Here is a 118,970-nt window from a genome sequence, read left to right as displayed (position 1 = left end):
GATATGACTAGAGGCTAAACTTTAACCTCTAGAAACAAACACCCCTTAAAACCAAGATTAGCACACGCGCACAGACGCACTCCCTCCACCTCCCGATTCGCCGATGCGCCGAAGCGCGCGCTGTGCCTCCTGCCGCCCACCTGGTTGGGTTGGTTTTTTGGTTGCTCCTCCCGCACGGCTTGCACTTGCACCGCGCCCGCGTCACGTACGCCACCGCCCGCGACCGCGCCGCACGCCACGGACACCGTGCCGCACCAGGAGAAATCATCCGGCCCCGTGCATGCATCTGTAGTAGTAGTACTTCCCAGCTCAGCCCAAGTCAGCTCGGCGGAATTAAGGCTCTGTTTAGTTACTTAAAAAAAAACTTTCATAAAAACATTATATCAAATTTTGGGTATTTAAATAGAACGTTAGACGTACATAAATATTAAAACTAATTACACCGTTATGGATAAAATCATATAAAATTATGGGACGAATCTATTAGCTACATGATTAGCCATAAGTGCTACAGTAACAACATGTGCCATAACGGATTACTTAGATTCAAAAGATTCATTTCACGGTTTCCAACCTGAAATTTATTTTAATTATCCTACGTTTAATATTTAAATATTTAAATGTATGATCTTACGGTCGATGTGATCTCGCTTCCAAAATTTTCGCCAAACCGAACGCAGCCTAGAAAACTGAACGAACCGGGCGTTCGACGCGCGGGGCAGCGCCGCGCTTATTCCGGCGCAGGACGCGACACGCGGCCGCCGCGTCGCCTCCAAAGTTCCAAGACCACACCCACCCACGCACGCACGCACACCGCCACCGAGAAGCAAGAGAGTAGCTAGCCGCTGAAGCGTGAGGGGGCGGAGGCAGAGCAGACGAGCCAGCCAACCGAGGCTTCTGGGATGAGCCACCTCGGGCGCCGGGCCGCCTCGTGATCGGCGGGCGGGCGGCGGGCGAGGAGGGCAGGGAGGAACGGGATGAGGACGGCGCAGAAGCAGCAGGGCGGCGGGGTGGTGCGCGTGGACCAGGCGTCGCCCGCGTCCAGCTTCCGCGAGCTCGACGACGCCTTCCTTCAGGTCGGTCTCCCGGCGAAATGCGCCGTGTGCTGAAACTGCATACGTCTTGTGTGCCTTGGTCCGGTCATCGGGGGCCGTGTTAATGGAGCAGTAAGGCTGCTCGGCCAGGGTCGCCGCGCCGGTGGCTCTGTTTGCGACGGCCGGAGTTCGTCGGCGCCGCGTTCTGTCCTCTCGCGGCAGATGCTCGAGTGACTCGAGCTGCCTTCAATGCGCTGATGCTATCTGTTTTTGTGTTTTACATCGGCATGGTGCATACTCGAGATGTTTAGGATTGGTTACTCTGATTTTACGGAGCCCAATTGTCCGAATAGACTATCTGGGTTGATTTATGAAGTTATAATAGCTGCTGTATCATTGCTCTCCTCTCCTTCTCCTTGCTCATTCAAAATCCAGTATTCAGGCATTTTATTGTTCTATTGGACCCTTCAATAAAGATAACATACTATCTTTTTGAATGAGATTTATAATGATAACTTTTTTAATAGTCTGACTCTTAACAAGTAACACATAGTATAAATGATCCTACTATTCATTCTCACTTGACATTAAAATATATAAAAATATGTAGAAGACCATCTCTTGAGTCTTGATTAAGAGATATATTTTATCTCTGGTATTAAAATATGTATAATATACTTTATAGATAGCCCTTGGAGGTGGCCTTATGAGAAGCTCAGAACGATGACAAGAGGATTTGTGCAGCGGCACCATTGCCGCTCATGTTTGCATGGATAACAGAGCTTTCAACAAGACAAGAAGAGCATGGTGGTATCTTTCGAAGAAATTACTGAGGAAGCAGCTGTGCCTGTGTCGGTGCAGCAGTTCTGTATTGCATTTCGCTTTCCTTTTGGTTGCGAAACTAGTAGTTAGATTCTGTTTAGATAGATCCCCCCCTCCCGGCCTCCCCCCATTTTACAAGGATACACGAGCCTCTTGCGTATTTAAAAATAAGTATGAGAAACTTGAATTTATCCAAGGGGGAAAACAAGAGTACTTACCTACTGACAAGAGAGAATTTAGTTTGGTGTCATACTGTCATGGTTGTTCAGGATTCTTTCAACTATTACTTGGCCAAAGGGGATACTACAAGCTTTTAATTTGTGCTGCCCTAAATTTGCCTGGTATTTTGGAGGGTATAGGCTATTTTGTGCTTGAGTTTCACGGCCTCCTAAGTTTTTTCAGAGCCACAGAGGTGAAAATAGTACTATAAAAGCTATAGCTGAGTGGGATTGGCAATTAGCTGGTATGTGACGTTGAAGTATCTTTTGATAGATTTATTATGTTACCAACTTACCACTCTTAGCAGCTGTTGATTACCGGTGGCTGGTGGTATAGTGTTCAGTAGTACCTCTGAACCGCAATATGTATCATGAGAATAGCCTTGATGTATCTCCCTTAGTAGCTGCCGGCTGCTTGCAGGACGGCAGTGTAACTTTGAACTTTTTTTCTTTCTCTTAATGCAATGATACACAAGTCTTTTGCATATTCCCCCCAAAAAAATCTTAGTAGCTGTTACTCATTCCATTAAATATTAAAAATGGCCAATGCTGGAATCGTTTTACATAATGTTGTTAACTTAAGCCTTGTGTGTTCAACACAATTTGCACAAAGATTAAATTACTGTTCTTCAATATTTGTCTTGCGAAGAAATTACACAAAGATAATCAAGGACATGAAGGCATGTTACTATGGACTACTGTAGCTACTGCAATACTTTGGGACGTCAGGTGTACATTTATACTACAAACTTTTAGATTTATTCTAGGCATTTCTCATATAAAATTCTGTGAGGGATTATAAATTCCATTAACATTTTAAGATTTGTTAAACTTAAACATCAAAATTGAACCGAATGTACCTGCATTTATTATATGCAAATATATACCAAGTTGTATTGCATTGGATCTAACATTCAAATCTAAACTGTACAAATGTGTTCTGGTACAATATGCGTCTTGAACACAACTTCAACTGTTCATAATTTATACAGAGTAACTTTCAACTCTGTGCTTCTATATTATTTTTTTTAGGAATCGGTTATTGCGATTTATGAAGATAATCTAATATTGTTATTTAAGACTAGCATATTGTCCGTGCATTGCAAAGGGATTTTATTTAAATATAATTATCATTAACATGTTATTACCATAATTTTCTGCTTGTATTATCTTTTAACTATTACATATATTTGTTACTAACATGTAGACTCCAATCCTTTTTCTTTCCACTAAAAGTAGATAATTGGTGGGGTGATTGACATGTGGGCCCTCTAGTCCCATGCTATCTTTGTTTTCTTTCCAAAAAGATAAGGAGTTGGCAGATTCACCACCCACCACCCCTACTACTCGTTTTGAAAGGAGTATAGATACATATATACTACTTTTCTTTTTGTTTATGATCCATCTATTGTAAACAGTCTTACAGATATTGGGTCTACTGATCTGTATAAAGGATATGATTAGCGCAGCATTACTGCATAGTTACCAATGCAGATGCATAATCAGACGTTTAGGAAGGCCAATTACCTGCTACTGATTTTTACAATATTATATCTGAAAGATTATAATTCATCTTTACCCTACCTTTTTTCATCCTTGTTATTTGATTTATCAATTCAATTTTGTTCTTTTAGACGCAAACAAAAATCTGGCTTGGTGAAGTTCTCCATCTTAGGTTTGATGAAGACGCTATAGTTGCAGACCTTCTTGCTGACGGAGAACTACTGTAAGATTTAGGTTCTTCACTATAGATGCAATGCTTTTTTATTTGTATTTTATGGAACTGCCTAGCATGCAATCCTCATATCCGTAAAACTCAGGTTAACACAATATTGTTGTGCAGCAATTAATTCAGTTCTATATTATTTTTGTACAAACTGTTTATTCTAGACATGTTCTATCTTGAAACAACTAAAGTTAATTCTTAGTTAGAGCAGAAATAAGATAAATTACCATCATTTTTTGGTTAAAAAAAGGACAGATCTCTGCCTGTGTTGCCTTTCAAGGCTCTGAATCTCTTTTTTTTTTTTGGCGGGGGGCTCTGAATCTCATTTGAGGCTATCTATTTTATGCATGCTGACAGGTTTCAAGTTTCCAAAGTAGTATGGAAAAGGCTGCTGAGAATGAACAAAGAACAAATGAAGCAATCCAAGGTGTATATTTATGAGAGAACATCGTCTGGTAAGAGCAATGGGAAATACATGCCCTATCCAAAAGTTGACTCGTTTTTGAAGGTATTGACCATTGGATTGTTATCTTCTTAGCAGTTTACTTTAGTTACTATCTTGATTCAACTTCTAGTGCATTAATATGGATAACAGTGGACTGAAATTCACAAGAACAACATTTTTAGGCCATCATGCAGAATACTTTTTTTTATTTTCATTTAAAGTGTTTTTTTAATGCCGCCAAACACTTTTATTCTAGCCGAGAAACTGGTATAGATTCTCCAAATCTCTGTAACAAAGTTTTACTTGCTATAAATTGAATCGAGATCATTTATTATGTGGTAGAATACATGCTGAATCTGCATGGCTGTCTTGCTTCTGAATCATGATAGTATTCTGATATCTTTTACTTTCTTGATATGTGTTTTCCCTACTGAAAGGTGGCTCAATGTATCATAATATTATACCTTTCCAGATATGTCAAATTCTTGGGTTAGCTGGAATTGATTTGTTTACCCCTTCTGATGTGGTCGAGAAAAGAAATGTTCGGAAGGTTTGTATGTGCATACGCTTGCTATCTAAGAAGGCTCGGATGATGCGCTTGAGTGTAAGCACTATATTCTTATGAAACCATTTTTTGAAAATAATTCCAATAGACTAATCATTGAACAGTACACATCTTGAAACATCTTTAATTGGTGTGTTTCTGATCCCTGGTGACAGGTGCCTGATTTTGATGTCGTTACTCATACAATAGCCATGCCCAATTATATTGTTGGAGGCATCCGTAGAAGTCTGGAGCAACCACAATGTAGTTCATCTGGTTCTAGTGGTTACAGTCCGCGTGCCAACTCTAAAGCGTTACATCAACAGGCAAGCTCTTTGAAAGGGTTAATTGTCTTTGGCATGCTCTTGCTAATTGATCCTGTACTTTTTGTGAATCTTGTTTTTGTGAAAAAGTAATCTTATTCATTTTGATTCAATTTCCAGAGGGTTTTTGGTGAACAAAATGATCAACAATGTGACACACATTATGATTCTGATGAAGCAGAAAGTAAACTCTCTGCATTAGAACCTGAGGACTCGGTTAGTGAATACAATATTTCGGCACTTTTGAAATCAGGAAACGTACCTAAAGAAGAAAGGGAAGGCTATAGCGATAGCGGGCATGATATGCATGAAGAGAAGTTATTGTCTGAATCAGTTGGATCAATCGACTTCGACAATGTGGACTCTGATTCTGTGGGTTCAACTCCTTCAATTCGCAAGAATGAATCATATTGCTGTATTGAATCTCCAACTGACCAGTGTTCAAGAACAAGAACAATTAGGTGTTCATTAAGCTCAGAAGAGTCAGATTCCATAAGCAGTCGTTTGGAAGTTGACAGCAGCAAGGATAATTTCACAGTTGCTAAAAGGATTCATGGTGAACATGCCGAGCCTGTTCAAGGGAATGGCAAAAGATCCGCTAATCATCCAGAAAAAGAAATTGATGCCCTCCAAAAGGTCACCTTTGATCAACAATGCGATCTTCTTGCCTGTGATGGGGAGTCTGTATGTTCCAATTGCGATGAACCATACTTACATTCGACCCCAAGAGATAATACAGGTGTCAAGTTGCCAGCAGTATCTGAAGATGACGGTGCATGTCGAGGACTGGAGCCTGAATTCAGCTATGGGAATGAAACGGTACCTACTGAGTCCTGAAATGCCAAACCTGTAGATGTTACTTTTAGCATAGTCAAAATTTTGTCTCATGTAGTCATGTCCTACGATCACATTTTAACATTTCTTTGGTATCCAGGACATTTCCCAAAAGGAAGATAAACAGGTGGAATCAGAATATATAGCTGAAAATGACAACTCTGCACAAAGGAATGAGAATGATGTTCCCAAATCAGGGAAAGGGGTGCTGAAGTCTGTTGCTGGAGGAATTACGCTTGTTGGCGCGGTGTTCTTCATAGTTCATCTCAGGTATTGGTATTACACTATCAAATTATCGTCATGTCCCATTTTCTTGCACTGAATATTGTTATATCTTCTGAAACTAATCCAAACTTTGCTGCAGGAGGAGCAAGGACAGAAGCCTTACAGGTGTTATACCTCCAGTCTCTGAAAAATCAGTTCAGGGCAACTCAAGGGCAAATAACGTAGAGAAAACAAAGGCTGGCACCGTGTATCCTGGGGAATGGCTAAAGGTTTAATCAATAATAGATGGACATGACACCGTGCCACCTAAGCGTGCTTTGGAAGTTTATGATGCAATATGCATATATCCTGTGAAAGTAAAATTCATGCGGACCCCGCCAAAAAAGTAAAATTCATGTGATAGAAAACACCTTTTTTTTAGTTATATAGTTTGTACGAATGGGGGGACTTTAAGAAGCGACCCCAGTATAGCAACTGTTAATATTTACATTCCTATAGCACTATACTAATTTAAAGCTTACAATAATCTGGATATCAGGATATGCAAGATTCCTCAATTTCTCTCCATGTACAGAATGATCAATAGTTGGAAAATTACTATTACCAACAACCATCCATCATTGGGCTTTCTAATGAAAGCGAAAAATAATTTATGAATAAAACATTTACATTAGTATTCTTAGTGATTATCACTAAAAGTCAAGGCTGTAATGTAAAATAAACTTAGGCAAAGAAAACCTAAAATCAACTCCAAAATTAAAGTTGAAATTTAAATTTTGACATATAAGCTTATAAACATAAAAAAAAGACTAGGGTGAGAGGTTTGGAGAACTGATAAAAGGGCGTAACCAGTTTTCGGATTTTTTTATGTGACTTGAAATCAATTTTCACTTCGAATTTTAGGTGATTTTTAGCAAGTTCAAATATCAACCAATAAATTTGATTAGAACTTAGGGATGTTAGTTTTCTGTTTTTTAGTGGAAAAACCAAATATATATTTGCAAATAAAAAATAATTTATAAATAAAACTTTTATATACTTCTTCGTAACAATCTAAAAGCAATGGATGAAAAATAAATTACAATAAAAAACCTCAAATAAAATATCTAAATCTACGGTTGAGAATTCAAATTTTAACTTATAATTATAAGAAAAAACAGAAGTGAAAAAGATAAGAGTGTCACATTTACCGTTGAAAATTTAAATTTTGTCTTATAAATATAAACAAAAACGAAAATATAAAGGCACCGGTTAAAATTGTTGACAACCAAAATTAATCAAAAACCGTGTGACGGTGAACTCTACCTGACTCAAAATCTGGTGGTCTAAATCTAAACACTACATGTTTCACGTGTGAAGCCACGGGTTCCCCCGCACCGTCGGGAGGCCGGCCATCGGTGCCCATGAGACTCCTGGTCCGTACTCGGTACTCCTACCTAGGAATGGCAATTTCCCCTGCAGGGCCGGGGTCCCGTCCCTATAGGGGCGGGGGCGAGGCAATTTTCACCCACGGGGATTTAGGGTCGGGCCCTAGGTCAGGGGCGGGTTCGGAGGAGGGTTTCTCCTTGCAAGGATCCAAGATGTCATTTAGACTTTAAAATATAACACTCAAAGGCACAACAGATAAAAAGCTCATCACTCTCATATCAAACTTAATTGTAGTCTCCCTCTCAACTTTCCCATCTCACCAAGTGGAGACAACGGCGACAGGCGGCGGCGTGGCGGAGCGGCGGGGCTGGGCGGTGCGAGGGCGATGTGGAGCGGGGGCCGGGGGGGGGGCAGCGTGACGGCCCGGCAGCGGTGCACCGGGATGGGGCTGGGTGGCGCGTTGCGGCGGCCTCAGCGACGCGACGATCTAGCGGTGGCACGATGCGGCATGCTCCGGCCTCTGGTAACGAACGTGAGTCTCTCCTCCCTCTCTCTGAGAAGTGTGAACGGTTTCTCAGGTACGTCAGGGCCCGTTTGGGTCCGAGCTCCGTCGGGGCCAGGGACAAGGGAGCATTTCGCCCCAATTTCGTTTTCGGGGCCGTGTCCAGGGATGAACTTCGGGGATCGAAGCCAGGTTCAGGGCCGTTGTTGTTCAACCCACCCGGTTGCCACCCCTACTCCTGCCTTCCATCCGGAGCAAAACTGTAGCATACTGCATACCTCATCGGGGAAGGAGAAGAAGAAGAACCCCCACCACCGCACCACGTCGCCACCAGCGCGCGCGTAGACCAGTGAGACTCACGCGGATGATTGGACGGGGGCCGGCGCACCCGGCGACGACCGACCGTGGCGAAAGCGCCACGCCACCGTCTACCCCCTCCCTCCTCCACCTCCAGGGGCCCCCACGCCCGCACCCGCGCATGCCCCATTGACCCCGACGAACACCAACAAAACCAAAAAGCACAGCCCGCACACGCAGACGCAGCGAAAAAAAAAAATGCTCGTTCCTTTTCGTTGGTGGAATCTGCGAGGCCCGGCCGTCTGGTCCGGTACGGGACAGCAGCAGCGAGCGCAGCGGGGGCGCGTATAAAATAAAGGCGGCATCGCTACCGCCTATCCCGACGATCGGATGCGATCCGGGGCGCCGAATTCCGTCTTATCCAGAGCGGAAGAAGATGAGATGGAGGGGGGGGGGGGGGGGGGGGGGGGTGGTGAAAAAAGGGTGGAGGACGGGGGGATCCACCGAACCAACCAAGTTGCGCCCCCTCCCCCAACGCCCTAAAAAAATGGCCGCACGCCTCCGCCCCGGCAGCCCAGCAGCACACCGGTCAAATTCATGCTGGCTGCCGCTCCTCGGGTCAACTGCCCACGCCGGTCCAGCCCCACTCTCTCTCTCGTCTCGCCCACCCACCCACGCCTTTTACCCCACCCCGCGCGGCCGCGGCGGCGCCGGGGTGACCGGTGAGAGAGAGAGACTGAGGAGGAGTGTTGCCGTGAGGGGTCAGACGCCGGCGAGGGAAGCCACCGGTTCGTGCCTCTCTCTCTCTCTCTCTCGACAGTCTGTCTCTGTCTCTGTCTCTCTGTGTGTGTGAATTGGAAGGGCTGGAGCTAACAAGCAACACAAGGATCAGATTTGGGGCCGAATCTTGGGTCTGTGGCGTCATGAACTCATGATATTGGGCCTATTTGGAGGGGTTTCTCCCGGCTGCAGCTTTTTCTAGTTTGAAGCTGCTTCAAACGGTTCTCCGCTTCTGAGAATCTATAGTAACAGATTCTGGAAAATAAACTAAGAATCCAGAATATAGAGAAGCTGGGTTTAGAAGCTTTTCCAGATTCTCATAAGCTGGCTACCAAACAACGGTTTTTTAGAATCTAAAGCTTCCCAAAAAGCCCATTCGCTCTCTTGTTAAAGGTGTTCGCTCAATTACGTACCGCATCCAAACGAGAGCGGGCCAGTGAGTAAGTAGATCACAGTCGTGCTGCTTCTAGGACCGTTTTCGACTGATTCTGTCAGTCTGTAGTTACTTCATGAATTGGCTTTTAGAATATCACTACGAGTCTTGCCAAGATTCATTTTTTTTATGCCAGAGAATTAGTGGTTCTGACATACTAGAAATGAGAAGATTCAATGGATATATGTCGTTTAGAGATTTTTGATATCGTCAGTGTTTGTTGCTTTGGAGCATAATTCGGGAATTTGAGTTTTGCTTATTTCATGCGGTTGGATTTTCTCTTTGGAGTTTGGAAATAATCATTCTAGTACTGGAGTATAAGTTTTCCTATGATGATTTCTAGTATATTGATGATATATATTTTTTTATTATCCTATAGGTGCCATACTGGACTGTTTGTTTGTTGACTGTTAGACTTGGACTCGGGGATTATACTATTATGACCAGTTCGTGTATTTTTTCTGGCCGAGCAAGTTTCCCCGAGGAACTATTTTGATGCTACGATAATAACTGAAAGACATGGATCTGCTCAGCGTCCTAATTATAGCATCTCTGCTCCCATTTTCAGCATCTGACCGTCAAGGTTTATTTATATTCCAATCATTTATAATGTAGTTATTCATCTTGTTTGGAGCGCTTTCACAATCATGGCTTACTTAGCAAACACTTTCGGTGGGTAATAAAGAAATTTCTTATATTTCCTTAGGTGATGCGCTGTATGATATGAAGCTTAAGCTGAATGCTACTGGCAACCAGCTTTCTGACTGGAACCAAAATCAAGTTAACCCATGCACTTGGAATTCTGTTATTTGCGATAACAACTACAATGTTGTACAAGTGTAAGTATGTTAGTTGATGTGTTGCTTCACTTTTATTTTTTTCTCCATTTTGAGTTGTCTCTTATACTTATCAGGCATAAGAGTTGTTGATTTATGTTCCACATTCATTACCACATGATTGTGATTTTTGTATTCACTACCACGTTTGTCTGCACTTATTTGATGCAATGATTAAGCACTGAACTATGACAATGGCAAAGATCATACTGCATGCCGTTTTTTATCATCTGTTATTTCTGGCAAACCACCATCTTGATGGTTATGTTGGCCCCATTATGCATGTTCCTCCGTATCTATGTTTTTTATTTGTTCCAAGTTGGTTTAACCTGATGACTGATGCCCTCCTGCAGAACATTGGCATCTATGGGATTCACTGGAGTTCTATCACCACGAATTGGAGAACTTGAGTTTTTGAATGTTTTGTAAGTGTACTTGTCTGGATTGTTGGAATTTTTCATATATTTGGTGGTAGTTGTGATGAAATAGTTACTGTATCATGTGATTCTACAGGAAGTTCTGTATCCATAGTTATGTCAGAAGTACTGACTGTTAGCTATTTCAGTGCTTTCTACTCAAAGAGATGGTTATGTTACTATTTAATGTGGTACTCCAGTTTTTGCTGACCAGTATAATGCATCATGCATGCTATTGCAGATCCTTGCCTGGTAACAAGATTACTGGTGGCATACCTGAGCAGATTGGCAACCTATCTAGTTTGACAAGCTTAGATTTGGAAGACAATTTGTTGGTTGGACCAATACCGGCTTCTCTTGGCCAGCTTTCAAAGCTCCAAATTATGTATGTATTTGAACTTTACTCCTTTGTTTTATGAATGTACAGTGATTTAACCTCCCCACTTTTCTTTTCTGCTTACCCAGGATACTAAGTCAAAACAATCTCAACGGAACTATTCCTGATACTGTAGCAAGAATCTCAACCTTGACAGACATGCAAGGACTCATATCACAACTGGTGATTTATTTTGACAATAGTTGATGCATGAATTATTTGACTAACATATTTTTTCTTATGATTGCAGTAGGCTAGCCTACAATAAACTCTCTGGTTCAATACCTGGTCCGCTATTTCAAGTTGCACGTTACAAGTACTGTTGGACCATTGTAACATATACACTCATTTTTGTTAAATTTGATTTCTGAGTTCTAACAAATGTTAATTTTCTTCACAGTTTTTCTGGGAATAACTTGACTTGTGGAACAAACTTTCTACATGCATGTGCATCAAGTGTTTCTTTTCAAGGTAGCAAGCCTTTTTTCCCTGCTCAGTATTGCACATACATCGAGTGAAACAAAATACAGTATCCATTGGACGCCTATCAGAAATTTTGGTACAATATGCTAATTTGTTTTCTTTAATAGGTTCATCCCATGGCTCGAAGATTGGCATTGTCATTGGAGCAGTTGTAGGAGCTATAGTGGTACTCATAATAGGGGCTGTGTTTATTATCTTTAATGGAAGGAGGAAAAGTCATCTAAGAGAAGTTTTTGTCGATGTATCAGGTAGTATTTTTGCTTCATGGTTTTCTTTCTATTGATTCATTAAACCGGACTTTTTCCCGTACTCTTGTTTATTATCTTATTGAAACAAAGATGTTAATCATGTACCAAAATTTTATAATGCAACCCCAGAAACAAAAGCAGTCCAAGCAGACACAACTTACACATGTTGGTTCGTTTCAAACTATGTTTTTCAGATTATGTATGTCAAAACAGCTACTTTGACTAGCAGTTTGCTAAATGCTCCATGTTTAAGAAATAATTCTGTCAAAGTAAGGAAAATAAACTAGCGTGAAATATGCAAGCGTCAAGTGTTTAGCACCATTAATAATTTTCTGATAACAGATATGAAAAGTTGTTTCTAAGGCGCCATTTCAATCTTACAAATTTGGAACATGCATAGTCTACATTTGCATTTAGTTAAGAGTAAATTTAGCTAACTAATCTGTAAATTATGTCCCCAGGTGAGGACGATCGAAGAATCGCATTTGGTCAGTTGAAAAGATTTGCCTGGCGAGAACTACAACTTGCAACCGATAGTTTCAGTGAGAAAAATGTCCTTGGACAGGGGGGTTTTGGGAAAGTATATAAAGGATCACTTCCGGATGGCACTAAGATTGCTGTAAAACGGTTAACAGATTATGAAAGCCCTGGTGGGGAGGCTGCATTCTTGCGGGAAGTAGAGCTGATTAGTGTGGCAGTTCACCGGAATCTTTTAAGATTGATTGGCTTCTGTACAACACAAACAGAACGCCTACTTGTATATCCTTTCATGCAGAATCTTAGTGTGGCCTACCGTTTACGAGGTATATGCTATCTTAACTGATCAATAATTTGTTTCATCCTTCCAATTTTATGCTGCTTCTACTGTATTAAGGTTCTCAGATACTTCACTATTGTGCCTATGGATTATTCAACTGATACTTTTAGAGCTTTTAATTTATGCTTGTTATGTGATATCATGCATGTGCCTTATTGATTCCAGGATCTCATACGCCCACTTTCCTCGATCAGTGTAATATGTTTAAATTCTACAATGGAAAACATGTTTGTAATTAAGTGGTATTAGTGGAGATCAACTAGGTAGCCGAAATAGATCCTATGTAACTTTGTTGATGTACCAGTTTCTTGTGTCTTAATCTTTGCCTACTTGTTAGTTATGGGTGAGGCTTGCCCCACAGGCAATTCTTGGCCCACTTTAATTCAACCAAACAAATAACTCTCTTTTTGGAAATTAAAAATGAATTTTAGTTCGTTTAATTGAACTATAATGGGTCAAGAATGACCCTCGGGTTGGCCCCGTGCTCATCCCTGTATTAGTGCAGATTGCACTATATTCATATAGGAATCAAATGAGTGGAAAGCCTTTGCCATTGTTTTGCTACTTTTCTTCCATTCTGGGATTCTCTCAGTATGTTCTTGTCTCACATGTACCTCATTGTTTTGAACGATGCAGAATTTAAACCGGGCGAACCAATATTGGATTGGTCTGCAAGGAAACGTGTGGCAATAGGTACAGCCCGTGGGCTGGAGTACCTACACGAGCACTGCAACCCCAAGATCATACATAGAGATGTCAAGGCTGCGAATGTCTTGCTTGATGAAGATTTTGAGCCAGTTGTTGGTGATTTTGGCCTGGCAAAATTGGTAGATGTACAGAAGACGTCTGTGACTACTCAAGTCCGTGGAACTATGGGTCACATTGCACCTGAATATTTGTCGACTGGGAAGTCATCTGAGAGAACTGATGTTTTTGGCTATGGCATAATGCTTCTTGAGCTAGTCACTGGACAGCGCGCCATTGACTTTTCACGCCTGGAGGAAGAAGACGATGTGCTATTGCTTGATCATGTGAGTCTCCACTCCGAAGCTCTTTTTTGGATAATGGAAAAAATTACCCAAGCCTCTGCATCATGCGGTGCACATAGCCTGATATGATATCCATGTCTTGGACATAATTGTAGCTCTCCTTGAACATCATACTCTTTCTGAAGCTTGCCCTGCTTGAACCATCAGTGTCATGACCGTGCTTGCTGCAAATGTGCTGCAGGTGAAGAAGCTGCAGAGAGAAGGGCAGCTGGGCGCCATCGTGGACCGCAACCTGAGCAGCAACTACGACGGGCAGGAGGTGGAGATGATGATACAGATCGCGCTGCTCTGCACCCAGGCGTCGCCGGAGGACCGGCCATCCATGTCGGAGGTGGTGCGGATGCTGGAAGGGGAGGGCCTCGCCGAGCGGTGGGAGGAGTGGCAGCAGGTCGAGGTGACGCGGCGGCAGGACTACGAGCGGATGCAGCAGCGGTTCGACTGGGGCGAGGACTCCATCTTCAACCAGGAGGCCGTCGAGCTCTCCGCCGGCAGATGACGCCGGCTTCCGATGCAGGCCGGCCATCGCCGTGCATGCACCTGCCAATGTTGATAGATATACATGTATGCTTTGCTCTTACTATAGGTCAGTTTGTAAGTCATTAAAAACAACCCTCGTCAGTCGTGTGCTTGGGTGACAGTCAGCTGATAGAGACGCATCTGCTTCGCGAAGTGCCGAGCCACAGTTTCTACCACCCATCGTCATGGCATCACGCGAAAAGACTGGCGTTTAATTTTTTTTTACTCTTACGAATATTTATAATAGATTAGAAAATAGCCCGTGCGATGCTACGGGTAAAAAATACTTTGAATATACACAAGTATCAAGGGAAACATAGTCCTGATATGCAGACATATGCAAACATCAATAATAGAAACAAAATAAGATATAGGCCAACTGGTTGGGTTTCTTATGGTAGAAAAATTTGTCAATCAAATTTAAATCCTAAATCTGACATAGATTATTGTATTTATAACTAATTATCTTTTCTATAGTTAACGATGTATCATCAACAGAGAGACACCATGACAATTTTGTTAAACTCACCAAACGAAATATCAAGTTGTCAGCCCTACCATATGACTAATGATCCACGAACAGTCGCATGCATAATCTTGGTTAGATGATTGATAAACTCTTTCAGGTTATCGATGAATCGTATGTCAAGTTTAACCTCGATATTTATCCGAAAGATGATTTCATATCAATGGCAGACGGACAAATATCCAAGAACAAGATAGGCGATTAAGAAAATATCGTGATTAAGAAAATATCGTCAAACAAATCCTAGTTTTCAAATCGCGCTTTTCCTCGAGAAGTATCAATTAGAACACAAAAACCAAACTCAAGATATATATCATGAAAGTGATTACCAGCCAGCCATCAAAGCCCAAGTAAGCAGTCAGCTCTGTGAGCCTTTCGCAGATTTCTGCACCTTTCTCCCACTCCATGATGAACGTTCCCATAACCTACACTCGCAACAGAGACAGATGTACAGCGGAGTCGAAACAAAATCAATGTAATCAATTCGAAGCTGGCACGCAGTCGTAAGTGATATCACACCTGGACTGGACGACACGAGATGTAACTATTCGTGTTCGCTCTCCTCTGACTGGTTGCCGATGTTTTCCGATTAATATACAATACGCTCTCCTCCGTCTGACCGGTCTGCCAATGGGCCTGACCTGATGTGGGCCTCGTTGGGTCTAATACTCCCTTGTCGTTGCCGTTGCTGATCGGACACAGACGACGATGTAACAAATATGATCTGGACAAATACCGGACATATACGTCAACCTAACGTATGCATACGTCAATGACGGACGAAATCTATAGGCAGAATCGTTACCGCTTTTTATAATAATATAAAATAGATATAGATTTATGATTGGATCTATATATGTCATAGATTTAATAGGCACATAACGATAAATCTGCTTTAATCACTCGTAAAAATGATAAAAAGTTAAATTTGTCCGAAAAGGCCAGGAAGCGAAGCTGTGAATCTACCAGGGCGTGCCCCGTGCCACCGTGGTGCGTCACAGCTGGTCACAAGCAAGGACTCGATCGGGCACGGTGAACGGACGACGGACCACCGCATGCACTGCGCGCCCCACGCCGGCATCATTTGGTTGCCTCCGCGACGCCCGCGACGCTGCCGTCCAATCCGATCCACCTAACCCGGGGACACTGACCCACCGACCAAAAAGCTCAGAAAAAAAAGCACCGGAAAAGCTCGAAAAAAAAGGCACTGGGACGGAGGGGATCACATCACGTGGAGAACCCGGGGGCCAAGAGCGGTTTAAGAAACACCGGGAGAAAAGCGTCAAAAGCCGCGCGCTTAGTGACAAAAAGCTGTTCGCTTCCGCCGACCGACGGGACGGGAGTGGCTTCACTGGTCAGCTGCACTAGCTCAGTGAGAGCGAGCGACGGGGAGGCGAGGCGAGGCGAGGCGAAGCGGCTGTTGGCGCTGCAGCGATGGCCGGCGCTCCGGCGGCGCATTCCCTCCCGGGGGCCGTGCGGCGGCGGTTGCTGCTGCTGGTTGTCGTCGCGCTGGCTGTGCTCGGCGGTGGCGGGGACAGGGTCCGCGCCGCGGACGACGCGGGCGGACTGAGCCGGGCCGCGTTCCCCAAGGGGTTCGTGTTCGGGACGGCGACGTCGGCGTTCCAGGTCGAGGGCATGGCGGCGTCCGCCGGCCGCGGGCCGTCCATCTGGGACCCCTTCGTCCACACCCCAGGTTAAAAAAAAATGCATTACGAGTTTACGAGAGCTGTATGCTTAACTAATCCCGCTCGTAAACTAGATCCTGCGTGAACTCCCACTTGGTTACCATTACCGGTAATAAGCTTACAGTCTCTCGCTTGCTCCGTTCGTGTTGATTAGTACCGGTAATTGTAAGACGATTCGTCTTGGATTAAAGTTGTCGAACAAAGCGTGATTTTGGACAGTTCGGCTGAGAACGGGAGTGGAGAATCTTAATATTTCCATATACCAATTGGCACAACGAGTTGGGGATAGAACCTCTTAAAACTCAAAACTCTGCCTCAAGTTGTTTATATTCGTGGATGATGACATCGTTGTTTTTTTTTTTTGGGCAATGAACAGGGAATATTGCAGGAAATGCGAATGCAGATGTTACGACAGATGAATATCATCGCTACAAGGTTGAGATCAATAGACTCTCTTCTGTTCTATTTTCTGAATCTTATTTCACCTACTTATAGTAGTAAAATTTAGCGCTTTGTTTTGTCTACCGATTAATGGATCGGAATGGTTCTTTTCCTGGCCATGAGAATGCTTTTGTTTGTGTACTCGTGGCTGGTACCATATTTGTTTTAAACCTTAAGCAAACACAGTGATTTAGATAACTCAGATCTATGTTTTATAAACTATGTTGGTCCGTGAGCAAGGCTAAGTTTGGCCTTGATTCGTCGAAGCTTAATGCGCAGTGCCGTGCTGCTTTGGCAAATGTGTTTTTGGAATGCTTTAGAAAAATCTTGAGTCAAGTCAATCAATAATGAACTTGAGCAGCCTGATATTTGTTGACATTGTCGTCTTGCTAGTACAGGAAGATGTTGATCTCCTGAAAAGCCTGAATTTCGATGCATATCGGTTTTCAATCTCATGGTCAAGGATTTTCCCTGGTAAAGAAAATATAGTTCTGGCTATAGCATCTACATAACTGTTTAGCTGGATGAGTATGACTTCCACTGGTGCATTATTGTTATTCAGATGGAGAGGGAAGAATTAACACAGAAGGTGTAGCGTATTACAATAATCTAATAGATTATGTCCTTAAGCAAGGTATACCTTCAAAAATAATAGTTCGACGTTTGAGTTTTGCCACCCTAAGTATATTGCTGTCTGAACTACCAGGGCTTATTCCTTACGTCAATCTGAACCACTATGATCTCCCACTTGCGCTTCAGAAAAAGTATGAAGGCTGGTTAAGCTCAAAGATTGTGTAAGTCGTACATGCCATTTTTTTTTATGTTTTCACTTACTTATATATCGGTGTTACCTTGCCATTTTAGGCTAATTGTAAGGTTATAAAGCATACTGTGGAATGCCCGGATATGAGGTATCCCGTGTACTGTACGTACTTGTAAAGGAAGGGGGTCCTGAATTGTAAAAAAAGATGTAAAGATAGAATCGGCTAGTTATATGGTAAGGATTAAATTTCCTACGTCTGGATTTCCATAGCCAGTCGGATAGGTTTAGTCTTATCAGATTAGGTCTCTATCTCTTGTAATATAAGGGGAGTCAGGTGGTCCCTCAAGGGGCACGGTCTAACAGATCATTGCTAAGTGTGTTATAGGGTTTTAGACAATCAAACTATATACAAGCAGGCATGGCATTATCTTATCTTGAGGGCCCAAACCTGTGTGTTCCTTGTGCGCCATCGTACTTTCGGTCTTATGTGTCATCCCATATATTATTGCCGATACAAAACATTGACACATGTCATCTTGTCACAAATTTGAAAATATATTATCAGAACTTAATTATTAATACAAGGTTTTTTGCAGCAGCAAATTTCCACTTATTCTTGTTAGTATTATTTTTCTATATATTATCTATAGTGTGCAGGAGAACTGAGAGATGTTTTTCATAACGTGTTATGAAAGCAGAAATGGCTTAACAATCGATTTCTTTAGTATGATATTATGATCAAATTTGCATTTGTGAAGAAGATGAAATTTGAAATTATGACAAAAATAATAATTTTTCATCAGTTTGCATATGAAACAATAGAATAGAGGTGCATATAAAATATGTACTTGTCAGTTTGTGCAAGGAGTACATATAATTTTTCTTCTATTTTTGCAGGGGAGTATTTGCCGATTATGCTGAATTCTGTTTTAAGACTTATGGTGATCGAGTCAAGAATTGGTTTACATTTAATGAGCCAAGGATAGTAGCAGCACTTGGCCATGATGCAGGGACAGACCCACCTAACCGATGCACCAAGTGTGCTGCTGGTGGGAACTCAGCAACAGAGCCATATATAGTTGCTCATAATATCATCTTATCTCATGCTACTGCAGTTGATAGATACCGTAATAAGTACCAGGTAACTTTTTCTACTAAAGAAAAGAAATAGAGACCGCTAGATTGACTCTTTCATTGTTAGTAACATGGAGATTTATATCTCTTCAAAAAAAAGGCATTAACTGTGGTCAAAATGCATTGCTCTTCTTTTCCTCCCCATTTAGTACCGCAGATGAGTCATGAGTGCATTATTCTACTTTTTAGTATTCTATAAACTAGCTTGTTATAATGACATTTTGTATGGAGTATTTATAACAGAATTAACAAAAATGCAAACACATGTTTTGTGGATCTGAACTAGCCTCCTATACTGTATGCGGCAGTATTTTGCAAAATTTATTTTCCACATGGTGAGACAAATGATTTAATGATGTACTAATGATTTGTACCTACAATATTTCTCACAAATAATTCAAAGGGGATTGTTTCTAGCTGCAAGTTTAGAATATTTGTTTTCCTTGCAGTAGTCTTGTGATTCATGCATGCCAAAGAAATTGGTGAAAGTAGTTTCCTGAACTAAAATAAATATAGCCAGAACTATCTGCATTTTGGAACAATGCAATAGCATATGTATTTTTCAAGTGAAAGTACCATACATATTTCTTAGTGAAAGTAGCTCTAGGAGTATTTCATATATGTCACATATGCACTGCTTGCCATGAAGGTCATGTTTTGATCATAATAGAATATATTTTTGAACATTTAGGCAAGTCAGAAGGGCAAGATTGGAATAGTTCTGGACTTCAATTGGTATGAACCTCTAACTAACTCAACTGAAGACCAAGCAGCAGCTCAGAGAGCCAGAGACTTCCATGTTGGTTGGTAAGACCATAGAAGTAACTTGTAGCAAACTAAGGTTTTGTTTGACACAATTTCCCATGCTGATAAAAATCAACTACAACAATTCAGGTTTCTTGATCCACTAATAAATGGTCAATATCCAAAAAATATGCGAGACATTGTGAAAGAAAGATTACCTACTTTTACACCTGAACAAGCTAAGCTAGTCAAGGGCTCCGCAGATTATTTTGGGATCAATCAATATACTGCTTCCTACATGTCAGACCAACCTGCACCTCAGCAGGCACCAACTAGCTACTCATCTGACTGGCATGTTTCATTCATCTGTAAGTTACCAAGTTATAATTAAGGGTTATATACATCAATCAAGTTACTCAAGATATCATTGAATTTGTCCTTTTCTCCTTAATTTTACAGTTCAACGAAATGGCATACCAATTGGACAGCAGGTATAGCTGTTTCCTCATGCCACATTCAAATCTAGTTTCTTATCAGTGCTGCAAGATTAGCAAGTCTGGCTAAAATGAGAATATCTAACCATGCATTATTTCGTGCAGGCAAACTCTAATTGGCTTTACATTGTTCCAACTGGCATGTATGGATGTGTGAACTACTTAAAGGAGAAGTATAATAACCCAACAATCATCATATCTGAAAATGGTACTTTCAAACGACCTAACTACTTTTAATTCAAAATTTTCCATGCATTCCTAAAAAAAATATGTTTATGGTACCAGGAATGGATCAATCTGGAAATCTCACTCGTGAAGAGTTCTTGCATGACACCGAAAGGATTGAGTTCTACAAGAACTATCTCACCGAACTGAAGAAAGCAATTGACGATGGCGCGAATGTGGTTGCATACTTCGCATGGTCCCTTCTTGATAACTTTGAGTGGCTGTCAGGTTACACATCCAAGTTCGGCATTGTGTATGTTGATTTCACTACTCTCAAACGGTACCCGAAGGACTCGGCCAACTGGTTCAAGGACATGCTGCAGGCATCAGGGCCTACCACAAAATCTGGTTCAGTCACTTCAGGTGCTCAAGTTGGTTCAGCAACTTCAGGAAGCCATCCAGTTGGTTCAGCCACCTCAATTAGCCATCGGCTCTTGCTTCCTCTGTTGGTTTCCTTGCACTTTCTTCTCCCTGCCATCTTCATGTTCCCCTCCTTGTAGAAGTAGCAACCAGTAGTGATTAATAAGCAGTGGATGCCAGCAGTATGTTCGTTTTTAAAAAAGTGCTGCAGCTAAGCGGGTCTGAGACCAGCCTGGAGGTCATCTTGTTTGATTTTTCACCTACTGTTCGCCAGTAGGGAACACTATGATTCAGAACCAGATTTGTATTGTGGTGATAATTCTATTGTGTGTTCGCATATCGGCATATATTGAGCTTTAGTGCTACGTTGACTGTACGGGTAACATTCGCCAGAGTCGTCGGGCCGTCGGCAAGGTGTGTAAATCCATCGAGTGAAAATTTACCCAAATCTAAACTGCCGTGTGATTATAGGCCGAATCACTTTATAGGTGTTCTCTACTCTCTCCGTCATCTAGTACGGCGAAACTAATAAACAAAGATACGACTGGATTCGTAGTTCTTAGAAGTTCTTAGATATGTTACATTCAGGACTAGGTTGATAGAGGGTATTTCTCTAGGTAGAATGTTATAAAACGGCTCGGATTTGGATAAATTTATCTCGTGAATTTAACTACCCGTTTGCTTTCCTGAAAAAGTATCAACCGAGAATTGGTAGAGATGATGAGTTCTATATATTGAATTGAAATGATACAGAGACAGAAAGGAAAGGAAGATCCGCTTTCCAAGCGGAATGTATACCACGGGGTAGACATGATTATTTACGAGTCATGACAACTCCCTAAGGACTCTAACTATCACTAGCCTTACGAACAAAATATATTCAGTGTAAAATAATGTTGCAATTACGAAGAAAAATTCTTACCACCTCTTAGTTCTTAGGGGTGTTTAGATGGCAAAATTATGCCTAGATTCATAATATTAAGTAAGAAGGGACAATTTATTAAGATTTGTTACATTTATGACTAGGTTGACGGGAGGGTATTTCTCTAGGTAGAATGTCATAAAACGGATTTGGATAAATTCATCTCGTGAATTTAACTACCCGTTTGCTTTCCTAGAAAAGTGTCAAGCGAGAATTGGTAGAGATGATGAGTTCTATATATTGAATTGAAATGATACAGTACTGTCTAGACAGAAAGGAAGATCCGCTTTCCAAGCGGAATGTATAACTCGGGGTAGACATGATTACTTATGAGTCATAACAACTCCCTAAGAGCAAATCTAATAGTATAGCCAACTACTAGCTCCAATTCATCTATAGTCAATCTAATAGCCAATTCATACAATAGTTACCTTCAAAACATCAATATATGGTCTCATATGTCATATACACATTTTGTCTTGGAGCCCGTGTGCAGCTGGCTACAAATTAGTAGTCCACACCTCTTCTCTCTCCCCTCTTATCTCTTTAAGATATGTTTATAGCTAGCTTATAGCCTGCTATTGTACCGCTCTAACTGTCCCTAGCCTTACGAACAAAATGTATTCAGTGTAAAATAATATTGCAATTACGAAAGAATATTCTTACCACCTCTTAGTGTACCTTGAACTTAGGATAGGTAGGGAAATCATTTTCTTTGTCATTTCCTTTGTTGTTCATAGCCGTAGAGACTGCTTGTGTAGTTTAAGATTACGAGAAGTAGTTGTAAGAAGTTAGTATTTTAGAATCTAGAAAAGCTAGGTTTTTCGGTTTCTGACTTCTAGTTTATTTTTTATATTCTACGACTCTAAATTTTTCGAAGCCAAGTGATGTTTAGGAGAGTTTCTAACTTCTGAAGATCATGTGAGAAGTTGTAGCTGCTAAAAGCTCCAACATGCTCTTACATTATCACGATCAGATTGTTCTAAGCCTCTCACAAGTCACACATACTTTACTATTCTCTCTATTCAAAAGTATTTGTCGTTTAGATCGAGATTAGACAAACTTATAAAATTCCAATAACAATTTTATGTTATAATAAATTTATAAAATCTAATAAGTTTATGATACTACGATCATACTTTTTAAAGAGAATATATGTGTAGCATTTCTCTTGTATTTAAACTAAGTATTTAGAAAATTATTGGTGATCGAAATTTTAGAAATTCAACCAAATATTATTCTAAACGATAAATATTTTTAATCACAGAGATTACATATCTTGTCTTTAGCTTATAAATGTCATTCGATCCGAATCCGTAATGACTAATGAGTATGTTTCCACCGGATGGGGAGCATAACATGCATTGTGCTGCGGTGGGATCCAGTCTGTCAAACCCTTCTCCTAGAGTAAGACAGCGATGGTTGATCGAGTGATTGATAATACTACCGTCTACCGTCGTCCAAGAAACCTTAAATTTTTATGGGTTAAACGGCCATTCGTCTTATTTAAAAAATTATAGTAAAAAACAAGAAGACTAGTCACGTGTAAAGTTATATTTATATTAATACTAATAAAAATATTAGTTATAAAATAATTTTAAATAAAATAAATAGTCAAAAATTATATAAAAACTAAAAAATAAATTTATCTTAAAATGTAGGAAGTAATTGACACGAATTCTTTCGTCTAAGGCTGCATTTAGTTCCCAAATATTTTTGTGACATAAGTTACATTGATGCGTACAGTCATACATGTGAAACATGTCAAGTATTAAATGTAGTTTAATTATAAATAAATTTTAAATTTCGCCTGAAAACCACGAGACGAATTCTTTAAGTCTACATAATCCGTCATTAGCACATATTGATACTATAGCACTTATGACTAATCATGTACTAATCAGGTTTAAAAGATACGTCTCACAATTTCTCCTATAATTATATAATTAATTTTAATGTTCATATATGTTTAATGTTTTATTTAAATGTTCAAAAACTCAATATGATGTTTGCAGGAAAAAATTTTGACAAATAAATCGGAACTAACACGGAGCCGAGGTCTCTCCCCGAACCGTCATATATTTTTATCCACGGAATCCACGGAAAAGGTGGCGCCACCGCCACCAAACGGCTCACCGACAGGCGTGAACTGGCCATCATTTCCCGGCCCCCACCATATGCCCCGGCACGTCACGCGATTGTCGCTCGCGCGGTCGCAGCCCCATCACCGGCACCGCTCGCGTCGGGACCGACGCGGGCAGCTGCCCCGCCCCGCCCGAATACGTCGGGACTCGGGCGCCCGCTGCCAAACCCCCCCACACATAATTTTCTCCACGTCTCCGATGGGTGGAGACGAGATGCCATCGCGCGGTCCCCATCGCCGGACAATCATTGAGGACGCGCACATGACATGATGACGTGCAGCGACCGCCGCTATATACACGCGCCACCACTGTGCGTGCGTGGGGTGGCCGCTCGCTACTCGCCTAGTGTTGTGGCCGGCGCGAACCACTGTGTAGTGTAGTTGCCACCACCTCCGGCCGGGCCCCCCGGGCGCTGTGCTCCGGCCACGCGCGGGCGCGATGGCTGCTCCTGCTCGGCGAGCGAGCTGCGTGCTGGTGCTGGTGCTCGCGCTGGCGCTGGCGGCGGCGCGGGATGCCGGCGCCGCGGTGCCCAAGCCCAACTGGCTGGGCGGGCTGAGCCGCGCCGCGTTCCCCAGGGGGTTCGTGTTCGGGACGGCGACGTCGGCGTACCAGGTCGAGGGCATGGCGGCGTCCGGCGGCCGCGGGCCGTCCATCTGGGACGACTTCGCCCACACCCCGGGTAACTACGATTCGTCGCTTGCTCACTTGCTCTGCTCTACTTTTGACGCCGCTTGATTTCACTCTGCATCTGGTTGTTTATGGGAAGAAAAAAAATACTCTGCTTCTTCCAAACCTCTATGGTAGTCTCATTACAGTACACTAGTTAGTGGTAAACTCAAATGTAAATTTCAGAACTGTACTGCTAGTCTACTTATACTAGAATCTAGCATCTGAATGAAGTACTACTCAACATCCACCAGATGACAGAATAGTGGCATGTGGCTAATGATTATGACATTTCTGAACGACAATGTACCCCAAGTGGAATGTTGGACAGCGACCAATTTGATGTTGATTGGCTTACATGTTGAATGTTGACCAATGTATGTGCATCTTTATCCTTGTATACAGCGGTAGCTGAATAGATCTTGAGCCGTCAAACATGTGAATTATGATCAGCTTCTCAAGCTCATCCATACTAACATTGTTTTTATTTTGCATTACAATGAACAGGAAATGTTGCAGGAAATCAGAATGGAGATGTTGCGACAGATCAATATCATCGCTATAAGGTGGAGTACAACTATACATCACAAGTGAATGCGACCCCTCTAGTCCACTGATGATCTGACACTTTTCAGCTGTTACTGTTTACTGCCAGTAATTTATTACTACGTGACACTGCCCTTTTTGCATTAGTATGCCTGGCGGCACTAGGTATAACTGGAGTCTTGTACCTAATAATAACTATACATCCATTCCTCTAGTTATAGATATTTGACATCTAAGAGCAGATTCAATAGCAAGCTATAAACTAGCTATAAACATATTTTAAAAAGTTAAGAGAGAAGAGAGGTGGGCTATTAATTTGTAGCCAACTGCACACGAGCTCTAAAACAAAATGTGCGTATGATATGTAGGACCATGTATTGATGTTTTATAGGTAACTATGGTATGAATTGGCTTATGGTATGAATTGGCTATTAGATTGGCTATAGATGAATTGGAGCTACTAGTTGGCTATACTATTGAACTTGCTCTAAGGCAAGATTTGATCGAACATTTTAAACTTTGGCCCTCAATAGCTTTTTAAATATATACTTAGTTTATAAAACAATAAAAAAGGTACGCGTGTGTCATCTACCAAAATATCATAAACATGTTTAAATATAAGATTGATTGTTCAAATTTCTAAATTTTGCCCAAATCATATCCTAAACTTTAAATACTTATGACCTAAAGGAGTACTACAACAAACTAATTATGTGACTTTCGAAAAAAAAAACTGGTTCTGTTGGGAGTCCTCTAGCTGAATTGGTGGTTATCCTACTCTTACTCTTTCCCTTTTGGGGGGTTGGGGTGAGGGTGGGGATGTACCTTCCTTTTGTAAATAGAAAAGGTACGCCCCCCAGAATGAAACTTCTGTACTTCAAGATAACATTACAGATCACAAAACTGCTATACTGGAACCTCTCTATGCATTGTTAACTGTAAATGCTCTACAATATGCGTGTCCAGGCTCTTATACATGTATTGTTTTCATTCTGGAACAGGAAGATGTTAATCTCATGAAAAGTTTGAATTTTGATGCCTACCGGTTTTCAATCTCATGGTCCAGGATCTTCCCAGGTACATCGAGTCTGACTCAAGCCAGTTGTAGCATGCCAGTATATATATATTTTTTTCTGAATGACAATTTGTTTCTGCCAATTATGCACCTTTGGTGTACCTAGATGGTGAGGGACGAGTTAACCAAGAAGGTGTAGCATATTACAACAATCTTATAAACTACCTACTGCTGAAAGGTATCACGTGACATCATACTTGAAACTTCCATGGAAAACTTGAGTGCTGTATCTCTAAATATTTCCTTTCAAACCAAGCAGGTATCACTCCTTATGTCAATCTTTACCACTATGATCTCCCGCTTGCGCTTGAGAAGAAGTACGGAGGCTGGTTGAGCACAAAAATGGCGTAAGTCAAATTAGTAATTTACCTTTTTATCTGTTAATCTATTAAAACCCTTCATTTCTTGGCTATTGACTTATTTTAGAATTGATTTTAAACATAAGTATGAATGCTTGGGACAAAATTATCAGTTTCTTAACACAAAAATACATGACTAAAATTGGCTCCACATCGAGATATATGACAATTATGGACGTGGAAGTTCTATTATTCTCCCAAAATAGAACTGCACTGCACCCTGGTTAGTGGTACATGTTGTCTAGCTAAATGTTGCATCCTATATCTCTTGCATCACTAGTTGTATAAGTAGCACTGTGGAAATCTGGATTATCTTCATACTACTTGTTCTGTAGGGATCTATTTACGGAGTATGCGGACTTCTGTTTCAAGACCTTTGGCGATCGTGTAAAGCACTGGTTTACATTTAATGAGCCAAGAATAGTAGCACTTCTTGGTTATGACCAAGGAACAAATCCTCCTAAAAGGTGCACAAAATGCGCTGCTGGTGGGAACTCAGCAACAGAACCATACATTGTTGCTCATAATTTTCTGTTATCACATGCTGCAGCAGTTGCAAGATACCGGACTAAGTATCAGGTATTGTCTCTACTTGTAGAACAGGCCATAGAACAGTTGTGAAAGTATAAGACCAAGTGTTCTTCAACGGATATTTCCTCCTGACCAGTTTATTCAGATACAAATAACTACTCCCTACCACCTTTAAGTCTAAATTTCCGTAATATAATTTCAAAAATGTAGGCAGCTCAGCGAGGCAAAGTTGGAATAGTTCTGGACTTCAATTGGTATGAAGCTCTTTCCAATTCAACTGAAGATCAAGCAGCGGCCCAAAGAGCCAGGGACTTCCACATTGGTTGGTAAGACCATATGAATATCCTCTCACAAAGTCAATGAGCTTCAGTAAAACAGAATTATCATTGTCAAGACTGCTAACGGTTGCAATGGGTGTAGGTATCTTGATCCATTGATTAATGGACATTACCCACAGATAATGCAAGACCTTGTGAAAGATAGGCTGCCCAAATTCACTCCTGAACAAGCTAGGTTGGTCAAGGGCTCGGCGGACTATATTGGTATCAATCAGTACACAGCTAGCTACATGAAAGGCCAGCAATTAATACAGCAGACACCGACTAGTTACTCAGCCGATTGGCAGGTTTCATATGTTTGTGAGTTCCTTGCATTGCCTTGCAGCTTGTAAATCTGTATCAATGCTACACATATTCTCATAGATATTTTATCCCCTAAATTCTGCAGTTGCGAAAAATGGCAAACCAATTGGACCACAGGTATGCAGTAACTAGTTCTGTTCTGTATCTTCAGATTCTTCTACCCCTGCATTCTACCGATGCATCGCTTTGACAAATTCAGAACCAACATGATACCTCATAAAACCCTTATTGATCTGTGGATTTTTTACAGGCAAATTCTAATTGGCTTTACATTGTGCCGTGGGGAATGTACGGTTGTGTGAACTACATCAAGCAGAAGTACGGGAATCCGACAGTCGTCATAACTGAAAACGGTACATCTTAACTTCCTCCATATCCTTTGATTCAACTTTTCCTCCACATCGCACAATCTGCGTTATATAAGCAGAGTAGATGAACACACGCTGCCTCTTCATCATTTCGTCAGGAATGGATCAGCCTGCAAATCTCAGCCGCGACCAGTACTTGCGCGACACCACGAGGGTTCATTTCTACAGGAGCTACCTCTCCCAGCTGAAGAAGGCCATCGACGAGGGTGCCAACGTGGCTGGCTACTTCGCCTGGTCTCTCCTGGACAACTTCGAGTGGCTGTCAGGGTACAACTCCAAGTTTGGCATCGTCTACGTCGACTTCAAAACCCTCGAGCGCCATCCCAAGGCGTCAGCCTACTGGTTCAGGGACATGCTGAAGCAGTGAGAACGAGAGAGATGCAGACTGAAGTTGCCATCAGCTCATCATGTTCAGTACGTTGTGCTCTGCTGTCATCAGAGCTGGCTATGAAATATGGGTCGGAAAATAAAAGACTGCAAATTGATTTGATAGTACAATCCGTATTTATAAGGTCAGAATTGTGGTTGTCTTATGAACTTGTAGAAGTGACCTAGCAGGATATGTGATCGATCTTGAGTAATCATCGTTTGATCAGATTTGGCGTGATAATTTATTGGATTGTGACCTTGACTGCATATTCATGGTTGATCAGGTTTCATATGAACACGTGATGTGAACGAAACAGTAGTTCGTTTTTTTGAAAACCAGGTTAACTAGGCAATATTATATTAGCAGGAACCTAAAATTAGACGGCGCGTGTCCTAAACTACAACGAAAAAAGCTCATTCCGCGGCAAACCCATTCTGGCCTCCAGCCAAAACCACATCGCAGCATGCACGAACGGAGCACGCGCCATTCTGCATGCCAGCCTCGACCACACACGTACGCGCCGCTCGGCGACCGCGAAGCCAAGCACACCACCGCGCCGCTGCCCATCGCAGCAGCGCCATGGCCACGGCGCCCGTCAAGATCGTCGCCCTCGCCGCCGCGATGGCTGCGGCGGTGGCGCTCAGCTTCTTCTTCCGGTTCAGGTGCACCCACCTGCCGACGCCGTTCATGGCCAACGCCGGGCGGCAGCTGATTGTGGTGTCGAACCAGCAGGAGGTCGGCGAGGAGATGGACCTCGCCGACGGCAACGTGCAGCTGCTCTGCCACGGGTACGGCGAGCACGACCACAGCCACTCGGTGTGGTCGGCGCGGGCCAACATCCCCGGCGGCACGGCGGCGCGCCTGACGCTCCCCGCCGTGCACGGCGACGAGGTGTTCGAGGTGCTGTGCTCCTACCGCGGCGCCAACCGCTGCTGGGCGCACGGCGTGCGCGTCTTCGGCAACCCGGGGCACGACAACCTCTTCTGCTCGGAGCACGCCGGCGGCTGCGAGGTGCGGTTCCGCAAGGACGGCGGCGTCGAGAAGCAGTACGGCTCGACCTCCACGCCGCCGATCTTCATGGGGTTCGTGCCGGACTTCGACAACGCCAGGGACGGCGGCTGCGCGTCGGCGAGCTGCGTCGGCAGGACGGTCAACAGGGTGATCGGCCAGGAGAGCTGCTGCGACGACTCCTGTGGGGGATGGGAGAAGGCATCGCCCAAGAAATGATCATGAATTCTTCATGATCCACGCAAGCCTGTAGATCAGTCGGTAAACTGCCTGACTTTTGTATCATGTAGATGTAACGTTACCATACATGAATGAATAGGGAAAGGACGCACGAATTGAGTCTCAATCCAATGCAACTCTTGGTAGCACATGACAACGGCAATTCAGTGCTAGTTTTTTTTTTTCCTTTAGGAAGAACAACCAAAGATGCAGCTTCTTTTGAAGTACTCAAAATATAAATAGTCTGTCAAAATTCAGAACTTGTGGCAGTCGAATTCTTCAGTTCATCAGCATAGATAATGAGATTGCTAATCAGAGTCTTCATAGACACCCTCCTCATCATCAGAAAGCTCATCGAAAGAACGAATGTCCAGCTGATAGCGCAAAATGCCACCAATGCCGCCAAAGCCTCTGCAGAACTGTGAGCCCTCCTGGGATTTGTTGGTAACAAACTCAAGTGTGCATCCGAACTTTTTGTACTCGTTAGCAAACCACTCCAGAAGGGATGTTTTGTCCTGAACTTCTAACTCAGCATTGGTTGATGGATCGCGGAAATTGCTCTGATCAGCTTCTTGCTCTTTGTTTAGATGTTTTATTACAGTTTCTCCGGTAGCGCTGTTCTTAAGGACATATCTGTTGACATCAAGGTTTTCCCACACTATTAATGTCTCAACAGCACCCATTTCAAGAGTCTTAAGGGTATCATCAACACCAAAAACATACTTTCCGGTATCTTGACTAATCTCTTCAAAGTACTTCCCAATCAATTTTTTCTCCTGTATGAATTTCACATTTGCTAGAATTTCAGCTGATAACTCAATGGCTTGGTTGAAACCATTCTCACCACCATATGAAACATCAACAACATTAAGTATCTTGGCTTGAAGACGCTGATCAAACATGTCAGATTGACTTAGTTCTGTTTTAAAATCAGCAGAACCAGCCAAAATTAGTCCAGAAACATTAGGCTGACTGGTAGCTGGATTGATGAAGAACTGAGTAGCAAGTTCAGCCGTCTTTCGGACATAGTTATGACGCTTCTCCATCCGAAGCCGAGCAAAACGAAGAGCAGACTGCCCTCCTCTTCCATGCTTCTTTGGGAGATCTACAGTGAATTTGTGAAGGATCTCACGAGTATTGCCGCTCAGTGTACCAAAAAGAGTTCCATTACCATCCATAACAATGAAGCCAAACTTGTCATCGGATTCCAAGAGCTCATTCAAAGCTTCAGTGTGGAATTTGTTGTCACAGAGATATAACGATGCATTGATGGGCTTGAATGGCTCAAAATCAATAGTGACTTTCTTTTCCTTGCCATCTTCAGTAACAATTGTTCCTGTGTAGAGAACAAGTCCATTTGGCGGAACCTTGTTGTACAGCTTGAGCCTCTGCTGAGCTGATGTGATGGCAGCCAAAACAGATTGTCGATTGACTCTACTCTTGATATTTGAAGCAGTACCATATTCATCACCCAGCATCTTGGTCACACGGGATACTTGATCACGTGGGGGCATAATGAGAGAGATCATGCTTGTGCCATTGCCTCTAGCAGACTCCAGTGCCTTGATCAACTTCTTAATCTTCCAAATCTCAATATTCTTGTCAGTTTCCTGACCATCAGACATCTTGTCAAAATCAGGGTGTTCGATTCACCTGCAGAATAGCAAATTTAAATATTAGTAACAAGCATGAGAGAGAGAAATCAGAGCTGTCAAATGTAAGGAAATAACAAAAAAAAAACGGTGCTAACAAAATTAGAGTAGAATATATGTAGTAAACTGATTATAGCTGCTCCCTTACAAAATAATAGTAATGTTTTATCCAATGTCATCCAAGACAAAGCTATGAACTTATGAGAATTGCCGCACAATAATTCTCACTTAACACTACAGGCATTAATTCCAATCTGCCATTTAAATCAACTTTGTATGCAATTTGATTGTAATTTGTATTTAAGTGGACATAAGCCACAACAGCAGGCCAGTGACATTCATAGATGGCTACACGAGTGACCAGACACTCAAGAAGATTACACATGAAACAAGTGCTGTTTGTTTGCAAGTGAAACGTTCACGACAAGGAGAATAGAGCAACCATAAATCCACAAGAATAGTAGCTAAAAACTTGTTCTTAGAAATAAGACAAAAGGTACACATCACTTAAATAAAATATAAAATAACTAGGTTTAACACCAACTCTCCATGCTGACATTTAGTTACTAGGTTTGACACCAAGAAAATAAACAACCATATCAAAATTTAGTCCGCGGGCCTAGAATGTTTACTTCTAGATGAAATAGAGGAGGCAAATCATTGGTGGTACATACACTAGATTTATATCAACATGTAATATAGAAACAGAATTCTCTCCATATTCAGATGGCTAATTTGGGACATAAGTTATAGGACAAGCATTTCTAGCTCGATTACATAGTATGTTATACAAAAAAATCAAGAGTTTTGGGTAGACAAAGCTGGAACAAGTTTGACTGGCTGAGGGTCATGAACATATGTTTTCTTGTTTCAAGGCCTACATCCCAAAAAGGCTTAGAGGCAGTCAAACAAGAAACAACAATTTGGTCAGTTCACATTCCCTTGACCCAAGTTCCTAGTAATTCGGGTTGCTTGGTTATTTCATATTCTGTATCAGGTGAGTCTTTCTAGTTCTAGTTTGCAAGCAACATGGATTGGATTTTGGCCTGTAAATGTGGTGCTTAGTGCTTCTGGATGCAAGTACTCACAAAAGCATTTCAAAAATTAAATCTAGCACATCAAGCTAGTATCAAAGAACTGGAACTTAAGCCAACTGATGTAGCTTGAAATGGACTCCATCCAAAATGCTGACAATGCTAATCAGAAACCTAAGACAATTTCAAATCAAAATTGAGCAAAGAACATGAATCAGAAAATCCTCAGGTAACTAAACGAATCAGATCTCTAGGCCCGAGTAACAACAGCGCAACCAATCAGAAAATACCGAGCAATCGAATCAGCAAAACGGATTGGAGTCCGAGTACCCATCCCCAAAACAAACGATCTGGATTAGGTTTCCAACACCAAAGCCGGAGACCAGAAGAAAACTCTCAGTACAGTCCAAGCAAGATTAGCGCCCCGCCATCAACGGAACATAAGATTCTCCCCACATTACCATGAACAGCCACAACAAGCTTAATAAGAGCTCTCGCTAGAAAACACGGAAACAAAAAGTTCAAAGAAACAGCAAGATCCAGCCAGATGCGCGTAGCCTCTGGCTCAATACCGTGGAGATCGATAGCGGATTCGCACAGATCGAATCGAACCGAGCTGCCTGAAATCCTGATAGCGGAGAGGGAGAGGATGCGAGGGTTTTACCTAAAAAGGAGGGGCTGTGCAAGTGGAGACGGCGGGCTCGGCAAGCAGGCGGCTCGAGTCGTCTGAGCTCTTGACGTTCCCCTCGCTTGTCTGTAGTTCTGTGCTGTTTTGGGCTGGAAAGAGGGCCAGATTCTCTGCTACTAGCACAAGTGGAATAATGACATGACAAAAGGCAGTGGAGTGGATATTTTAGAATTTAATTTTAAAATCATTTTATGATTATTTTGATTATAATTTATTTTATAATATTTACTTTTATAACATGTATATAAAAATTTTAGCGATATTTATTTTATTATTAATATGTCATATGAATAAGAATAAGTATAAGCCAAACCATAGGGCCGTTAGCTTCTTGGCCTCTACTTTGTTAGCTTATCACTTATCAGCCACAGTTAAAATTTTAATTTTGATTTTAAAATTGATTTTTCTATGAACTCATGGTATGCTAGTTTAGCCTTACCATGAACTCGTAGTAGCCTAGGCTTTTGAACTGTAGGAATTTCGCGCCATTTAGTTTTTTCAAGAAAGCATTTCTTCGTTTCAAAAAAAAATCGGAGATAGCGTGGCGACCGAAAGACACTACTCCTAGATAGAGCATATCTCGGTCGTTCGGTCGAGTTGGTGGTATTCACATCACACGCTGGAATCCATTCTAGTTTTGGAAGCGGTCGCTACGAATTTGGTTCACCAATGACCTGTTGAGCATGACGGTGCCTGTGAACTTGGGGCTCGCCTTCGCCACACTCGCAGCCACAAGTCCAGAAAACACTTGTCCGTGCAAAAGCGCATTGCCTGCACTGCAATCGCCTGGTCGTAACAAGATCGCACATCGCAATCGTTCCTTTTCACCGACAATTTACAGGACAGCACTGTGATTCGGGTCAATATGTTAGCGAAAACCGAAAACCAGTGCGCTTCATTGATCATACGCATGCAATGCAATGGATGTTAACTCATCAGAAGGCGTCATTTGGAATTCGGCTCAATGCTTCAATCAGATCAGATCCACACACAGGGCTTGCTACTGACCCAGAAACGGAAAGAAAGCTGCAATACAAATTAGCATCTATAAAATGCTTTACATCGTGTATGGTCTGCTAACATTTTCCATATGCTGGGTTAATAAACAATGTATATCTAGCACATCAAACATTTGACCCTATCCCTGCACCTCTCTACTTTACCTCCAGCTGTGTCACCAATAGCCAGAGTAAAACATTCGGTACCAACTAGCAAAATATACCATGAAAGGACATCCAGGCAAAATGTCACAGTCAAGGTGAATGCAAGATTGTTCACCAGAGCTTCTAAAACGGTATAGTTTATCATCCTAACACCTCTTTCAGACTCCCCAGGAGGAAAGCTGGTCAATCCGGGACAAAGTTTGCTCCCTCAACTAACTCAAAACATCAGAAAATCATGGTCATCTGCTATTGAAGCTGCTAGTTTGTGTCCGGGTAACATAGGAGAGGCGTGAAGAAGGAATCAAAGGGGCTTCTTCATCAACCCCACCTTCGGATGCCAGACTTCCAACAGTGGTTTCATCATTAGCATCCGTGAAATTGTCAGGCTTGTATATGTTTGAAATCTTCTTATCCTGCAAAATGTTGAACATTTCAACAGGTATGTCACTTGACATTTCAAGTGGACAAAGCAACAGGCCGCCCATATGATACCAATTGGAATTGCAAGTGCTACCAATAATAGTGGAAGCTAAGGTACAAAAAGGTAACCATTTTCAGACAAAAATAACTTGGTGTTGTGTGTAAAAGCATAAACAGCAGTTCTTTTTATGCAACGAACAACAGGAGCGCAGAGAGGAGCAAACAGCAAGAAAGGGAAAATTGGAACAATGTTGTACTTTAAAGCAGTGATGCATGGAAGATTTCTTTGGAATCTGGATGAACATGTTGAAGATGAAGACCCAAACAGAATCAGGAAAACTAAATAAATCAAGTGCAGAGAGTTGTAAGCTGACCTTCGTAGCTCTATCAGGAGCATTATCAGCTGGAAGTTGGTTCGCTCTGACGTCTTTCATCTTCAAATAATTGTACATGACAACACCAGATAGAGCTACACATTAAATCAATACTAGGTTAAACACAAACAGCATATTTGAAATAGAAGTATAAGCAAATTTCACAAACCCCAGGTGTATGTCCTTAGTAAAACAAAAACATGTGTTACACATATTTTGCAATGTTGTCACATAAGTCCATGTTTATGCTATGTAATGTAACACAAAACTACAGGTTATAGGTTATAGATGTAAATTTTTAATTCTAGAGAAAATTGAATGCATAATTACCAACAGCATATCCAATTATGTTGAGGCTTGTAATGATAGATTCGGGAAAGATAATGGTTGAGAGGGCAATGAGTATCCAGTCCTTCAGAACTCCTGCAACTCGGATGGTGACTGCTCCTGTTCTTCCAATAACTAGAAAGATGGATATGTTCAATGCAAATGCAGCAACTGCATTGAAGAAAAATATCCAGTAGTTGAACTGAATTTGAGAAACATCCATTTCTGGCTTTTCAAGTAAATACCAAGGAACAAACAGGAAGATGAAACTGCAAAACAGAAGAATACATTTAAGAAATTGCAGAGTAAAATAGAACAAACATTTTATTGGCGTGCAGAATATGCAAAACTTAGTTGTATGGAGACAAGAACAATGCACAATAAACAGAGGCTACAAAGAAAAACCAGTGAGTGCAAATGTTGAGGCAGCAAATGGTTGTTCCTAAGTCCTAGCAAACTATTTTCTGTTTCTCAACAAGAAAAAAATGCCATAAACCTCTCAGATGTGCCTGTTGCCTAATTCATATGCAATCTACTAATGAATATATAAGTTTCAAATATGTTTTTTGTACATTCAAACACTTGAGGTTAAAACTACAAATCCAGAGGAAGAATGGTGTTATCTCTATTAATGTCACAGGAAAACCAATCAACATTATAAGTTTTAGTGATTTTTATTCATATGTGGAAATTACAACAGAAGCTGTATAATAAAGTAGCATTATCTCTTTTGGTTGTTCATATTATATTATGTTATTTATTTACACACACACACACACATATATATATACATGTTTCTTGTAAAATACTATGTAAGAGCAAACTCAAAAATCCTCTTGTTTTTGTATAAGCGTTCTGCAAGACATGGCACAAGTTGTTATTTCAATCAACTGTAGTTGGCTGAAGCCATATCAAGCAAACAAACTTTTCAGATATAGTTGAAATACCTGCAGGGGGCTATATAATACAGGCTTGTAATAGGGTTTAGAGTTAACCCTTTCTTTTGAAGGAGGACCTGTGTTAGAACCAGCCTGAGGGCTTCCGCAAAAATGCCTGTTACTTGGTATAATGTTCCTATGATATTAAAATGAATCTCGCCATATGATGAAACTACAACACCAACACTGACCAAGACCATGTTCAAGAAAAGATCCCATCTTAATTTGTCAGTACCACATAGAACAGCCATTATAAATGTTGCCACAGGCACTGCATTGCAAAGTAACTCAAATCAGTACCATACCGAAATGATAAATTGATTTACAGGGAGGTGCATGGTAACTCACTCAAGGCCTTGAGCATCTGAATGAAGGCAACTGAAATATACAAGTATGCAGTGTTTCCAAACCTGTAAAAACAATCAAATCAATTAAAGTGCTGACATGCTGTTATGCAAAGGAAACTCATGCTTTGCACACCAGATTCAAGATGGCTTTACAGAAGTAGAAAATTTCCAAACATTATCATATACAGTAAATGCTGTATGGGGGTTAAGAAAGGAAACTAGTACATTATAATTCACATATTGAGATAATATACTACTGTCAGGTATTAAGAACAATAGAGTTTGTATACTGCAATGTATTTGCAAAAGTAACCAAAATAAGTCTAAATACATTAACACGTAGAGCATTCATTTGTCAAATCAAATCACAGTTACGCATAGCACAAGCCATGCTATTCAGCTACTGGTATACAGGGAAAATAGTGCATATACAACAGCTAGGTTTGAAAACAATCTGAATAGCAAAACTTTATCAATTCAAAGCAATCAATCAGGCCATCATTAAATATCGAAACTGCAAGTATCACAACATTTTTTTTGCAATAACCATAGTCAGCTTTCACATTTACCAATTTAAGCATCCATATATTTCATAAATGCGTGCATGCTTTTCCATACAAGAGATACTAAAGAAGTAATCGCGAGAGAGAAAAAAAGAGATATGAATGACTGGTTCCGTCTTGAGTATGCCGAGCTTACCAAAGACTTGACGCAAAGAAAGCACTAATTGGAATCACACATGTGGCGTATCTGCATTAAGGCAAGGCAATGACTAAGAACCAAATCCCGTCACAGTGAAGGAACAAAGGTAAGTGCTCTTACATTTGGAATGTCATCTTGACTGGTGCAACCACCTGCATCACCAACATAACAAGCTGACTACATTAGCTCTTACAGGAAAAACAAAGGGCAGCCCAGACAACCTAACAAACCAAAGCTAACAAATACCAAACCTACCTTGCCTATCTTGCATAAGAACAATTTCTACTTGACAATTACAGTAACACTTTGTATGGAATTTGCTTGAAAGTTGAAACAAGCAAGTAATGCAGTGTGCATCGAACATGGAAGACAAGACATAGGAAAATTGGAACAAATAAGCATACCTTAAACACACGGACAAGGAAGAACGTTACGACTCCAGAAAATGCCATGTGAATCATTGTAAGGGTAATAGGAAACGGAAATTTGAAGTACTTTGGAGAAAGTACCCACTGCAAAAATAAGAAAAGTGAGAGCATTAAGTTCATACTCAACGTGGCCTATCATAATTAAACGTCTAAATTATACAAAGGCAAGCATATATCAGTTCAAAAAAAGGACTCATTTCAAAATTAAAAAATTGATAAGCTCCCGGATCTGCATTATCAGCATCCATCACCGACATTCCTCAAATTGTTACGCCTTAAACCCACATTATACTATAGATGATAGTGCGCTACCAAAAACCCTGGTTCACCTAACAACCCCCCAAACTCCTACTGAAAGCGAGCACTGTAATAGGCCGTTCACCGAACTAACAGATAGGAGTAGCAATTAAACTGGCACACATTCATATTTCAGTCCTCCAAACCACACTAAAAGTGTAAAGGACACAGTGAACAAAATGGGACTCAGATCATCGCATTTCTCGACTGCTTCTCTAACCCAGAGCAAACGCAGAAGCAAGCAACCACAGATAGACCCTCGTAACCGGCATTCGGGGGAGGCGAGCCCTACTTTGTTGAACAGGATGACTCCCGACGAGAGGCAGACGTAGATTAGCAGGTAGAGGTAGGTCAGCACGAGCTGCCTGCTGATCATCCTCACCCGCCTCGAACCCGGTTCCACGCCCGCGTCCTCCGGGATCACTCGAGGGTCCAGGCGGCTTCGGCGGCCGGCTTTACGGCCGCGACGGAGGGCCGGTGCGCCGGCGAGACGATGCGGCGGCGGGGGAGTGGAGGGGGCGGCGCGCGAACCATAGATCTGGGGCGAGTGCGGGCGGCGCCTTTCGGTTTGGAGATTGGGGGGAGGAAGGAAGGAAGGGATCGAGGGAGGAGAGGACTGAAATGAGATGGTAGTCGAAATGGGAGGGTCTTTTCTGCAAAAAGATAGGATTAATTAGTGTGGTGCTGTTCCGGGCCCACAAGTCTGTGACTGATCCACGGGTATCTATTTTATTGTTTTCTGCTTGACTGCCCGGTGGTTAGGATTACGGCGGATAATTGTCGTGGTTGCAGGCCTAAAAGCTTTGCATGCTTGCTTGGATTTCCCCCTCCCCTCTCCTTTTGCATCGAGCCAGGGGAACATAGAGATAGCACACTATCTCTCTGAGGTATCTAAAAGATAACTTTTTAATAGTCTAGCTCTTAGCAAGTAGCTCATAATACAAATGATCCTACATATCATCCTCACTTGACATTAAAGCATGTTCAAGAGACTATCTCTTAATTAAGAAATAATTTTTATCTCTTTTCTATTAAAAAATTGTATAGTACATGATAGCTTAATAGATACCCATTGAAGGAGGTCTTATGGTGTGTTCGGCATAATTAATTATAAATTATAAAATATATTAATATGATTTTTAAAGTAATCTTTTTATATATAATTCTCGCAAAAAACAGATTATTTAGCAGTTTGAGAAGCGACGCACGAAAAAAGAGGAGAATCTGGTTGAGCAGTCTTACTGCCGAACACGACCTTAAAAGTATTTCTAAACAACACCCTCGAATAGAGTTCAAGTCTAAGATCGAAACATACGATCTAATTAGATCTTTAAGTCTTGAACATAGCCATGAAATAGGATGACACTAGAAGTTGTTTGGTTCATTGGTTGGCTATATGGGTGAAACCGGATCAGGTACGGTCGGATAGCATCATTCCCGTATCTTAACCCATATTTTCTTTTCGGGATCGGGTCGAATACGGATATTGTCAAATACGAATACGAAGACGAATAATATCGGGCACAAATACGGAATGGATACGTGCTAAGACAGATACGAATGATCTCGGTTACGAATACTTATTCGAATATCAAATCAAAACAACAACTATATATATCACATATATAATAGCTATTCAATTATTCCATAAATCTTAAATTACTATATTATGGAAGTAACAGCTAGCATTAGCAAAGCTTGTAAGGAAATATAATTGATTCATTAAATTATATCATTAGTATGTTAGTATATATGAATAAGAAGTATAAATAAAGTTAATGTACATGTATATGGAACACTTAGAATAATGTTTTCTTGTTACTGGGTTTTAATTGTATGTGAATGCAACATGGGCTTTTGATGGGCTATAACTATCCGGGTCATATCCGGATATTTAACCGGGTAGTACCCGTTTTTTTTGCCTGGTAACCCGTATCCGTCGGATACTATGTTCCCGAACCCGTATTTGTATCCGAGAAAAAATACCCGAACCTGACCCGAAATCCGTATTATCTTTCGGATACCCGATTTGGTGACCTGAATGTCCCGAATTAATTCAGGCGGGCGGGCGGGCGGACGGGTAATATCCGTCCCGTTTTCGCCCCTAGTTGGCTACCACAATTTATCTAAGCTTGTCATAACTTAAATTAGCCAAATTTAATCAAGTCAGGTGTGTTTTTGGTTTGTGCCGCAACTATGACAAGATTTCATTATCAATATATAGAGCACACATGTAAATATGCAATAAAATATGACAAATTTATCACATGTTAGTCTATGTTTAATACTTCAAATTAGTATTTAAACATTCGATGTGACATGGGACAAAAAGTTTAGCCTCATTTAAACAACTCCTTAATATTGTTAGAGATTGGATACGGCCAAAGTTGCAGTCTGTGAGACTGACATTGTGACTGGAGTACTGGAGTAGCTACTCTATTAAACCAATCGACGATCGCCCGGCCAGGTCGCCTCATATTTTCAGGTCCATGCTGCACTACGTGCTATTGGCGTCATCTTTTCGATGTTCCTTATATTTATATATTTATAAGTCAAAATCTAATTTTTTTTAATCTTAAATTTAAATTTAAAGTTAATTTTAAGATTTTTATTATAATTTATTTTTTAGCTTTTATTTTTATATCACTAAAATATACATATAAAGGTTTATTTATAAATTATTTTGTATTTATAAATATGCTGTTTGAGCCAAACCATGAGCCACAGCCCCACGGCCTGGATTTGGTCAATTATTGCATTTTCCTATGATTGAAGATATTTCGGCACAACTGTTAGCTAGCTAATCTGTATGACTAAGTATTGGTCGTTGTCAAACATTAATCTTGCGGTCAAAACGTCTACTCTATACAACGTGCCCAATGGGCATCGAATGAGGGAGGGTATGTTTGAATTGGTAAACCACTAAACACGAGAATATACTGCCATAACACCCTCCTTTCCTCACTTGGAACACAGAAATTTCATGATAATCTCACAGTAAGTTTGTCAGAAAAAATTTTAATTATCATAGAAATTAGGAAAGTTTTGTCGAATTTTAATTTAAAGGTCAAAAAGTTACCAGGGGAATAAAAATATCATATTTTAAAGAAGGCTAAAGAAACAAGGCAAAGAGACCAAAAAGATTATATTGGAGTTGTGAGGTCATCGGTCATATTGATATTGTCCGCTACAGCCGCGTTCGTTTTTTTGTTTAGGGTAAGTTATCCAGCGTAAAAAACATATCAATAGATTAGTACATGATTAACTAATTATTAAATATAAAATTATCAAATAGAATAATATGATATTTTAAAGAAACTTTCATATAGAAAATTTTCAGAAAATACACTGTTTAGCAGTTTGAAAAGCGTGTACATGGAAAAAAAGAGGGGAATCTGGGTTATTACAGTGTTACTGTCGAACGCGGACTACGTCATGGGCTTAGCTTACTGACAGTCCCGTTATTTCACTTTTACTTATGGTTATAACTCAAAAGGTAAATGTTCAATCTTAAATTTAAATTTTATTTTAGAGTTTTTTATTACAGTTTATTTTTTTATTGACTTTTAGATTGCTAAGAACACATATTTAAAAGTTGTATTCACAAATTATTTTTCATTACAAATTTATTGTTTGACCTTTTTCCTCCAAATAGCCAAGCAAAATCGAATGATTGGAGCTCCGAAAACTATCAAATTTTATGTTGGGAACCCCTTAGTAATAATACATAGAAGTATGGTGAGATTAGACAAACATTCGTAAGAAAACAACTATACATGCTGGTCATGAGGTATAACTTAAGTCCCGTTGATTTGAAGAAAACATAAATTTTATAGGATTTATACGTGACTATTTAAAACAAATGTCTGGGTCCTATTGAATCAAACGACATTCTCGTGGAATGCTGCATTCCATGTATTTGGAGGAAATTTATATAGTTTCATTTGAGTCTTTATCTTTACTTAAATTCCTGTATTTTTTCTGCAGTCCAATTAAGCAATCATTCCTTTATTTTTCTATGTCTTTTTGAAATCTTTGTTGGAATTTGTTAGTGATTTTCCATAAGATTTAATTAAAAAATAAATAACATATATCATGGAGATGATATGGATCAAATAAAACAAATCATTGCGGTCATTGCAACTACCATTGTCAGTATTGATGATGATGTTGTTGCCAGTAGCCATGGTGAAGAGCATGTAGAGAGTAGTAGCTCACATATAAGACCCTGTTTAGTTCTTAAATTTTTTTTTCAAAAACATCACGTCAAATCTTTGGACACCTAAATAAATCATTAAATATACATGAGTGTTAAAACTAATTATACAGTTATGGGGAAATCGTTTGACGAATCTTTTGAGCCTAATTAGGACATGATTAGACATAAGTGCTACGGTAACCAATATATGCTAATGACGGATTAATTAGACTCAAAAGATTCGTCTCGTGGTTTCCAGGCCAAATCTGAAATTTGTTTTGTAATTAGACTACGTTTAATTCAAATGTGTGTCTAAAAACTTGATGTGATGTTTTTGCAAAAAAAATTTGCAAACTAAACCAAGCCTAAATCAACGTGAGCAGTCACACAGTGCGATCCTTAAAATCCTGATTCGCCTGCTTGTCTCGGTGCAAGATCAAGGTGGCAGGGTGTTCTGAAATCTGAAGGCCTGCTCTCCTAGTGCATGTGCATGCAAACACGGGGATGTGAAAACCAAGCAACAACTAAAATGTACTATAAATGTATTTCTTTGTTGTCTCGTGTATGGGAGTTCAAATACATTCTCATTTTATAGGAGAAATGAAATATGAAGAGAAATAGGCTCATAGGATAGGAAGAGGAACAGAGTAAAGTAATTCATCATTAACCTACCATTAAAGCTGCATTCGGCAACCCTATATTATCCTCGTATATTCTCTTTTTACATGCGCATGCTTTTCGTACCGTTAAATAATATATTTTAAAAACATATAAAAGTTGCTTTAAAAATCATATTAATTCATTGAACACATGTAACTCCTAGCATAATGAGTCTTGCAATTTATTTGATTTATTTGGTTTAAATAGATCAATTACCCAATTAATTATAACGATATTTTGTTTTACACTTTTATTTGTGTTGAAATCATTTGTTTTTATTTCTTTATTTTCTCAATTGTGCGTAGGGACGGCAACTTTGCTCACTTATCTGCGTATCAGTGGTCACCGCACCTGATGGGCACGGGGGTGGGTTCAATTTTTTCCCATGGACATGTCCGCCCGAGACCCGAAAACCTTGTGAGCAACGAACATGTTTTATATTTTCCATGTGGATAACTTATTCTCAACCTGACTCTGTATTATTTGATTTTTGCTTGCATCTCATACCCCTTCTTAACCCACCTTTTGTCTTGAACTTTGATAAAATTATGATAGCTTAGCAATATTTTTATGTTACTCTTTAAGACATTAGGGATTATTTTATAACCTATGGATTATATTATTTTTTTAATTATAAATCTATTAGGACATTATTTATATGAGATCTATTGAGTACCCGTTGGTTATACCCATCCCGACTGATTATGGGATGATATGGATTTGGCAAATTTTGCTACAGGGCATTGAAAAAACTTGTAATTAGCCGGTGGACACCGTAAGATCACGAATTTGCTACAGGACATCACAAAATGCGGCAATTAGCTAATAGACACTCCGACCATTCTTTTATTAATTTTGGAGTCAAAAATTTTAAAAATAACGTGATTGCCCTCGGTGGCCGGGTTGCCGCCGCCCTCGCCGCCGCTAGGTCGCCGTCGCCGCCGCCTGCTCAGTCGCCCTATAGGCTAGGGTTCGGATGTGGTGCGACGCCGAGACCGACTAGGTTTGGTTCCCAATCGGCATAACGGGTTGGCCACCGAGGGTAATCTTGTCATTTTTAAAATTTTTGACTCCAAAATTAATAAAATAATGGTCGAAGTGTCTACAAGTTAATTACCATATTTTTATAGTGCCCTACAGCAAATTCATGATCTTACGGTGTTCACCGACTAATTACGCGTTTTTTCGATGTCCCGTAGCAAATTTTGCCTATAGATTTCTACTCTATCGGGCATAGGTCGAATGGGCAAAATCGGGCGATGGGTCAGACATGGAATTCCTAACCCGATCTATTACAATCCCTAATTCTGTATTTTAGAGAAGCTCTCAGCATAAACAAAAGAACATGGTCACCGTGGATTACACTCCACACACAGTGCACACAAAAATTCGAGCTACCCTGACTTTGAATCAGAGCGGCACTACAGCAGAGTCGCAAAACCAAAAAGAAGTCGCTCTCGGAATGCAACAAAAGTAAGCAGCAGTGACGTCGCAAGCACTGACCCTGAGAATATTTTACCGTCCGACTCAGCCACGGCGGCACGGCCTAGCCGTTCCATTCAAGCTAACGACCGGGTGGCACCACGGTCCAATCACGCCCCTCCTGCTCTCGTCGTGTTCAAGTCGCCAGCGCGAGTTCGTTCGCAAGCTACAAGGACAAGGACTTGACCTGGAAGTCGCAATACCATAAGTGCCACTCAATAATCTTTCTTTTCTCTTGGTCAGTTTAGATTACGGATTAGTAGACCGGAGGTTGTTTAGAGGGAACTAAACTTTTTAGACTTATGTCACAAATGTTTAGACATTAATTTAAAGTATTAAACATAGACTAATAAAAAACTAATTTCGTAAATGAGGGGTAATCCGCGAGACAAATTTTTTAAGCCTAATTAATCTATGATTAGAGCATGTTTACTGTAACATCACATAGACTAATCATGTATTAATTAAGCTCAATAGATTCGTCTCGTGAATTAGTCTAAGATTATAGATGAGTTTTATTAATAGCTTACGTTTACTATTATAAATAATGAGCTTCCAAACGTTCGACCGAAATTCTTGCGCTGCTGCATATTAACGAGACGAGCTCACAAAATATCCAGCCCCACACATCAAAGGAGTAGTTGCACCACTTGCACCGGTGGCCGGAGACAGCCAGCCGCGCATCGAGCGAGGAGGACGGTGGCCGGTTGATCTCCATGGGGGCGTTTCATCACCACCACCGCCACCAGATTAAGGCGCCGAAGCCGACTTGGATCATTCTCAAGGTTACTCCGCCGCCGAGGGACGGGGCCAAGAAGCTGGCTGTGGCGCCGGCGCCCGCGTACTCGCCGCTCCTGCTGTCGCCGCCCGTGTGGCAGAGGGCGCAGGACGCGAAGAATAGCAACGCGGACGGCGGCGACCCCCTCCCGGCGTCGCCGAGGATCGGCTGCATGGGGCAGGTCAAGGGGAGGCCGAGGAGATGCTCGGGCGCGCGGGGCGGCGGCCGGCTGGCCGCGCTAGGTGATTCGGCCCACGGCGGCGGCAAGAGGCTGGTGGAGCAGCTCACACTGGGGCTGTTTAGGCGGTGGAGGGGGAGGGGGAGGACGTCGTCGCGGGCGTGCTCCAAGGTCAGGGACGCGCGGAGCTGCTCGTCGGCGATGTGCACGTTGGACCCGCCGCTGCCGGTGGTGAAGCGGCCGGCGGTGAACGAGAACGACAACTCGCCGACCCTTTGGGAGAGGCGGCGCGGCGGCGGCGCGAAGCCCCTGCGGACTCTCCGGTTAACGTAGATCGCTGGCTCGACGCAGAGTTGCGCTTCGCAGGGGCTGACCGCCGGTGAGTCGGTGACAGAGCAGGCCGACGACAAACAAACGACTTGGGCCGAAGACTACTCCATAATAACATGTATGTTTACTCAATTTTCGTAATTTGTATAGTTGCATGTTGATTACAGTCACTTTTGAACTCTACTTTCTATTGTTCTCTACGATTTGTAAAGTATTGGGAAAAGCTAGAGGACGGAGGTCCCATTCGTTCTCCCCGATAAATAATCTAGATTTTCCTCGTTTTTCGTGTGTATGTATATCGAACTGTTAAATTGTATATTTCTTGCGAAAATTCTCTAGAGTAAAGTTGCTTTAAAATTCAAATTAATCTATTTTCTAATTTTATCATACGCCGAACACAGCCGGAGTACCATTCCACCATCAGGAAGGTATACCCTCGTGTGCGGCACGCTGATACCAGTGCACGTATAGGATATTTTTGGGTGCAGATCCCCTGGAGTTGGTGCTAACTCCACCAGGTGGATTTGCTCAAATCTCAGCCATCCTTCTAATCCTGTGTCTGAGATTAACCTCTCCCTAATATAATTCCCTTAACCAGTGTTGTTTTACATATAAAACACTTCATTTCATCATTGAAATAAGCAACACATTTTTTTGCATCGTCATTCAAATCGACATGGTTTACCTTTATATTTGAAAAAAATGTGTTAAACATTATTGTTTGCATTTTATCTAACAAGATATATTTGTTTGGTGACGAAGAAAATGCCTATGGTTTCTTGATTGTATGCACCTGTTGTTAGATAAAATGCAAACAATAATGTTTAACACATTTTTTTCAAATATAAAGGTAAACCATGTCGATTTGAATGACGATGCAAAAAAATGTGTTGCTTATTTCAATGATGAAATGAAGTGTTTTATATGTAAAACAACACTGGTTAAGGGAATTATATTAGGGAGAGGTTAATCTCAGACACAGGATTAGAAGGATGGCTGAGATTTGAGCAAATCCACCTGGTGGAGTTAGCACCAACTCCAGGGGATCTGTACCCGATATTTTTCTATAAAACAGTGAGCAATTTTATCATCCTTGAGTAGGTACCAGCAGATACCATTGTTTTCTATGTAAAATTTTGGTACCTCACCAAATTTTCTATAGTGATATCTACTCAAGGACGATAAAAATGCTCTAAAACACTAGTTACTATACTAAACTGATTAATCAAGTAGGCAGGAGTTAGCTATCTCTAGGAGGATCGATTCTTGGCATATCTTCTCTTATCCTTCTCATCCCTTTATTTGCTGGAGCCACTGCCATTTGGATTATTTAAGAATTTGTCATTTAGAAGTGGCATTTAATTTGTGTCTAGGTGGATCCAGGACCTATATGTTATAGACATAGGGAGTGATAAATAGCAGATGATAAATAATTAAATGCCCCCTGCTACTTCCCATGATTACTGCTTCAACTTGTTAGTTGATCCAAGCAGAGGCTATCCCAAGCAGCTCACATCCATCCTTCATCGCCAATATAGCTTGCCTCTCACTTATTAATGGTACCAACTAGCTGTACACCTTAGTTACATACTCCCTCCGATTTTTTTGGTCGCTGATTTTTTATCTACGTTTAACCCTTCATCTTATTAAAAAATTATATAATTATCGACTATCTTATTATATGATTTATTACTGAAGTAACTTTACGTATGATTTATTATTTTGTATATTTGGATAAAAGTTTTGAACAAGACGAATGTTCAAACGTAAATAAAAAAGTCAACGACGTCAAAAAAAACTGAAGCGAGTATGTATTGCAACACTTTCACATCGTTTCAATAGATAACTATTGTCACCACTTCATATGTGGCACTAGTTCTACGTACCAAAAATAAATATTTCAATATTAATTTATCGCCCTAACTATTTTGCTTTGATATCTTATCATGGATAGGATTTAAACCCAAGATCTCTCCTCACACACGCTTTCCTTTACCAACTCATCTATATATTAATTTTATTTAAAAATACATATCATTCTATTTGAGCCTTTCTATCTGAGATTTGAATCATGAATTTAAGTATTTAAAAAATTTCAAATAAAAAAATTAAGTTGTAGAGCTCTAAATTTCATACAAAATATATCCTAATCCGTATTCATATGAAAAAGGTAAGGTAAATTATGAGATGATAAATTTTTGTTGCAATGTATTTGTTAATCACGCACGCTCTCCAGCATCGGGCTCTACACCCTTCTTTTATCTCACCCTTTTCCTTTCGCCATCAATCGAGCTTCGTTGCTCCCTTCTGCCGCCAATAAGCCACCTGATGAACTCCATCGAGCACCCTATCCCCTTCATCTATCGGATTGGGGTAGGTTAAGGGAGTGAAAAAAAAAAAGAGGCGGAGAATAAGAGAGAGACTGATATATGGGACCATATAGTTTAGAGAGTGGGACATGGATATGCTATTGAGCACAATTGGAAATGTAAAGATGGATCTTTTTGACCATTTTAAATAATAATAGAAAGATAATAAATAGAATTGTGTACGTACGTTGTTTCAAAACAAAATAGATCAATTGGTTTTAGTTTAATTAGTTTGTTTCTCCATTAACTATAAACTGGGTAATTATATAAGTTAAAATTTTATATGGATGAACAAACAATCGCATGAATGAACAAAAAAAAAGTTTAAAATATCGCATCAAATTCCACTGTTCTAGCAATACCCATTTTAATTAGTTAATGAACAAACAATAATATAATTGTATCAATTCTAATTTGGTCGGGAGCATCAGAGCATGTACTATGAGCATTCACGGCCACAGCCAATTTCTCCCAAAAAATTGCTATCTTCAACTCCTGCGCATAAACTCAAATCACTGCACGACGTCGGATTAAATCACTCCTGCCCATGGCGCCGTCGCCTCCTGCTCCATTCACTCCCTGCCATGGCGCCGCCGCCTCCTCCTGCTTCATTCACTCCTTCGATGGCGGCTGCTATACGTCTATACCCCCACTGGACGTTGAACATCAGAGGAAAATCGATACACATACTCTGTGCTGAAGTGGCCACTTTTGTGTTTTTCATTCCTTTAAAGAAAAGCACCTTTATTTCTTCATAATATATTCGATCAGAGCAGAACAAACAGATATCCATTTACTCGCAACATGCGCACAGTAGTGTTCGGTTTCAAATAAAAAACATGTAATGATGCGGTGGTTATTTCTTTGGTTTTGAGACTCGATATGCTATCAGTTTTGGTCGCTCGAATTATGCTTCGGCTCATTCCAAGACGTCAATTGATGGATGAATCCATCGATGCATCTCTCGTCATGCTCCCTGTCCGCCACGATCTCCTGCAGCTTACGGGCGTTGGCAGCGAACGTCTTCCCCTCCTCCTCCACGACGACGGCGCGGACAGCTCCGGCGACGCCGCTTCGATCGAATGACCCGTCCTTGCGGTTCCTCGGCACCGCCACTCCAACCTTTCTCCCCTCCAGGAATTGCGCGTTCGGGCCTTGGTCGCTGGCGATCGGCAGCATGATCAGCGGGTGCCCGAACTGGAGCCCTTCGACGGCGGAGCCCCACCCGCAGTGCGTCAAGAACGCGCACACGGCAGCGTGCGCCAGTATGCTGACCTGGGGAGCCCACCGGGTGATGACCAGCCCGCGCTCGCCGGTGCGCTCCACGAACCCCTCTGGTAGGATGCTGTCACCGTGGTCGACGCCGGCGGGTTTCCTCAGGGCCCAGACGAAGCGTGTCCCGGCGAGGTCCAGCCCGTGAGCCAGCTCGCGCAGCAGATCAGCGCTCATCGGCGCCTCGCTTCCTAGCGCGACGTAGACGACCGACTTGGTCGGCTGCTCGTCGAGCCACCGCATGATCGTCTCGTCGTCCTCGCCGTCCTTTCTGACGCCGTCGTCGGGTCGTGTCGGGAGCAACCCGAACGGGACGACCGGCTTGGAGTAGATCCTCGTCAGGATCGTGAACGCGTCGGGCTCCAGCTCAAGGCAGCTCCGCAAGGCGACGAGTTCGGAATTCTTCAGCGTCAGGATGAGGCGGGCATTGAGGGACACCCCCGAGGCTCCTACCGTCTTGTAATCCTCCGTGTTCCACTGTGCCTCAACCATGGACTGGTCTATCGCCTCCGAATGGTCCATGCTAGACTCCGGTGGCGGGTCAGGCAAGGCCAGGACGTTTGCGGAGCAGGGGATAAGCATGGCGCACGGCACCCCGCGCTCCTGAGCGGCGGCGGCGACCCAGTGATGCATGCAGTCGGGGAAAACCCAGTCCGGCCTCTTGCCGCCGGCGCACGCGGCGTCGAGAAACGCGGAGAACGGCGCGGCGAGGCCGTCGAACGCCTTCCTGTGGAGCTCGAACTTCTCGGACGGCACGTCGCTGGTGGCCTCGGCGCCATCGGGGAGGCCGTCGACGCGCGGCAGCGGCAGCGCGACGAGGTCGACGAGCCCCGCCAGCGCGGGGCGAACCGGCGGGAGGCGGGCGAGGTTGCGCGGGGTGGATACGAAGGACACGCGGTGGCCGCGCGCTGCGAGGCGCTCGGCGAGGTGGAGGCAGGGGCGCAGGTGGCCGAAGGCGAGCCACGGGAAGATGACAACGTGCAGCGGCGAGGAGGCGGACTCCATTTTCGGCTGGCAGTGTGAGTGTGGTGTGGCGACGTGGCTGCCTGATCCGCTCTATATATTCAGGTCTCCACCTTAAATAAGAGGGCCGAAACGATGGAGTATCCATCCATGATGGGATGGGATGGTGTAATCCACGATGGAGTACCAACTACTACGTACTGACTACCTTCGCTAAATTTTTTCTGCCATACGCTCAGTCTAAAGATTAAGGAAGAGTATTTTCAGCATTTGATAGTATTTTCTTCTGTGTCCGTCTTGACATGGTACATTAACATCATCGTCTTTTTGTTTTTTTATACTTATATGTCAAAATTTAAATTTTAACCTTAAATTTGGAATTAATTTTAGGTTTTTTTGCTGAAGTTTATTTTCTAACATTGGTTATCAGATCGTCAAGAATACATATATAAAAGTTTTATTTACAAATTATTTTTTATTTCTAAATATGCCGTTTGACTTTTTTTCCATAAAAACTCAAAAAATCACCCCCAACTTTTCAAATGATTGACAAATAGCAAATCGTCTACCTGTTCAATCGTTTGAAAAAAATGAATCCATCAATTGATTTTGTTAGGCATTGATTAAAATCGAACTGTGGGAAAGGAAACGAAACAACCAGCATGTGTATAATAAGCATGGCATCTTTAAGCAAATCTAATGGATCAGAAAATCAATTGATAGATTTAAACTTTTTAACAATTGATAATTAGCAAATCTTTTTTATAGATTGCTGGTGCAGGTAGACAATGTATATTGCATTTAGTTGATATATAAAATGGAAGGTGTGGTTGGTGGACGATCTATATTGAATTAATGAAAGTATGACTATGGTTGCATGCATCATCTTTTAATTTCTAAATACCTCCCCCATTCTAAAGTAGATTTATTTTTCATTATCTTATTCATTCCAAAAAAATGATTTTATCGTTTAACCAACTATTGCATTGGATAACATGAAAGCGAGGGGATAAACAAATTGGACTAATAAAACAGGGTAAATAACATTGATATTTGATAAAGTAGAGGTATACTGTTTTTTTTTCTGCTTTTGAATTTGCTAAAGTAAAGTGGGGGGATAAATTAACTGGACTAATTTTATCGTGTAAGCAATTATTGCATTGGATTACATGAAAGCGAGGGGATAAACACATTGGACTAATAAAACAGGGATAATAACATTGACTATGGTTGTTTTGGGACGGTGATAACATATTTGTTAGTTGTTATAATATAGTCCTTATGTTCCATCATTTTTTTTAAAGAAAAGTTGATACTAAGGTGATGGTAGTTCATCACTCACCACCATTACTTTTTTTGGGGCAGTATAGATTACACCGGGGTTTGTTTTGTGAAAACTTGAGAAGTATACCCGTTATTATTGGGTTGGAATTGCTAAAAACCGTTGCAAGTTTTTTGGGTGAAAAAGTTTAAATGTAACCATATTACAATTATTATCTAGCTATACTATAATTAATTGTAACTTTTGATTTTTAGACCATTAAATATATCGATATTTGTGTGGGGAGAAGGCTAGATAAATCTTCACTTAAGAGCAAGGCTAATAATATAGCCAACAAGCTGGCTATAAGACTTTTTATAGCCTTCTCTTAGTCCACCCATATACTAGTTAGCTCTTCATCATTAATGCAGGGTCCACATGTCACTATCTTAGAGTTTCTTGGTTCCTGTGCCCAAACTGGGTACAAGCTTATAGCATACTTACATTAAAGCATATAGACACATAAGCATATAGCTAACTTATAGCCTGTTATTATACTTGCTCTAACTACTGCTAACCACTGCTACGATGTTCTTGACTGGGTTTATATATGTAAGAACTTATTTGGTTCACAGGATTTCTAAATAGCACGAAGAGAAAAAATGTAGGAATATAATAGAAATATATGTATAAACCCATACCCATATGATTAAAATCATAGGAAATTTCTCTCCACTTGTTGCGCAAGTCAACCAAATGATTGAGAAAATAAGGCTAGAGTGGATTTTTTCTTTGTTAGCCCCCAAAAGTGCAGGGATAGAAAAATTTATAGTTTTTTTTTTTGTGCATTCATCTGGAACCAATGTTGCTATAATATTCATTATAAAGGATTTCATATTCCTATTTTATTCAATGCAAATCCTTTGAAAAGGAAGGTGCCCTAAATGGGCCAGTAACTGGGATTATCGGATTGTGTCAAATAAGCAAATGGCGTGCCTCATCATACGAGATATATGGCACATGGAGAAGGATCATCTAAGAAAAAAAACAAAGAATTTAATTTTTTATCACTCTTACGAGTGGTCAAAACAAATATGTTACTTGCTGTCTATGATATATGTCAATGATATATAGATTCTAAGTCTATGACATGTGATCCAGTAATAAATCTGTTATGAATATAAGAGTGGCAACTGCCTACCGTCTTCCGGTTGTTTCATTTCCACGCGCGACGACAACCCAGCCGCTGCGTCGGCTGAATGCATAGGAAGTACTTTTTACTAAGTCCATTTCACGCCGCACGTGCTAGACTGCATATGCACGTTCACGGACCACGGCCTGTACGGCTATACGTCTGGGCGGAGGACACCATCGATTTTCTCCTGCTGCATCCGTGCTTTGCACCTGCACGTCGTTATCTGTCCGTGGCTCGCCCTCGCGTTTGGCCACCTGCTCCCATGCCTCGACCTCGCCCAGCACCTGGCGTCGCGGCCTCGCGGGATCGCCATTCACAGTGCATGCCCTCACAGTGCTGAACGCCCCATCAAAGACTCTAAAATCCAACTCAGACCAAGCTACTCGATATCTCTCGCAATACAAATATCCCTAACTGCCGCTACGATTTTATATGTCAGCCCTTACAGTTTTTTGTTTTAGTTCTTATATTTTTCATATTTACATATATATCAGCCCTAAACTTTATAATAAACACCCCAAGAATCAGAAAGTACTATTAAAACATTTTTCTCTCTCTCCCTCTATTCCACTCGTCGCCTCCTCGGCTCCTCCTCCCACCCTAATCCCACGACCTCTCTTATCTCCCCTCTCTCGGTGCGAATCCGACAGCGGAGGCAGAGACAGTGGCCGCGGGTGGTGGAGGTGGCGACGCGGCCAAGGGAGAGCTCCGACGGCGTGACCTCATTGGGAGGCACTCGGGGCGGCGAGCGGCTTCTTCGGCGGCGTGGCCTCGTTGGGAGGCGCTCTGATTCTTCGGTGGGGGCGGCGGACAGCTTCTTTACGGCGTGGAGATGGTGGGGCCCACACCAAGGCAAGCAAAGGCAGAGACGAGGCATCCATAGTGCCGATCCCCGCCATGCCCCCACGTCAACCTCTGTCGAGGCCCTCACGCCCTATAGAGAACGCAAGTGGCCTAGTGAGCCTATGCAGTCCGCGCCCTCACTCCGTCACGACGACCGGCAGCGGACGTGGTGTGGTGAGACCACTCACCATGGCCGCCACACTGTGAATGGCCTTAGGGATAATGGATAATGGCTCGTAGGTTTTTTCACAACCCTATTTAAGTTTTAAAAGCTTGTCAGTAAAAAGGCTATATAAAGTTAACCCATCTTATTTCGATTCAACTTTTAAATTTAATAGAAAAAAAAGTTGAACTCATTACCACTCCTAAGGTCACCACATGAAATTCATGTCCATGCCGCGGAACATTTCCCGGCTCACGTTGTTGCGCCCCACGCTGGCGTCGCTCATCGCCTTTGTGTCGAGAGGCTCCCTGAAGGCGCCGAGTCCACCAATGGCATCCTCTTACGACAAGTTCGAGCTCCATCGGAAGGCCTTCAAAAGGGTTGTCTTGTCCTTCTCAGAGTTGTTTAGAACCACACACGCCGACTGGGTCATCATCACCTCTTCAACCACCTATGCAGCCTCCACTACCTTCGAGCACGAGGTTCCACCAAATCCTACCAACTCAATCGTTAACCCTAATCTCTTGCATAACTCAAGGAGTTGATTGTTTGGCTTTTTTTTAAAAAAAGCCACTAGTATATTTGAAAAAGAAAATAATTAATAAATATTTTTTATATATGTATTCTTAGCGATCTAGCCAAGACTGAAAAATAAACTACGATGAACAAACCCTAAAATTAATTTTAAATTTAAGATTAAAGATTTAAATTTTGGCTTATAAGATTAACATCCACATCTTATAATTTTCTCTGGGTGGCTGGGTGCATGGTCGGGCTGGAGATGCTGGCTGTTCTGTTCACAAATGGGCAGGGGCATTTTAGTCCTTTCATATATCTTTTGGATGCAAAAAATAAGTTACCACTGCAAATACTCCATAATGACATTCTATTGGGAATTGTAGCTCATGAGTAGTATTCTTATGGATATATTGTACAGGATGACATTTTATAAAAGTTATCTCTATGAAATGGCATATACTTAATTTTCTTTAGTGAACTGCTGCCTCTGTTTCATGTTATAAAACTTTCTAAACTTATCTAAATTTATCATTGATGAATATATATAATTTATATATGTGTATAAATTCATTAGTATATATATGAATTTAGACAACATTAGAAAGTCTTAGTTACGAAACAGAGAGTAGTTTATATATGCATGCATATCTACATGAAAGACCAAACCAATACATGTGTCATCGGCTGCTACTTCCGACAATAAAAGTAAGTTTTACCCACTTGCAAAATCGTTTTTCGGAGTTGTGGATGTCGTACGAAACGGATCGGATGAATCAAAATGGAGTTAACGGCACGCGTCCAGCTGGACAAGAGGTGCGAAATTTCGGATTAGCAAAGAAACCTGTTGGATTATTATAATCAATGACGGATCTAGCGAACATGGGTCGATCAAACTAAATAGAGTTTTAGCCCTCTTTCTTTTATCTTTGATATAAAATTTTAGAAGAGCCTTGTAAGAGCTTCCATAAACCTCATGCGGTAGTTGCTCGAGCCCTCACTATCCCATGTTAGAGTCGTTCATAATCTCCTCAATAGTACACCAACATGAGTTCTTATTTCTGCATCCTCAGATCCAACGTCTCATCTCGGTCTATCTTTGAATGAATGACTGAGATCAACTTTGTCCCTTGGCCTGACCCAACGGATCCACGTCTTTGGACGGGGCCTCGACGCCCCGTAAAAACAGTGGAGAGAGAAGGGTCAAAAATCTTTATCTGAAATGTTGTTTGATTCCTAAAAGATATTGTATTTCGTCGTATCTTGCTCCTAATAAATAAATATATGTCTTGTTAATATCAGTACGCTATGTTTGGTCCAAACCCATACATTAAACGCTATTATTTTATAATATAGTGTCGAATATATTATGGCACTGTAGCGTTAGCATAGACACATTATTAATTGTAATAGTGGAGATAATAGTTTAACGCAAATTTATAAACTCCATAGTCTCAAGGAGTGGCAAATCGGAAACGGAGATAAATTTCCACGCACCATTCAGTATTCACCCCTTAACTCCAAAGACTATCTATTTGGATTTTGGGCCTTTGAGCTAGTTTTCGGAGAGAATTTTTCGGCCGAAATCGCGACAACGGCACTGACGAGAACCACACGGCCCATGGAATCCACGATGATTGCCCACCGAATTACCGATCTCTCCCCCGCGCGGGCGGCCCCCACACCATCTATGAGTTCGCTCTGGTAGCCGCCCTGATGGGGCCCGGCGTCGCCGGCAGCTGCTGTACCCCCACTGCACGTTGAAACCAGAGGAAAATCGACACTCACTGATAGGGTGGTTAGATTGACAAAATTTTCGGAAAAATTGTCATATTAAATGTTTGATCGGATATCAGAAGGGGTTTTCGGATACGAATGAAAAACGAATTTCACGGCTAACCTGAAAACCACGAGACGAATCTTTTGAGCCTAATTAATCCGTCATTAGCACATGTTGGTTACTGTAGCACTTATGGCTAATCATGGACTAATTAGGCTCAAAAGATTCGTCTCAAAATTTCTTCCGTAACTATGCAATTAATTTTTTGGTTCATCTATATTTAATGCTTTATATAGGTGTCCAAAAATTCGATGTGATGTTTTTGGAAAAAAAAATTTGGAAACTAAACGAGGCCTGAGCTGAAGCCTGAAGCAGAACACTCTATGCATCATTCCTCTAAAGAAAAGCATTTCTATGGGGCTGTTCGGATCCAGAGACTTTTTTTATCCCTGTCACATCGGATATTTGAACGTCAATTAGGAGTATTAAATTTAGAATGATAACAAAACTAATTGCATAAATAAAGGCTATTTCATTAGACAATTTTTTAAGCCTAATTAATCCATGATTAGCAAATATTTACTGTAGCATCGCATTCGCTAATTATGGACTAATTATGCTCAATACATTCGTCTCATGAAATAGTCCAGAATATGAGGAGGGTTTTATTAATAGTCTATATTTAATACTTATAATTAGTGTCTAAACATTCGATGTCAGGGACTTAAAAAAAAGTTTGGAGTATCAAAAAAATCCAAAACTCAAAGCATGCTGTAGTGTTCGCTTTCAACCTGCATTACCCGGTTTTTACAAGAAAGCCGACCGATAAATGTTTTTTTTTTTTTGGACAAAAGGCTCCCACAGGAGCCCTGCTTTTAAAAGCAGAAAGGATACAATGTAGTAGCAGCACAGGACAGACAAAAACAGAAAGATACAAACTCGGATCGCAATCGGTCAATCCCAAGATTCACGGGCGTCGCTTGAATTATGCTTCTAGCTCATTCCAAGACGTCAAATGGTGGATAAATCCGTCGGTGCATCTCTCGTCGCGTTCCCTGTCCGCCACGATCTCCTGCAGCTTACGGGCGTTGGCAGCGAACGCCTTCCCCTCCTCCTCCACGGCGACGGCGCGGACAGCTCCGGCGACGCCGCTTCGATCGAATGACCCGTCCGCGTGGTTCCTCGGCACCGCCACTCCAACCTTTCTCCCCTCCAGAAATCGCGCGTTCGGGCCTTGATCGCCGATGATTGGCAGCATGATCAGCGGGTGCCCGAACTGGAGCCCTTCGACGACGGAGCCCCACCCGCAGTGCGTCAAGAACGCGCACACCGCAGCGTGCGCCAGTATGCTGACCTGAGGAACCCACCCGGTGGTGACCAGCCCGCGCTCGCCGGTGCGCTCCAGGAACCCGTTTGGTAGGATGCTGTCCCCATCGTTGACGCCCGCGGGTCTCCTCAGGGCCCAGAGGAAGCGCGTCCCGGCGAGCTCCAGCCCGTGAGCCAGCTCGCGCAGCAGATCTGCGCTCACTGGCGCCTCGCTTCCTAGCGCAACGTAGACGACCGACTTGGCCGGCTGCTCGTCGAGCCACCGTATGATTGCGCCGTCGTCCTCGCCGTTCTTTCTGACGCCGTGGGCGCCGTCGCGACGTGGCGGGAGCAAGCCGAACGGGACGACCGGCTTGGAGTAGACCCTCGTCAGGGTCGTGAACACGCCGGGTTCCAGCTCAGGGCAGCTCCGCAAGGCGACGAGTTTGGACCACTTCAGCGTCAGGCTGAAGCGGGTCATGATGGACACCCCCGATGCGCCTGCAGTCCCATACTCCTCCGTGTTCCGCTCCGCCTCGAAGCTCGGCGCCTCCGCGGCCATGGACCGGGCTATCGCCTCCGGCTGCTCCGTGCTAGTCTCTGTTGGCTGGCCATACAGGGCCATGACGTCTGCAGAGCAGGGGATAAGCACGGCGCACGGAACCCCGCGTTTCTGAGCGGCGGCGGCGACCCAGTAATGCATGAAGTCGGGGATAACCCAATCGGGCCTCTTGTCGCCGGCGCATGCGGCGTCGAGGAATGCGGAGAACGGCGCGGCGAGGCCGTCGAACGCCTTCCTGTGAAGCTCGAACTTCTCGAACGGGACGTCGCTGGTGGCCTCGGCGCCATCGGGGAGACCGTCGACGCGCGGCAGCGGCAGCGCGACGAGGTCGACGAGCCCCCGCAGCGCGGGGCGAACCGGCCGGAGGCGCGCGAGGTTGCGCGGGGTGGAGACGAAGGACACGCGGTGGCCTCGCGCGGCGAGGCGCTCGGCGAGGTCGAGGAAGGGGAGAAGGTGGCCGAAGGCGAGCCACGGGAAGATGACAACGTGCAGCGGCGAGGAGCCGTTCTCCATTTTCGGCCGGCAGCGTGAGTGTGGGAGAACGTGGTGGTTGGCTGATCTGTTTGTATGCAGGTCGCCGGCTTAAAAGTTAACAGTGCACAAAACGAGGAAAGATACTGGATCATCTGCGAGAGTGACTCGGGACCACGATGTGAGATATCCCAACAGCTCATTTAGATTTAGTCATCCATATCATTATTTGAATGATCATCTAAAACATTTTCCTCTCTCATATCCCTTTGTACTCCAGCAAATCATCTATATATATATGACATCCTCTATATCTATTTGGAGGATTGAAAAGAGAACATCTAAACCTAGAGTTTCTCTCTTCTAATATGGATGATATCCAAAAATAAATGATGGGATAGATGTTCTGTCGGAGCTTAAATTTTACTCTTCATCCTCTATTTCTAGGATGGAGGATGAGATGGATAAGCTGTTGGGGATGCTCTTAGAACATGTACAGAAGTAGCAGGCTATAAACCAGCTATAAATATATTTTAAAAAGATAAGAGATGAGAGAGAAAAATAGTGAGCTATTAATTTACAGCCAGCCATAATACGAGCTCTAACACACGATGTGTGTATGATATATCGAATATGTATTAATGTTTGTAGGTAATTATTCTATGAATTGACTATTATATTGACTAGTATTGACTTGCTCTTATAGATGGTGCGGCTGGCGTAAGAAAATCTTTTAAGTGCATTCCAAGAAATCATACTACTAGGATAAAAGATGGAGAGTGAAAGGACCGTTGAGGTAAAGATAAGAAGCAATTTGAATTTGAAATGTTTGAGGGGGAATTGTACTTAAATACACTTATCTTAGAACGAGATTCAAACCTATAATCACACTCCCTGTGTTCACAAAAGTGATTGTTTAATCTTTTTTTTAATCGTTAATTTTATTCTCTCCAGTTTATCCTTAATTATTTTAATCGTTTTTTCGTGCAATCACAAAGGTGATTGTTTGGATATTTTATGAAAAAAATAAACGGTATATTTGCAAAGAGAAAAAATTATAAATAAAAGTTTTATATATGTATTCGTAATGATCTAACACCCAAGACTGAAATCCTACAAAATCAACTCTAAAATTTAAGGTTAAAAATGTAAATTTTAGCTTATAAGTATAAACAGAAATGAAAAGATAGGGTAGCGAATTATTAAATGATGTATTCTTTTTTAAAAGTTTATATATAGAATTTTATATAAGGTTATTCTTTCGTCTTTTATCATTCAATACTAACCAACAGCCTTGTTATAGGACAAATGTAATAACACATATGAAGTAGGCTGTGTTCGTTTGAGCTTGTTTCCATTCTTGGCTCTCTCTTTTTCGCATGCATACTTTCTAAAGTGGTAAATTATGTGCATTTAGAAAATATAGGAAAGTCTTTAAAAATCCTATTAATCTAATTTTAAGTTTTTAGCTAATACTCTCATATGTCACTCTGTATACACATGCAAGAGAAGTTCTCAACATCTCAAACCAACTTATTCCCCACCTTTTTCTTGATTTTTGCTAACACGCTTCTCGAATAAGTAAACAATTTTTTTGGCAAAATATTTTTATATAAATATTCATTATCTCACCTTTTTAAATAGATTTTAAACTTATAATTAAATATATATCATATTAATCAGAAAACTTTCATCTTCCATCAACAGAGGACATACGTTATTCAATAGTTCAATAGTTCAGGAAGCGCACACACATAAGCTATGAAAAAAGCTAAGTAAAAGCTAGGGAAAAACAACATATGGTTAATCACGTACTCCTCCAAAAGACATCATGGCATCAAAGAACAACTAAACCCCCCTAAAGGAACTAGCAATATATCCGTGCTAATGCTACAGTATTATAATATTTTCATTTATACATTATTTAATTTCTTAGTTAAATTAACTTTCTCAAAATAGATCTAATTACATCTTATCTCGATTTAAGTCATATATCAAACATAAACGTGCTAACGTACGGTGATATTTAATAATAAAAATCAAATGATTGAAATAAAGTTTATGTTTTAGACATTGCATAATTTTATCTATCCATAGTCATATTCAACCAAATGAATTTAATGGTCAGATGTGTACCATCCACCATACTATTACTATTTTTATGATAGTATATTTTATGATAATATTTATATAAAAATAATGTATATATTAAATTAGTTTCCTTGGCCTGGGCCGGTATTCTTACTCCCCGCGCGCTTGCACGTGGGTCGTATTCAGCCCATTCATTTTCAGTCGTCCGATCCGATGGTTGGTAGGTGAGATCAGGGTGGCAAAACCCCGACCCAGCCACCGCTACCGACCGAAACCCTAACCCTAACTCGGCCTCGACTCCCTCCCCTCTCCTCCTTCCGTTGGTGACTGCGGCCGCACCGGCGCGTGTGCTGCGGCTGGCCTGCGCGGCACGGCGACGTCATCACGAGGCTCCTCGTCGGCGTGTGCGTTCTCCCGAGAAAAGTGCACCGCCGTCGAATGGCCTCGAGGCAGCGACCTAGCCAACGCGCCCCTGTTCGCCCTTTCCTCCCTCTCGACGCCGGTCGGCAGAGCTCGGCCCACACAGCACCCCACGGCGACGGCGACGGCACCCGTGCGGCCACGGTGACCCGACAGCAACGTCCTCGCTGCTTCCTCTCCAACGACAGTCAGTCCTTCCTCCCAACCTTTCTAGGCCCACATGGGGCCCACGCGTCATCCACTCTAGTGGTGATGGCAGATTCTTTTAAGAATGTTATATATCTATATCTATACTATCATAAAAAACGGTAACGATACTGTCGGGCTTTTTCGTCCGTCTGTCATGTCATCCATATATCATGATGACGTCAGCAGCGGCGATATCTTTATTCTTTCCTTCTCCCGTGCGACAAAGCCTTGGGTAAGGAGCAGCGGCAACGCGTGGTCATTTTTAGGTGGTGTTTAGATTGAGAAAATTTTAGGAGAAGTGTCACGTCAAATGTTTGACCGGATGTCGGAAGGGGTTTTCGGACACGAATGAAAAAATGAATTTCACGGCTAGCCTAGAAACCACGAGACGAATCTTTTGAGCCTAATTAATCCGTCATTAGCACATATTGTTTAATGTAGCACTTATGGCTAATCATGAATTAATTAGGCTCAAAAGATTTGTCTCAAGATTTCTTCCGTAACTGTGCAATTAGTTTTTTGATTCATCTATGTTTAATGCTTTATTTAGATGTCCAAAGATTCGATGTGATGTTTTTGGAAAAAAAAAATTACAAGGCCTTAGTGATGCCGTATCCCGTCCAGAGTCCAGACTCCTGCAGCGCCACGCGTGGATCAGTTACGTCTCGGCTTTGGTACGTGCTCGTGGGTCTGCAACAGCAGCAGCAGAGACGACGTCATCTCCCCTCCAGAGTCCAGACTCTTGATCGGATTCTTTCTCCAAGACTATCCAACCGTTGGATGCTCGGTTCGATCCCCAGCCAGGTAGCTTTTATTTCCTTTATTTCGGCGCTAGCCTGTTCTTTTATTTCCTTATTTCCCATTTTTCGGTGCTAGCCTGTTCGGAAGTTGTTTTTATTTGCCCTGTTGAAAATTTTATAAAAACAAAAATTTATCACCTAAATATATTCTTAAAATAAATTATTATTATCGTGATTTTAGGGCAGATTATGTTGATTTTATAGGGTAGAAAAGCCCAAACTGGTGAACATAAAAGTGAGCACTGTTTGGGTTGTCCATCAAAATATCTCGCAACCATGTATCAACGCTATTCGTGCCTTCGTGATGGATAGGCCTAGTCGCCAAACAGATTGGTGCTGGGTTCGATCCCAGCAAAGGTCCATATTATTTTCCTTTTATTTTTAAAATTTTATAAAACTAAAAATTTCACTTAAATATATTCTAAAAATAAATTATTATTATTATTATTATTATTATTATTGTGATTTTAGGTATATTGTTTTGATTTTACGGTAGAAAAGTTCAAACATGTGTTTTGTTCACTGTATCATGTGCAGTTAATAAAGAAAATACCGCTTCTTCCATTCTATGTTGTGAGGCTATTATTGTTTAAATTAATTAATATATGTATATATATAATATAATTTGTATATTTGTAGATTTATTAGTACCCATATTAATCTATGCTTTTTAGATTGTGAAACAAAGTGAGTAGTTCAAATTAGTTGTATGGCAGTCCTCGTTGCGACTTTTTGACACAAAGTTAATTAATTACAAATTTTGTATAAATATGTGAAATATAAGTTATAAATAAAATTTATTTAGTATAAAATAAATAATAATTATGTAAGTTTTAATTAAGAAAATTAGTTAAATGCGAGCTAAAATATTAACGATATTATTTATTAAAATACATATGGAGTATATATTTTTATCAGACTTAACTATATATTAAACTATGTATACATGAAACATATGTGCGATTTAATGTAATTTTATATGGAATTATTTTTTTTAATCTCATGACGAAGTAAGGGCATTAGTAGATTATACAAGCAGGAACAATTCTGCCCACGATTTTTCGTCCGTCCTCCGTACTCAAACGCACGCGCGCTCAGCCCTGGTGGGCCGGCTGCGTCATGGGCCTCGGCGCCTAGCACGTCAGCCACCTCATAATACATTCTGAAAAGATGTTTCCATCTCGAAGATCACCAACATAGCTTGCTGCGCCATGTGCCGCCGAGCGCCGACCAGATCCAGCTGTCACCGACGGCAACAGGTGGTGAATCCAAAGGGGTCGCGGCCGGAGCAACCTCTTTCCTCGCCCCCGACGTTCCTGGGCTCGGATTCGGTAGGCCTCACCACCGCCGAGGATGAGGCAAACGACGAGGGCGACGGCGCTGGGTGACGCGGCGTAGTGACCTCAAAGGGTGTGCGCTCGTACTCGTCGAGGTGGCGGCTGATGCAGGAAGGGTTGGTGAGGAACAACGGGACCGCGGTTGTCGGGCTGTGGCAGAGGGCACGGTGCGGGAGCGAGCGGATGCAACGGAGCGGCGGATTGAGAGGACACGGGACGGTCTGCCCGGTCTGTGAAGTAACCTAATAAAAAATATTTTATTGTATTAGAGATTATATCTAACTTTAATTTTAATTTTGTACATATCATTATAACATAAATTCTGGTTGCTGACATAGATTATATAAGAGTCGATAATAAGTTTTAATTTTTAACACGCCCTAACTAGGATGACTATATAACTGCTCGTGACATACTGCATTCTCATATATTAACCCCGTTTAACTCTATACAAGTTTTGGTTTCCCTGATTGCTGGATGCTAACTTTGACGATAATTTGATTGATGAACTAGTCACGTACCAACACAATTACACTGTACACTCGATACTCATCGGGGAGGCGGTGTTGGATCCCTTGGCTTACACTCGAGGTTCGAGGATAGGTGATATGCCTATTCTTATGCAGGCTCAAGAATACTTTTCTTGGGATGTTTGGCTCCATACGAACCCGGTTTAATAAATTTTAAATCGCAATGAAATAATTAATAATTATACAAATTTTTGAATAATACGAATGGTTAGATTTAAATTGTATTTTTTTCACTTCATCATCTGCGTATTGCGTATGTATTTAGTCATCCTTGTGCAAGTCAGTATTTTTTCATGTCCGTTTCTTTCACGCTTGATGTCGTATTTTTTCACGCGTCACGCGTCACTGTTCAGTTTCGTTTGTTTGCACACCTTCATTCTAGATTTCTCCCATGTTTTCTTTTCTTGATCCAGTTTATAGGCCATGATCGCACGAGGTTTCTCTATACATTACCTAAGTCAAATAAGAGAGACAAACATATTCAACTTGGTCTGGCCAGTTGAGCCTTTCTTCTTCCCAGTAGAAGAGAGGGTTAAAGTATATAATTTCTCCTGATATTGTTGATGCATTTTATCTACTTTGCTGAATCTAAATTTAAATTTATGAATTTATATATTTTCATCACCACATATCTGATCAACGTGTTTAGAAGCCCATGCAAAAGTTTATTACCAGTACATACATTATTCAACCAATCAAATAAAATCACCTTCCCAAATTAAAAAAGAAATAGTATTCACTTTTTAAAATTACCATTAAATAAATATTTAAATTGGTACCACTAATATTTTCAACATTCATTGCATATATTTCAATAGGGATAAAATTTCAAACATTTAGTTTTTACTTTAAAAAATTAGCATTGTATTGAAGTTCAAACTAAATAGTTGAATTAATTAATGTGAAAATTTTTGAACCATTTCCATGAAAATAAAATAAAATGAAATACAATACCATTTATGTCTATTTTTTATCCCTATATTTGGGGGCCCTTTAGGACCACACTGTCCATTTTCCATGTTGGAAAAATTTAAGCTTAACACATAAAACCTTGCAGCCAACTATAATTTCAAAAGAAGTATCGAGCATTTTCATTTTTTTCCAATTTTTGTTAAAGTATGTTGCAACACATGGGCATTTTGCTTGTGTGTGTATATATATATATTGTACCTTTAATAATTACTAGAATATTGCCTATGCGTTGCAACGGAATTTTATTAAAAGATATCATTAGCATGTTAATAGAGTTAATAAAAGTGATTTAAAAAATAAGAAGGAGTTGGTGGTGGGATAGATGTCAGATTCACCACCATTCACCATCACCACTACTTATCTTTATATGAGTATAGATAAGGCTAGTCTGAGTTCTCGGTTTCATTTCACAGTTACCAAGAGTGTCACATCAAATTTTTGTTCTTAGCATGAGAAATGAAACAACTTCTCTCAGTGCTCAGTTTCATTTCATATTTTCGTACGTTTGACAAAACATTAAATTAGTGCATGGTGTTGTAGCTACTTGTATTACTATAGAAGTGCTAGCACTTGTGCGTAAGTTTACTGTAAGGTTGCTACAATCCTGTCAAGCAAAAATATTAATTAGAGCTAAGTTATATATGCTGTGGTAGTTAACTACAATTCAATAAACATAAGAAATGTTACTGTATCAACATGCTAATTATATGCTTGATTATCTTTTTATTAATGAAATCAGCAAAAAAAAATGCTCGTATTTTGTCCTGCATGCATATCACTGTGAGATAATTCACTTAGGATGATTCAACAAATGACTCATTTGTAGTTTAAACTAATGCTACCATCCTGTGTTGCTTCTTTTAGTCACTACATGCAACTGATTTGCCAAATTAATAATGTGATAACAACAGAATGTGCCATGCACAGATAATTCACCGATAATGTGATAACAACAGACATTAACAAATTAATAATTTTCATCACTAAACAAGTTTATCTGAAATACAACATAACAGAAATGTGACATGCACAGATAATTCACCATATATAACAGCCACATCTGTGACTTAACATCTAAAATCTATCACTACTGAACATAAACAGTTCTACATATACATACACATGCACAGGCAACCAAAAATAATGCTAACCATGGCCCAGAAAAAAATAGTGCCAAGTGAACCTCATTATTCACTAATCACAGGTAGACAACGCCGACGGAGAGAGAGCCGGCGGAGACAGGCTTACAGGATCAAGAAATTTCAGTTGAAACGAAGCTGAAGGTCTCAGTCGCGTTTCATTTGTGTTTCGTCTAGTTGGAAACGATGCCAGCAGCGTTTCGTTGGGATGAAACGACTCTAATCTCTCTGGCATCTAATTAAATGCAAATAAAACCTCCACTGAGACTGGCGTAAGCAAACTTGTAGTTTCAAACGTGCTAGATTAAATTCCCTTCCTTTTCTGTGGTAACGTCATCTTCCGGAAAGGGTCTTGCAAACTGTACGTGATCAGGGCTGACTTGGAGCAAGTCAGGACGAACCTATCAGGCGGTATTTTCCTCGCGACCCAGCACATCGACGGCCTCACGCTGATCCCGTCCCACACTTCCTCGTGCGCGCCGTCCCGTCCCTTCATTGGTCATATGGACTCCGGCCGCTCCTCCGCGCGCGCCGCCGGGATGATGCACGTCGTGATCTGCCCGTGGCTCGCCTTCGGACACCTGCTCCCGTGCCTCGACCTCGCCCAGCGCCTGGCGTCGCGCGGCCACCGCGTGTCGTTCGTGTCCACGCCGCGGAACCTGTCCCGCCTCCCGCCGGTGCGCCCCGCGCTGGCGCCGGTCGTCTCCTTCGTGGCGCTGCCGCTCCCGCGCGTCGAGGGGCTCCCCGACGGCGCCGAGTCTACCAATGACGTTCCCCAGGACAGGCCGGACATGGTCGAGCTCCACCGGATTGCCTTCGACGGGCTCGGCGTCTCCTTCTCGGAGTTCTTGCGCACCGCTAGCGCCGACTGGGTCATCGTCGACGTCTTTCACCACTGGGGCTCTGCCGCCGCCGTCGAGCACAAGGTTCCTATTAACTCAAGCTTTGCAGTAATCCTTCCATGAAATCATTGTTCATCTTGATGCTTTATTTGCAACAGGTGCCATGTGCAATGCTTTTGCTGAGCTCTGCACATATGATCTCTTCCATAAGTGAACGACGTCCCGAGAGCGCCGAGTCGCCTGCGGCTGCCGGAGAGGGACGACCGGCGGCGGCGCCAACGTTCGAGGCGGCGAGGAGGAAGTTGATACGAAAGAAAGACTCCTCGGGAATGTCCCTCGCCGAGCGCTTCTTCTTGACGCTCTCCAGGAGCAACCTCGTTGTCGTGCGGAGCTGCGCCGAGCTCGAGCCGGAGACCGTCCCGCTCCTGTCGACGGTCCGCGGCAAGCCTGTTGCCTTCCTTGGCCTTATGCCGCCTTCACCGGACGGCCGCCGCGGCGGCGTCAGCAACGAGGACGGCGAGGACGACACCGTCCGCTGGCTCGACGCGCAGCCGGCCGAGTCCGTCGTGTACGTCGCGCTGGGCAGCGAGGCGCCACTGCTCGTGGAGAAGGTGCACGAGCTCGCGCTCGGGCTGGAGCTCGCCGGCACGCGCTTCCTCTGGGCGCTGAGGAAGCCCGCCGGCGTCTCCGACGCCGACCTCCTTCCCGCTGGCTTCCGGGAGCGCACGGGCGGCCGCGGCCTCGTGGCGACGAGGTGGGTTCCTCAGCTGAGCATACTGGCGCACGCCGCCGTGGGCGCGTTTCTGACCCACTGCGGCTGGAGCTCGACGATCGAGGGGCTCATGTTCGGCCGCCCTCTCATCATGCTGCCGATCTCCGGCGACCAGGGGCCGAACGCGCGGCTGATCCAGGCCAAGAAGGCCGGGCTGCAGGTGCCAAGAAACGACGGCGATGGATCGTTCGACCGAGAGGGCGTAGCTGCGGTCGTTCGGGCCGTCGCGGTGGCGGAAGAAAGCAGAAGAGTGTTTCGAGCCAACGCCAAGAAGCTGCAGGAGATCGTCGCGGACATGGCCTGCCATGACGGCTACATCGACGGATTCATCCAGCAACTGAAATCTTACAAGGATTGAAGCATCATTAGGCCGTACTGAGATCAATGGAATAAAATGTTGTCATTTGCCAGTACACTTCCCCAAATTCACAAGAGGGCCAAAAGTTCGTTCTGATTTTTATCTTTTTCTTCACTATTTTCGGATTTGATATTACACGAACAAACTTGTGTTTAAATTTTGTATTTTTATAATTGTCTGATATCAACTTTAGTCCTTGACCTGAATGTTTTTGAACTTCTGTTTTAACACATTATGCAATGATTTTTATGGTTACCCCACATGATACCTATGAACTTTGCTAAACAGTACCACTAAGGATATGTTTGGTTTATATAATTTTAAAGTTACATGAAAAACATATAAAAATCGTAGCAATGCACGTAGAAACAAAATATTAAAAATTATAGGAATGATAGTTTGGATGTCTGGTAGAGAAATACAAGATTTTTAGTATTAAGTTAATATGATTAAGATTTGAGTGGTTTAATCTATGGTACCTGAGGCTAAATACATACTCATTTTTATCCTTAAAAAAATAGAGTTCAAACTTTGTACCAACTCATTTTCCTATAAAATTTCTTTGTAATCCTATCCAAAGGAATTTGTAAGTGCCTTTTCCTTGCTCGAATCCTACACCCCGAGTGGATGAACAGTGATCAATCATGCTCCTTCGTTTATTAAAGACAATTGAAAAATTGCCAAACGTTATTATAAAACGGGCACTTAAAAATAAAAAAGTCATTTTTTCTTTTTATTTTTATGACAACCTTACCGCTGTTATTCTCATGACATCCTTACAATAGAACTATTATTCTTACAATATTAAAAAATAATTTGTAAAAGCCATTTCTCCTTTTTATTTTTTATAACTCGTGATAATAGACCACGCATCATCCGACTATGACCACGTGTAGAGCGGGTCTAATAGACGCGAGCATCCTGTACGGCACAGAATCGCTTTTACCATATATATATATATATATATATATATATATATATATATATATATATATATATATATATATATATATATATATATATATAGGAAGCCTCTGTACTACTACCAGGTGTAGCTACTCCCTTCACGTCTAAGGTGCAGAAACACCTCTATACATATTTCTTCTCTCTTCCAACAGAAAGTACAAACTCTATACATGTAGTTGTATCATTCACATGAGATTTAATAGTGTCTATACTTTCTGTTGGGTGGGAGCAGAAACAGTTATGAAAATATTTTTCATCACGGACGTGTATGGAGTAGCTACACCTGATAGTAGGATTTAATTTCCATATATATATATTACATTATAGATGTAATCTTAGTATATAGAAATATTTATATATATAAATTTATATATGCAGTTTATATACATAAAATAAAAATAAACAAACATTTCTGTGTTGCGTGGCGGCGTGAACGACAAATCAGACTTTTCGCAACGTGCAGCGGGCAGCCGACCACAGTTACGCATCGTTCCGTATACAGTGCAATAACAGAAAGATCTTGGTCACCGATGTTACTGCCAAGTTGCCGTTCTTGGTGCATCAGTGCATCCGTAGCCAGCGGTGCAACGACGCTTGGTCTCTAGCAGGGCGGAACAGGGATTTACTAAGCCTGTGGCTCAATAATAGAATATAAATCTTTTAGATAAATTTTAACTAAAACATATTATTTTTCTATAGATATTTTTGGCCAGGTGTTGTTGCCCTATGCCTGGTATCGCCCCTGTCTCTAGCAGGGGTCTGTTTATCACGGAGGGAGCCAAAAACACTGTATGGCGACGGTGGTGTGATCGTTGACAATAATCGCGTAAAAACCGTGTGAATTTAAAATTAATTTTTAAAATAAAATTGTCATGGTTTTGGAAGGAATACATGTGTTTTGGCACAATAATTATATGATTTACTATTATAGTTGTTGTGGTTTACACTCGGTGATTTAATGGAGAATGGCATGATAATCACGTAATATGATGATAAAATCATGATGGTAGGAACGATTATCGTGATAGTCACCCTTTATCGTGCGGCATGCCGTCTAATTATTTTTTCAATTTGACTTACCTCAAAATCACTTTGCCACCTCTTTTGATTGATTCATGCCTTTTTTTTTGAAAAAAATTCTTCACCACTAGGTTTAGAAATTACATAACTATTACCAGGAACATTTTTGTTTTTTTACTTTTTTTTTCAAAATTTTAAATTTGCATGATATTTACCAAACCCTACTGCCAAATACTGAAGCCGTGCCCTCATGATACGCATGATTATCGCGAAATCATGGTTTCGCAAACCCTGCTCCTTTAGTGTTGTGTGTCGTTCCCGTTCAACTGAGACAAATTCTATGTGCAATATGTCATGCTCATGGCCTACTTTCTCTCCAAACACACGATCTAAAGAAAGAAATGTTGAAGATATCCAAGAACAGAAGTCCAAAGTTGTACTGTGAAGGTGGGTGTAAAGAATGTGCTGTAGGATCGTTTACAGGCAGCCAAAGCGATTTGCTTGACTTCTTCTGTGCCGGCCTGTCCCGTTCTTTCTCTCGATGACCCCAACATATTTGCATCTTATCTTTTAGCTTTACCTTATACTTAATGAGAAAATTTGAATTTTTAACTTTAAACTTAGTGTTGATTTTAAAGGATATTTTTTTATTATAGTTTATTTTTCAGTCTTACCTTTAAATCGCTATGAACACGTATATAAAGTTTTTATTTATAAATTATTTTTTAATTACAAATATGTTATTTGACTTTTTCGTTATAAAAGCCAAAAGGTGTCCCTCCTGTTGAGTGGCTGAGGCGCCAACGCACAATTTTTTTATTTTTTAAACCTTTTTAATAAATAATTTTATTACTAAACCTCTGAGGAAAATATTTTTACTATATAAACCCTTTGACCATTGGCGTGACGAAACGGCTTGCCACGCCATTGTCGGTGGCAACTGCCACACCATGCCATGTCGATTAGGCAGCGTTAGCCTTGCCACGCCACCAAAACTGACGTGGTCAAAAGATTCAGTTTTAGAAAAATTTTGCTCAGTGGTTTAGTAATAAAATTACTTGCTAAAAAGGTTTATTTAATAAAAAATTTCCCAACGCCCCTTATGTAATAAAATTGGCAGACGACGAATGACAATTCTGGTACATAGTTCTAGACTTCTACTTAAAAAACTGAATGTGTGATACGTCTGCTCTATCTATATTTTTATCCCTATGTTTATAATCCATGGTCGAGTGCCCCAACTTACCTACCTCTAGCGCTGACCACAATCATCAGACTGCACTTGCGTTCTTTTGGTAGGCTATACTGAAAGTGCATCTAGCCCCTAAACGAAGTTTTGGATGATTAATGACAATGCTAGCTAAGTATATGTGCGCTAATGAGTTATGATTGCAGAGAAGATAAGAGATCATTTTGATTGAAGGATTACTTGGTCAAACTTAGAGCATGTGTGACCAGAAGCGACGGCTCTACGAAGACGAAGGCGCTCGAAGGCGTATTTCATTTTTTCTTTTTGAGTCGTAGGAACTCCGTACTACTAAGAGGGGTCACTGGAATATCTGCATGTATACTAGAGTAAGCCTAAGCCGAGTGGAGTAAGTTTAGGTCCAGTTGTAGCCTATGTTGTTTTTTCTGAAGCAGGGATAGGACGGTCCGGTCCTTAGTCCGGCCCTTGGTCCGGTGACAGGACGGTCCGGTCCTTGGTCCGGCCCCTGCTTAAGTCGAGTGTGTGGACGGTCCGGCCCCAAGCCGGACAGGCCGGTGGCAGGATGGTCCGGACCTTGGTTCGGCCCCTGCTTTGAGTAAGTGAGTTAAGTGTCGGCCGGACAGTCCGGCCCCCTAGCCGGACAGTCCGGCCCCCTAGCCGGACAGTCCGGTTAGGTTTCTTTTTTAACGGCTAAGTGACGTCTGCCGGCCTATAAAAAGGGCTCTTGAGATCTAGCCGTTGGAGATGCTTTCTGTTCGAGTTTTCTGGTTGCTAGGGCAAGTTTAGCACCTCTCAAGCCTCTCCACTAACCCAATACACCTCCTAGAGAGATTAATCGTTGGATCATGTCTTACAGAGAGTGTTAAGGTTAGTGAGTGATAGAGTGTTCATTTTCGGACGTTGATGGATACATGTGGAGTCAAGGTGGCCTATTACTCTTAGAGATTGATCTCCTAGACGGATAGGCGTTGCCCCCGAGCCTCCGATTCGTGTGGATCGCCCGGGAGCAAGTTGTGAAGGTTGGTCCCTAACCTCCGCAACAGAATAGGTAATATTGATAGTGGATTCTTGTGCTTTCTTATAGAAGGCTGCAGGGTAGAGCGAATTGTAATTTAGGGCTGGGCAAGCCGCCTTGATCTTGACCTTAGTGGTCGATCGAAGGGGTTGCTAGTTCCTAGGTGTGAATTCGGAGACCCGTGTTGGCCTTGTGGGAGGAAGCCAAGAGAGGGAAAGGATCGAGAGAGATCTCGCTCGCAGGAGCGCCTCAACGGAGAGTAGGATCGAAAGATCCGAACTTCGGAATAAATCTCTCATGTCTTTGTTCTTATCATTTCGTGTTCTGTTTGTTCCTGCCATCTTCCTGTTGTTTTATTCCACACACAATCACATCACATTCCCAGGAACATCATCGAAATGGTAGACTGTCAAGTCTGCATTTTTCACTGACCAGACGGTCCGGTGTTCTAACCAGGACGGTCCGGCCAGAGCTCTCGGCCCAACCCGAGAGTGCCGACCGGACGGTCCGGCCCCTGTACTGACCGCTGCGATTTGAAAGAATTTTGAGGACACCTATTCACTCCCCTCTAGGCTGTCTCTCTAGGACTTCATATACCACTAAATAATTATCACAATAATTAGATAATCCTTTATTCTTTGACGACAAAAGAACACCTGCCTCCTTCTCCTTCTATATTTTCTCTTTTTTTGGGTTTTTCATGTATGATTTTCGAACTACTCAACCGTACATTTTTTTCAAAACATATATATATAAAAGTTCATCATCTTATTTCTATAGTATGATATTTAATTTTATAGTAATAATTATATCATTTATGCTATTAAATTGTCATCATAACATTCATCCTTGAAGAAAAAAAAAACTTAGCCTAGTGCTGCTAGATGCTGCTTCATCTTCAGGTAAAGAGAGGAACCAGGAAAATCACCCACCGAGGCGACACCACGCCGGCCGAAGCGAGAGCGACGCAAATTTGGACTGTGGGCTAAAGTGCAGCGTGCACCCACTGAATTTTACTAGGGTCTGTTTGGGGTGGACTTTTTTTTTTTTTGGTAACATTGGGGTGGACTTGCTCAACGTGCCTGCGGTTGTCGTGATTAGGTTTGGCCAATAAAACTAGCGCTACACTCTGACTAGAAAGGACAATCAACTTTGCCTCTTTTTTCTTGTTATTTACACGTCGTTCGAAGTATGGTAGAGAGGAAAGGTATAACTATACATCAATTAAATTAAACAGACGCCCTGACTCTATCAAACTTAGTGGCAGTTTGATGGAAGGGCCTTCTTTTTTAACGTGCCTTGTCACGCCAGTCAGATGTTTGATGTTAATTAGGAGTATTAGATATAGACTAATAACAAAACTAATTACATAAATAAAGACTATTTCATTAGACAATTTTGTAAGTCTAATTAATCCATGATTAGCAAATGTTTACTGTAGCATCACATTCATTAATCATAGACTAATTAGAGTCAGTTGATTCATCTCGCAAAATAATTCAGAGAGTAGGATGTGTTTTATTAATAGTCTATATTTAATACTTCTGATTTAGTGTCTAAAAATTTGATGTGATAGAGCCAAAAGAAAATCAGAGGAAAACAAACGCCGCCCTTAGATAATACAAAAGGTGACATTAGTAGAAAAGTCGTGCTCCCTGGTCATCAACCAAAGACGGCCAGAGAACTTTGTACCACGTGCATGATCTGTATCTACCTTCTTTAAAAGTGCAGCCATCCATATGCTTCTCTCGGTATTACCGTCCTCATTATTTTCGATTTTGCTTATATTTTGGAAGCTAAAATTTAATTTTTTTTACTTTAAAATTTAAGTTAAGTTTAGTATTTTTCATCAAAATTTATTTTCAGCATTTTCTTTTACATCGGTCAAAACATGTATATATAATTTTTATTTATACATTATTTTTTACTCAAAATTGCATATGTCTTGTCTAAATAGGATGTGAAATTCACGTGCAATTCGGATTTTAGTCCTAACCTGATATCACCACCATCACTAGCCACCATAATAAAAAAATTAGAAATTAAAAGGTTGTTATTGTGTACTATTTAAAATCGAATATTTGCATCCACTAAAAAATAAAAAAAGTAGGACTTAGAGAACTTGGTTGAAAATGGCCTAACAAGGTTTAGTGTCTCTTTCATGCGCTGCCGAAATACCATCTATCTTATTTAATTAGTTTATGATGTTAAGCATAATTTACTATTCTCAATTATAAGCTTCCTCATACGGCGTACGCTTCTAATCAATTATACGTTGACCATAATTTACTATTTCTGACTCAACGTGCAACTTATTTTCAAATTTATTTTAATTTAGACAACTATGATTAACTTGACACAATGCGAACGCACGAGCGTAACTCCGAATTTTACACGTAACAAGGAAAGCAGGAGGCCCAGCCTTCTCCTGGCCCAAACCTGAGTGGCCTAATACCTTAACGGGCCAGATCTGAGCAGAGATTTTCGGCCCAAAAGGAAACTGGGGGTTTTTCCTCTTCCTGAACCGGCCCGGCCCAAGCCTAGGTCTGCCGCGGAAATCACCTTAGGGCAACCCAAGCCAAACCCTGGCCAACCCCCACCTCCGCCACCACGCCGCGGCAGCCAAACCCTCCACTCCAGGACGGCGACGATGGCCGCCGCGACGGAGAAGACGGCCGAGGATATCCGCCGCGAGCTGCAGGAGCTCCAGCGCCAGCACCGCGAGGTTGTATTTGTCCCCCCTTCCTTAGCCGTAACGTTTACGTGGTGCGCGAGGCATCTCTTTCCCCCCTGACCTTTGTTATGGCTCACGATCTCTCCTCCCACCGTTCGCAGATCAGCGAGCGCCTCCGCGACCCCCGCGGCCTTCGCCGTGGCGCGCCCCCCGCAGCTGCAGGGCCCGGCGGGCCCCGCCCACTCCGCGCCTTCCCGAGACCCGTACGCGTCGCCGCGATTGCGTCTCCTCCTCTTCCCACCTCCCTTATTTTGTGCGCGGAATTTAAGCTTTTCTCTGTGCTCTTCTGATGCAGGCCGTGGATTTGACGGAGCAGTCTGCACCCAAGCGGAGGATTCTATCTGCAGTGGTTAAAGTATTCGCCAAGGCTTTGTTATTTTTCAATATATTTTTTCTTCGTCAATCTTGTCGTTTGTTTGTCGAGAAGCCTAACATTGTGTTGTGCATTTGTTTGGCATCATGAATGGAGGTGGAGGATACTGAAGCTAAGGAGGATGTCAAGAAGGATGCGGAGGCAGAGGGCCCCGAGGGTGTTTCGGCTGCTGTTCAAGGTGGTGAGAGGAGGGATCCTGGATTCAGGAGGGACGGAAATCAGCGCTTGCCGAGGAGGGTGAGTAGCCTGGAATGATATGGGATCATGGGCTTGCTGGTGGTTGGGTGTCTGTGTTTACCTGGAGAGTTTGCTCCATGTGTTGTTTTTGTTGCAGGAGCTTGATATGCCATTGCCAGAGCCTCTCCCAAGAGAGTTCCCCAAGGATGAGGATCCAAGCCTTGTGAAGAGGAACAGGAGGATGCTGGGGAAGCTTCTCGTTGGTACATTAGAGGTAACAACTTGTCTAACATATAAAGGAAGAATCCTTGGGTCAAGCTATTAACAATTCTCAATGAATCCATGCCCGTGCATTGCTACGAATCTGGAGACAGACAGACAAATGGTTTTGTGGGGTTCAGTTTTTCTGGTTAGTGGAAGCATTGTTTTCGTGTGTGTGGGTGGGTGGGTGGTTTTCAGGGATGGTTTTTTTACATGGGGAATGTATGATAATTGATGGGAGGAGGACGACTCCACTTTTATTATAGTAGTAGAGATGTGGAGAAGAAAATTCTCAGTGTTTGGTAATTATCCTTATCTTGGCTAATGTGCCCTTAGATATATGAAACTAACCTGCAAATTAGGTAGTTTTTATGGTAATTTAATGGAATTACTTGAGGCAAGCAAGCCCTAAGGCTCTATTCCTTCCTTGCAACCTTGCTTGTCAGCAAGTTAAAAACTGTTTCACCTAATTTATTTTATGTATTAAAAATGTTATAGCAAATGGAACAAAGCACTGACGAAAATTGTCACATAATTGGTGTGGTTAATAGGATGATAACTGGTATTTTAATGTCTGTATGTGATGTCAATTTTACGAAAGTTCATATAAGATATTCTTTTTGTCCTGTTCATTGTGAATATTAGGAATAGGTATATTGATTTTCCTTGTGATTGGCAATCCAGAAATTTCAGCAAGAGGACAAAAAACTGTCCAACACAGAGGCTTATATGCGCAGATCAGAGACTCAGCGAAAGGTATTAACTATTTCTCTCCAGCCAATATACATTTTAATTATTATTTAGTAGCCAGCATTCAGTAGCATCCACTTCTTTCACATGATAACTTATGCTGATTAGAAATGTCTTTTTCATACATGGAATTATAATTGTAGCATTGTTGTTGGAAATTAACTATTGTTTCTATTTGCCATGACTGGACTACATGATATGAACAAAGCACTTATCTCATCTCCTGACTACAATAATGGAAGCTGGATAAGTAGATTGCAATTTGCAAGTAGTATTTTTGTATCTGTGGTCCTGAGTACAATCCCAGAAACACTATTTAATGTTGGATTATAATTATCACCGTTTACAACTTTTTTGTTGTCCTTATAGAACTTTGGACGCTATTATGAGTTGAATATATGGTGTTAAAGTACTTTTTATTGCCATTCTTTTGCTGGACTAAAGGCTAAGATATCTCTTATCGGTCAGATATCCATACCATTCTCTAGGAGACCAGCTTCCTTTCGTTGTAATATCTCAATTTAACATATTTTATTGTTTAGGGGGGAAATCATGCTTACATAGTTAGATATCTTGAGATTTGAAAGCACTGTCTAATACATGATTATATTATCACTATTAGATCTGACATATACTGAAAAAAATGGGTGCACGTAGGCTGATCAAAAGGCTCGTGAGGAAAGTGAAAGGTTGCGACAACAAGAGCGAGAACAGGCTGTAGAGAAGCGTAAGCGTGATATGGTAAGCTTGCAGCAGTGTTTTTGACTAGGATTTCTTTATATCCGTTAATCTAATTTGAATCAATGAGTTTATGTTACAAATGTTTTTTTTCCCTTGATATACTCTTGGTTAGATGCTGCGTGCTCGAGTAGCTGCTAAGGCAGAAGAAAAGAGGTTGGAGCTGTTATACATGCAATGGGCTGAGCATCACAAAAGGCTATCCAATTTCTTAAGGTCACATCACTTATTTTCACCATTCTGCACTTCTTTTTTATCCATGGTTTGGATCCTTCTTTTCCTGTTGTTGTGGTGCTTTGCACTATTTACATCTGTGTTATTCTACCTTTTATGAACTTTTCTTATTTTCTGTGTACGCTGCAGGTTATTTTTATTCCTGGTCCAAAAGTATCCATATTGACAATTAAATTGAGGGAAGATGCGTTCTGATTGTATGCAAATCTTGATGTTTGATGTTGATAGGGGTTTCTATATCTATCTTACTAAACCATATTAGTATCTTTTTAACAACATTGTTGTTTGTCAGGACAAATGCTGAACCACCAATTTACTACATGCCAGCTAAACCAATAATTGATGATCCGGCTATTGCTGAGGAGAACAAGGAAAAGGTATTTTCTACCCTTATTAAGTCAAAACAAAAACTTCTTAGTTTGTAATTTTTTCAAGGATGGATTACCACTGGTATTTCCCCTTACACTCCTCCATCAATATGTAACTTGGGAGTCAGTGCACTACAGATACACGATGAGGACAGCCACTATCCTATTACAATAGATGCAAAATTCCCTGTTTTGCTGATGTAGTATTTTGGTGTGGCTTACCTGGATTCCATAATGGGCCACCACCAGAATGATAGGTGTCTGTCCTGATGATTTTGGTGCTGTAATGGCTCAACCAGACGATCCAATAAGTACAATGGATAACTGTTCAACCAGTTATGAAACTGAACCCCATTATGAAGTAAATTCTTTGTGACATGATGTAAAATCTTAGCAAAATGCAGTCCCTGCACGCGCGGTGGGGGGGGGGGGGGGGGTACATGCTCTATCATACCCATCCGAAGTGCTATGATATTCTTCATGTTAGTATGAGTGGGACATGAGTTGGTTAGTTTGAATTTTGAAAGTTTCCATCAGCATGTCAAATTTGACGGTGATGATATGGCACATTTATCTGCATGAAAAAAGCTCTACAATTGCTGCTCTGAATTGATAAGTTTGCTGACCACTTGAAAGTACCTGCTGAATCCTATGAACTTGTCATAACCAGCTGGTTGCTACCTATCTTTTAAAATTTAAAAGATAGTAGCTGGGACCGGCAATATTTCAGAACTGTGTATCAATGTTCTTCACATGTTGTGCATGTATGGAGCAGGGTTCCCGTTACCGCGGTAACCGCTGCGGTTACCGTGGTAACCGGGCCCTCCGCAGGGGCGTGGTACGGTATGTACCGTGGTTTTGAGTTTAAATGTGAGGAGGATTTAAATTTTTTGAGGAAATTTAATGGAAAAAATATATGTTGTATAGGTTGATATATAGTATAGTTTTGTCAAAGAAATTCATGAAAAAGTGTATTTTTGGCATAATTAAAAATCATAACCGAGAATTTCGGGGAAAAAAATTAAAAAATAGCCTATTGCAAATAATATTTCATAAGAAGATGGTTAAGAATATTTTGTTGTTGAGTCATTATTAATTTGCACTAGACACATGTTGTGCATATTGTTGAAATACAAATATATAATGATGGATATAGGGAAAATATGTATAGAGGAAAATTATATGTGCATGTTAATACATACTCCCTCCATTTCGGAATGCAAGACTTTCTAGCATTGCCTAGATTCATATGTCATAATGAATCTAGACACATATAAAATATATACATTCTTTAATGTATAAATTTAGGAAAGGCTAGAAAATCTTACAATATGAAACAAAGGTAGTACATAATAGTTTTGTTCGTAATAATAGGTAGTAGGTATATTTGTCACGCAACAATTAAAATGAAGTTGTTGTTACTTATTATTGATGTGAATTATTTGGTGAAGAGTGATATAACGGTGTATATTTGTATATTACAATGTCAAGAATTTAGAAAATGTCATATCAATTTTTTTTTTGTTTTCCCTATAACATGTCCTAAACGTCACAAAATATTTTTCTTATTTTTCATGTATTTTTTCAGATTTTTTAAAATTTTTTTCTATTTGACATCTCACAAATTTTCTTGTTTTTGAATCTTCTTCTCCCCGTGGTTCTCTCGCGGTAACCGCAGTTCCGGCTGCGAAAACCGTGCGGAAAACCACGGTTTCCAGCAAGCATTAGCCGCGGTTACCGTGCCAAACCGCTCGGTAACCGCGATTATCACAAAGATTTGAATTCAAATTTTTGATTTTCAAAGCTAACGGTTACCGCGGTAGGGGCGGGAAGTGGAACCCTGGTATGGAGCATGTTAATCTATTTCACTGGTAGCAGTCCTTGGTCAAGTGCAACATATTGATTAAGGCGTGATATCAACTCATGCAAATCATATTTATCTTTCACATATTGCTGTTTGCGTCTATCTTTTTTCGTTGTAGTTACCAGTTGTCTTCTGAATCCTTGCAGGCATTTGAAGAATGGAAATCTGTACGCAGGGCTGAACTGACTCAGTTTCAAAAGCAAGTCGAAGAACAGTATATGTCTAACGTTGAGAGGCAGTTGGAAAGGATGCAGAATGCGCGGAATGCACGGAGGGGTAATGGTCCTGCAAACATGCAAGAAATGGATAAGGAACTGGACACGCATAGGGCAGAGCACGGTCCAAAGACTCGACGGGTTCCTGAGGATGGCAATGACGATGAAGAGGATGTTGAGGACATGGCCGCGGAAGATGAGCTGATGGATGATGAAGTCCTTGGCGTTAACGAGCCAATCAACGAGGACCCAACCAAGTTGTCTGAAGAAGCTGCAGATGGTGCTCCGGTGACTGAGGAGGCGCAGTAGGCAGCATTTTTGTATTGTTTGAGAGGTAGGCACCTAGGAATTCCACATTCGATATCCTTTTCAGTTGCCCTCTTTTTCTGACGCTTCTTGTACGTTTATTGACGCTTGAGGTTTTTCCCCGCTGTTCTCTAGTCAGATTGTTGCGGGATGTATTGACGTTGAGCGATATACTCTGTCAAATTATCGTATCCTTTGTCGTTTCCAAAAGTTATAGTATGAGTTGTCTGTTTTAACTGATGGGTGTATATTCTTACGGAGAAAAATGTGATATGTGATGGATGCTGGCTTGTCCGTGGCCATGTACGAATGTACGCATGTCAGTGGCAGGCTGGCAACTCGCTTGCACGTATAAGCCAAAATTTAATTTTTAATCTTAAATTTAAAATTAGTTTGAGTTTCTTTTATCGGAACTTATTTTTTAGCCTTTGCTTTTAAAACACTTAAAACATGTATATTTTTTTGATAAATATATTGCACGGTTTGAAAAAAAACAAACAATAGACCTGTACAATTGACATCATGGTCAATTTGCAAACTGAAGCACAAAAAATTAGAACTGTTTTGCGACTAGAGTGAGAAATCATAGTTGAACTGAAATTTGTTGTGGCTTTCCCAAGAACCGTCATGTTGGCTGTAAAAAATAATTCCAATGGAGGATATGTCGATTCTTTACAAAATCTATACGTGAGGCATTCTGCTATTTACTGATTAGTCTCGCTCTGGGAAAACTTTCTCCAAGAAACTTACAAATCGTCTCGAATACAAATTTGGATCAACAGCCGATATCGAAAGAGGGTCGAACTTTAGTGATTTGACAGCATGCTCAACTCGTTTGGACACATTATACTCTTGTAGTATGTCAATGATACCAAGGTATAGGACAACATCATATTCTTCAATGGTGTCCACGTTTTCTACTACTTCTACGTTCACGTCCTCGTGCACTTTCCGAGCTCGAGCTGGCATGTTCACTCCTAGCTGAACACGGAACCTGAAAATAGCAAACGAGTCAGAAACTGAGTTCATCTTTGTGAAGAACCATGCTGACCAAACAGCCGCCAAAAGCCAGTAAAAGGAATAAAAAATATGGTTAGGATTATGCACTTGATCAGTCTCATCTTTTTTATTTGTATAAGCGTAAACGAAACAGCTTATAAATGATTAAAAAATAATTTATGCGTAAAACTTTTATATACATGTTCTTAGCAATTTAAAAGCAAAGGCGGAAAATAAACTAAGATAAAAAAAACCTTAAAATAAACTTCAATTTAAGTTTTAAAATTTAAATTTGGATTGGTGCAGTTTAAGAGGTACAGTACTTACTACTTAGTATATAGCAGGGGAACAGATGCAAAAAAAGTGCAAACCCACTATACTACGCGCACTACAAGAGAAGCAATCTATATTACTGCTATTACCAAATATATTGTGCCTTTTCAAATGCACAAGCTACAATATACTCTACATCTATGAATTCTTCGAGAATTCACACTTAACTACCAACGTGTGTATGTAAATGTTGCATTGCAGGGTCATAATATTAATCAAGCAACGCACTGGTGGAGCTGCCATGGTTCACCTAATTTTGAGTTGTACTGTGAAATTTGATCTAGAAGTTTAAAAATTCAAATAATGGTGCAAGTCACCGAAAAGATCCAACTTGCAAGTAAGACCAAGTTCCTCATTGCACTTTGTACTTGGTTAAACTTTGAAATCTTTTAGATAGAAGTCACTCTACCTTCCAGTGCCTGGTAAAACAAGATCGACTTCTTCATAACCACCTTCTGCTGCCCTAACCATGCTTCCTCTTATGTGTGAACCACGTACTGTTGGACCTGGCTCATTAGCTGCAACTAGTAGAAATCCCTTTGAAGAAATTTTCTCCTCGTGATGCAGCGCAACACTATCTGATTAAGGTGAAAAAAAAAAGATCCTACCATTAGGCAACAAGTAGAATTCAAAAGCTGGTGCAGTCTTGACTTACATTTTCAGAGGAATATAACAAAACAGAACTCTGTTATACTTAAAGTTGAGTACATACAATCTGTCTGAGGTGAAATTCCACTGCTTTCAAGGGCATGATATGATGTGATACTCCTTAGGTGATTGGGAGCTCGGAAGTGGATTCCCAATAGCATGCTATAATCGATTATAGATTGGGATTCCAGGAACATACAATCAAGAGCTATCTGCCTGAAAATAGTCAGCAAAAGTAGTTTTCAGACATAAGCTTGGAAATTACTGAATCATATAAATATTGGCACTCAAGAGGTCAAGATTGCATTGTCAACCAGGTCAAGAAAAATACCACAGCAGAAATGGAGCAGTAATGTACCGGACAACCAGACAAAACCATGAAACACAACATTAAGATGTTCAGAAAAAAGAGAGGGAGCAACAAAGTAGCAACTTACCTGAAGAGTGCGTCCCTCCATGGTTTATCCACGTGAAAAACATATGATAGGTCAAGATCCTTTAGTGTTGTATTCTCATTTATATTTTGTTTCTTTGTTGATCGACCTTGTGTAGAGCCTTTTAAGTCATACTTACGATGAATTCGCAGTTCAGTACAAAACATATTTCCCATGACGACAAAACGGACCTATAAAACCATCGATAGAATTAAATATAGCAAATGCATACGCGATACTCCCACAACAACGTTCAACACAACAGTATGATAATGTACCTTTCTTCCACCTTTCAGAGTAATCCTGTGCACGCCGAAAAATTTTGTGATGAGTGTATTATCATAAGCTTTGACATGATTGTAATATTTTGGAAGCATCTTCAACAGTATCTGCAGCACGTATTACATCAAACCAATCTGCAGTAGGCATATCTTATCACTTAACAAGGATATACACTGTTTTTAGCATGAATTTTTTATTGTTCTTGAAAACCTCAGTTTCATTCAATTTTTAATTGCAAAATAACACTGTTGTTGCAAGAAATAATTGAGGGTCATACCTTCAGCTCAGTTTTTCTAAGTGTTTTTATGACAAAACGTTCATCTTGAGAGAGATAGAAAATACTGCCACTTTTCCCAGGTGAAGAAAGCTCCTTTAGACTATCACCGCCACAAATAGACATCATGTAATCTGCAGCATCGATATGAAACATTTCTCGAAGATTCCTGGCAAAATATACTTAATTATGCACTAATAAGATATTTAAATTCCAAGAATAATTGACAGACTATCAAACTTCCAATTTGATGTATGTTCAGTGAAGTCTACATACTGCAGTGTTATCTAAAAATATGATAGCAATACTTTTTATTTACACAAGATGATTAAAATTTTCGAACATGTTTGCAATTTTCTACAGCTAATAAGGGAGGGATGAACCACAGTGGAGCATGCCCCCGTATTCAGTTCAGAGTGGGTGGACCACAGATTGTAACACAAACAGATGAAATAATAAAATGACAGTATGAAGTACTAGGCTATTGAACAGTGAGATCACTGGAAAGATATAATACCGGAAGACCATTGGACAATAGTCTTTCCAAAAGAAATCGACGGAGTAGTGCGGAGGGGTATACTGGGATCCCTCACAAGGGAAGTACATTTTTATCCGTGCTCGAGGTCCAAAATCATTTGACCGGACTTCACGCAAAGGCACAGGGGTAATTTTACCTACAGTATACCTGAATAGAAGTACTGCATAGTCATATGGGGTAATCATTAAAAAACATAAACAAGTTACATGTCATGAGGTTTTTTTTTAAAAAAAGAGAACATAAACTAATTATGTCATGAGGTAAACGGTGTTTTTCATAAAGTATGGTTAATGTACCATCCAATAGCTAGTATATTAAGAACAAGTAACGAGGTACTGATAAATTGACAGATGGCTCATGGCTAGATGCATTATGACATGGTATTAATAAGAATACTACAGCAAAATAAAACTTAGCAAATATGATATTTAAAGTAGCCACAAGGGCACGTTATTTTTCTTATCAAAATTGCCCAAGTATTGATGAATGGGTGGGCAGCAAGTGGTAATAGTACTATAATGTTGTGGTACCTTTTCTCAAAATAGGGTTATCCATTTTTGTACATGGAGTGCATTAATTTACCTAATGTGGGTAATGGCTATTTTTTTCAGAAAGAGAAGGGACTTTTTCCAGAAAGAAGGAACTAGTTTTGCGGTTGCTCATAGCAAGAACAGTCTAACTGGCAGCTAATTTTCTCCACTGAATTGATTATTCATTATTCAGTCACTAATTAATACTTGGATTACCAAAAAAGAGGTAACTTTACACATGTTCATGGATAGCATATTTCAGTGGAAGGCACACTTGTCCTAAATGGATACATCCATAACAAACCAGAGAATATAACAACCACCCAATGTAACTCTCCAAAGCTCGTGTAGCAAAAGGTGATGAATTCATACAATGAATTTTACCTGATGCCCAGTTGCAAGTTAAGCATTAGATAATAGCTCCTGTGGCCCTTGTAAATAGTCTCCATTGGCCCTCTAGCTTGTTTCTCCCACATATTTTCTTGTGCTATATCTGACATTCTTGAATCTTTGTTTCTTGGCTGTTCATTGACAAGCACTCCTTGCACATATTCCCGTCCATAAACCAAATCTTTATCAACTTCATCATCTTGTAGACACTGATCATCGGCTGATTTACTTGATACATCTTGGCGCAGGTGGTTTCCAGAATTATCATAAAAAATAGGTGTGGTGCCATTTGAAATACGCCTGGGCCGATGAAGAAAACTACGCAATCTCCAATTCTTGCATAGTTTTTGCAATAGAAATAACAGTCCAATAGTGATCTTTTCATTACTAGAACTTGAAGCACTTGTGCCATCATGACTTGTTAGACAGTCAGAGACTTCAAGGTTACAAGGAAGTTTGCTTCCAGGTTCATAAAATACACCATGTCCATCCTTAAGTCCCCTATCCCATGTACCAATGTAGCAAGCTCCAGATGCATATTTGCAATAACCTTTGCCATGAGCCAGGCCATTGAGCCAATTACAGTCAAGTGTATCACCATTTATCCATTGCATTACTCCCCTTCCACTCATTTTGCCTGATTTCCATCTCCCAGTGTATATGTTGCCATCAGCCCATGTGTATGTGCCTAATCCATCTGGTAAACCCTCATTCCACAAACCTTCATAAATGTCAGAGTTAGAATAAACCATTGTCCCAATACCGTGCTTTTTGTTCATCCTCCAAGAACCTTTGTAAACCGAACCATCAACCCCCTTGAAAGTGCCGGTTCCATCGATGAATCCTCCACGGAAGTCACCTTCGTAGGATGCACCAGAAGGCCACTGAATTAGTCCTCTCCCGGTCATTTTACTCTTGTCCCACTCACCATCATAAAGAGCCCCATCTGTCCACATATACTTTCCCGGTCCATGAGGGACTAAACCATCAAAGCTGCCCACATAGATGTCCCCATTCGGAAGGGTATTCCCCCTAACCAGAATAAAGAAAAATCATATACTATCACTTCTTTTTTTGCGGGGATACTATCACTTATTTATTATTCATATATTCAAATTGCATTGCGTGATGCCTCAATGCTTTCATAAAACTAAATTGCCCACTCGTAAAGCAACACAATTGGTGGTGGACAGCTGGAAGCGGACGGTTGCAAACTTTGCGCTGATTTTAATGCACTTTCAATATGTGGGAAGAACAATGAAGCACTTCTAATTACTACCAGGAAAGATAAAAAAAACGCAAAAATAGACCAAAGAATTATCACACCTTTGGATGCTCCCCTTGCTTGTCTCTGCATGGGCCATGTCACGATTTACCAGAGTAGATCAGAAGCTACAAGATGCATTCCAGGAAATCTGAAACAAGGCAGCAAAATTTCCATTTTTACCAACTCCAACGAAAAAAAAGACAGGGTTAATCTCCCAATACGTAGCAGAAACAAGAACTGTAATGCCTCCAGCAAAGCGAATTTCCATTACCACGTAAAACTGAAAGGAGATGCAATTACACAGTCCTAGCTCAAGTGCTAACCGAGGAAGTACAAAAAAAGAACACTAAATATTCCCTTCTACTGTTCGTGGTCAATCAAAAAACGGAAGCTCATATCACCCACACAGATCAAGTTAACCAGAAAATCTCCAATTCAGTTCGATACAGCGCAAGCGGCCTTCCAGATCGCCGCGCCGCCGCCAATCTAAGCAGCGAAGCAGACAGAAGCCCGCTCGGACCACCGAACAACGTACCTTCAGCTGCAGCGCGGCGAGGAAGGCCGCCCGGAAGCCCACCATGCGATCTCCGCCGCCTCGCGAATCTAGCTAGCTACGCTAGCAAACGGTATCACGGCTCGGGCGAGGTAGGGAGAGAAGAGGGGCAATCAATCAGAGAGGAGGAGGAGGAGAGGGGAAAGGAAAGGGAGCGGGAGGGGGGACAGTGCGAGGAGGAGGCGTCTGGGCCCCGCCGGGAGCAGCAAATGGGAATCGCCTCACCACCACCACCACCACCACGTTGCGGGGGCGCGGGGCCTTGCTGGCGCCGACCAAATCCCCCCACATCCAGCTCCCCCGCCCCGCGCGCCCCCGTCTCCCTCCCCTCCCCTCCCCACCTCGCCCCAGATATTTTCCTTTCTTTTTTTTCTCGCCCTCCTTTCGGCGGCGTCCATCGCGGAGAGCGACGCGCCTTTCACCCGCCGCGCCCCCGCGCGGCGCGGCGCGGGCGTTGGGTCTTTTTTTGACCGCGGCGAACGAACTGGCCGGCGAGGTGAAGCTAGCGGCGCGGGCGCAACGACCGACCCGACCCGCCCGCGCGCAGGTGGCGCGGAGCACGTGGGCGGTGGCGCCGTTTGCTTCGTCGTGGCGTGGGGGCGTCCTGTTGCCGGCGGCGGATGGCGACCGCGGAGGCGAGCGCGCGGTGAAAGATTCCTTGGACGTTCCATTTTTCTGTCTTTTACCTGGGCTGGGGCCGCGCTCTCTCGCTGTCGCTGGGTTCGGTGTAACTTCTGTTTGGAGTTTACTGTTTCGTAGGGGGGTATGGAATAGTACAGAAGAGGAAAGGAGTTGACCGGTTGACTGAAAGCGAAAGGACTGACCTACCGGGATATGAGGTTGGGCTGCGTTGGGTTGGGTGGGAATTGCCTGTGGGCTGGGTTTATAGTCACGGTTTATATTGGAATTTTGATATTTTGGTTTTTTTAAAACTTATTTTATAAATAGATTTTTAAAAATATATATCACACGAATGAACATTCTTTTGACCGCGGGAACATCATTGACATCGTCGTTGAATAAGACGACATCAATATCGTTGACATCATTCTTAAGTTATTGTGTCAAGCTCACGTGGGCGGAGGACGGCATCAACTACGTCGTCGATATAGGCGCAGTTAAAAAGATATATTCGTGTAATAATTTTTTCTAAGAATTTATTTATAAAATAAGTTTTTGAAAAGGACCAAAATATCAAGATTAAAAGAGATTTATAAGACTAACCTACCGTGATTTCAAGTTGGTAGGTTGTTTTATGTGGCTAGTAGAAGATGAAAGCCACGGACCACCTATGGTGAAAATAACATGCGACGGTGTTTTTTTGGAAAAATATGAGACAAATTAAGTTTCCTCGGGAAAAGCATTAACACATTCTTTGAAAAAATATCTAAGGGGTGATTCTTTGGTTTTTTTATGAAAAAATTCAAACGACATATTTGCAAATAAAAAATAATTTATGAATAAAATTTTTATATACATATTCCTACCGCAAAAACCCAATGATGAAAAATAAACTTCGGTGGAAAACACAAAATCAACTCTAAAATTTAAATTTTAAATTTAAATTTTGTCTTATAAGCATGCTAAAAGACGATAGTGTAAAGTGATACGGGTGATATTACTGTACTAAGAGAAGAAAATATGTTAAAAGTAAACAGGGAATCTACAAAGAAAGAAATCAAAGTCACCTATTTGGAACTAAGAAGTGATTCATGTTCGTATTTACTTTGACTTCTTTTTCTTCTAAGTTCCAAAGCAGTCAATCATTTTTGGAACAAATGGAGAAACATTTATATCCAATAGTGCGCCATTTTTCTCATCGTTATCATTATGTGACACATCTTATGGGCCAAAATAATTGTGCGTGGTTTAACGATCCAGAATCTCCTCCCCTATGATAGGTAAATATTTTTTTAGCATAAATGTTTGATATGGAAAGCCAACCCTCTATCGTGGAGTGATCACTAATTAAGGTTTTCTCCTTAAATCTTCTATACATAATTAATCTTTTTTCGTGTATGGATCATACATTATTTCTATATTAAAAGAGTTTTTATACACAATACAGTCTTTCGCTGAATCACCTAAGGCCAACGGCTAACATTGTCTGTAGTAGCATATCACGTTGGCAGCCGGTTAGCGTAGCAGCACTGTCGTACACCGTTTTTAGTAGCAGTGCACGTTGACAAAGCCTGGTGTAGCATCACTTTGATAAGTGGCAACATATTGGCATCGTCTGTAGCAACAACAGTTACAACACATGTTGTCTTGCAATGATATTTTTATTTCTTCACTAATTTTATATAAAAAATACTACCTGATTAGGATAGTTCTTATATATGTGCAATGTTGGTACATTATTATTTGAAGGTGAACAATAATAGGAAGGATGGTATAATCATGTGGATCGTGAAAAAAATAACATGTACATTGTTAATATTTTTCTGGTTGGGTACCTTGGTCTTACTAATCTGCATTATGTAGATGCCCTCTGCATTCTAACCGTTCTTGAAGTTCCCACTGCTCACCTGTCACCTCCACCGCACTCTGGTGCTGTCACCACCGCCTCACCTGGGCATCTCTATAACCGCTGGCTGAATGCCCATGCTTCACTATGGATAAAAGAAAATATATTAATATTATCTAAAATAAATATAAATATATTTTCCATAAATATGTTATATATCTTTTTATAGGAAATATCCACCTTATATCTATCTATTTAGATTTGATTGTTTCTTAATATTAATAAGTTCAATGAAAAATTTGTAAACTTATAATGGGGTAGGTGGGATGGCATATTCACTGTCACCACCACTACCTTCGTTTAAAAGAATATTCAATAGAAAATTTGTAAACTTTATAATGAGGGTAGGTGGGGTGTTAGATTCACTGTCACCACTGCCTTTTTATTAAAAGGATATAGATGTGGGACTACCCCTAACCACCTTAAGAACTTTAATCCAATGCACCATTGTTGAATATCACTACCAGCATCAAAGAAGTAGGACTTACCGAAAGTATGAAACTAGAAGAAGTGGTGATTATAGACAACATCGTGTTGGTGAGCTACTGGCTGGTGACTGAAATTTATTCCAATGATAATCACTTGAGACGATATAAGTTTCTGCAAATTATTTGCACATGATAAGTTTAGGACATAAATAAAAAGAGAGATAATAAAAACAATTAGGTTTTTAAAGATCATTTGATACGTTGCCCCAAGTGTTAAGTTTATCGAGCCACCCAGTTTTAGATGATGGAAAGAAATTTATCAGCAATTAAATTAGACCTTCCCTCTTTACATATGTATGGGGCACAGAAAAACAAAAGGGAGAAAGCAAGAATATCGTGTGTGGTTCTTAAAGTTTTGCTCCAAGGCCAGTATGGTCCTTAACGCTCACCAGAAACGCCATACAGATCGACATGCCATATCATCATCTTATGCAAGATATATGGTGAAATGCCTAATTTAGCCATATGTGTATCATAGAAAAAAGATAACTAATTTTGGTAAAGTATCTAAGTACAAGGTCATGCACCCATGCTAAATCGTAGTTAGGTGCCCTTGGCCTTGTTCGGCAGGGCAGGCTTCCAACTTTTTTTTCCTAACGCATGCTTATTAAACTGTTAAATGATATATTTTTCAAAAAATATAGAAAATTACTTAAAATCTTTTAACCTATTTTTAAGTTTTTATAGCTAATACTTAATTAATCATGCTAACGAATCATCCTATTTTTAGTGCCAGAGAGAGTTTCTGAACTCCCTCTCCCGAACACACCTTTAAGCCGTTTTGGTAACAAGATCTTCCTATGGTTGTGCTACTCCGGGAAGAAAAGGAGCAAATTTGAAGGCTTATATGTATGCCTTTACACAAGACATTTTCTTTCACGACAATGAATCTAATGCTTACCTTTTCTTTGACAATGGAGGAATCACACTAAAAATAAAATTACACGTATGCTCTACATTTATCCACAAATACATATCCATATATCAGCCTCCTATGTTAATAGTTTATGTTCATCCAAACCTTGTAATAAGTTTTAAGGACGAACATTTCAAAATTTGAAAAGATTTCCCTGATGCAATCTTCTCTAGCAAAAGCTCCAGAATAAGTATGGCTTTCACTTGTCTAACTCGTGTTTTGGACATACCTAAAACAAATTATCCTCTCACTTTATCACGACGATGGCTCTTACAATGGTCAAGAAATTGCTTTCTCTCCGAAGACATAATAAATAATAAATGGTATGACTATTGCTCGTACATCTAATCCGAGATAATTTCTCAAACACAAGAAATGGAATCGGAAAGAGTTGTACAAGGCACTGTGAGGAGCTCCCAAATTGTGCTCAAGCTTCTAGCTGAAGTTTGCCTAGTTTTTTAGCATATATTAAGTAAATACGAAACAACTTACTGATGATTAAAAAATAGTTTATAGGTGAAACTTTTACATATGTGTTTTTAGCGATCTACAGTCAAAACTAAAAAATAAAACATAATGAGAAAAAATTCAAAATAAACTCCTAATTTAAGTTATAAAAATTTAATTCTATCTTATAAACATAAACATAAGGAAAAAGATGAGACAATGAAAAACATGTCATTAACATATGATTAATTGAGTGCTAAATATTATAAATTAGTTGATCCAGTGTATTCCTGAAAAATGAGGAAGTAGACACATGGAGCTGATTCACCGACCCCGATGTTACAAGTTTAGGTGGTGTTTAGATTGAGAAAATTTTTAGGAGAAGTGTTACGTCAAATGTTTGACCGGATGTCGGAAAGTGTTTTCGGACACAAATGCAAAAACGAATTTCACAGCTAGCCTGAAAAACGCGAGACGAATCTTTTGAGTCTAATTAATTCGTCATTAGCACATGTTGGTTACTGTAGCACTTATGACCAATCATGGGCTAATTAGGCTCAAAATATTCGTCTCAAGATTTCTTCTATAACTGTGCAATTAGTTTTTTGGTTCATCTATATTTAATGCTTGATTTAGGTGTCCAAAAATTCGATGTGATGTTTTTAGAAAAAAATTTTGGAAACTAAACAACGCCTTAAACTGCGCATGAATCTTTGGTCAGCTGATTGTTACTCACCCATACGACTCTCAGGTCTCGACGACCAAGAATGTTAAAAAAAAAGAGAAGCGTAATGTGCCCCTTGGCCAGAAACATCCAACTTAGAGCAAGTATAATAGCAGACTATAAGCTGGCTAAATGCTGAGGTGGAAGAGAGAAGGAAAACAGACTATAAGCTTACCGTCAGCTCTAGTACAAGAACTAAGAAATTCTACTGTATTAACTATAAATAGCTAACTACTGTATAAGTGGACTAATAGAAGGTTACCAACTTATTGACTATATTATTAGTCTTACTAAGAGCAGGTATAATAACAGGCTATAAACCAACTATAAACATATTTTAAAGAGACAAGAGAAGAGAAGTGTGCTACTAATTTGTAGCCTGTTATAACACGGACTCCAAGAGACCGTGTGTGTATAACATGCAAGATCATGCATTAATATTTTATAGATAAATATTATATGAATTAGAGATAGTCTATTGAACTTGCTCTTACCGGCGAAACTGCTGGCAACGGCGACAGGGCACCTCCTACACCACCCCACCGGCGGCCGCCCCCATCCATCCATCCCACGAGAGCCCGTCGCCGCTCCCCCGCCGAACGTCGTCAGCCTCGCAGCAGCAGCAGCAGCGCGCCTCGGGCCACACCGAACGCAGCGACGCACGCACGCAGGCAGCGTAGCAGCGTGCAGTCAAACTCGAGGGGGGAGAGAAAAGAAAAGACCAGGGGAGACGCACCCGCGGCAGCGGCCACTGTAGCACCCGCCGTGCGGTTGGTTGGATTACCATCCCTTTTTCTCTCTCCCCTTTTGCCTTCTTTTCCGGGGGGCTGTGTGTGGTAGGGCAGTGGTGGTGGACTTGACGGCTCCCCACTGGCCGCCTGCCCTGTCTGCCTGCCCTGCGCATCTGGCTCCTCCCTCCTTGCCCGGTTCCTCCCTTTTCCGCGCCGCGTCCTCCCCCCTCGCCCTCTCCTCCTTTCCCCCCCACCACGGCCCTAGCTCTTCCACCGCCTCTCCGGCTCCCCCGCCGCCGCCGACAACGACGCACGAGGTACGGCTGCTCTGCCTGCCTTTCTTCGTTGGCCTATTTTAGATCTGGGATAATATTTCTATCCCTCTTGCCCTCTTGTCTTCTCTGAGTTTGTTGGGTCGATCGGGAGGTCAGGTCAGAGCGGTGGGAGTCGGCGGTTAGGGTGAGGGTTTTCCAGGGGAGGCGTCGATCGATCGTAGCAAGGAGCGGGAGCAGAGCAGAGCAGCTTGCTTGTTGATGCTTGCTGGTACCTGTTCCCGAGGCCTCGAACTCGAAGGGGAGCTCTGTGCGACTGGAATGTGTAGGGGAAGTGATTCCAGATGCGTGCTATGCTGCTGTAGGATGGGAAGGCTGAAAGCGTGAAACTCTTGCTTTAGATGGTGGGAATGAGGGTCGAGGGACGATTGGAAATGGGAATCGGCGTGATGATCGGTTCGCCTTAGCTGATCTGCATGGTCTGCTCAGTTTGTTCATTGGCATGCTCAATCTGCTAATTACCAGTATATGATTTCTGTTCTTTTCAAACGAACTACAGCATGAACTTTCAACTGTATGTATGATTAGGTTGGACGCGACAAGTCATGTGTATATTTGCTCTCATCTTCTGTAGGGAGTGTTGTGAGGGCTGATGAACCTCTAAACATTGGATATGGATGGATGCGACTGCATTGAACCACTATGGCCAACAGATGAGCTCCTCATCAAGTATCAGTACATCTCGGACTTCTTCATAGCCCTCGCATATTTCTCGATCCCATTGGAACTAATTTATTTCGTGAAGAAGTCATCTTTCTTCCCATACAGATGGGTTTTGATCCAGTTTGGTGCATTTATAGTCCTATGTGGAGCAACTCATCTCATAAACCTGTGGACTTTCACCACACACACAAAGACTGTTGCTATGGTCATGACAATAGCAAAGGTTTCAACAGCTGTTGTGTCCTGTGCAACAGCTTTGATGCTTGTACATATTATCCCTGATTTGCTGAGCGTGAAAACAAGGGAATTGTTTCTGAAGAACAAAGCTGAACAGCTTGATAGAGAGATGGGCTTGATCAGGACACAGGAAGAGACTGGGAGGCATGTTAGGATGCTTACCCATGAAATCAGAAGCACGCTTGATAGACATACAATTTTGAAGACTACACTTGTTGAGCTAGGAAGGACCTTAGGGCTGGAAGAATGTGCCCTATGGATGCCATCAAGAAGCGGTTCAAGTCTTCAGCTTTCTCATACTCTCAGCCACCAGGTTACTGTTGGGTCAACTGTATCAATTAATCTTCCTGTTGTCAATGATGTGTTCAGTAGGAACAGAGCGATTATAATACCCCATACATGTCCTTTGGCACGAATCAGACCTCTCACAGGGAGATATGTTCCACCAGAAGTGGCTGCAGTGCGAGTACCTCTTCTACATCTTTCAAACTTTCAAATAAATGATTGGCCAGAGCTTTCAGCAAAGAGCTATGCAATTATGGTTCTGATGCTTCCATCTGATAGCGCAAGAAAATGGCATGTGCATCAGTTGGAGCTTGTTGAGGTCGTTGCTGATCAGGTTAGTGCTCTTTCCTTTGCTATGGTTGTTTATAACTTCGATATCCCTAGGAGAGAAAAATGTTTTTAAATATGTTTAAAGCTGTGTCCTCATGATCTTTCAACCGAGAACTACCCTTTAACCTAAATGAAATCATATTCACAACTACAATCCTTTGATCAGCGATCCATGTAAAATTTCTAATATTATCACATCATTCCTAATTCCTTTAGTTTTCTTGAAAGGAAAGGATACTGAGAACCAATAATTCCTTTAGTTTTCTTGAAAGGAAAGGATACTGAGAAGCAACAAACAAGATAAAAATGTCCTTTGTAGTCTCTACTTTTTTTTTTCACTTTAGTGTCTTCCCTTTCTTTTTAAAGAAAATGAGATACAATACAAACGTACATCGATTTAACATAAATATGTTATTTTTTTCACTTTAGTGCCTTCTCTTTCTTTTAAAAGAAAATGAAATACAAGATAAATGCATATCGATTTAACATAAATATGCTAGGAAGAAATATGGTAAGCAAGTCTTTTATTGATTATTGTATTTTATTTCAGGTTGCAGTTGCACTTTCCCATGCAGCTATTCTTGAAGAGTCCATGCGCGCACGTGATCTGCTAATGGAGCAAAATGTTGCCCTGGATTTAGCTCGCCGTGAGGCTGAAATGGCTATCCGTGCTCGTAATGATTTCCTGGCTGTTATGAATCATGAAATGAGGACACCAATGAATGCCATAATAGCCCTTTCCTCCTTACTTTTGGAAACTGAACTTACTCCTGAGCAGCGCCTAATGGTGGAAACGGTTTTGAAAAGCAGCAATCTTTTAGCAACACTCATTAATGATGTGTTAGATCTTTCCAAACTAGAGGATGGTAGTCTTGAATTGGAGATTAAAGCATTCAACCTTCACGCTGTTTTCAAGGAGGTCTGAATCATCACTATTTCAGGTTGTCTAGTGACTATATGCATATTTTGCTTGGCTGAAATTTTATTGTGTTATTCGTACAGGTTATGAGTTTCATCAAGCCAATCGCAGCCATCAAGAGACTGTCTGTGTCAGTTATGTTGGCACCAGATTTACCATTATGCGCCATTGGTGACGAAAAGAGGCTAATGCAAACTATTTTGAATATCTCTGGGAATGCTGTTAAGTTTACCAAGGAGGGCCACATCTCACTTGTAGCCTCTGTTGTGAAGGCTGACTCTTTACGAGAGTTCAGAACCCCAGATTTTCATCCAGCTGCGAGTGATGACAATTTTTATTTGAAAGTTCAGGTAAATATTCTAGACAGTTGTTAGAATGTCTTTTCTAGGCTAGGGAGCATGCTATCAGATTCTCAATAGAAAGCACTTCGGTGTATCATGCATGTTCACAATCATATGTAAAACCTCTGATCCACGTGTGAAACTATGCACCTCTGACCACCACTGCTTCAGTGGCTACTATTGGCATGCAATGCATCATGAAGCCTGGATGGATTCTTGAGTTACATCATCCCTGGGATTCCATATTCCTTGTAGCTTCACATCTGTGTAGGTCCATCACGTACTTATCCAGTTCCCTAGAATGCTATCTGTTGGCTGTAGTCTTTTTTCGTTACATCTTGCTTTGGTTGCCTAAATGGAACCTACCTGAAAGTAAACCTGAAAAAGGAACAGGACTCACCCACAGGAGATTTGATACCAGACCATCATCTTGTTAACTTGGCAAATGCCAACTTAGGATTTCATTATATGTAATTAAACCATTAAACCATTTCATCATAGAACTCTGGTTATATACTGAAAATTCTGGTTTAACTGATCCCAGATTTCCTGAGTAGAATTGGAAAATAGTTTTATGCCTGCAGATCGTGGCATGTAACAGATGGACAGCAGTTGTCTTTTTTTTTAAAAAAAAAAACTGCAGATTTTTTGTAGTCAGATAATTTTTACCGATTTTCTTTATTGTTTTACAACATCTGTTATTTTTTCTATTTGCAGGTTAAAGATACGGGTTGTGGCATTAGCCCTCAGGAACTACCTCATGTATTTACTAAGTTTGCTCAATCTCAGCATGGAGGAAACCGTGGATACAGTGGTAGTGGTCTTGGCCTTGCCATTTGCAAAAGGTACTTTAATATTACATCTCTGCCTTCTTAACTGCCAGCCTCTTTTTTAGCAACACAATTTGTGGTGGGATGCTCTAGCCTACTCACCACCTCAATGTAAACTTGGCAAGTTCTGATAAAGTGAACAAATACCATTTCAGGTTTGTTACTTTGATGGGAGGGCACATCTGGCTGGATAGCGAAGGAACAGGAAGAGGCTGCACAGTAACGTTTGTCATCCAGCTTGGCATATGCGATAATACAAATGCATATCAGCAGAAGCTGATTCCTCTAGTCTGGCCAAGCAGTGGAGATGCTGATTTTGTTGGTTCGGTGCCAAATGCTCCTAATGAAGAGAAAGGACAGGCTTCTCTGAAATATCGGTATCAGAGAAGTATATGAGGTACTGTAAATTGATCGACGGCATTGTATCAAGTAGGGCCTGGTTAGTTTGTCTCTAATTTTGTGCCTAGCCATGTGATAGCTGGAATATATTTGTACAAATAATGTACAGCAGATGGAACTGCATAATGCAGCTATGCGCCTGGGTACAACTCTAACTTGTGTAGTACCCTGTCAACGAATTGTGTATTCTGGGTTGTTCGTGTGACCCTGATAGCTCATTGCTTGTTTTGTCGCATCCCATTCTCTGTGCAAGATAAAGCACTTCTCAATTTTATACTCCCTCCGTCCTATATTATATACATTATATGGGAGTTTAACTTTCTGTTTGTAATCTTGACTATCTTATTCAAAAAAAATTGAAACTATTATTTATTTTGTTTATTATTAAAAGTAGTTTAAGTACTACTTATAAATTTGTATATTTACCCTAAATTTTTGAATAAGACGAATGATAAAAATTATAAATAAATAGTTAGAATATACTATATTATGGGACAGATATAGGACTGTAGTATCTCTTCACGGGTTATGGTTTGCAGGAAACATATGATTTGATTGATCCAGTAGTACTTTTAAGTATACTTTGTTTGTCTAGGAGATCACTTTGGAGGGAATCGGTGTATCACTGATAGGAATGGGCATGGTTCACCCGTAATCCATGGTCATCAATAGTTTGACAAAGTAAACTAAAAGCTACCGATGGAAAATTGTCGAGTGTCAGCGATTGTTTTTTAAAAACATTTTTAACAATTTAGAGCATGTTCAACGGTAGAGTTTATTATAGGCTCTATCTCGAACCACGTAAGTAGAAAAAACTTCTCCAATAAGAACGATCTCTCAAGCTGACTCTTATTAATTAGAGAGTAATTAATTTCTCTATCTGGTAGGCGTCTCTAATTAGAGTCATTATATATATAAAGTAGATTTTCTAATTATTTTATCGTTTTATATGTCAAGTGATGTTTTGCTGACTCTATAGAAACTAATTTATTTTCTCTTTCCTATCATCTCTATTCTATATCAGCAGCCATAAAAACCTTTTGTTCCTGTCCTTATGATTATGCCGCTGTTTTTTTACGTTACTGGAACTTTTACCGCGCGTATGGTAAAGTCCCGATGAGTTTTATTTTATTTTACTCCTTAAAAAGACAAAACTCTAAAACGACATGCTTGGGCCCACGTGAACGTGACCGAATTCGTGTTTTTTCCCCTCTATTTCGCTTCTTTCTGGTGAGGACAGCACGGGTTCTCCCCGGGTTACCGCAATCCTCTCTTTCGCTTCTTACGTGCCCCGACGGCGGCTCAGGTTGCGTGCTTGGCCTAGGGTTTGCTTCGCCATCCTCCGCCCGCTTCCGCATCGCGTCCTCGGCGAGAGCCAGTCGATCGATCGAGGAGCCCAGGGCTTGCCTCGCCGTCATCTTCCCGATCCCGCGTCGCGTCCTCGGTGGGGGGAGGCCAGGCGGTCGGTCGAGGCGACGGCGGCGATGGCGCACAAGATCCCCCTGGAGGTGGCGCACACGCTCGTGGAGATCGCGGAGGTGGCGCGCTACGCCATCGAGCACCGCCGTGGCCACGGCCCGGCGCACGACGGCGTCCTGCCCCCGCCTGTGGATGGGGAGGAGGCCGAGCGGCTGCGTGCGGAGAACGCTATCCTCCGCGCTCGCCTCGCCGACGACCTCTCCCTCCTCCGCGAGCTCCAAGGCGAGCCCTGTGTCTCCCAGGAGTGCCCTGCCGATGTGAGCATCTTACAACTCTTCCGTTCTCTTCTATTGCAGATTAGGAGTATTACTCTTATTATCTCTTGATAATTGGAATGATCATAGTCTCAGTAGAGGTTTTGGCCCCACCTTTTGTCCTAAAACACATATGCCGCTGTCAAAATTTGAAGTTTACAATTTAATTTTGGAATCGTTTTGGGGTTTTCTTATCGTAGTTTCTTTTTCAGCACTGGTCACCGTAAATTATTTTTCCCGCTAATGCGCCGTTTGACGTATTATCCCCAACCAATGGGGCCCTATTAGATACCCTAAAACACGTGCATCTGAAATTTGATATGATATTGTTTTGCCTGAGTCTTGTGGTAGTTTAGTTTATCATCTTGCTTTCCCAATAGTTATACGCATCCATGCCACTAAATAGGGGGTGTAACAGGACAGATTATGGTTAATGCGTGAATCGTGATGCATTTATGTATGCATGATACTGAAACAGAGCACTTCAATAACATAGACCTGGAAATTCAGTTTTATGTGATTAAATGCCTTCATGCCCTTACCCAGCATATATTTTTTTTAATCACTTTTCAATTTGTTTCAGCTTTTTTTTATGTTTCACTGTTTTTTTCATGGATATGATTTTATTATGCAGCTGCATAATCGTCTTGTAGCAGCAGTTAACAATGCTAGCTTCCTGGCTCAGCTTGAGATAGTTCGAGATGAGTCAATGCATCAACAAACAGAGCTATCTCCTGGTAACATGACAGGTATATCTGTGTGAAACCCGTTGAGTTTATTTGTGACCTATATTTTTATTTTATGACTATATATTTTGTTTCTTGTTTCACATTATGCCTGGTGTTACAGTTAACAGCTTTTGTTTTATGGACGAATTGCAAACAGAATTGGATGTTGGAGATATTCCATACGCTGAAGGTGGTGGGAAGAATGGGTCTTGGGTCTTGGTTGCTTGTGATAATCCTGGGACAAATATGGAGGAAATCAGTGGAATTGATAATGAAAATTATGTACTTGTTCATGATGATGACGTTATTGAGAGTATGGCCACCTTTATTGCTAGGTGCATCCTTGAAGATCCAAAGTCTAAGGTATCTTGTTTTCAACAATTGATGAATACTCTCTCCATACTACCTCAATGATCTAACTATTTGTTATGTTTTCTTCAGTCAATATCACCAGTGGAGCTGCAAAAAGGTATACTAACCTATCTCCATGCTGTTACTTTAAATCCCATAAAGATGGAGTTTATGTACTTCTAAATTCTGTTGGATAATTGGTTCAAAACAATGATTCACAGGGAGAGTGACCAAGAAAGAACTTGAACTTCAATATGCTGTTTGCAATTGTATTATAACTTATGATTCCCAATGTTGTGGATCTTAATCACAGTGCTATATTATGGTGTGGATATGGCTACATAAGTTTTTGTATGCATTGTTCTAGTAGAGTACTTGGTGAAATCAATATTGGTGCATGCCATGGGTGACTGACCCCTTTAACTCATCCAATCACAAATCAAATTCATTGGACCAGTAGTTCATTGCACTGAGATAATAACCAAAGACTTCTTGATAACATGATTATGTTTGACAAAATATTTCTGTCTTTGAGATCTTAGTCTACTTTACATGTTGTTTTGTTTGATTTTGTGTGGCATGTTCTAACTCTTAACATCTGCGCAGCTGTTGCAATGACATTGAGCAACCTGAATGATAAGTGGAAATGGACAAGTATCTGGGAGGCTGGAAAAGTGATTTACATATTGGCAACCTGGGGAATCACAATAGTAGGGTAAAGTTCTCTTCATCCTAACTCCAAAGTTTGTGTTACTGTTGCAAGTTAACATCTTGTTACAATCTGCTTTTTGGTGTACTTCTGTTTTCAGTGCCGCCGTTCCTATTCATTTCTTAGTGCAAACCTGCTTTCATCATCTTAAATAATTGTGAAAAACAGTCCCTCTGATATATTGGTATTATTTTTTTGGTTATATTGTTGATTATCTTCAGGACGATCAATTTTTGGTAGGATTTAGCTAAATGACACTGTCCGAAATATGCAACAGTAGCGTCCATACGGAGGTCTCTTCTTTGACTGTTACTTTTTGAATTCTGATTGCACGCAGGTTGTACAGGAGTCGCCACGTGCTGAAAATTGCAGCCAAGGGAGCTATTGTGTCCGCCAAATTCGTCATGAAGGCACTGTGAAGTGTGAAAGCAGTGGCATCATGGCCATGCGCGATGGTCGGCAATTTGTACATAAAACTCTCCCTGTAAATTGTACGTAAATTGTGAATTATGGTTTGTTCTAAAACTGCCGATTGTTCAGAAACTTCATAACTCATTAATGTGTTATGTTGGTTTCATTCTATGAAATGCACATCCATATTCTATAACTTGTAAAGTGTATCATCTAGACTCCAAATTACTGCAATCCCTATAGAAGAACATAATAAATTCATGTGCTGGCATGTCATGTCACGTAAAGCATGATGTGGCATCATTTCTAACTATATAGTTAGGTTGTTAGGGGTGGGGTGGAAAAAAAAACTGAGCTGAACAAACGGTAACCAAAACATAATTTTTTGGTCACCAGTTCAACCATGAGTTACCAAAATAATTCGGTTAATTCAGTCATGGTTGTCTATTAACCGAAATAATATAAATAGTAGTACAACAAAGCCCTAGCCCACAAAACTATCAAAATTTCTAGCTATCAACATTATCTTTTCGCTTTTGCTAGTGCTTCTAAGCTAAATTTTAATTTCTCAATATTAAATTTGAAGTTGATATTGGAGTTTTTTTTAATCATAATCTATATTTCAATCTTAGCTTTTAAATCGCTAAGAACACATACAGAAAAAATTTTATTTATAAATTATTTTTATTCACGAGTATGTCATTTGACTTTTTCTTTTAAAAAAGCTAACATATCACCCCTATGATGCTATGATTGAATATATATCTGTGGTCTGTGCCATCTTCGATTACTAAACTATAGAAAAATACAAAAAAGAGGGAATTTTTTTAAAAAAATTCTATCATTTGTTCAGTCTCATTTGTCAAATTTCGCTCATCATTAAAAACAAATTGTTCGGTCTTGACTTTTCTCAAACTAAATTCGTCAAACTTTCTCATAACCAAATTCCTCCTCTGACCGAACTACTCGAATCGAAATAACTGAACGTCCAGATCATTATCCATGTGGCATGCTACATCAACACCACGAAGGACTCCAGAGATATCATGGTAGTTTGGGATCTAATGATGTATGCTTTAGCAAGTTTATGTTCTAGACGTGCGTTTTGAGCTTTTTGAAATTACTAAGAGTAGGTACAATAACGGGCTATAAGTCAACTATAAACATATTTTAAGAATATAAGAGAGGGGAGAGAAGATAAGTGGGCTACTAATTTATAGCCAGCTGCAGCACGGAGTCTAATACACAATGTGTGTATGTCATGTGGAACATGGTGATATATGCTTCGTAGGTAGCTATTATATAAGTTGGCTATTAGATTAATTATAAATGAATTAGAACTAGTAGTTGGCTATACTATTGAACTTGCTCTAAGCAGGTGCAATAGCAGGCTATAAGCCAGCTGTAAGCATATTTTAATGAAAATATGGATGAGTAAATTTAGATGAGATGTTGGGAATGCTCTAAGAGGGGAGATAAAAGAGAAGTAAGCCTACTAATTTGTAGCCAGCTGCACACGGGTTCCAAGACAAAAATATGTGTATGACATGTGAGACTATATATTGATGTTTTGTAGGTAACTATTGTATGAATTAGCTATTACAGTAACTATAGATGAATTGGAGCGAGTAATTGGCTATACTATTAAACTTGCTCTAAGAAGTAAGAATACAGCAATAATAATGTGCTTAACAAGCGGACGCCCTTTTTTCATCTCTAACTGGATTTCTTTTCGAACTTGATATTGCTGCCGTTCTTATTTTGCCCTTTCTTTCATTTGAAAGGTTTCAAATGAAGGGCATCGTGACATTTTTTTTAAAAGAAATGGGCTATGTTTGTGGAGTAAATTCATTGTTGCAGTGCAGGGGTTCACAATAGAGAGAATTCCCTATATGTCACTAAAATTATACATGGTTATTTTTATGCCATGTAAAAATCAAACTTCGCTAGTGCGATTTACTTAATTTTTTCTTTCTTATGTGTCACCACTGTTAACTTTTCTATCCAACTCTTGATAACTTATTTTGCTTACGTTCTTTCTATGCCACTACATGCCAAATGACCCGAAACATAGAATTGAAAATAGATATTTTCAAATAAAATGTGAAATTAAGACAGCAGAATTGAAAATTGATATTTCAAATAAAATTTGAAAATTGATATTTTTGGATAAATTTGAAATGACCCGTAACATAAAATTAAAAATTTGAAAATATCAATTTTCCTACTTTGAAGAGTACTAAAGAGCAATATTTGACCTCAGTCTCTAATTATCACCGCCTGGGTATCTTTTTTAAACCTTTTAAAATTGATATTTTCAAATTTTCAATTCTATGTTGCGGATCATTTCAATTTTATCCAAAAATTATCAATTTTTAAATTTTATTCGAAAATATTAATTTTCAATTCTATATTTTGGGTCATTTGACATGTAATAGTGTAGAAGTAACGTAAACAAAATAAGTTAACGGACTTGGATGGAAAAGTTAATAACACTGACACATAAGGAAGAAAAATTAAGTAAATGATACATAGGAAAGTTTGATTTTTGTTATCATAGAAGGAACCAGGTATAATTTCAGTGACATCCGGAGAATTCTATCTTCACAGTATCGAGAAATTTCCACGTAAATTTCCTCCTGTGAGATGGGCTGATTAAATTCAGTGTCAGACCAGCCTGCAAAGAGCCCACCAAGGCCCACCGGCCACCAGCTTCATCTCCAGTCTCGAGTAGCGCCGCACTCGCAAACCCTTCTCGCCGCCATTCCTTCACTTCCCAAAACCTCATCAATCCATCTTCTTCTCCTGCGGCGGCGGCGGCGAATTCTCGACTCCATATTCTCCTATGGCCACCAAATCCCACAAGAAGAAGAGGCCTTCCGGCCCTAGCTCTTCTATCAACGCCAAGGCCCAGTCCTCTGACAAAAAACCTAAGATTCCGAAACCCACGGAGGCGGCGGCGGCGGTGGAGGAGGAGGAGGAGCCGAAGAAGAAGGCGACCAACGAGATCGACGAGATCTTCCAGGCCACCAAGTCATCCGGCAAGAAGCGGAAGGCGCAGGAGGGATCCGTGGGGGGCAAGAAGCCCAAGGAGAGGCCGGAGGGGGCCAAGAAGGGTAAGAAGGGGCGCAAGGAGAGGGGCGCGGACGACGACGGCGACGACGACGAAGGGGAGGAGAAGCTGCCGCGGCGGCGCACCGCGGACGGTCTCGCGATATACTCCGCCGTCGAGCTCGGGTTCGGCAAGGCCGACGCTGGCGGCACCCCGCTCTGCCCCTTCGACTGCGATTGCTGCTTCTGACCTTCTTTTTTTTGGATGTCTCTCGCGCGTGAGGTGATGTGCTCATTTCAAATCTTTTTGTGTTTGTAGTAGTAATACTTGATGATTCTATTGGCAATATATGCTTAGATTTGTGCTCTAATGAAATGAAATTTTCGTTCGTGTTATTGGCGATTTTGAATTGTCCCATCCGGCTACTGCCACTGTGCTACATCACTTTTTTATGGTCCAAATTCCATGCCAAATCTCTAAACTCGTAGCAGAAGAAAGGAGATATCTTATTGTATATTTGTAAAGGATAAAAAAAGGGATAATTTCCAGGATCTTGAGATGACATCAATATGTTTTTTTTTCTTGTGGGGAAGACCCAGGAACGGTCACCCAATTTCATTAAGAATAGAATTTACAGAAAGAGCAAACCGGCTAAAACCGCCAGAAGCTGTAGAAGTACAGACTAGAAGTCAGCTAGGCAGCTAACAAAAGAAACAAACAAACTGATGCCCGTAGGCAGAAAAAACAACATAACTGGACTATTAGCCAATCCCTTCCGGCTCCCTGAAGAAATCCGCTGCCCTCCACAGCAGGAACTCATCCTTCAAATCTAGAAACCATTGCACTGGTGTTTTACTCATGTGGTTGAAGATTCTTGCATTTCTTTCCTTCCAGAGCAGCCAACAGACCGGGCATACCGCTGAATCGAGATGACATCAATATGATCCTAGAGGGAAAAGGTATGCATGTTTTAAGATGTTGCACATAAGCCTAGCTCATGTTGCAGCTGTTCTGACAGCAAAGCTCACTGCTTGTTGCTGGCTGGAACATCAAGAAGTTGCATTAGCATTATTCAGTGAATTAGGCTGAACGCTTCCTGATATATGCGCATATTGAGCCCTGTATGGATTTTAATTTTAAACCTTCTAGTTCTACTTTATTAGCGTTCACTGATAAGCCATGAATAAGTGTACCATAATGATTTCTGTTTCTGATATGGTAGTTTATCTGAATAAGTAAAGGCAGAATTTGCTCTGACACTCTAGTACTCCCTCCATATTTTAATAGATGATGCCGTTGATTTTTTGGCACACGTTTGAATATTTGTCTTATTAAAAAAACTGTGTAAATATGTAAAAAAAAATAAGTTTCAATTAGAATGCATTTGGTAATAAATCTAATCGTAACAAAAGAAATGATAATTACATAAGTTTTCTAAATGAAACAAATCAAATGTTTGACAAAAAGTCAACTGTGTGTAGTATGTTCTGTCCACAAATATAAGGGATTTTGGGTTTTTGTCCATGTATCTGAACAAGTACATACACCAAAATCCCTTATATCTGTGATTTTGTGGACATGGGGGGAGTATTGTTTATGATCAACAGAACCCAGTTCTATGCTCAGAGTAGCAAATGGGGGGGCTTTCTGTCTTGGTGCCTGGAGAACTCATGCCAGCTGCGAAATGCACCTTAATGTGAGCTTCAGTTTTACAAGATCCTACTTTGCCATGCAATGTAGCTGGCAGCGCCCAAAGGGTTGGAGCTTTGCACAAAGAGGGAGAGGTGAGTAAAGGCAGTCAAGAGCTGTGCTGGTAGCTTTCTGAAGGGTTTTTCTTTGTCGAGGTTTTGAGGGTGGTAATCGGAACCGATGCGGTGAAGTGCGTGTGTATTCAACAATGCTAAACTCCTGCATATTCGAGAAGAGGAAAATGTAGGCTAGTATTGTATCATGTTGGCTTTATTGAACCGAATCTTCGATGCCAAACTCACATTAAAATCAACCATGCCCTTACTCTCTAAGGCGAACTAATAATCAGCCATGTCCTTTCTCTCTAAGGTGAACATGATGACAAATAGCAGCTGCATCTCACTCTGTGTGTGTGTGTGTTTTGCTGTAATCATCAATTAAATTCACGCTGCAGATTCTCTTGCAGCATTTGTAAACCTAGGTTGAATGCAGAATGCATGGAGGTGGCACCTTCTCGTAGTATCGAGTGATATTTTTGCTGATTTTCTTAACCGATTAACTTGAAAGTGTTTGGTTGCCAGTCACACTTGCCTATTTGCCACGTGTAAGTTTAGGTGACTGACAAAATTGGTAGTTGTTTGGCTGCAGTTACCGTTATGGTAAAATTCCCTTCCGACAAACTATATATATGTCAATAAGTTATAAAAGTGTGACAAGATTTCATTAGACTTGTGGTTAAAGATTTAATAACAAGATTTTCTTAGACTTGTCATTTTGTGGTTAGGGATTCATAACCTTAACTTTAGACAAAGTTTAACAATTTGTGTTAGCTTTCAGTGATAAAGTATGGGTAGCAAACAACCATGCCCTTGATCTCAAGAGTTCATCGTTTCGGAGGTCTGATATCGGAGGCCAGATTTTAGGCAAGAGACACCAACTTAGTCACACTCACATCCTTTTCGTGATCTGATTTGGATATCCTACCTATTTTACATTTAGGCACTGAAACAGGCTCGATAGCATGAACAGAGTTTTGACGAGAACGGATATGACAAGCTGTCTGTTGAAGCTATCCCAAACATATTTGTGATTGGTGATATAGACAACATGTATAACGATATACTGATATATATATACTAGTATTGAATTGTCTAGTAGACTATCTACTGCTACCTTCGGCTCATAATATAAGATGTTTAACTTTTTTTTAAACGTTGGATCATTCGTCTTATTTAAAAATTTAGTATAAATATAAAAAAAATTAAAGTTCTTTTGATAATAAAGTAAGTTATAAACAAAATAAATAATATTTTTATAATTTTTTAAATAAGACAAATGGTCAAACATTGCAAGAAAAAAGTCAAACATCTTACGTTACAAAACAGGGGAAGTATTGATTACTCTCTCATAAAATATAAATGTTTATAGATTCAAAATTTTGTAAAACAATATAAATATTCATATGTTGACTAATATACTTTCACTAATTTCAATGATTCTATAAGCAATTACGAAACAGAGGGAGTATTTGATTACTCCCTCATAAAATATAAATGTTTATAGATTCAAAATTTTGTAAAACAATATAAATATTCATATGTTGACTAATATACTTTCACTAATTTCAATGATTCTATAAGCAATTTCGTGCATAGTGGGCTAGGGTTGGGGTTATAAACTAAAATTTAAATTTTTAACCTTAAATCTGAAGTTGATTTTGATATTTCACCAAAGTTTATTTTTTAACTTTTACATCGATAAGAACAAATATATAAAAATTATATTCACATCTTATTTTTCGTTTGTAAATATATTATTTGACTTTTTCGACCAATAACACTGAAGACGAGGGTGTTGACTTACCAATTTCTTCCACCCATGCAAATGCAATGTGGCCTGTTTAGTTTCCCAATTTTTTTTCCAAAAACATCACATCGAATCTTTAGACACTTAAATAGAGCATTAAATATAGATGAAAATAAAAACTAATTGTATAGTTATGGGGAAAATCGTGAGACGAATATTTTAAGTCTAATTAACATATGATTAATCATAAATGCTACAATAACCATATGTGCTATGTTCGATATGATCTTTTTCCAAAAAAAATTTTGAAATCTAAACCAGGCCTGAGGCAATGATGCAAGCGCCCCACAGCCTGGCAAGCATCAGCTACCCACGCCCAGCGAGCTGAACCGCGCGGGCCATCGCGCTGACGTCACCGAGTACTTCCGGTCTTGCGGACGTCGTCCCAGCCATACCCTAATGTAGGCTCTACGTGTCACTCAAACCACCACACACGCACACCACACCGCACCACCGAGCAACTACCAGGCCGGCGAGGTCGGGAGGCGGGTGGGCGCGCGGGCGCATTGCAGATGGCGGCGACCGCGGTGGCGCTGCTGCGGCGCGCGCGGTGGGCGCTGGTCGACCACCCCGCCGTCGCCTCCTTCGCCTGGCAGCCCGGGCGCACGCTCGCCGCGGCCCCGTCCTTCGCCGGCGCCGTCGTCTGCGCCTACCTCGCCGCGGTGCTCCTCCTCCACCGCCGCGTGGTGCCGCTCCCGGCGCTGCCCGCCCGCGCGCTCCGGGCGGTGTCGGCGCTCCACAACGCGGTCCTCCTGGCGCTCTCCGCCGCCATGGCGGCCGGGTGCGCGCTCTCCGTCGCGGCCACGGCGCCCTCCCGCTGGTGGGCCTTCTGCTTCCCTCCCGGCGGCGCCACGGCGGCGTCGGGCCCCGTCTTCTTCTGGGCGCACGTGTTCTACCTCTCCAAGGTGTACGAGCTCGGCGACACGCTGCTCATCCTCCTCGGCCGCCGCCCGCTCACGCTGCTCCACGTCTACCACCACGCCGTCGTCATCGTCATGTGCTACCTCTGGCTCGCCACCCGCCAGTCGCTGATGCCCATCGCGCTCGCCACCAACGCCACCGTGCACGTCGTCATGTACGGGTACTACCTCTGCTGCAGCCTCGGCCTGCGGTGGCCGCCGCGGTGGAAGCGCGCCGTCACGGAGCTGCAGATCGCGCAGTTCCTCTTCAGCTTCGCGGCTTCGGTGGTGATGCTGTGGCGCCACTTCGCCGCCGGCGGCTGCGAGGGGATGGGCGGGTGGCTGTTCAACGCCGTCTTCAACGCCTCGCTGCTCGCGCTCTTCCTCGACTTCCACGGCGCCGCCTACGCCGCCGCCAAGGGCAAGAAGAAGAGCAGAAGCGAGGTGGTCAAAGGAGACTGACGAGCACAATGCAAGAAATGTGATTTTGGACTTCTTTTTTTCCTCTAATTTATTTATTGGTTTAAGTCGTGATTTTATTGTGTGACCTAATACTAAGACGTTATTGTTTCAATAATCGCTTGTCGGAATTGATGTAGGCATGCATGCATCCTGATTGCGTTTTATGGGCTATGAAGTAATGTCAGCATCAAAATAATATCGATTACAAAATAGAAATTGCCATTGTAATGTTTAGTGAATTACTTCGCACATAAATTCCATTATAGTAGGTTTGAGTTTACCTGTTTGAATTACGTACCATACGGCCGAGCTCTGCTCCTGCGTATCAGTATCATCGTGTAGAAAATAGAGATTTTATGGTTGGGTTACATTTGTAGCGGGCCTAGTATGGGCCACGCTTCGTCCGGAATACCGTTCTGAGTCTAACAACATGGGCTGCACGTATGTGGTCGACTGACCGTCCCGCTCAAACTTTTCGCGCGGGTGCGGTTTTTTTTCTAGAGTGCGGGTGCGTTTTCTTGGGACTTCATTTTATGGGTCTTAAACGACGTAAGTTTTATAGACACAATTATTTAGAGTAATATGCTATTAAAAAGTTCTCTCCGTGTATAGTTTCATCTATTATTGTTTCCTTGGTTACATACAAGACACAAGTTGTCTAGATAACAGTGCATAGAAGGTTTCATCTCCATAAAACTCGTTGCATCTCTCTCTTTATTAATACTTTGTCACATCATAAAAATGTCTACATAACACCCTATTTATTGCCCATAAAACCCCTATTGAGATTGGCCTTATACGTATTCTTGGAAGCAAATAAAGACATATTTTATAATTTAACAGTATGGGTAATAATATATCCATATAATTGATAATGAGTTACACAGGTCTATAGAGAAAAAACTGGTCAATACAATTAATGATGGGCTGCACAAGCCTGGAGAGAAAAAAAACAGTTTATTTTACAAAAACCACTTGATTTGTTGTGTTTTTTGAAGCGGTGATTTGGATGTGCCGTGGAATAAAGAGGAGAACAAACAATTAAGATTTTAAATAGTAGAGATAAATGGTGAAATTAGTTACTTTTAAAAATCTACTTTAAAAAAAAAGGTATGATAAACTCTGTATACAAACTTCTTCGTAAAAACACACATGATTATGAACAGTTTCAGCCAGTAACGCAGCCAGTTTCGATGCAGTTCAGATCCTCTGTAGTGCAGTACCGCTCACTGATCATCTGTACCGCTCACTGACAGTAAACCTCACGGGCTATATGGCCCACCTGTCAGTGAGCAGTCCTACACATGCAGTACTGCAGAGGATCCACACCCGTTTCGATGATATGAGAAGGGATATAGGTAAACTTGGCCTTTGCCAGCCAGTTTCGATTATATGAGCAAGAAATGCTTGAACAATAGCGTAAAGACTGATATGAGAAAGAAGTATTTTAAAATTTTAGGTATGATGCAGGCGACAAAATAGTCATTGGTGATTGATAGTCTACTAGACAATTTCTATATTGCATATATCAGTGTCGTGTGAACCCAGAAAAGGCTACCATTTCAGCATTTCCGGGGACCTTCTCTGTAATTATTGAAGCCACACGGCGAGATGAATAGTGTAATACAGCCTTTTTACAATTTAATATGAGGAAAGTTGTACTATAACTCAAGTGATATTTTCTTCCTAGTTCCTACCGAGAAGGGGAAAGGTTGCGAGGAAGACTACTCTATTGATGATTAACGAAACCACTAGAAAACCTGCACCTTTGACAGTATTTAGCATGAATGTAAATAGAAATATGCATTCGTTCAAAAAAAAAAAAGAACTATAGTAAGTGTGGTAAACTATAGAAGAGAACTTTAGTAAATTCACATCAGAGAGGGTCATAGCTTTTCTTTGATCAAGTTTACACAATTTGCGCCTTGGGCTCATATTTGATGATTCTCCTCTCTTGCACAAAGAACCGAGACGATCGCTTCTACCAAAGGAGTGAAATTGGCTTCACAGATCCACCGATCAACTCGCATAGGTGAAAAAGAAAAGGAGAAGAAAAGATTTGCACCTCCAATCTTTTCAAAGCTAGAAGCTACTGGGCGCCCGGCCGGAGAAGGCCATGGCGAAGAGGAGGATGACGAGGTAGAAGAGGATGACCACGAGCTTCATCTGGAACATGGCGAAGAAGAGCTTCACCATGAACACGAGCAGCAGCGCGTCGAAGATGATGGTGATGGCCACCTCCAGCGGCTCCATCGCCGTCGCTCCCCGCGCCCCCGCGGCTGGCTTAATTAATTTAGACCAAAGCCCCAGCAGCACAGCAGCAACGGAGGGCACATGGATTAATTGCCGCGGGGAAAAAGATTGGTAAAGCTGGGGGGACTGGTGCGCTATAAGCGTCAAGCTAAAGCAGCTGAGGAGTGAGACGAGTGGGGGAGAAGGAAGGAGCTAGAAGACGCACCTGACGTGCTGAGCTGAGCTGACCCCGCCTCGCTCGATGTGAGGGCGACGCGGTCCCGTCGTGCTGGCTCGGCTCGCCTTCGGCCGCCGACGACGCGGATTGCGGGTGGGGAAAGAGGAATATGCGTGCTCGCTCACGCCGATGTGAACCGCCCAGCCGAGCCGCTGCGGTGTCAGGCTCTGGGCGTGCACCTGAGGCACTGACTGATCGGGTGGGCGGGCCGGCCGACAGGAGGGGCAGGAGAGTCAAGCCGCGCGCCGACGACGAGCTGCAGAGCGAGCCATCACTAGCCACCGGCCAGCCAATTCGATCCTGTGGTTCCATCGGCTGCAGGTTGGTTTGGGTGTGGAAACGCTTCGGGGCGCAATACACATGTCATGTGTACATATAGTACTGGTCATCTACCTAGGCTTTGATAATGAAATGTACAGCTCAGAAACCGATGGATCTGCACCTTCCCCAAGGATGCATCCTGCGGATGGTATATAGAGAAAGTGATGTTATTTATACGGTCACAGTGTTGATCTGTATTTGTATAAATAGGGAAATCCTAATCTGTAAGATAATGACCGGATATCAGTTCATACTCGCTCTTCAGTGCATAGGACATTTCCAGTAGAAGTTCCATTCCCATTAATAAGTAGGTTGTTATGTTACTACTTTTTATGATTTGATAATAAATTAATAGATAGAACTAAAATAATTTCATCTAAATAAAACCATGTATATGCTATTACCAATGTAACATGTATCTTGCATGTATTTCCTATGAAACAGTTTCATGAAATAAAACTTATGTTGTATAAACAAATTTTAAGTGTCGACTAAATGTCATGTTGTTTATATGGCACTTCTAAAAATATGAAAATAAAAGCTTTCTTTAGGAATAGCCTTAGCAGTCAGTCCGTCCAATGTTTATTGGTCTAAGTGTGGCTAGGTGTACATCTAATTCTGCGTTTAATGTGTTCTGGTGGAGATAAGCAAGCAGTTTCTTTGTATTGCAAAAATGGCCTACTTGTTCGTGACAAAACAATTGTTAAACTGCACATTACTGCCCTAGCCAAAAAAAGAACTACGCATTACTGTTTTGAAATCTAAAACTGAGAAGCCAGCGCGTAGAGGAAAAACATTAGTACGATGGTGTGTGCAATCAAAATCCTTTATAACCTAAGTAAAAGAAGGGTACGGAGTAAATCATATTATAACTAAAAAAAACTCACTCCGAACGATTTTACCTCAACCGATAAAGAGTCACTTCCCCCTTCGATCCTTAGAACATGTGCATATACATGTAGCAGCAACGGCATGCACTTCGAGATTTTTCATAGTACCTTCTAAGATCCAGCTGGCTGTACTGCAAAAACAAAGAGATGTCAAAAGATCATAAAAATGACCAGTAATGTTGAGAAGACTTTGAAACAAGGAACGAATGCTCGTGCAAATAATTCATGTCATCCCTGGTCAATTCAGAAGCAGATTATAACTAGCAAAAGAGGTGATGATAGCAAAGTATTTACCTGACTCGCTGAAGATCAAACTGGAATGCTGAAAGCTTAGACATTCTTTACTCACTTCAACAGTGAACCCAGAGAATTCCTACTCAACGGCAATTTATCTCTAAGTCTAAAGTTAGCTCAGTGCACAACATGCTTAGGGTTATCGCATGAAGTCAGTATATTTGCATCTTCTACATCATCACCTCAGTGATCTTCATATGAATTCCATACCGAAGGAGCAGATAAAAGGTGCAGTAAACAAGCTGGGATAGTCACAATGCAGTGAATGCACAGTTGAATTTTCTCAAGTTGTTCATCTCAACTCTCAAGTTGGTTATTGTCAAAACACACGAGCTTCAGCAAAAAGATACAAACACACTATTCCAGATTGCTATCATGTAGCTCATTAGCCATGATGCTCAAAGTCAATGAACCAACAATATTGGCTTGCCTTCTTTTGCAATAATCCAGCACGTCACTCTTAGCATCATCTGCTAAAATTTCCAGGTAGATATTTGGAAGCAAACAGCCCTAAATATTTTTGAAGCTTAGCATAAAGGCAGGAATCATTTTTTGATGTTAAAAGGCAATTTCCTTCCGGTCATTCTCCAGAAACAACTCCGTCCTGCTATCATTATCTTTAAGAATTAGAGAAGTAAGATGTGGTCAAAGGCCTTACTACTAAATACCATAAAAAAAATCAAGCAGTCAGTTCCCATGTTAGCAAATCCAACATCTCATAAACATCCAGTAACAACGGATGCTTTGTCTCCCAAGAAAAGAAGGCTTGATATTGACCTCTTGTTTGAACCCAGCTACACCCACCATCTTTTTTAAGATTGATCCCTTTCATTAGTATCCTCATCTCAGCAGCATCTTTCCATTTCCCACAAGATGCATACATATTTGAGAGTAACACATAACCTGCTGTATTATCCTTGTCCAACTCTTGGAGCCTCTTTGCAGCCCTCTCACCTATTTCCTTATTCCTGTAAATGTTGCAAGCACTCAGGAGAGCAGCCCATGAATTTGCTTCTGACTTGCTTTCAAGACTCAGGAGAAGATCTTCTGCTTCTGCCAAACGACCAGCTCGAGCAAGGACATCAACCATACATGTGTAGTGTTTTGCTTTAGGTGATATACCACATGCCTGCATCATTTTGAAATAATGCATGGCATGCTCCAGCAAACCACGGTGGGAGCAGGCAAATAAAATAGCTAAAAATGTATGCTCATTTGGTGTTATTCCTGCTGAAATCATATCCTCAAATAACAGAATAAATTCCTCTGCAAAACCATTTTCAGCAAGTCCTTGAATCATGGCAGTCCAAGCAACGTCATTTCTTTTGGGCATTTCATAAAATACCCTCTTAGAGCTATCTAAATCCCCTGACTTAGCATACATATCGCTCAGCGCAGTCCCTACAAAGACACTTTCCTCAACTCCAAGTTTAATGATCTTAGCATGAGCCATCTTGCCATTCTCTAAAGAACACAGGTTTGCACAAGCAAGAAGAACACTTGAGAAGGTAATTTCCCCTGGAGTATGCCCTGAAGCCAACATTGCATGAAAAGATTTTAGCGCATCAACAAACTGTCTATTTTGTGCATAACCTGAGATGATTGAATTCCATGAAGCAGCATTCCTTGCAGGTAGTTTCGTGAAGAGCTTCTCAGCTTCCACCATTTTAGCATTGTAGCTATAACCTGAAATGAGAGAGTTCCAACATACTGTGTTCTTTCGTGGAAGGGAGTTAAAAATCCTCTGCGCATCTGGCAACTGTTTGCATTTGCAGTACATGACAATCAGAGCGCTGGATACAAATACATTACTGCTAAAGGCCATCTTTAAAGTCTGGGCATGGATGCTTGCTCCGCTACTTAAGTCCTGGAGGCTAGCACAAGCACCGAGCACACTGGAGAAGCATGAAATGTTTGGCCTACAACCATCAGCCAGCATTTGAATGTACAGACTTACTGCTTCTTTCGCATTGCCTTTCTGTTCATGCCTAGCAATCAAAGTACCCCACGATACCTCATTCCTCTCAGGCATTGTATCAAGGACCTGCCGAGCTCCCTCGAGGTCACCCAATTCAGCATACACATCAAGCAAAGCAGTCCATGAAACCACGTCTCTCATCTCCATCTCATCGAACATCCTACGTGCAGCACCTGGCTCTCCCTTCCTTAGGTATAGAGTGATCAAGGAGTTGCGCAGCCCAAGATTTTTCTCAAATAAGTTTGATTTCATTGCCAACCCCACGATCGACATGGCCAGGTCGAACTCACCTGCACCGATGCATGCCTTGATCACGGAGACCAAAGTGATCTCATTTGGATTCACGCCGCAACTGAGCATTTCATGGAACACGCCGAGAGCATCCTTGTATTGCTCATTGAGGACAAACCCCGCAATCATTGCGGTGAAGAAGGGAACCGAGCAGAGCGGGCACTGACGATACAGCTCAACCGCATCCCTCACAGCCCCGCGCTTCATGAGCGCGTCGACCATGGTGGTGTACGACACGACGCTCCTCTCGGGCATTCCGTCGAACAACCGGCGAGCGGAGGCAATGTCCCCGGCCTTAACGTACTCCCGCACCATGAAATCGTAGGAGAACGAAGACGCGGCACCAGAGGAGACGCAGTCCAGGAAGGCCCGGTCGCGGTCCGCGGCGCGCGCGAAGGCCGCGTAGGCAGTGAGGAGGTGGGACGCGACCGAGCCGTCCGCGGCGAGGCCGGAGACGAGCGCGTGCGCGTGGACGGAGAGGACGACAAGCGGCAGGGTGGATGGCGAGAAGGTGGAAGGGTTGCTGGAAGAGGAGGCCGCGTCGGCGGAGCAGAGCCGGAGGATGGACGCGCAGGTCTCCGCGTAGGACTTGAAGGCCTTCGGTGTGGGCGCGAGCGGCGGGCCGCCGGCCAGGCGGAACTTGAACGACCTGAGACTCTTCAGTAGCAAGGTTACCGGTGGACGGGCCTTCGCCGGCTTCGACTCTGCGACAGGCTGCGCCGCCGGTGGCCGCCGCCGTGGCGGCCCCGGCGGCTTCGTCCGCGCTGCCGCTCTCATGCTCCCATGGTTTGAACGAACCCAGATAGCGTTTGGGTCGGCTATTTATGGTGGCAAAACGCAGGTTTGGATTTTGTTGACATTTATGGACTGCTCGATGGGTTTACAGCGCTTTTGCTATTTATCAAATGTTTGAATTTTTGTTCTTCTATCAAATACGCGTGCAATACATGGGGTTGGGGCAGTATGGATTTTTTAATTTGCGTGCACGACTTTAGATTATCATCCAATAGCGATGACCAGATTTGATCGATGGAATTAAAATTTTCAAACATTTGATCACTGGACGGTCCCTTTATATACTTATAGTCAAAAAAAATAATTTATAAATAAAACTTTTATATACGTATTTTTAGCGATTTAGAAAAAACCATAATAAAAACTATAATAAAAATCATAAAATTAAATTCATATTTAAGGTTAAAAATACAAGTCTTTGACTTATAAAAATAAGAAAAGACAAAAAAGACAAGGCCCAAAGTTTAAGTCTTGGTACTTAATTTTAGTAAATTATCAATCGAACAGTTATACCATCGTTTTCTATCTTTTAGCCTTTGGCTTTAAACTGTTAAGAGTAGAAATGTAAGTCATACTATACAATCATTTTTGTTGTTTTGTTTATTTCTCGAACTGTAAAGAAAATTTAGATTTTGATGGGAGTCGGGAAAAAATTGCAATTGAGCTACATGGGACATGGCCAACTTGCACGATGGAGGTCAACTTGAAGTGAAGATGACCGCTGATCTGAACAACAAGACAGCTTGACTCCATCAAGCAAATTCTGAAGAACAGTTTCTACGAGTACAAGCCAGTGATTTTGTTCTGTTGTCTGCACAACCATACTCTGTCTATCTTTGCGATCAGTACTACAAACAAGATAGTCACAAGCCTGGGGTGCAGTAGCAGTAATTCCTCATTGGATCTTCTCCATCCCGTAGGTATCTTCAGCGCCACTGGCAACCTTCCTCCTCCTCTCAGCTATCATCTCGTTGTATGCCTGCTGACGAATCAGATGGTTAGTTCTACCTCACTTCACTGCACAAATCAGCAACTGCCTAACATGAAATACTGCACATACCATGTTAAGAATATGTTCAGATCAAAGATTCCGGACCAAAATACGTAGTGGTTATACTAACAACTTCCACTTGGAAATTGGAAGTATTAGCGATGGACAACAACACTAGCCACTTCTTATTGAAGAGAACTATAGGCAGCATATAAACTATAGGACAGTGTTTGAAGACCTAGTCAAATAGGAGTGGTGTTAAATCCCAAGTGGCCACAAGATTTCACACTCACTGGCCTGTCTATGTAGTACTTGCTAATCTTGATACAAGCTATCAAAGTTAAGGCTATCATTAACTGAAGTTAGGCTCTCGTGCTCGTCGGTCGTCGCTGTTTGTATTTCTCATGCGTGCACTACCTTGGTTAAAAATCACATCCTCCCAATGCAAAGATAAGCATTTTTAGTGTATTGGCCAAAACACTAAATTACATCCATTAATTTCGAGAGATCAGGAATTGTATTTGACCATGTGACTAAGTGGTAAAAGATCTTAAGACCATATTACTCGATGGATCAATTAGACAACCAAGGTAGAGTTACAAACATTCTTGTGTAGAATATGACCTGATGGAAGTTTTATCTGGCAGGGACGTACAATCAGGGTAAGAAATTTAGGACTATAATCTAACTAAAAGTTTGAAAAAAAAAACTATACTTAGCAGTGTTTGGTAGTGGATGATAGGAGAAAAGTATATTTCCCACGAGCACACTTCCAAAACTGCTAAACATTGTGTTTATTGCAAAAAAATTCTATCTAAAACTTGCTTTTAAAAATCATATTAATCCATTTTCCAAACTTGCAATAGCTAATACTTAAGTTATCATTCACTAATAAGGTACCACATTTTGCATGATCCTCTTCTATTTCACTCACCCTCAAACTCACCCAACTCTTTCAAAGCAGATTGCATAACTTTCTTTTCCTTAGAATCATGCTGTACGAGTAATTGTCAAACAAACATAATTGAAGCTAGTGTAACTTGCATTAGATTACCAACCTATAAGGTTCCAACCAATAATCTAAAACATCAGATTAAGGCAAAAATGAATAAGGCCAATTGTTTGCAAACCTTGGGATAGGAGTAGAGAAATATGTACCACCATGCACATATTACAAAAGAAACTCCTGTGGTAATCACAACAGAGTGGATGGGCAGCCAACTACCGGCAATCGCAACTGCTCCTGAAAGTAAGATTGTCCAAGGCTGGCACCTGGAAGGGGGCATCATAGATAGTTGTAGCGACCAAAATCAGACAAAAGGATGGAAAAGATGTAACTCTATTGAAGTGTAGAGTAGCTTAAGGAATTAAAACTGTCACAATGTTCAAGAAATAACAACAAAAGATGTATTGAGGAAATATAAAGGCTGCCTTTTTGCGTATCTGATGCAACCTATGAATAACTACTAACTTTGCAGGTTGAAGGAAGTTCATGTGTATCAGTGAGGAATGACAAGCAAGGAAATTGAAGATTTTTTTGTCGCAACAGAAAATTGAAAAATCGGTAGACATTAACTAAGACATTGCTTGTTTGCAGCAAACGCAGACTCAAACTTTGACAGGGGTTGGAGCAGACGCCATTACAAAATTCAGTGAACCATTGGTGGACAGGAGCTAGGTTTACAACAGTATCACTGCATTATGGCATTTGACATTTTATCTGTCTTGCAATTCACAACAATATCACTAGCAAAGTTCGGCTGTTTATTGGATATAAAAGCAGGGAGCAAAAGAAATGCTGGAACTGTTAATTTAATGATTTCAGTTTATACTTTCTATTCCTAGTAGTATTTTTGCTCAAAATTCGAGCTGCTCACTTCAGAGTTCAGACTGAGAGAAACGAGGAGCCAAGAAACAATACCAAGAGGGCTTGGTGTCCCAGACGGAGTCGTACTCAAGCGAGAGGTAGTTGAGGTACCCGTCCATGTCCTCCACCACACCATCCTCACCGAAGAACTCCGCCCCGCCGCCCCCGCCCCCGCCCCCTTCCCCCTTGTCGCCGCCGGCCCGCACCACGCGGCCGCGCCGCCGCCGCCGCCGCTTGCACGCGAGCTGCGGACGCCCACCGGAATCGGCGCCATAGCAGGAGGCCAAGTTCCTCCTCGTCACGAGCCTGGGCGAGCCTGCCGCGCCGCAAGGGCACGACGGCGGCGTGGACGGGAGCAGGCAGAGCGCGCCCATTTCCTCGCCTTCCGCTCACGTACGGCGGCACGGCACGGAGCGGCGACCGATGGTGCGGCTACGTCCGGAACTTGTTTCGTGATCAAAATCCTAATCTGAAGTGAAAAAAAAAAAACTCGATCAAAAAGGCATTTCGTTTGCAGAACCCGTCGTCGGCCCAATAATCATAAGATGGGCCAACCTGGAACTTCCTCACGGCGCATTGCTGATTGCACAAGCCTTAAGTTATACGACGGCCCAAGGTCGTAAGTAGATGAGCCGTGCAGCCCAATAATCCAGTTGGGAGGCTTACGGCGAAGAAAGCCGAGAGCTGTCATCACGTAGACACACGGGGACCGTTGTTCAATCGTGACACGCTTTGCCACTCTCGAGTCTCGATCTGTGCATATATGATGGATGACAAGTTGATAAATATCTTCACGTAAACGTAAACACGCTATCCTGAATTCCTGATACGATCGAGCAGTGATCAACCAAGGCATGTGCCATGCATAC

General features: G+C 41.4%; 18 protein-coding genes and 1 long non-coding RNA gene across 32 annotated transcripts; 11 read left to right on the top strand and 8 right to left on the bottom strand.

Moving 5' to 3' along the window:
- Window positions 1-728: 728 nt before the first annotated feature.
- Window positions 729-6,782, top strand: LOC102704500 (protein OPAQUE10-like). Of its 4 annotated transcripts, none has more exons than XM_015835333.2 (9): window positions 990-1,076; window positions 1,720-1,885; window positions 3,709-3,800; window positions 4,158-4,308; window positions 4,718-4,849; window positions 4,966-5,115; window positions 5,233-5,931; window positions 6,047-6,216; window positions 6,311-6,782. In XM_015835333.2, exons 4-9 carry the CDS (start codon window positions 4,198-4,200, stop codon window positions 6,444-6,446), a joined length of 1,398 nt encoding a protein of 465 aa, XP_015690819.1. In that variant the 5' UTR covers window positions 990-1,076; window positions 1,720-1,885; window positions 3,709-3,800; window positions 4,158-4,197; the 3' UTR covers window positions 6,447-6,782. The 4 variants fall into 4 exon arrangements, with proteins under 4 accessions (XP_006650462.1, XP_015690819.1, XP_015690818.1 ...); XM_015835332.2 differs by having other exon boundaries at window positions 1,720-2,803; XM_006650399.3 differs by lacking the exon at window positions 1,720-1,885 and having other exon boundaries at window positions 729-1,076.
- A 2,057-nt stretch (window positions 6,783-8,839) lies between these two features.
- Window positions 8,840-14,666, top strand: LOC102704226 (LRR receptor kinase SERK2-like). Its single transcript, XM_006650398.3, has 12 exons — window positions 8,840-9,126; window positions 9,931-10,134; window positions 10,258-10,390; window positions 10,741-10,812; window positions 11,045-11,188; window positions 11,269-11,340; window positions 11,430-11,495; window positions 11,580-11,650; window positions 11,770-11,910; window positions 12,372-12,713; window positions 13,364-13,758; window positions 13,958-14,666. The coding sequence occupies exons 2-12, from the start codon at window positions 10,071-10,073 to the stop codon at window positions 14,270-14,272; spliced, it is 1,815 nt and encodes a 604-aa protein (XP_006650461.1). The 5' UTR covers window positions 8,840-9,126; window positions 9,931-10,070; the 3' UTR covers window positions 14,273-14,666.
- Window positions 14,667-16,120: 1,454 nt separating this feature from the next.
- On the top strand, window positions 16,121-21,009 carry LOC102703947 (beta-glucosidase 8). Of its 2 annotated transcripts, XM_006650397.2 has the most exons (11): window positions 16,121-16,511; window positions 16,880-16,938; window positions 17,343-17,418; window positions 17,507-17,578; window positions 17,651-17,738; window positions 18,605-18,848; window positions 19,533-19,648; window positions 19,736-19,953; window positions 20,045-20,076; window positions 20,185-20,287; window positions 20,365-21,009. In XM_006650397.2, exons 1-11 carry the CDS (start codon window positions 16,253-16,255, stop codon window positions 20,802-20,804), a joined length of 1,707 nt encoding a protein of 568 aa, XP_006650460.1. In that variant the 5' UTR covers window positions 16,121-16,252; the 3' UTR covers window positions 20,805-21,009. The 2 variants fall into 2 exon arrangements, with proteins under 2 accessions (XP_006650460.1, XP_015690646.1); XM_015835160.2 differs by having other exon boundaries at window positions 16,129-16,511; window positions 17,507-17,738.
- Window positions 21,010-24,057: 3,048 nt separating this feature from the next.
- LOC102708703 (beta-glucosidase 7) lies at window positions 24,058-28,526 on the top strand. Its single transcript, XM_006651667.2, has 11 exons — window positions 24,058-24,409; window positions 24,904-24,962; window positions 25,944-26,019; window positions 26,124-26,195; window positions 26,277-26,364; window positions 26,712-26,955; window positions 27,118-27,233; window positions 27,328-27,545; window positions 27,634-27,665; window positions 27,799-27,901; window positions 28,015-28,526. The coding sequence occupies exons 1-11, from the start codon at window positions 24,169-24,171 to the stop codon at window positions 28,281-28,283; spliced, it is 1,518 nt and encodes a 505-aa protein (XP_006651730.3). The 5' UTR covers window positions 24,058-24,168; the 3' UTR covers window positions 28,284-28,526.
- Window positions 28,527-29,608: 1,082 nt separating this feature from the next.
- On the bottom strand, window positions 29,609-32,954 carry LOC102703293 (eukaryotic peptide chain release factor subunit 1-3). Of its 2 annotated transcripts, none has more exons than XM_006650394.3 (2): window positions 32,864-32,954; window positions 29,609-31,166 (listed from the first exon to the last, which is right to left on the bottom strand). In XM_006650394.3, exon 2 carries the CDS (start codon window positions 31,136-31,138, stop codon window positions 29,822-29,824), a length of 1,317 nt encoding a protein of 438 aa, XP_006650457.1. In that variant the 5' UTR covers window positions 31,139-31,166; window positions 32,864-32,954; the 3' UTR covers window positions 29,609-29,821. The 2 variants fall into 2 exon arrangements, with proteins under 2 accessions (XP_006650457.1, XP_006650458.1); XM_006650395.2 differs by lacking the exon at window positions 32,864-32,954 and adding an exon at window positions 32,772-32,855.
- Window positions 32,955-33,834: 880 nt separating this feature from the next.
- On the bottom strand, window positions 33,835-44,941 carry LOC102703020 (probable sugar phosphate/phosphate translocator At1g48230). Its single transcript, XM_006650393.3, has 10 exons — window positions 44,852-44,941; window positions 38,176-38,499; window positions 37,563-37,670; window positions 37,279-37,310; window positions 37,156-37,206; window positions 36,458-36,519; window positions 36,119-36,380; window positions 35,175-35,440; window positions 34,845-34,939; window positions 33,835-34,463 (listed from the first exon to the last, which is right to left on the bottom strand). The coding sequence occupies exons 1-10, from the start codon at window positions 44,939-44,941 to the stop codon at window positions 34,290-34,292; spliced, it is 1,464 nt and encodes a 487-aa protein (XP_006650456.2). The 3' UTR covers window positions 33,835-34,289.
- Window positions 44,815-45,839, top strand: LOC107303798. The gene has a single exon (XM_015834547.2). It carries the CDS (start codon window positions 44,940-44,942, stop codon window positions 45,510-45,512), a length of 573 nt encoding a protein of 190 aa, XP_015690033.2. The 5' UTR covers window positions 44,815-44,939; the 3' UTR covers window positions 45,513-45,839.
- Window positions 45,840-48,608: 2,769 nt separating this feature from the next.
- LOC102708424 (UDP-glycosyltransferase 91B1-like) lies at window positions 48,609-50,155 on the bottom strand. The gene has a single exon (XM_015834546.2). It carries the CDS (start codon window positions 50,153-50,155, stop codon window positions 48,767-48,769), a length of 1,389 nt encoding a protein of 462 aa, XP_015690032.2. The 3' UTR covers window positions 48,609-48,766.
- A 6,466-nt stretch (window positions 50,156-56,621) lies between these two features.
- LOC102702738 (UDP-glycosyltransferase 91B1-like) lies at window positions 56,622-58,304 on the bottom strand. The gene has a single exon (XM_006650392.3). The coding sequence runs from the start codon at window positions 58,249-58,251 to the stop codon at window positions 56,857-56,859; it is 1,395 nt and encodes a 464-aa protein (XP_006650455.2). The 5' UTR covers window positions 58,252-58,304; the 3' UTR covers window positions 56,622-56,856.
- Window positions 58,305-66,100: 7,796 nt separating this feature from the next.
- Window positions 66,101-67,726, top strand: LOC102702455 (putative UDP-rhamnose:rhamnosyltransferase 1). The gene is made up of 2 exons (XM_006650391.2): window positions 66,101-66,613; window positions 66,688-67,726. The coding sequence occupies exons 1-2, from the start codon at window positions 66,191-66,193 to the stop codon at window positions 67,657-67,659; spliced, it is 1,395 nt and encodes a 464-aa protein (XP_006650454.2). The 5' UTR covers window positions 66,101-66,190; the 3' UTR covers window positions 67,660-67,726.
- A 6,722-nt stretch (window positions 67,727-74,448) lies between these two features.
- Window positions 74,449-80,123, top strand: LOC102708141 (pinin). Its single transcript, XM_015835760.2, has 11 exons — window positions 74,449-74,592; window positions 74,703-74,804; window positions 74,897-74,956; window positions 75,071-75,211; window positions 75,309-75,425; window positions 76,097-76,168; window positions 76,820-76,903; window positions 77,016-77,116; window positions 77,427-77,511; window positions 79,513-79,915; window positions 80,023-80,123. Exons 1-10 carry the CDS (start codon window positions 74,518-74,520, stop codon window positions 79,888-79,890), a joined length of 1,215 nt encoding a protein of 404 aa, XP_015691246.1. The 5' UTR covers window positions 74,449-74,517; the 3' UTR covers window positions 79,891-79,915; window positions 80,023-80,123.
- A 334-nt stretch (window positions 80,124-80,457) lies between these two features.
- On the bottom strand, window positions 80,458-86,422 carry LOC102702176 (phosphatidylinositol 4-phosphate 5-kinase 1). 3 transcript variants are annotated; one of them, XM_040521927.1, is made up of 10 exons: window positions 86,118-86,420; window positions 85,642-85,730; window positions 84,310-85,347; window positions 83,462-83,542; window positions 82,861-83,026; window positions 82,580-82,690; window positions 82,305-82,492; window positions 81,932-82,083; window positions 81,629-81,797; window positions 80,458-80,881 (listed from the first exon to the last, which is right to left on the bottom strand). In XM_040521927.1, the coding sequence occupies exons 2-10, from the start codon at window positions 85,677-85,679 to the stop codon at window positions 80,599-80,601; spliced, it is 2,226 nt and encodes a 741-aa protein (XP_040377861.1). In that variant the 5' UTR covers window positions 85,680-85,730; window positions 86,118-86,420; the 3' UTR covers window positions 80,458-80,598. The 3 variants fall into 3 exon arrangements, with proteins under 3 accessions (XP_040377861.1, XP_015690997.1, XP_006650453.1); XM_006650390.3 differs by having other exon boundaries at window positions 80,588-80,881; window positions 83,375-83,542; window positions 86,118-86,422; XM_015835511.2 differs by lacking the exon at window positions 83,462-83,542 and having other exon boundaries at window positions 86,118-86,419.
- A 2,071-nt stretch (window positions 86,423-88,493) lies between these two features.
- LOC121053788 lies at window positions 88,494-91,789 on the bottom strand. The gene is made up of 3 exons (XR_005811278.1): window positions 91,732-91,789; window positions 89,151-89,262; window positions 88,494-88,747 (listed from the first exon to the last, which is right to left on the bottom strand). It is a non-coding gene; the product is annotated as an uncharacterized LOC121053788 (long non-coding RNA).
- Window positions 91,790-92,079: 290 nt separating this feature from the next.
- Window positions 92,080-96,542, top strand: LOC102701708 (probable ethylene response sensor 1). 3 transcript variants are annotated; one of them, XM_006650389.3, is made up of 6 exons: window positions 92,080-92,285; window positions 92,875-93,819; window positions 94,366-94,734; window positions 94,818-95,084; window positions 95,793-95,920; window positions 96,061-96,542. In XM_006650389.3, exons 2-6 carry the CDS (start codon window positions 92,914-92,916, stop codon window positions 96,299-96,301), a joined length of 1,911 nt encoding a protein of 636 aa, XP_006650452.1. In that variant the 5' UTR covers window positions 92,080-92,285; window positions 92,875-92,913; the 3' UTR covers window positions 96,302-96,542. The 3 variants fall into 3 exon arrangements, with proteins under 3 accessions (XP_006650452.1, XP_015690840.1, XP_006650451.1); XM_015835354.2 differs by lacking the exon at window positions 92,080-92,285 and adding an exon at window positions 92,400-92,719; XM_006650388.3 differs by lacking the exon at window positions 92,080-92,285 and having other exon boundaries at window positions 92,742-93,819.
- Window positions 96,543-97,552: 1,010 nt separating this feature from the next.
- LOC102701429 lies at window positions 97,553-100,507 on the top strand. Its single transcript, XM_006650387.3, has 6 exons — window positions 97,553-98,040; window positions 98,672-98,786; window positions 98,923-99,128; window positions 99,207-99,234; window positions 99,723-99,831; window positions 100,163-100,507. Exons 1-6 carry the CDS (start codon window positions 97,789-97,791, stop codon window positions 100,242-100,244), a joined length of 792 nt encoding a protein of 263 aa, XP_006650450.1. The 5' UTR covers window positions 97,553-97,788; the 3' UTR covers window positions 100,245-100,507.
- A 2,461-nt stretch (window positions 100,508-102,968) lies between these two features.
- LOC102707856 (uncharacterized protein C6G9.01c) lies at window positions 102,969-104,579 on the top strand. The gene is made up of 2 exons (XM_015834944.2): window positions 102,969-103,570; window positions 104,183-104,579. The coding sequence occupies exon 1, from the start codon at window positions 103,082-103,084 to the stop codon at window positions 103,535-103,537; it is 456 nt and encodes a 151-aa protein (XP_015690430.1). The 5' UTR covers window positions 102,969-103,081; the 3' UTR covers window positions 103,538-103,570; window positions 104,183-104,579.
- A 2,478-nt stretch (window positions 104,580-107,057) lies between these two features.
- Window positions 107,058-108,328, top strand: LOC102701154 (elongation of fatty acids protein 3-like). The gene has a single exon (XM_006650386.3). The coding sequence runs from the start codon at window positions 107,356-107,358 to the stop codon at window positions 108,202-108,204; it is 849 nt and encodes a 282-aa protein (XP_006650449.2). The 5' UTR covers window positions 107,058-107,355; the 3' UTR covers window positions 108,205-108,328.
- Window positions 108,329-110,065: 1,737 nt separating this feature from the next.
- Window positions 110,066-115,225, bottom strand: LOC102700880 (pentatricopeptide repeat-containing protein At2g13600-like). Of its 4 annotated transcripts, none has more exons than XM_015834200.2 (4): window positions 112,180-115,225; window positions 111,898-112,016; window positions 110,663-111,134; window positions 110,066-110,583 (listed from the first exon to the last, which is right to left on the bottom strand). In XM_015834200.2, the coding sequence occupies exon 1, from the start codon at window positions 115,223-115,225 to the stop codon at window positions 112,859-112,861; it is 2,367 nt and encodes a 788-aa protein (XP_015689686.2). In that variant the 3' UTR covers window positions 110,066-110,583; window positions 110,663-111,134; window positions 111,898-112,016; window positions 112,180-112,858. The 4 variants fall into 4 exon arrangements, with proteins under 4 accessions (XP_015689686.2, XP_040378434.1, XP_006650448.2 ...); XM_040522500.1 differs by having other exon boundaries at window positions 110,066-110,574; XM_006650385.3 differs by having other exon boundaries at window positions 110,066-111,134.
- A 563-nt stretch (window positions 115,226-115,788) lies between these two features.
- Window positions 115,789-118,557, bottom strand: LOC102700606. Of its 2 annotated transcripts, none has more exons than XM_040522283.1 (3): window positions 118,156-118,557; window positions 117,365-117,506; window positions 115,789-116,225 (listed from the first exon to the last, which is right to left on the bottom strand). In XM_040522283.1, the coding sequence occupies exons 1-3, from the start codon at window positions 118,473-118,475 to the stop codon at window positions 116,139-116,141; spliced, it is 549 nt and encodes a 182-aa protein (XP_040378217.1). In that variant the 5' UTR covers window positions 118,476-118,557; the 3' UTR covers window positions 115,789-116,138. The 2 variants fall into 2 exon arrangements, with proteins under 2 accessions (XP_040378217.1, XP_040378218.1); XM_040522284.1 differs by having other exon boundaries at window positions 115,795-116,222.
- Window positions 118,558-118,970: the final 413 nt, after the last annotated feature.

This window comes from Oryza brachyantha, chromosome 3, assembly GCF_000231095.2.
Source record: "Oryza brachyantha chromosome 3, ObraRS2, whole genome shotgun sequence".
Classification (NCBI taxonomy): Eukaryota; Viridiplantae; Streptophyta; class Magnoliopsida; order Poales; family Poaceae; genus Oryza; species Oryza brachyantha.
The sequence above is the reverse complement of the archived record's forward strand: the minus strand, read 5'-3'. Positions and strand labels throughout refer to the sequence as shown.

Bases quoted from the DNA above. Each gene is read 5' to 3' on its own strand.
- LOC102700606 (XM_040522283.1), bottom strand. From the start codon at position 118,475: ATGGGCGCGCTCTGCCTGCTCCCGTCCACGCCGCCGTCGTGCCCTTGC. The intron at 117,507-118,155 runs GTATTGTTTCTT...GCCCCCTTCCAG, and splicing joins TGGGACACCAAGCCCTCTTG to GTGCCAGCCTTGGACAATCT. The intron at 116,226-117,364 runs GTTTGCAAACAA...CTGATTCGTCAG, and splicing joins TTCTCTACTCCTATCCCAAG to CAGGCATACAACGAGATGAT.
- LOC102704226 (XM_006650398.3), top strand. From the start codon at position 10,071: ATGGATCTGCTCAGCGTCCTAATTATAGCATCTCTGCTCCCATTTTCA. The intron at 10,813-11,044 runs GTAAGTGTACTT...ATGCTATTGCAG, and splicing joins CTTGAGTTTTTGAATGTTTT to ATCCTTGCCTGGTAACAAGA. The intron at 13,759-13,957 runs GTGAGTCTCCAC...AATGTGCTGCAG, and splicing joins ATGTGCTATTGCTTGATCAT to GTGAAGAAGCTGCAGAGAGA.
- LOC107303798 (XM_015834547.2), top strand. From the start codon at position 44,940: ATGGGGGCGTTTCATCACCACCACCGCCACCAGATTAAGGCGCCGAAG.
- LOC102700880 (XM_006650385.3), bottom strand. From the start codon at position 115,225: ATGAGAGCGGCAGCGCGGACGAAGCCGCCGGGGCCGCCACGGCGGCGG.
- LOC102703947 (XM_015835160.2), top strand. From the start codon at position 16,253: ATGGCCGGCGCTCCGGCGGCGCATTCCCTCCCGGGGGCCGTGCGGCGG. The intron at 19,954-20,044 runs GTAAGTTACCAA...TTAATTTTACAG, and splicing joins CTGGCATGTTTCATTCATCT to TTCAACGAAATGGCATACCA. The intron at 20,077-20,184 runs GTATAGCTGTTT...TATTTCGTGCAG, and splicing joins GCATACCAATTGGACAGCAG to GCAAACTCTAATTGGCTTTA.
- LOC102701154 (XM_006650386.3), top strand. From the start codon at position 107,356: ATGGCGGCGACCGCGGTGGCGCTGCTGCGGCGCGCGCGGTGGGCGCTG.
- LOC102708703 (XM_006651667.2), top strand. From the start codon at position 24,169: ATGGCTGCTCCTGCTCGGCGAGCGAGCTGCGTGCTGGTGCTGGTGCTC. The intron at 26,020-26,123 runs GTACATCGAGTC...TGGTGTACCTAG, and splicing joins ATGGTCCAGGATCTTCCCAG to ATGGTGAGGGACGAGTTAAC. The intron at 26,196-26,276 runs GTATCACGTGAC...CAAACCAAGCAG, and splicing joins AAACTACCTACTGCTGAAAG to GTATCACTCCTTATGTCAAT.
- LOC102701708 (XM_006650389.3), top strand. From the start codon at position 92,914: ATGGATGGATGCGACTGCATTGAACCACTATGGCCAACAGATGAGCTC. The intron at 93,820-94,365 runs GTTAGTGCTCTT...ATTTTATTTCAG, and splicing joins TTGAGGTCGTTGCTGATCAG to GTTGCAGTTGCACTTTCCCA. The intron at 95,085-95,792 runs GTAAATATTCTA...TTCTATTTGCAG, and splicing joins ATTTTTATTTGAAAGTTCAG to GTTAAAGATACGGGTTGTGG.
- LOC102702455 (XM_006650391.2), top strand. From the start codon at position 66,191: ATGGACTCCGGCCGCTCCTCCGCGCGCGCCGCCGGGATGATGCACGTC. The intron at 66,614-66,687 runs GTTCCTATTAAC...TATTTGCAACAG, and splicing joins CCGCCGCCGTCGAGCACAAG to GTGCCATGTGCAATGCTTTT.
- LOC102708424 (XM_015834546.2), bottom strand. From the start codon at position 50,155: ATGGAGTCCGCCTCCTCGCCGCTGCACGTTGTCATCTTCCCGTGGCTC.
- LOC102708141 (XM_015835760.2), top strand. From the start codon at position 74,518: ATGGCCGCCGCGACGGAGAAGACGGCCGAGGATATCCGCCGCGAGCTG. The intron at 74,593-74,702 runs GTTGTATTTGTC...CACCGTTCGCAG, and splicing joins TCCAGCGCCAGCACCGCGAG to ATCAGCGAGCGCCTCCGCGA. The intron at 75,212-75,308 runs GTGAGTAGCCTG...TTTTTGTTGCAG, and splicing joins ATCAGCGCTTGCCGAGGAGG to GAGCTTGATATGCCATTGCC.
- LOC102701429 (XM_006650387.3), top strand. From the start codon at position 97,789: ATGGCGCACAAGATCCCCCTGGAGGTGGCGCACACGCTCGTGGAGATC. The intron at 98,787-98,922 runs GTATATCTGTGT...AATTGCAAACAG, and splicing joins ATCTCCTGGTAACATGACAG to AATTGGATGTTGGAGATATT. The intron at 99,235-99,722 runs GTATACTAACCT...ACATCTGCGCAG, and splicing joins ACCAGTGGAGCTGCAAAAAG to CTGTTGCAATGACATTGAGC.
- LOC102703293 (XM_006650394.3), bottom strand. From the start codon at position 31,138: ATGTCTGATGGTCAGGAAACTGACAAGAATATTGAGATTTGGAAGATT.
- LOC102707856 (XM_015834944.2), top strand. From the start codon at position 103,082: ATGGCCACCAAATCCCACAAGAAGAAGAGGCCTTCCGGCCCTAGCTCT.
- LOC102702176 (XM_006650390.3), bottom strand. From the start codon at position 85,679: ATGGCCCATGCAGAGACAAGCAAGGGGAGCATCCAAAG. The intron at 82,691-82,860 runs GTATGACCCTCA...TACGTGCTGCAG, and splicing joins TTAGAAAAACTGAGCTGAAG to ATACTGTTGAAGATGCTTCC. The intron at 81,798-81,931 runs GTATGTACTCAA...CACCTTAATCAG, and splicing joins AATTTCACCTCAGACAGATT to ATAGTGTTGCGCTGCATCAC.
- LOC102704500 (XM_006650399.3), top strand. From the start codon at position 978: ATGAGGACGGCGCAGAAGCAGCAGGGCGGCGGGGTGGTGCGCGTGGAC. The intron at 3,801-4,157 runs GTAAGATTTAGG...GCATGCTGACAG, and splicing joins CTTGCTGACGGAGAACTACT to GTTTCAAGTTTCCAAAGTAG. The intron at 4,309-4,717 runs GTATTGACCATT...ATACCTTTCCAG, and splicing joins AAGTTGACTCGTTTTTGAAG to ATATGTCAAATTCTTGGGTT.
- LOC102703020 (XM_006650393.3), bottom strand. From the start codon at position 44,941: ATGGAGATCAACCGGCCACCGTCCTCCTCGCTCGATGCGCGGCTGGCT. The intron at 37,207-37,278 runs GTAAGAGCACTT...GCCTTAATGCAG, and splicing joins GTCAAGATGACATTCCAAAT to ATACGCCACATGTGTGATTC. The intron at 35,441-36,118 runs GTATTTCAACTA...TCTGTTTTGCAG, and splicing joins TATTATATAGCCCCCTGCAG to TTTCATCTTCCTGTTTGTTC.
- LOC102702738 (XM_006650392.3), bottom strand. From the start codon at position 58,251: ATGGAGAACGGCTCCTCGCCGCTGCACGTTGTCATCTTCCCGTGGCTC.